This window comes from Perca fluviatilis, chromosome 19 (assembly GCF_010015445.1).
Source record: "Perca fluviatilis chromosome 19, GENO_Pfluv_1.0, whole genome shotgun sequence".
Lineage (NCBI taxonomy): Eukaryota > Metazoa > Chordata > Actinopteri > Perciformes > Percidae > Perca > Perca fluviatilis.
The window spans coordinates 12,231,935-12,349,368 of NC_053130.1; the positions used below are offsets into that span (position 1 = coordinate 12,231,935).

Below are 117,434 nucleotides of genomic sequence, written 5' to 3' on the forward strand. Positions count from 1 at the left end.
CTGTAATGTATCCATAATATAATGGCACATGGCAGTGCACTCACTGTTGACAAGGAAAGACTACACTCATGCTAATTACATTACACCCATGTGTACATGTGATTGCTGAACATGTCATTCCAAAATGATGGCCATTAATGTGCTGCACAATGCTTCACTCTTCTGTGGAAGCTTTCCATTAGATTTTAGCTCCCATTTGGCCACAAGAGCATCATGGAATCGGGCAACTGTTGTTAGGGGATAAATCCTCGCAGTGTGCGTTCCACTTTTTCACAGCAGACATTTTGACTTGACATTGTAGGGAAAGCACAGATGTTACTAAGAACATTAATAGCGATGGCTTCATTCCATTCAAGTGCCCCAGTAAGCCATGACACAATACCAGGAACCTGAAACTGAAGCTAAATGGAACACAGACATAATTAATGTTATAATTGTGAGACTGATGTTGTGGACAAACAGAATGTTTGTTTTCCTTTTTATACCCAAACAAGCTTCATTCTATTGTGCTGTTGTTGTTGTCTGTTCTGAAAAAGAAGATGTAGCCATATACTCAGAACATTCCCCTGGGTGCTCTCAGTGTAATCTATAACATATTTACCAATTCATTGTCTCAGTTCCAGACTTTATACTTGATGATGACATCGCAAGTTTGAATTTTGGCACTCAATTTGATAAAAAGAGTTGTTCATGTGTACTAATTTACAGTGACTGTCTTACACAGTGGGAAAAACACGTATGAACATCTTTGGAATTGGCTATTAATAAAAAGCTTCAGCATCATAAAATTATTTGTCCAGCTACTCTTTGGGGCTCACGTCTGACGGGCTGTGAAGGCCTTCTGCTTAGGCTTCATTAGGAAGGATTATTTCAAAATCACCAGCAGACACCTGACTGTTGTTGTGGATAATAATCGGATTACCCTGTGCACAGAAATGGCTGCCATGCTGCTTGCCTGCCACTCAGTCCCATTATCTTATTGGTCCAGATGGCTAGGCTAGTTGACCAATGACAAACTGCCTCAAACTGACACATCTGAGGCTTTTTTTTGGTCTGTGTCTTTTTCCTTTGTGCCACCTCGAGCTGTTGAATTTTGTTCTGGGAGTTTTTGACTATAACTATAACTATCATTATTTTTTATTTATTTTCAAATCTGCAACACAAATGTTTGGAGGGGCAGACAATTGGAAAGACTTTGGGAAAGTTGTTGTGTACCTTGTATATAAATAAAGGGATCAGACAATTTTTTAAACGTAAGGCCTGTTTGGCCCAAACTGAAGTCCCTTTGGAGTCTGTGGGATGTGTGGTCCACCAATCCCTGATTACAACCTCAACATGAAACTGAATTATGTAATGGACACTAATGAAATGTTGAGTTCATAATAAGTTGATTTTAATTAACAGCGTCCTTCCTGCTGCGAGTGTCATGTCTGGGAGGATTACACAAACAAAAACAAAAGTTAATTTAAACTCATTAAGTGGCATTAAACTGTGAAAACTGATGAGATACAAGATGCATGCTAAAACTAGTTTGTGTGTGTGTGTGTGTGTGTGTGTGTGTGTGTGTCTGAGGGAGAGGGATGTTAAGTATTCAAACAATGTACAGTTCATCCATCCATGCTTGACAGATAAGCCATTATTACCTTCCTGTGCAGTCTTCCTTCTATTCATAAATAAATAAAAAAAAAAATAATGCCATAAAACAAGTTTTTTGGCATTACTATAAATACTGTAGATCATATTTGGCTTACACAACCAAAGGGACAACCCAATATCTTTTCTAAGCATTTTGTCCAGTAATTTAAAATACAGTTTATACAACACTTTCTGTCATTAGTTTGAGCCACTAAAGTATACAATTTATACCAACAATTTACTTGCCTTCTGAATGATTTCTTGCTACTTTTCTTATTCAACAACAATCTTGTTGAACAGTATTTAGTTAAACTAATCTTTTTTTCAAAGATTATTTTTTGGGGCTTTTTCCACCTTTAATTTGACAGGACAGCTAGGTGAGAGAGAGCGTGAAGACATGCAGGAAATCATCACAGGTCAGATTCAAACCCTGGACCTCTACATCGAGGCATAAACCTCTCAGTATACGTGCACCTGCTCTACTCACTGAGCCAACCCGGCCACAAGCTTATCTGTTTTGCTGTAGCTTTTTAGGAACAAGGCTTTGGATACAATAAAACACCACACAACAGTTTGCATAGTGTGGGATAGTTCATGCTAAGCATCATTTTAATTGTACACACTTATGTATTAACATTTGTTCCAAAAAGCACCACCTCCTTACTGACAGCTGCACTCGTGGTCCTTCCTTGTTTCCTCCTCCTCATCAGTACAGTGGAAGTGGATGGAGTTTTCTCTCTGTAGGTTTCTAAAATGTGGGAGGATGTTTGAGGGTTGGCCTGGATGATCCTAAATGAAGATGTCTGAGATAATACAGATCATTTGTGCTGTTTAAGATGGAATGTGATGCTTTCCATGTGGGTCATCTTTCGCTGTCCAAATAAGACATAGATGGCAGTTTTCCCAGCAGATTCACTTCCCACCCTCTGCCCAGTCTTATCTATCTAAGATGTTTTTTCCTCTATGCTGTTATTATGTTCTTGACCACAACCATGCACAAGCTAGCAGCTGTAAAAGGAAAAAAAAGTGGCATGTTTTCAGTTGTCCCTAATAGGCTGGTGTTCTTTTTTAGCATTGTCTCAGATACCCAGAGTACAGTATTGTCAACAATCTCTTTGTATGATTTCCCTTTATGCTACCACCACGTCCCTATTTTCTGAGCGGCCTTTGTTCGGGGTGTGTTGGTTCCTCCATCTCTTATGGGGTTTGTTAACTTGACTGGAAATGACGGTTGAACATTAGGATAATAAACCTAAGTGCTGTGGGGTGGCAGTGTTTGGATAGAGAAGAAGTGTGAGTGTGTGTGTGTGTTATTACAAAGAAGTGACTAAGAAGACAAAGAAGACGTCTGTATGGAGACTACTAAAATGCAGACGCTGGATGAAGGTCTGCTGCTTGCAAAATCTTTACATCTGAATCATTAGTTGTCAGTCGGCTGTTCTGCACTGCAAAGTGACTGGTTGCTGTTGAATTGATTCAGTATATCTGTCATCATGAGAATTAAGAGTTGTATGTTTTTTTTTAAATATCCTTTTTTATCTTTGAGATTAGGGAAGATCAAGTCATTCCAAGTCAAAAGGAAGCAAAGCCACTAAGTGTGAGGATCAAAGACTTTTTCAAATTTTCTAAATATATTACATACATTTCATACTCAGAATTTGGAAACTCAAATATAGTGGCAGATAGTAAATTAAAGGCATTATACACAAAACAGGGAGTGATTTTGGACACTGTGGTTACAGCACCGGGCTTGGCTGAATTGACCACAGTTGGAATTGCAGATCACGTTTTTCACATACACAATCATCAAAAACAACATGGCTAAGAAACAACAATTTTCTGAGCGTCATAAGCCTTCCTTTAAATATCTAAACTTGTATAGTCTATTATTTTCTATTTCAAGAATAAAGTGAAATCATCTGAAAAAAAGTTTAAGTTTTAGAACTTGCTATTTTGGTAATCTTTATCTTGATAACCATTCTGGGTGTCTTCTAACAGGGACCAGTGAGTACAGTCAACTCACATTGGCCGTTTTGCTTCTTTTACGTATAAATGGAGATATTACTCATCCTCTCTTGTTTACTCCTTTTGGCTTCACTGAGGTGTCTGGACATAAAACGACGAGAGGCACAGGGCTAAAGTGAAGTGACAGAGAGAATACTAAAAAGCACAAAAGTACCTTGACGCAGTGACAGCATGAATACAAAGAAGGGTGGATGAAGTGAATGAGAGATATGATGTTGATGATATGGAGATGGATGGATGGATGGATGGATGGATGAAGGGGGCACAGATAGATGGTGTAACACTGTGTAACAGTGTCTTAATATAGCCTATGTTAATCTCGATCTTATTGTATTCAGTCTGGATACAAGTGGTAGTACAAAATTGAAACACATCACACAACTCTTCTCCAGTACACCATGCATATTCACCAAACTTTTTTTTGTTGCTCTTTTTCCTTCATCAGGGTGGTGATTGAAGCTGTTTCACCCTTCCATATACACATTATTATTATCATCATCATCATTCTTTTAGAAAAAAACATTTTCTCTTAGTGGATACATTTATTTTCATGAGAATTTAAATGACCATAAAAACAAAAACATAAAGTAATACAAACATCTTTTTTTAGAATATTCTCTATCAAATACAATCTGTCATCTTAACCTAATGGGTGAAAAAAAAATACAAAGCATGTAATTATGTATTCTTTCAAGCTTATTTCAAAAACACAGCACACTGAAATCTCGCTTATCTACTAATATTCATAACTCATTTCAAAGTAAATCTGAGGTTGACCTTTACACAAATCCCTGTTCATTGAGAACAAATATAATCTAGACTGACAAATAGCCGAAAAGCCCTAAATATTTTGTGAATTAAACATCTTTAAGGAGACCATGAAATATACTGAGAGTGAACAGTTTAACGTTCAGCCTGAACATTGTTTGCATGGGTAGAAAACAGTACATTTCCAACACTAAATGTTTCCCATAAAATATAGTTGTTAATACAAATTAGTTGTATATGAACATAATCTTAGGAGACATGGTTGTGTCTTAATTACTTTATATGTCTGCCCTCAGGGGGCTATGAAATATTCAAAGTACTTCTGTCAATCCTCACAGTCTTAACACACAATCTGCATACAAAACCAATACTTAACCTGCTGTTTATGTATTTATTTATTTATTTATTCCCTCTTCATTGATGGACAAAGGGGAGACTGTGCCATTTGAAAAGAGCTGAACCAAGAATTGATTGCTTGGTTACACAGCAGGATTCATTGGACAGACTGCCAGATTTGGGCAACCAGCCAACAGCAGTGCTAGTGATGCCTGACCAATGCTTAAAACTCAATCATTAATAGTGTTAAAAGCTACATCAATATCTCAAATTGACACTGTCAATCATCACCTGTAATTTAAGAAAGCTTTATTGTATTGGTCTGTGTCTTGTTTTGTCTGTATTTTCTTGTTCAATTCTGAGTTTTGCATTTTAATGTATATATATATATATATATATATATATATATATATATATATAGTGAGTTTGTGTTTTGACTGACTTTTATGTTTTTTTATAATTCTTTTTGAAAAAGAGTCCTTCTGTCTTATTTGGAGGTGTAAAACAAGAAAATGAAATATGGCTGTAATAGTGACACACGGTCACAAGGTTCCTGCACTCACAACGCCTAACAAGGAATCATTCTGATACTCTCATCATGTCGTCTACCTTAGAGCCACTGTACAGCCGACATGCTGGTAAAACTGATTTCAACAGATTCTCTGCAACAAAGGACAGCCTTTGATTTGACACCATGTGTCTGAATCTCAAACAAAAAATAATGCAGGAATAGCTGTTTCTCTTATTATTTATAACCTTTGAGTATAAAAGGTTGTACATTTTAAGTTTCCCTGAGTTGCATTGAAAGTGCTTCATTGTTAGTCTAGCTTTGGTTACCACTGGCTCCAGTTTTTCTGTGATTATGGCTGCCTCCTTCTTCAAGTGCCACCTACTGGGTTGAAGTGTAAATAAACAAACTAGCACACTACATTTTTATTTTGCTGCTTGTGTTTGATCAACTTTAAAGTTAAATTACAATAAATGTCAAAGACATTTTGACAAGCAACCACCACAGTTCATCCGCGACTAGCTAACCGCCCCATGAACCACTCTTTTGGTTCTGTATTTTTTAGTACCATCCCCAGCTAGTTTAGAGAATATTATAGATCCAAGACAAAACGTACAGAAGGGACAAAAGTCGCAATAACAAATCCGTTTGCTACTTCAGCACCATGGATAGCGCTGTGGATTTATCAATACACAGCACTGATCTTTCAGAAGAATGGTCGAGGCCATAGATGGCCACTTGCACAAACCTCAGCCAAATGACGGATCAATGGGTCAGGCAGTCTAGACTATTCAACTAAACAACCCCTTTGCCCCTAGGGGGTGGAGTGGGGATAGCAGGTTCACAGTGGCATGCATTTCGGTCATTTTGCTAACAGGGAGGATAGCGTTCCCCCTCATATGACCTACTGTCCATGACTCATGTTAAATCAGAGTTATTTTTTGTATTTCTTTCTTCTCTGGAGAGGTTTCCGAGATACAACAGCAGCAGTAAGATATGAGCAAACAGACAAATGCTGCTCTTGCCTCTTTTACCACTATGATTTTCTCACTTTGGGGTTAAATACAAAATAAAGAACTAATGGCTGTTGCAATTTCACAGAATGAAATTCAATACATTTATCAAGGAAACAGACTTAGTTAAGGGCCCCATTACTTCAAAGAGGGAGAGTTGCAGCACAATGATACTTACAGTTTAAGGAGAAAGTGAACCATAAGTCACAACAAGTGACATAAATGTGACTACTTGTCCTTGGGGTGTTTTTTTGTCATGAGTAATTTAGAGAACAAGCTTTAAAACACAATCTATGTGTTACAGTCATGTGTCTTCATTTGTTGGGAGACGGGAAGAATCCAGTGGGATCTGACCTTGAGGTATACTGAAATGCAAAATATGCAATGTAAAAAATAAAGGGTGAATAATATCAAAGCATTACATTACATTACATTTATTTGGCAGATGCTTTTGTTCAAAGCAATAAATCAAATCAACTCTGTACTGTAGGAACAAGGGCGAGATGTCATCAAAAACTGTGAGAGTGGTGCAAGTGCTTGTTTTTGACGTGTGTCCTCATTCATTTGCCTATAGAGCAAAAGATAAGACAAATCGGGGACTTGTTCGTCGAAACTGCTCCATAGCACCACTAGTGGTCAAAGACTCTGTAGGGTACCTTAAAGGTGCAATCTGTGATCCAAATATAACAAAATTAAATAAATAAAAAGATAACCTCATTATTGTCTAATCTAAGGAGTTAGAAACTTCAGCTGCACGACTTCCGGGAAGGCCGCTCTCGTGTATCCTTGACTATAGCATCTCGATTAGCCGAGGACTGAGGAGCTATCAAATATGCGACATGAGATGCAGCCCTGGATTATCCATTGTCCTGCATGGTTTTGGATTCCTTCCTGCTTCAACACAGCTGATTCCTAACGAGTTGATCATTTGAATCAGCTGTGTTGGAGCAGGGAGAGATCTAAAACATGCATGACAAGAGGCACTGGAGAGGTTAAATCTGATGCTGTGAAATGTATGTTATGGCATATAATAAGGTAAATAGAGTCTAACTGAATTGAAGTCAACTGTATTGAACAGAGCTGAATAGGAGTGAACAGGAAAGAAGTGAAGAATACTGTCTTGCACCATTTTACTGAAAGCACAACACTGATGGAAAGACATAGAAGAACAACATGATGTAGCCCCAAGGTAGCTCCTCCGCCAATGTTCACTTTGTTTGACAATATTTACACCACAGAAAGACAAAGACCCCATATGTCGGGTGTAGGCGGCTTCATCTGGGTAACAAATAAGTAACTGTGAGTCACTTGTTTACACTAACTGGAGCATTGCAGAGGTGGTATTTCCACATATGACATTAACATAATCCATGACCTCAGGAAATGCTGGAGGATTACGTTTTATGTGTACTGTCTATGAAGCAGTTCTTGAGAGTGGTTGTGCAAATACTGAAGGTATAGAGTTACAATTACTCTGATTCCTTGACATTGTGTGTACTTTTATGCTAGCAGCATGGGCTTAGGGATGACAATGTCAATCAGTTGGTTTACTTTGTTTCAGCCTGAAATATCTCATCTGTCAGATTGTCATGAAGTTTTGTACAGACGTCGATGGTGCACAGAGGATGAATCCTAATGTCATTTTAGTGATACCCTGACTTTTCCTCTAGTGCCACCAGCAGGTCAAAGTCTTCACCAATCAGTAAAATATCTCAACATTTAATAGATGGATCGGCACAAAATGTCGTACAGACATTCACGTTCCCCTGAGGATGAATTATAATAACTTTGGTGATCCCTAGGTTTTAATATTCTAGAGCCATCATCAGGTCAATATTTTTACTTGTAATAAAAATTGTATTATAAGTATAATAGTAAGTGCTGTTCCTATAATACTAACTCCAAAACTGTCATTGTTTTTCCCTACTGTTTTTAATTTAAGTATTGTATACTTATACTACAGAAATACTGCATTTCATTAAGCTCTAAGCTTTATTTATAGAAGCCATTAAGATGAAATATAATATCCTCATCCTTTATTACTATAGCATTTACAGTAACATTATTTCCTCTTACCATTCACATTCTTTTATCAAAGCCTTGGTCTTATTGTGCTGGTCACATATTTTATCATCAATGGCAATCCATGTCAAAACGTTTTGTCACCCTCATTTTGAAGAGTGTATAATGTTCCAACAAAGTGATGATCCATAAATGTGTTGAAGCAGAGGAAGCAAGAGCTGCCGGAGGCAAAGAGACAGACTTACGATACATTCAAAGAGACTTGAACATTATGGGAATTACTCATATAACTATCCAACTAAATGGAGGACCCTGTGTGTGCGTGTGTCATTAGGTCATCAAGTATCAGGTGTATCAGGTCGCATTAACAATGCAGCAGTTTAAACAGCATATAATAATTTAGTTAGACTATGGAACCATTACAGTACCATGCATAACAGCTAATGTCATCATGACATATTTTTTGCTTGACTATTAGAAATGAACATGCAGAAAATACCGTAACATTATATATTCAGCTTTTGTTTTGGTTCTTATATGGTTCTCTGATTCGTTTATGCTGGTTGGTTAACTTATGACAATTGTTCCTCTGTCAGTGCTGTTTCTCTACTTGTCAGCTGCGATCATGATTTTCGACTCTGTTCCTCTTGATCTTCTAAATAAATCACCAGTTTCTTGACTTATACACCCACAGTTTGGGCACAGATGAGAGCTCCCCTGAGTTTAGGTATCAAGTGATGTGCTGATTGCCAGACTGATTTTCTGTCTTCTGCATCAAAAATGCTTGTCTCCTCTGTTGTCGAACTGGTTCCTGACACAAAGGGAACATCTACTACTGTCTAAACACCAATTGCGATGATTTGTACAGGCTTAGAACAAACACGCTTCAATTTGAGTCTCTGTTTTGAATGCAAAATACGAGTCAATTGAGATAACGTTAAAATAACCAGTGTGCACATTCAAATGCCTCATGCCTTTAAGGCGGTTGCATTAACCTACCCAGATAAAACATATTTCATCAAATACAATGTGAAAACAGGGTGTAGCCAGCTGGAATGAATAAATGTGTGTCTTGTATAAATGGGATATGAATCTGAGAATTGTAAAAGATCTCTGACAAAAACACTGTAAGACTAGGAGAATACTTCTGGCAAACCGGTGATGCATGTGTTTGTTTCTGTGTTTGGTAACTGGCTCGAATGTCAAACTCCGCCTATGTGTGTTTAGCTGAATACTTTCCAATATTCTTGCCAGTTTTAGTTATTTGTTAAAACTTAATGCAAGAACATGTCAACAAATGTCACTAAGTGAGTTTCTAAATAAAAAAGATAATTACATTTGGAGTTTTGCCTTTTGTTTTCCAACACAGTAAAAACCTGGAAAATAAACTCACAGGAAGCTGCCAAGTCCTTTCTCTCATGCACTTACATCTACAGATATTTTCTCCGAATCAAGTCATAAAACTGGTTAAAGCCTTGGTCAGGACCCCTGTGACCACCAACGTTTCCACCCAGGGCCTGATAAATGATAAAGCAGGGTATGCTTTAGGGCACAGCTATCTTACAGTAGTTGCTACCACAGAGATCTGTCCTTCAGGGCAGAGGCATAGCAATGCTTATCCATAGCAATGTGAACATTTAAATAGCTGTGAACTTGATTTTGGGTGTTTTCTACGGTGGCCGACAGGGGCAAACGCCCTGCAACTTAAAGGTCCCATTGCATGAAAATTTCACTTTATGAGGTTTTTTAACATTAATATGAGTTCCCCCAGCCTGCCTATGGTCCCCCAGTGGCTAGAAATGGCGATAGGTGTAAACCGAGCCCTGTGTATCCTTCTCTGCCTTTGAGAAAATGAAAGCTCAGATGGGCCGATCTGGAATCTTGCTCCTCATGAGGTCATAAGGACCAAGGTTACCTCACCTTTATCTGCTTTGCCCGCCCAGAGAATTTGGCCCACCCATGAGAAAAAGGAGAGACACCATGGCTTTCAAATGAGCAAAGTGGCAGTTGGTCAAGGCCACACCCCCACCCTCCACCTTGCCCCCCCCCTCTCCTCCTCAATAGCTACAGACACAGAAATGGCACATACTAAGGAAAGCTCATTGTGGGACTGGCTCTAGTGGCTGTAATTCTGAACCAAGGCTGAATTTCGGGAAAGAGACTTCAGATACAGTATTAGGGGACCACTAAGGTCTATATAAAAGCATCCAAAGAGCACCATGTCATGGGACCTTTAAGAAAACACATGCAAATAGACAAAACACGAGCAAATTAAGAAAACATCTTCATTAATTTGGCAACACATGCGCAGCATTCAGCAAACGCGCTGCAAATATACACAACACAACCAAATACAGAAATGCGCTGCAAATAAAAAACGATGCAAAAAGAAAAGCACACAAACCCTGAAAACAAATGGGACAAAAAAACGATGCATCCAGATTACACAACGGAAGTTCTCCAGACCTCTAAAGGGAGCAGCTAAGTGGAACAGCTTGATTTTTGACCCCACAGGGAAAGAGCGCTCTGCCTTTTTATTAGAGTCGGGTATGGCTGCAGCCTGGAGAACTCCATAGACTGTATATTAAATTCATATTATTATTACTATTATTATTAATATAATATATTAATAATATACAGTCTATGCTCCCGTCTCATGCCCTCCCAGCTGGTGCTGTCTCCAAGCTTCGATTTTTCAAAATAAAAGCTTGCGTCTGGTCTGTTATGTCTTCGTACTTTGGTGTGTTGGATGTTTGTGAACTAAACAGTACGGCAATCATGCTAATGAATACAACAACTTTTTCAGCAGATGTCTTACTTACAACACATTGGAGTTAGCAAAGCAGTTTTGTGTTTATATGTGTGGGCGGGATTTATTCAGTTTGATAAATCCCACAGTAAATTGGCTGGTTTACTAAACAGGGAGGGACTATAAATCCTGTCTGTTTTTTGTATTTCTAGAGCGAATTGCTCCACAATATGAATACAGATTGATCACTTATTTTGTTGGTAACCGTTGTTGTATAATCACTACATTACACTTGAGGAGTCCTATACCGCCTTTCGGACCTCGAAATTAAACCCTCTCATGTAATATGGCTTAAACAAACGTCAACATTAAACGCTGATGCAGTTTTAAATGTTTTATTATCACAAGTTTACAGACATGTCTCTGCTAATTGAGTATAAGCTGTGACCTGAGCCAAGACACACCCACCAAACGAGAAAAAACATATCTCAAACATAGACTTAATATTTACAGTCTATACAGTTACGCTCTCTCTCTCTCTCTCTCTCTCTCTATCAGTTAGCATGAATTACAGATGCACCCTGCTAACCAAGCTAGCGCAACGGTAACTTGTCTTTTAGCTTAGCGCTCCTCAGCTCTACCCTCTCGTCCAAATATGCTGACTTTTGGCTCCAAAAAACCAAGATGGGGACAGCCAAAATGCCAAACTCAAGGCTTCAAACCGGTAGTCCACAAACCAATGGTGGCTACATCTTCTTTTATACAGTCTATGCATGTGAATGGTCATGGTTGTCAACTGCCTATGTACTTACTAGGTGTTGAATCTGACACCTTGGGGAAAAGTGTGAATTTTCAGTTCAAGCTGGAACATGTTAAGGAACATTAAGGAAACATATCCAACATGCTGTGGCAGCAGGCTTAACAGGTACTACACCTATGGAGCCTGTGAAGGTGTTGCTTTTGTGAGATGTAATGTTCATCCTTACCATGGCAACAGGATAGAGCCCCAATACCTTCCGCTTCACACGAGATACACGTCACGAACATGGTGGAAGTGCTTCAGAAGAATAATAAAGATGTTAGTGTGCATTTTACTTTTCTAAAACATCCAGCATCAACAGCTTCTCTCTTCAAATCACTTAGTCAAGTATATCTTTGGGAAATGAGTGTGTAAAAATAAGTGTTTATTCATAAGACTTTCTTTTATTCTCATTATTATTATTGTTGCACATTAGCCTTTTAGCACATCCTCTAGAGTATCCTACCCCCACATTTCACTGCACATATTGCACATACTGTTTTTGTTTTTTTCTATAATTAGTACTATTATTATTTTTTCCAGGAAACTTTCTCTGAGATTAGTGGCTTGTAAAGTGTTCAAATTTATTTCCCAACATGATAAAGGTCTGTATCAAGGCCTTCTCCACACTGCCAGGAATTACATTCAGAAATAATGGGTCTAAAAAAATTGAAATATAGAATACAAAATGTTTTAACTGTAGGATGTAGGATGTAAACTCCCCCCAGATTTATAAAAGCACAAATTTCTCACTAACATTTTTTGAAGACGTAACCTCATGTTTACTCAAAAGCAACGGCAGCTCTGCTATTCCTTCCTAAAGTGACTCTTATAAGCAAAGGGGGACAAAATCAGCATGCAGTCCTAAAACATGAGCTAAAGCTGATATGAGCCCCCAGCAGTCAGAGTCAGACAACTGAAGCAGGTATTTTCCAAAGTTACACTTCTTGGTATACCTAAATTCCCCTCTTGTATTAAGATAGACTTGAAAAATCTGAACCTATCCTTTAAATTAAATGACATCTGTGCCCTGTTCGTGTTAATAGGGGTTGTAGCGCCTCTTGGTCTAACACCGATTCATCAAATACCTATCAGCACAAAACACAGCACAGCTGGAAGTTGAATTTATTCAAAAGAGTGCTCAGGCATAAACCACAAAAGTTAATCTACTCAGATTTACCAGGCTCGGAACTGAAAGGTGATATGTCTTTATGTGAAAACCAAACAGAGGGGCAGCAGTGGCAAAGTAATGTCACATACCAATTAAATTAAACTGTGGTGTATTTGAAAACATCCCTTTGCATTTAAAGTGATACATCCCTCCATCCCTGCTGCTCCTTTGGTTTTATCAGCTTGCTCACTAATATAATTGGCTAACAAGTTTTTTTTGGGAGCGGGGGAGAGCGTTTTTTTGTTGTTGACTAAAGCGACTATAAAAAACAAACGTATAATAATGACTTTGAGTAGTTATGCTCGTGTTAAATAGTTTTACTCCAAACAGGCCTCCAGCACGTTTAGTAAATGATCTTTGCCCATTTCGTGCCTCTCTAAAATTGTAATGAGACAAGCAGGGACATTATCTTGATTAAAATCAATCCCTATTGGATCACACTGTGCTACATTCCCTCGCTTCCCTTCACTGATTAGAATACAGCACAGAAAACAGAAATCAGGAGTGAGGAGACTCATCAAAGCGCGACATGTACATGCACGGATAACTTGACAGATAATCCCTGGACTCCCCCTTATCATCCATTACTGTCCATATTTAGGGTACTTGCTGCTGTCATGCTGTTTTATTATCCAACATGTTTTTTATTCCTGAATCCCTTGTATTATTAGTGTATAGTTGGTTGTTTCACTGAATAGTTCATGTAGTGATATGTTCAGCATATTGTTACTTTTTTATATATTTCATCTTTATAAGATATCTAAAAGATCTATAAGAGAGATTCACAAAAACACAATCCACTGTGCCTGGGTAGCTCAGCTGGTAGAGCGTGCGCACATATGCAGAGGCTCAGTCCTCAACGCAGTGGCCGCGGGTTAGGTTCTGACCTGCGGGCATTTTTTGCATGTCATTCCCCCTCTCTCTCCCCTTTCATGCCTAGGCTGTCCTGTCCAATAAAGAATGTAAAATAATAATAAAAAAAACTTAAAGGTCCTGTGACATGCTGCTTTTTGGATGCTTTTATATAGACCTTAGTGATCCCCTAATACTGTATCTGAAGTCTCTTTCCCGAAATTCAGCCTTGGTGCAGAATTACAGCCACTAGAGCCAGTCCCACAATGAGCTTTACTTAGTATGTGCCATTTCTGTGTCGGTAGCTTTAAATGCTATTGAGGAGGAGAGGGGGGGGGCAAGGTGGAGAGTGGGGGTGTGGCCTTGACCAACTGCCACTTTGCTCATTTGCAAGCCATGATGCCTCTCTCTTTCTCATGGTTGGGCCAAATTCTCTGGGCGGGCAAAGCAGAGAAAGGGGAGGTAACCTTGCTCCTTATGACCTCATAAGGAGCAGATTCCAGATCGGCCCATTTGAGCTTTCATTTTCTCAAAGGCAGAGCAGGATACCCAGGGCTCGGTTTACACTCATCGCCATTTCTAGCCACTGGGGGACCATAGGCAGGCTGGGGGAACGCATATTAATGTTAAAAAAACCTGATAAAGTGAAATTTTCATGCCATTGGACCTTTAAAAATCTCCAAGAGGAATGTATGACTCTAGTTTGAGGGCATTTTCATTCAATTTAAAAGGGGCATAGTACCTGAAACCAGTTTTGTCAACATTAATTAGTATAAATGAGGGATACCTAAAGTTAAGTTACTGGATGTGTACTAGATTTAAATGACAGAAAAAAATGCTGAAGTAGTTGGAAGCTTCAACAGTAGGGCTTTAAAAGGGAATAATATGAGATGGCTATTTCTTCTTAACTGTAAGACGGTCCATCCACAGAGAACAATGATGAGTACTAATTAAAACTTCATGGAGAAGCTGATGGTACAAGAAAAGTATAGTATAGAAAATAAAGGAGGAAGGAATGAAATAAGGAAAAGATCAAGGAAAGAGAAAAGCAATAAAGGAGGGGTTAATGGAAGGAAGGATGGGAGCAAGGAAGGGGAAGAGAAAAGGAAGGACAGAAGGAGAAAAGGAACAAAGATAAGTGAGGGAGAAAAGGGAGAAGGAAGGAAAAATAAAAGAAGCAAGAATGGAAGGAAGGGAATAAAAAAACGTAGGAAACAAAGCAATAAGAAAATCTGAGCGAAAGGGAGGAAATGAAGTATAGGAAAAAGGGGGGAAGGAAAGAAGAGAGGAAGGAACCGAGGGACGAATGAAGAAAGAGAGCGAACTAACTCATTTTCACGTCCTGCTTCTGCTCTGTGCAGGATCGCTGTGCCGCGCGAGGGTTGTTAGTAAACTAGGCTTTAGGTGGTATACCCTCATCACACGCGGCAACATTCTTCCACACTGTGAGATTTAACGTTACCGACGGTCCGTCCCGCGCCTGACACGCAGCGCTTCTTTAAGCCAACACCAGACAAGCACTCAGCGGGGCATCACAGGCACCGAGTCTCCGACGGGCACCCAAGGGGAGTCGAAAGACGCGCACAGCACCTACAGTACGGCACATACCGAACGAGGACCATGGAGACCGCAGGCAACGGCTCGGACGCGAATTACCGGAGCCAGCTCTACAACAACAGCAGCTTCTGTGGAAACTTCACCGACGACAACACCACGAGCTTCGCGGAGGCGCGATGCCGCGGGGATCGGGGACTGACCAACAGCCTGGAAGACGACACCAACCCGGTTATCATAGCGATTGTTATCACCGCTCTCTACTCGATAGTGTGCGTGGTGGGGCTAGTTGGAAACGTGCTGGTCATGTATATCATCGTAAGGTAAGACAGCAAAGTACTTACAAAAACACTGATGTATGTGTATGTGTTTTCTCAGCTGTGTTGCGCATAATTAGGCCTTTTACTCTTTTTAAACAGATCCTTCTCTAACATGATTGGAAAGGACTCTACGACAACCTGTTGCTGTATTAACCATACAGTTGTGTGTGTGTGTGTGTGTGTGTGTGTGTGTGTGTTTGTGTTTGTGTGTGAGGGTGTTGATGAGGCCGAGGGAGACCATGTGAATGCGTTGCTGACAATACTGCCAGCTCAGCTACCGTGCGTAAAATGCCTCCAACCTCGCAGCAAGTTGCTCCGAGCGAGGGGATGGAGAGGAACTGGTTTTACACAACAACAGCGAATAGCCATAACAACAGAGGAATACTAGATGTCTTATATATACAGACACAGCACACACTTGCTCTCTCTGTGTCTCTTTCATCCACAATATCAACACTAAACTGGCAAATCGCACCGATGTGAGGATGCTGCATATCCCTCCCATGTGAGTGCTAAACAAAAACTTTATGCACCATGAATCCAGTCAGATGCTGCTGTCTTCATATGCTCCAGCCCGGTTGCTTCAGTGGCTTGTGTTCCCTTGTATTGTTTTTTTTCTTCTCTTTATTTAAATGGCATTTACATTTTGCAATTGTCAATTCAATTGTCAATTTTGTCATTCAATTTGAATATATATTTCGAAATTGACAATTCAATATGCAAAGTTTCAATGCAATCCTCAATTCAGTTTAAATTATTTTGACTAAACATTAGAATTAAATCTTAATCAATTGCATTTCATTTTGCCATGGATTTGTGGTCTCTTTATTCAATTGGCAATTCAATGTGCCAGCTAAACAGCGCCCCCAGTCTATTGCATTAACATTTGTGGTAGGGCTGAAACGATTCCTCGAGTAACTGGAATAATTCGATTACTAAAAAACCTCAATGCCAAATGATTTGCCTCGAAGCTTTGTTTAATCAATGTTACCAAAGTTGTATCGCTGATGGTGTTTCCACAAGGATGATTATTACTGTCGCACCCCGGGCTGATGCTGCTGGCGACGCATATGCCATGAAGACTGACGGCGCAGATTACAAAATGAAGAAAGAGCGTAAATAGTGAGGGGCTAAGAGAAGAGACGGGCTGGAGAAAACGACAGAAAGTGTCCAAAGTTTGGAATCAGTTCAAATGTAATTAAAACGAAAACTCTATACAGTGTGTACTACTGCAAAATCAAACTAGCTTACCACAATAATAGCTCAACGTCAATGCTTCAGCATCTCAACAGAAAACATTGAGTCTAACCTAATCATCCATTCCACGAAGCAGAACCGACAAAAGTAAATCACAGTCGTTTGGATGATGAAACTATACCAAACACAACAACTACCAAAAACAAAGACAAGAAAATACATATGTATGTTTATTCTACATTTCATGTAAATTAGATGAGAGGCCTTAAATAGTTTTGGAAATGCTTTTAAAACAAGCAGATGCCATACAACTGATGTGCTGAAAGGTAGACTTAACTCCAGCATTGCTGGTTGTATACAAAGGATGAGTATTCTTTTGTCTCTTAAACTCAGCGCCACCGCTCCCACCACGCGCCTCACACGCTGTGCGTAGGGCACCAAGTGCTGAGGGGGGCACCAAAAATAGCCTAATGAAAAATCATCATAGTCATAATAATTATAATGCCGATTTTATTTCAGTATAGAAATATTAGGCACTTTTTAGGCATGTATATCACAAAACAGGCAGAACAATAGATATATTTAATTGCTCAAGAAAGTACCGATGGTTACAAACACACACACACACACACACACACACACACTGAACTTCCCAAGCTCCCAGTGGGTGCCCTTCCCTATCTCAGTGGTCTGTTGGATTGTGCCTGACGAAGTTTGACAGTAGCCTAGGCTAAGGCTGAATCTCATTTCTCTGTCTAAGTCAACTTTTTTGGAAATGGCCTCGAAAAGACAGCAGGAGTCAGGAGCAGAGAAAGAAAGAAGTTGAATGCCCGTGCAACACTTGCAGGTAAGTCCATGTTTAATCATTCTTAAATAGGGGAAATTTGCTGCTAATGTAATGGTTAGCCTGCATACTCTTCGAACTAGCTGACGTTATTGCTAATGTTAGCAAACTCAAATATGTTATAACTTAGGTGCAAGCTAAATTGAGATTTTACCGTTAAACATTATCTATGCAGATATTGAGCAGTAGTTTATGGTTTATTTTGACGCGACAGTGGTCAATACTTTCTCAGTAACAGTTAGCAGTCAGTGCACAAGGTAGGCTAACAATTCCTCTTGCTTCAGACCATCATTGCCGTGTAGCGTGCGATTAATAGTCTTTAGCCAGGCATTTAGTAAAGTTTAGCCATAGCGTCATTTGAGAACGCATATTTTGGCATTTGCAATGCATAAAAAACCCACGACCATCTTTAGGATTGTCATTCAATAGAATATAGGCTACAGTCTCTCACACAAATTAGGTGAGGTGTGGATGTGCAGTGGGACAGAAAATAGCTCTTGATAAAGTGAACTAATGTGACAGAAGCTACATGACAAAATGAACTGGCATTTTGATTGCATTTATGTCAGGATGTGAAGGCATGGACGACATCTGCCAGTGAAATAGAAAAACGTTTTGTATTAGACACAATGCTCTCGTAACCATATTTAAGTTGTATCCAATTAAATGGTAAGATAATGTTTAAGATTCAGAAATGTAGTCTTGTGTAAGGTTTATAATTTTGCTTTTTTTCCTGCAGGTAACATATAAATATAAAATGTCATTATGAATGATATAAAGCAAACATTATTGTTGAATTGTGTGCAATATTGCAACTCATTCTGTTATGCTTGTATATTAGATTAGATTTATCAAATAGTTAATAAATAAGTAGCTCCTTGGCTGCATGCTTTCAGTTTTAAAAGTTTATAATTTTTTTCGGTATAAGATTCTTTGTTTGAATATTTTGTCTCTTTCTATACTGATCCGTTTTCTTCGTATTTCTAAATTAATGCAGGGTCAATGCTGAGATACGTACAAGGAGGAGTACGTGGCCAAGAGGAAGAGCAACCATCTACAAGCAGTTCAGGCACACATCAACCCCAGCCGGCCAGCAAGTCTGTAGACTCAGTTTGCACTTTCAAATGTGTAGTTTGTGTTGGCTATTCTACATAATATGTTTACAAAGTCAGCAAAGCTGTGAAGATTTTACTTTCTCTTTTTATTGTTCTTAAGTATTATATTGTGATGTTGCTATTGTGTTTTGGTTTTGAGTTATCTGAAGCACTTCTTCTGCTTTTCTTATTTGATTTGATTGATTTTGGAAAATCTTTGGTTTATTTTTATTTTAAAAAAAGCATTTTTAAAAAATCCTTTATTCCAAATGCCATCAGTATCATCAACCAAACCAAGTGATAACATCAATATGAGCTGCTATCCTAATGATCCCAATGATTTTAAGCATATTTATATATATATCTATTTTTTTTTTTTCTCTCTTCTTTTATATATTCAATTTACTATGTTTGACATGTTTGTATGTTTATTTTTTGTATGTCTGGTGAGCCAAAGAAAAATTTCCACCCCGGTGGACAATAAAGATTTATTCTATTCTGTTCTATTCTATTTTGATAATATTACGCACTTCTCAATACTTGAATGTGTGTGTTTTAGCTGTTCTACATAGTGTGTTTACAAAGTAAAGTAAAATTGTGTGACTTTTCTGCTTCTAAATCTTTGCTTTATTGAATATTTCTTACTTTTATACTTCTGCTTTTAAGTTTGTATTTATGGATGATTATTTAATTTCTACAAAGATTTTGCACATCCCAATACTTGTGTGTATGTATTGTTTGGCTGTTCTGTGTACTGTGTTTACAAAGTTGATTTTCCTTTTTAGTTTTACTGTTCTTAGGTGTTACATTGTGATGCTGCTATTGTGTTATTGGTATTGAGTTATATGTTTGGTAATAAAACGTTAAACTTGCAAAAACAAACGTTTTTTTTCTCGGGGTGAGGGGAATCATAAAGGAATTGTGCTTAGGGCACCAAAATGGCTAGCAGCGGCACTGCTTCAACTTCATCTTAAAGACTTAAACTGTTCCAATATGACCCCCACTGCTTCCTCTTCTTTCATGTTCGCTCAGCTAACATGTCGACATCTCATTAATTGAAATTTAAAACTTGGTTTCAAACAAACGTCATACTTTCAAGATCTTATCACAGGAGGAGCTTTTATTCTCTTTAATAACCTGTCACAAGGAGTAAGAGATACTAATACATAATTAGTGGTGCACAAATGAAAAATGTCCCTGGCCACTTTTCTTTCTTGTGATCTCACAAGAAAGAAAAGGTCATTTCACAGAATAAATTAACTCTCTTTTTTAACTTAGAGAAACTAGTTGGCTAAGGACTTGCAGGAAGCCATAACTCAGTATTAGGAAGATCTATTAGTGTAAAAGTCTCAGATTTTTCCCATTTTCATACATTGATATTGATATTAACAATTTAAGTTACAACTCAGAATATGAATACACTTCAGGCAGTTACATCGAACATCACCTATTGTGCTAATAACATCAGCCCACTGAGGTGGATTTTACAGGTGGTGCCTTTAACTAATTTTTGTTAAATTATGTTGTTAAAGTATGTTGGTCAAATGCTAGATGATAGCACCCAGATGATGGTACGTCATTCTAGATGAGCCTGCAGGTAATAAAAGTCACTGAGTAGATGAAAGTTGGATGACTAGAATGAGGACAGATGAACCTGGAAAAAAGCTAGACATGAGTGGAGACTTGAGGGGAGAAAGATTGATGGTGAGCAATGAGAACGCTGAGAAGGATTGAGGTTAAGGTGAGAGTGGTCCTTTTTCATTTTTCCACCTTGTAATTACGGACTTTTGCCTACTTTGTAGGTCTGATAGAATCAGTGAAGAGTGGCTGTGTGGAGGATTTGCTGCGCTGAACCTGTCAAACAGGTGCTTAAATGGCTTGGAAATTGATTCTGAATTCTCCTCACTTATCCACTGTTTCCGGGCAGATGCGAATGCTCATTTGCCCGACTGCACACATCATACCCTTCAGTCTGAACGCTTCTCGAAATAGTTCTATTTTACTGAAGAATGCAAACATCTATGCCGGATGTGTTTTACCTCAAATTACTTATGGCAGATCTGCCCATTGGGCCACGGACGAAAAGAGTACTAGAATATTTTACTCAAGTAAAAGCACTGTTACTTCAAATACATTTCCCAAAGACAAAAGTACTCAGATAAAAGTAAAAAAAGTAGGTCTGTTGAAATGGACTCAGAGTAAAGTAAGGGGAGATGATATATGATAGAGCTATTAAATTAAAGAACATTTTCAGGCTATAAAACATGTCAAAGTAGCCTTTACAGACTAGTAAGATGACATCACTCAGTTCCCGGGTTTGATATATACTTATTAAATATTTGATATATCTGAAATATATAACTGCCTTCCTTATTGTAGCCCCACTAGAGTGAACCAGAAATTAGGATGCTACATTGCTAGGCAACACACTCACATGTTCTCATCTGAATGAGTTACAAAAAATAGCCTAAGTGAGTTTGTTGTTGTACTCAGCTGTCTAAACATCTGAGTCTGCTCTATGTTCAACTTCTCTGCTACTTCATTCTCAAAGCATAACATAACCAGTCCACCCAGCCTCTCTGTCCCACTATAGCCAGTCCACTCCGCCTTACTGTCCTGTCCCACTATAACCAGTCCACCCATGTAGCCTCTCTCTTTTTAAGAATTCTCAAAAACATTTGTTACACTAACTAGAGTAAATGTAATTTGTTACCTCCTGCCAATGGCACTTCCATAGAAACAAAATGAAGTGTTGAAAGCAAAGGGAGAGCACTGGGCATACGGTAGTCAAATCACCTTTTGAAGTATGTCTGCAGCTGTCTGGCAAGGGTACAAGAGTGTTCATGATGTATGAGTTGGTACACAAGCTCGCATTATGTATTCCAAAGTAGTCTATTTACATAGCAGATAATAGATGTGAGGGCATTACTGGACCTTTAGCTCTCTCATCCTTGACTGTTTTGTGGCAACAGATTTAGGATGACGTACCCGTCCCCTGCCTTCTCTCGGCGGTACTGAAATGGTACTGACTTAGCCAGCAGTGTGTGTTAAGTGTGCAGGCATGCACGGTTGTGAGCATGTTTGTGGCCGAGAAAAGTTTTGTGGATTTCGACTGACTTAGAGTTTTAAGGGAATTGGGAGGAAGGTAAAGGATGTGTCTCATTCCACTGACAACCACAATCCATCAGGGTCAATAGGATGCATCAACCTCTTTGTCTTTCTCTCTTTTCTCTGCCTGTCTTTTGGTCTTTTCTCTCTGTCGGCACATCGCGAGTTAACAGCATTTTAGCTAATAACACACAGTGGATATTTACTGTTAAATGAAAATGTAGTTTTAAACTCTGATGTGAGATGTTTTTCCCCTTACTGTCTGATAACCTTAAAGCCATAAAACGTTTCCTCTCACTCTTTATCTCCCTGTACTTTTCCTTTTGTTTCTCTGTCCCTCGTCTGTTCGCTCCACACTTACATCCGCAAACTGAGTGTTGGCAAACACAACCAGAGATCTGCATGCTCTATTGGAAAAATCAATTCGCGGTTGAACAGCAAACCGCTGGGTTCCACAAGAAATATGCTGCCAGTGCAGAGTGCTTCCTGTTACCATGGAAACACCGTGAGGCGTTTTGAGCATGATGATTGCAAAATGACTCCACCACCACGCCAAACCCCTGCCTCCAGCCACCATCCAGCTAGATGAGCAGCTGTACCTGGTTGGTCACATTCAGCAGGTGAAGCATTTCTACAACTTTGGATGCTTAAGAAGCTTTTGAACACCAGGATGCTGTAAACTACTGTTTGTACCGCATGTACTGCAGCAGCACAACAAATGTGACCGTGTATAACTCTGTTACCTCTTACCAAATTTTCCATGACCATCCTCTCTGATGTCAAAGTAACTTTCAAACAGCTGTGTCCCTGCTGGTTGTGTGAGAGTCTGAACCCAGTCACATGAAATATGATGTTATGATGAGGAGTCAACACAATCTACTTCACAAGACAAATGTCATAGATCCTCACAAATGTTTGTCTCTAATGGGTTTCTTGTGGCTCCAATTCCCCAACATGACAAATACTCTCAGGCTGAGTTTTAAACAACTGACCTGCAGTCTTTTAATGTCCTGCCTACAGCCAGGTTAATGATCGGAAACAATTCAGAGAGATTAAAATCATTTCTAGTGCTTGTATTGATTGCAAGCAAACTACATTTTTCAGTTTCTCGAGTCCATACAGGCCATTTCTTGAAGCAATTTCAATGTGATGGGGATAAAAAATAAGTGACAGGGGACAAATTGTCACTTTAGGAAGGGACAGGAGGAATAATTACAGCAAACAAAACAGCTAATCCTTTCAATGTACATACGGGCATGTCAGTATTGTTTTAAAATAGACTTAAAACAGCCACACTTTATGCAAAACAAAAGATCTGTTTAATTAATTTTTTTTAGAGTTAATGCATTTTAATTCCTAGAATTGTTTTACACACTATACATCAACAGGAAATAAGTGGGATAAAAGAGAATGGCATTCCCCTCATTAACACAAATTAGTCACTGGGTATGCATAGTATTTCTTTTTACCAAGAAAAATCACAGGAAATCAACCCCCGGGATCACTGACTTAATTTTAAAGCTTCTCTTTGACGAAAGAAAAGTGTGGATACCTTTCATGTGTATTCCTGAACTTCCTCATGCATTATAGATGTGAGTTCTAGATTTACCAACCCAGAGTAACATCAGTATATTAGAGTTGCCTTCCTTTGTGTGTGTTTGTGCTTAGTGCACAGTGCTTGGCACATCCTTCTGTTAACCTCTTCACAAGCTGTAAACATTTGAGGCTGGACGCTCTGACCTCAGTTTTCTAACAGCTGTACAGCGCTGAACATGCAGCCATTGTGTACTCGATTGATGTTAACCAGTGACAAGTGGACAGCTCGATAATTGACGCTCGCCTGTGGATTTTACGCTGCAATTACTATGTCTGCTTTCAAGCACTATCAAACTCACCTGGCACAAAGTGAGTCAAAATAAATAATGAATAATAATAATTCAGGGCCTAACAACCGCCCCCGGCAACAATAAAACTATCAGTGAAACTGAATGAAGATTAATTGGTTGACTCTTGCGTTTACCAAAAAGCTGCCTGAATTTCAATGATCGTTAGTATTATCAGCGCGAAAGAGTTTGACCGCTCATTGTGAGACTCAGAGAGAAGGGAATTCTTCATGCTGCTCTTTTTAATTTTGTGTATCTGCACACAACAGGGTGGTAAAGAGTCTAATTTCTTGTTTGGGAGACTATTATGAATAGATGGTGCAGAGAGGTAATTAGGCTGTCCTTCCTGTGTCTGTGTGTGTCTAAGAGTAATGAGCTTCTTAACACCACTAGACACTGCTGGAGAATTAGAGTGCTGTCAAGCTAGGTTAATGGTCGCCGTGGTGTTCCCGGCCCGAGGTGCGTGAGCCATAAAATTACGTCATCTTGTCTGTCGTTTCCAGCGCAAAGGCTCCGCAAGTTTTCACGGCGCGTGGTCGTGCACCTCTGAATTTTTGTAATATAGCACGCGCTGCGCTTTCAGTTCAACATGGTCGGCTGGCAAGACTGGCCGAGGAGGTTCGCCTGTACAAACATCTGTATGATGGTTCTTTGTGAACAGACCACAGGAAGTCAAATGGCCTTAAATATGTGTAAGAGAGACACCACACTGGGAAAGGAAAAGAAGAAGCATTTTGCTGGAGAGTGTGGAAAAACATGAGAGATCGCTTTGCCAAAGCTAAATAACGGCCCTTATAGAGCGTTCGTTACATTAAGAGGCAGATATAATGTTAATAAGCGGCAATGACGTTAATAATTACACAAATACAATGTTTGGCGGTACGTCTGTGTTTATCATTAAGTTTGCTACTGTTGCCAGGCAGCCTGCTTTCCTTTTCTTCACTCACTTCTTCTTCTCTACTACTACTTGCTTATTCACAGATCATTTTGTTTGTATGGCGCCTGGCGTTTCGGAGAATACTGCAACGAACGCAAAATTGTCTCTGCGCATCCTTGTAGCGCGCGTGCCATCTATGTAGGTCCACGCCAGGGTTTCAAGAGCGATTATAACCAAGGCTTCTGTCTTGATATAACAGGAGCTGCTCTTTTGAACTCAGGAAATCCCTCATTCATGACCGGTTACATAAGGTCATAAAACCTCACAATTTTACAGACCTTGACTGTGGAGACTAAAGAAATCACAGGAAAAATAAAAGAATGTATTTATTAAATAAATAATTATTCGAGGAATGTAGTCACCGTTTTGCACTGAGAAAGTTATGGACCGAATGAAGGAAACATGATTAACTAAAGATGAGGGAACAAAAAAGACAGATTTTGTCTCTCTCTGCTTCATGATTGATGGGTGCTCTTGGCTCTTTTGTTCATCTGTCACTTACAAAGTGACTCACTCACGTACCCCAATTCTGCTCTTTATACTCTATGACAGGTAGGGTTAAACATGTCCTTCTTCATCAAAGCTGGCATTTTAAATCACCAGAGGGTATCGCAGATTTGTTCTCCAAATGTTAATGATGATGTTGTTACACCCTCCTACTTGTAACTATCTGGAGCCATACGTATGTCTTTTTATCTTTTGAAATGTGGTTTTCCACAAGAATAGCTCACTGTTGCAAAATGCCATGAATGAGCAAACAAAACAAACCAAAGAGGTAAGCTGATGACGTCCTGAAGTAAAAGTCATTGCAGTTTGAAAGCTGCCAGACCTTTTCACTGCTGTGTACAACAGTTACACTTAGATATGGATTTCAGGCTAGGGCCAAGGGCACAGAGAGATTCTTCGTAAAAGATCTTCAGCAATATAATAGTTTTTAACAATAAACAATAGTTCCTAAGCAACAAGCTGATAAACTCTTCTTGAGGTCCCTGTTTCCATTACCATCATGAGGATCTGAGGATCAGGGTTTGGCCTAAACTGGATCCCTGTTTCTTTTTGTCATATTGCCAGTAATAGAAATCCATTATAAGAATGAATGACAAAAAAAGTGGGGAGCATTTGTGAAACCCATGAGCAGAACACAATGCACTGGCTTCTTGTGAAATCCAGGATTGAATTTAAAATCCTTCTCCTGACCTACAAAGCTCTTAATGGTCAGGCACCATCATATCTTAAATTTCAATTCAATTAAATTTTATTTATAGTATCAAATCATAACAAGGGTTATCTCGAGACCACACTCTATAATTTACAAAGCCCCAACAATTCCAATAATTCCCCCAAGAGCAAGCATTAGCAGTGGCTATTGCGACAGTGGCGAGGAGAAACTCCCTTTTAGGAAGAAACCTCCGGCAGACCCAGAGGTTTCTTAAAGAGCTCTTAGTACCTTATTGTCCCACTAGAGCGCTGCGCTCCCCGAATGCAGAGTTACTTGGGATTCCTAAAGTCTGTAAAAGTAGAATGGGAGCCAGAGCCTTCAGCTATCAGGCTCCTCTCCTGTGGAACCAGCTCCCAGTCTGGGTTCAGGAGGCAGACACTGTCACAACATTTAAGAGTAAACTTAAAACTCTCCTCTTTGAGAACGCTTATAGTTAGGGAGTGAGGAGTTGCAGCGTTCAACTAGCCCAGCGGGGGAGGGTGTATTCTGCAGACACGGCACCCCTTCTCTTCATAGTCGTCAGATTCATCTACCAACCCTTATATAGCTGGCTCAGGTTTGCCTTGGACCAGCTCTTAGTTATGCTGTTATAGTTTTAGAATGCTGGGGGACTTCCTTTGACACACTGAACTCATCTTTCCTCTCTCTCTCTTTCCATCTGTGTGCATCCATGTCCCAGAAATGCTTATTACTAACTTAGCTCTGGGGAACTTATTTCCAGGAGTCCTTATGTTTTTCACCCTGCAGTTTTCCTTGGATTAGGGTGGCACCTAAATCATGGTTGCAGCTGTCGCCGTGGTCCTGCTCCGTGCCCTGCAGTGCCCTGCTACGTCCGGCTATGCTCTGCAGTGTCCTGCTACGCCCTGCTATGTCCTGCAGTGCCCTGCAGTGCCCTGCTACGTCCTGCTATCCACTTTCATGTAGACAGGCCTAAAGCTAACGTTATCTGTCCAAAACTCATTAAATCACCTCGGTACCGCATTCACTGTCGGTCTTATAACTTTTATGACTTCTTAATGACAAGTCCAAATGGTTCCACTTTACTTGAGGTCACGGGAATTATTCATGACACCGTTGTAAAATCATTTGATAGTGAAATCAAACTTTATGACAAATCCCATCTATCGTTTGGTTTTCTGTCCTATGAGTATTCATCCTCAGAGTCACCTGCGTGGCTGTTAGGGCTTTGACTTTTGCCCAAAAATCATATTCAAAGTTTGTTTATTTATTAATTTTAATATTCAACTATATTTGAATATTTATTAATACTATTTTGACCATTAAATGCCTGACCTATATTGGTATCAAACTTAAGTTTAAAAAAAATAAGTCAGACCCTGGATTAAACACAAACACTATGCTTTTGACAGGAAGTTCCGAGCTTTCACCGTAGCCTACCTAAGTGGTCTGATGTTTATACTTGTGTGCTGATGTGTGCGTAGAGCTTGCATGTGTGTGTGTGTGTGTGTGTGTGGGCAGTGTTGCCAACTTAGCGACTTTTCAGACGCCCTTAGCGACTTTTTTTCACAAAAGCGACTAGCGACAAATCTGGTGACTTTCTGTAAAAAAAAAATTAATAAATAACAAGCCAGTAGGCTATTGTCCAGCAAGCACGCAAGGTATTTCTCTCCTATGGCCGCCAAAACAGTGACCTCTCTCTTCTGTTGTGTGACTGAGGAGCAGCCCCACCCTCCCCCCTGTGCTCTCTCCTCATGTGCAGCAGCAATGCGCGCAGGCAGGTAGAAAGGGGAGAAGGGACAGGGTGCGGGGGCTGGTGTAGGTAGGAGAGACAGCGGCACGCAACAGGAGAAGGACGCCGCTGAGCTGGCCTGGCCCTGGGCAAGCCAGCTTTGCCTCAGCCTTCTTTGAGAATTAGGGGGAATGCAACGCTACCAAGCCACAGCCGAGAGACATGCATCGCCGCGACGTGAGGTTACAATTTGAAATGCGTCAAAAAGCCTCGGAATCTGAACTGAAAACAAAGTTTACAAGCAAACACATGTACAAAAAATAATGCCCATAACAGGTTCGAATATTAAGGTCTGCCTAATATTCGTTCGAATATTACTATTTTTTTAAATATTCGAATGATATTCGAATAACGAAGTTTGGAGTCAAAGCCCTAGACTGGCTGTAGACTATTAGGTCTTGGTAAAAAAGATATCTGACCGTTATCGGCTATTACTACTACCCCTAATGTTTGTATTATAATTACACATAATTAGGGGTGAGGTATATGGCAATAATAACATGAAGACAATATTAAGTTGCTAACAATCTTGATATTTTGCCATAATGTTTACATCACATTGACTATCCCATTGTAATATATCTGGGTGCTTGAGGTCATTGTGGGTTATGTTGCAAATAAATGAGCCAAAATTGTTCATGGTAATACTGGATTTTACATGATCATCAATGTGATGATATCCTGATATTGTGCAGTATATATAAATATCGATATCATGCTATAAAAATCCATATACTGTGATTGAGGAATGTACTCATATCACACACGCCTTACATGAATATTACATACATGCAGTAAAAGCACAAATCTCAGAATCTGCCTGGTAGTCAGACATGCACACAGTTGCTCCCTGCGCAACCTAATCCATCATGCTCCGCACAGTGTGCATGGACAGTGTTATTGGTCGGAGCCAGAGGCATACAGATGTCTGTTCACATGAGCAGCCTCTGTTTCTGCAACCAGGCCTTAATGGTTTATCCGCACCCAGCAGCAGCAGCCCATGAATCATACAGGGCTACACATCCACCAGCCAGCATTGCATACTAGTGACAAATTATGTTTATCTTGCTGTGTAAGAAAAGCCATGAAAATATATCAGCTTCTGTTCCAAACTGTTGACCCGCAAATGTGTAGGGTTCATCTTGACATTTGTTGAAACATGATGACAAGATTGTTGATTCACTACAGGCGTGTTCCAAATATAGAAACCCAAAGCTAACACTGGTGTTTATAGGGAAGCTTTAAATGTCCAATCACGTTATTAGTCTCTTAATATCTGTTAGCAATATTTTCAATCTGACACATTAAACAGCGTGCCAGGCAACACAAACTCACAGGAAATGTTTATTTAAAACCAACTGACAATGAGCAGGTCATTAGCTGTAAAATATAATAAATCCTAATCCAGTTTTATTTTTTATAAACCTTTGTGTTTTTTCTACCTCACTTCACACAAATTGATAGTCTCAGCTCTTTTATGTTTTATTACTGTGCTATTAACTGAAGCTAACTAAAACCAAATTAGGTTTCTATAAAGATTTAACATTCTCCTTTAGGGGCTGTGGTACCTGAATTATACAAGAGTGGAGGTAATATTCAGTGGCTGATGTTGAACCCATTAGACAGCATCAGCTACTGGGAGTGAAGAACATCCAAATGTTCGAGCAAACCCTCACAAACATGCCATGTACATTTTAAAATAAAAAGGTTGAAAAAATGGAAAAGGTTTCTCTTGGTGCAGCTTCCTCTAAATCTGAGCTTTTTATTAACAGAGAAACATTTAATCCAAGGAATGTTACAACAAAAATTCATTTTAGCGTCATTATGATCTTATGTTATACTGTATGTTATTATTATCACGTTTCAAGATTTCCATTATCCGACTTTTTCATTCATCAATTCACAATATCAATCATGAAAACAATATAAAAATAGTAACAATAAATAAATAAATAAGCTAAGACATTTGAGTAGAGGAGCTCGTCATACTGAATCACCCTGCCTGGTCACTGTTGTTGCCATGGTAAAGCACGATCCTCACATGTGAAAACAGACAATCATCAATTTCTTAACAATAAATTCATTAACATTAAGGCACATTTGAACGGCTCCTTGCGGCATCCCAAATTCATGAACTGTGGACATTCTGTGTGGGCAGAATGTATTTTCACTCCTGTTTCTTCCCAATGACACACACAGCGCCAGTGGAGAGTTTTAGTGTCTTAAACATGTATGTGAATAGTGTTAAAGGGTCTGTTCACTTAAATTATTTAAATTGTGAGAAATATGTTATATATTCAAAATATATAATAAAAGGCGGCATTTATTAAGATAAAGATTACTGAAACAGAGGCAAAAAATGGACCCCAGGAAATTCACCATAACTAAATTAAGATGAAAGCTGCAGCCTCACAGCCAGCTGCTCCCCCTACTCCAGTGAATGGCATTTTACCTTCTCAGCCTCACCTAACTGGAATCTACAACCTGCCCATGTAGGGTAAGCTAAACTGAGAGCAAGCATAAAAATCAAACAAAATAAGTAACAAAATGTTATGATGAGATTTTTAAATACCTGCTGACGTCATAATGTATGGGCCCACATAGAGCACTAAATGTAATAGAATTTATGTCATTTACTGCGGAACTATTTAACCTATCATACTACTACGGGGCCCAGCCTCTCCTTGCTGAGAGGATATGATGCAATCCTGTTTTCACTATCCCTGTTTGAGCAGTTGATACCCCAACATCCTAGGCAGAACAACAAGAAAAAAGACAAGATCACACACATACACACACAATTGGGCTGACCCCTTTTAACAGATCCTTATCCCATAAAACAAACAAATTAAACAAGCTTTTGTGATTTATATAACCTTATTGAGGATTTATCAATAACATTGGACTGAAATTAATAATTAAACAGGCATTAAGAACATTGACAATGTTGGGGAACGGGGCCTCTAGAAAAGGGAGAAAAGCAACCTTTTCTCCATCCGCACCGGCTGTGTTTTGTTTTTATTGATAATTCACAAATATTAGCATGGTAATGGGCTAAACAAAACATGGTAAACATGTTGCTACTCCACATAGCATTCGGGAATGGGTGAAAAATGTGCTCTGGTTTATTGGCATTTCTTTAAACCAATCACAATTGTCTTGAGCGGTGCTAAGCACCGGAGAAAAGCCTCGGTGCCTCTGCTAAATAGGTTCGAAAGGAACTTGTTTTGGTGGACCATGTGGACGTTTAAAGGAACTTGGGACTTTGTCTTATTCACCGTATCCCCCAGAGTTAGATAAGTCCATACATACCCTTCTCATCTTCGTGCGTGTCGTAACTCTGTCTGGCGCACCCACCGGTAGCCTAGTTTAGCCCAGGCTAGTCACAGCATGTACAAATAACAAGGTCACATGAGACACAGCCATCTTCTAACCGTATACAAACTGGGAACTATATTCTCAGTAGGCGAAGCACTGCAACTTCTGCTACTTGGGCGGAGTGATTTGCTCGCAGCACACGAGAAGCCCTGTTGTGAGGGGTAGAGAGTAACAATGGTGCTTTTCAGGTGTTACGCTAATCAGTGCTTCACCTTCTGAGAATATAGTTCCCATTTTGTATACGGTTAGAAGATGGCTGTGTCTCGTGTGACCTTGTTATTTGTACACGCTGTGACTATACAAATCACAACATGTAAATAGGAAAATGTTGGCGTTATTTTGTCACTTATTAGGAGCAGTAGGCTAGTTGGAGCCGGTTACCTCCAGGATCTGGGCTAAACTAGGCTAGCGGTGGGTGTGCCAGACAGAGTTACAACACGCACGGAGATGAGAAGGGTATGTATGGACTTATCTAACTCTGGGGGATACGGTGAATAAGCTAAAGTCCCAATAAGTCGGCATGTTCCTTTAAAAGTTGTTTTAGTCATGCAACAGAAAACTCAGTTTGGACAGATAGTCTAGCTAGCAGTCTGGATTTACCTTGCAGAGATCTGAGAAAAGGTTAACCATAGTACTCATAAATCTGATATCATAAATAGTTTAAAATGCCAACTCAAAGGAAGCCCAAGGCAACGGCTATCTGGCCTAAATGAGTGAAATCCGGTAGATTTTCCGGTGGCAACAGAGCAACAGATGAAGTGGAACTTCAAGGATATAGACTACAGTCTCAGCAACAGATGAGGCTAATTAGGGCACCAAGCTAGAGGTTATTATTGTTATTTTAATTTCAATAATTTCTCATCCAGCGTATAGAAGATTTTATATTATTATATATTATTTGGGGTCTTCAGTCAGAGCAGGGGTAAACCAATTACAATTTTGCCATAATGGCAACATTAATCTCTGTTGAATTGGTTTACACTAAAACAACCAATTCTCAACTGCCTAACGTTATGTAAATGTATTCAAATGAGGAAAGTAACACTGTTTTACTGACACAGTTGTGTTGTGCATCTGCATATGTGTCAAATGATTTGGATGTTTGAATAATGCATGCTAGAGACAACAGCCTGTGAGAATAGGCTGAAATGTCTCTCTCTTTCGTCTGAAAGCACATGTGATGAGATTGTAATACCCTCGTCAGAATTTCTCTTCAGAATCACCTCAGGGATAATTTACCGTCACTATCAAATCTGTTCTTTTTTTCTCATTTAAGATTAAATAAAGATGGATGAGAAACAGGAGAAATAAGAAGGCATCTCACTCCCCCAGGTGGGAACCACAGCTAATGGGTTGATGGAAGCCTATGAATTAAATATGATTTCACTGAAAAGACTGATTTGGATGATTTTAAGGTTCATTACTGCACATCTTTCTGCAGCTTATATGCTTCACTAGTCCAGGAAAAAACCAAGTCAAGGTAGTTAAGAGGCAGATTGAGCAATTTCTGTTGTCAAGTGTTGTTTGCTCACGGAAACAGCATAGATTTACTCTTTGCAGATGGTTACTTCTGTCTGGTCTCTCTATGGCTTTACGGTCACTTTCTCTTCCTCTCAAAAATAGGCTGAATATTTGCTGTAACCATTTTTATCTGTGGTCTGTTTACTGGAATATAATGGGACAATGCTCTTGTCTTCTGTTTATGTGGAATGAACAGAGCTTCAATTTTCTTATCTTCCAAAATGATAAACCATCCGCCGGAGATATGTATCCTCTTTATGAATGATACTGATCAAATGATTACTGCTGGCATGAAAATGAATGGGTAATATTTTGTAACTCTATGTTGCCAATTAATATAACATAATAGTCATTATAAATTCATAAAAGTGTTTTGAATTTGATGGAATACCTGCTCATGGGTAGTAAGGCTGCACAATATATCGTTTTTTTATCGTCATTGCAATATCAATTGGCGCAATATACATATCGCAAAAGGCTGCGACATATCGCGAAAGGCGGCAACATATCGCGAAAGACACTTTTATGTTAGCTGAAAGAAAATATCAGTAGAACACTGCACTTTATAATGTAACTGTCACTTTTTTTAGTGGTGCATTTTATATTCAAATCAATGTTCAATTTTTTTTTATTCAACAAGTAATTTGTTGTATTTTAGTAGAATTTTGAAGGCAGCAGAAATGCAGAACTGAGTACACTTTAATATCTGTTTATTTATCGCAAGTAATATCGTTATCACAATATTCAACAATTTTATCGCATATCGCATATTTTCCTTATATCGTGCAGCCCTAGTGGGTAACTCTTTTCCATTACCTGCTTCCAAGAAATTACTTTTATATACTGCTAACTTGAAACAGCAAATATGTTTTAACTGAAATGTTGGGGCTTTGGAAATTATAGAGTGTGGTCTAGACCTACTCTATCTGTAAAGTGTCTCGAGATAACTCTTGTTATGATTTGATATTATAAATAAAATTGAATTGAATTGAATTAATGCCATCTGAATAACATTCACCAACTATTAGTTTCCTTTATTATCCATTCTTTTCAAGTAAAGCTGTGTTTAGGCTCTCACAGCACTTGCTTAAGGCTAGTAGGAGATCATTTACAACATTACATGATTGAATAAATCCTCAAACAGTTGAGAGGGTCAACGAATGACAGATATCTCACAGGCTTGGCTATTTCACTTAACTGACTTATAAACTCCAAGGAAACGCTTACAAGCTGCATTTGCACACAGTATGTGTATTGTAAATATATTGTCATCAGTGTGACAAAACCTCAAGGGCGAAGAATAAATTAAAGCTGAAAACTCATTAATAAAACAACTCATTCAGTTAATTTAGACGAGGTGAGGCCATTAGCCTCCACACAGCATGCTGGACATGCGTAAGCCTCAGACTTAGTACAACCCACAGGAGAAACCCATATCATCTGCAGCCATGTTAACAACAATCTCAAAGTCAATAATGGGATGTTGGAAATTACCACCAGCTCCAGCACTACTTAGTTTAGGGTGACAGCTTTTACTGCATCTCGAGGCATGTCAGTCCCCGTTCAAATAAAGCTTGAAACAACAAACGCACTAAGCTGTCAGTGTTAAAGTTTATCAGAATTTAATGAACTCACTGTCATCACTGGTTCTTAAGAGGATTTGGGATTATTGAGGAGAGTGCTGCAAGAAAATAGGTAAATTACTTCCTCACCCAATGACAGTTGGGGTTTAATAAAATGAAAGCCAGAGGGTGTAATGTATCATTGTCACTTTTTGTATCCAGATTAATTCAATAACATTACGGCAGGGATGTGTCTAAATTGTCTGTTCATGGAATAGTGCAGCAACAGTGCCTTGGAAATTAAATTAAATGAATACCTGTCTGATAAGGCTACAGTCAGCAGCACCTCTAAAGCTCTCCAATTAATATTTTATATCACATCTGTTTAATCTCTACAAAAAACGTGTAAAAAATGTCAGTTTGGCGCTTTACGGGGAGTTATGTGTTGGATTAACAAACTATAACATGTTAATTAGTGAGCTTTAGAGGTGCTTAAATGGATAAAAAAAAAATTCAGGCTAACTGTTTCCCCGTTTCCAGGGTTTATGTCCTAAGATAAGCTAACAAGCTGCTTGATAGCTTCATAGTCAATGATCAGATAGGAGAGTCAATCTTCTCATCGGTCACCTATATGGAAAAACATTTAGATCTTTAGTGCAAAATGAATAAGGGAAAGTATAATTAAAGTGCAGAATCTTCTACTTTCTGGATAGCTTCATTAAAGTTTTATTGTTGGCTGATTAGCTCCCTGTGGAGCTCTATCATAGCTTGCAGGCATATTGATCTCATTGGGGGACCTAACGGTAAGAAACCTTTGCACATTTAACATTATATAAAACAAAAGCAGCTTGATTAAAATGTCATACTTCACTCAGACATCAAACTTTCAGATGTGGTGTCGAATTGCAGGCTCTGGCTAAGCTTTAGTACATTTTCACTACATTTTTCTCATGATGTCATGTATGTCACCTAGAAATGTGTGTTCATCCTCAAAATAATAACTGGATTATAATAGTTGCTTCTTACATGCTTTCTTTGGGTCTTTGGTCTACAAAGGTTATGATGTACAAGATAGATCCTTTTAGATGTCTTTGACGTGGTCCAGCTTCACCTTCGCCTCATTACGATGTGGACAGCAAGCGCTAAACATAGAATATGTCTTGGCTGACAAGCGCTCTAAACAGTCAAGCTATTTCAATCGTCTGTGTTCCATCCTCTGTGCTAATGGATCCACCATCCTTTTCCTGTTTTATATAAACACCCCACTATTCTCTCACTCTTTGAACTACCTCTCTTCTTTTCCCAGTTTCCAAATAATGATTGAAAGGACATGTTTGTGATGTATAAAAGGGACTGTCCTTGAAATCTATTCACTCTTTATTCAGATAGTAAAAGCTACTACAGATTGAGAAGCAGGTTTACTTGAGGAGAGACTTATTTGTCCTATCTGTCAATATGTTGAAAAGTGAACTTAACCGTTTTATCTCTGTATCTGAACTAAATTTTTTTGGAGTCATTTGGAAATTGTTCTCTGTTTCAGCAAACATTTGTGCAAATAAATGTTTTTTGCACAAAAGGCTCTATAAACAGCCTAAGTCATTTCTTTGTGATATATTTTAAAACGTTAAAGAGGGCTTTACTACTGTGGACAGCTTCTTTTTAAACTGAGTCATTAGAACTGATTAAACCAGAAGTTTGCTGTTACAAAATGAGCTGGGGTAGCTGAATTATTCACAAAACATCACAGGATACTCTGCACAGCTCATGAGGCACCTGAGTGCAACGGACCTTTTAATAACAATAATAAGAATTCCGGCTGTGCATACAAATTCTGCAAATGGTGCTCAAAATACAGGAGTACAATCCTTGAACTCAGGCTCTTTCTGTGCCGAAAAAAAACTCAACACATTTAAATAATTTCTTGGCACTCTATGTGTGTCCTTGTAGTGCCGTCTTCTTTATGCATGTCTTTAAAGGACACATCTTTATTGCTACTTTCTGGATGATTTCCAAATTATTGTGAGTGCTGTTCTAGTGTCAGAGACAACATTAAGTAACTTAAACATTTTACTTGACACACTCGACTCAAAGCGAGTACAAAATACACTCAAAATTACTGCAGATAATGTAGTCATGTCATTTGTAGTTAGTCTGTGGGTCTGGCTCTCATGTACTGTAGGAGCAGTGGGAGGCGTTTTACATGTCTGTGCCCTAGGGGTCTGTTGTTTCATAAGCAAAATCCATGTTTTCTGTACAGATACACTAAAATGAAGACCGCCACCAACATCTACATCTTCAACCTCGCTCTGGCCGATGCCTTGGTCACCAGCACGCTACCATTCCAGAGCGTCAACTACCTGATGGGGACCTGGCCGTTTGGAGACATACTGTGCAAGATGGTGATGTCCATTGACTACTACAACATGTTCACCTCTATCTTTACGCTCACCACCATGAGCATTGATCGCTACGTCGCTGTGTGCCACCCAGTCAAAGCGCTGGACTTCAGGACACCGCGTAACGCCAAGATCGTCAACGTCTGCAACTGGATTCTCTCCTCGGCCATCGGGCTGCCTGTAATGTTCATGGCCTCCACCGTCCTCTCTCGTAAGCATGTGCACACTCAAGCACTGTTATACCTACACTGCAGGAAGAATTGTGTTTGGACTACATAAAAGACCTCTAAACATTCAGTATGTGATGCATAATAATACATACTGTATATCCTTTATGACAACAACAATAACAGGATAGAACCAGGTCTCCTGGAAAAAGTTATAAGCTAAATAAAAGTAGCCTCCAACCCTCAAGTAGCAACCATGCACAACAGAGCTCATTTATTTTTTAGTCCTTGGTAGATGATGAATTCTACAAGGTCTCACAAACAAATACAAGGACAAAACAGGAAGAAAACCCTTTCCGTTCATTCTCTGCATTCCAGCTTTAAAGAGCAATTATGTACTCTAGCAGGCTCTAAAAGGAGACAACCCAGATGAGTTGCTTAGGTTTTTCTGTGTAACTGCACAAAAGAACAACTGAATGCTATATGCCTGTTGGTGACTAATATAACTGTCAGCGTTAAAGAGGCCACCAAAGCCAGGCTTCTCTGACGGTGTGTCTGTGTAACTGCAAATGTAATGGACAGACAACTGCCACTGAAATTGAGTGTGATCGCGCTCTGTTTGGAGGAGAGAGGCTAATGAGAGATTTACTGACTCAGTGAAGTTGTAACTCTGCATGGTGCTAAAATATGTTTATTGCTATAGCGCCACAACATATTTTTTATGGGCCTTCATTAGAGTTTTGGACAGTAGAAAGATGACAGAAAATGAGCAGAGAGAGATGGGGAATTAAACGCAACAAATGGTCAGAGTCGAATGTTGTGCGTCATGGTCGAAGTATTAACCACTATGCAACCAGGGCAATATTCAGTTTCCATTCAAATGACTGTAAGAACATAGAGGAGAATTCACATTACATTTTTTACTTTTTTGCCCCACTGTATATATATGGGGCAAAAAAGTATTTAGTCAGCCACCAATTGTGCAAGTTCTCCCACTTAAAAAGATGAGAGAGGCCTGTAATTTTCATCATAGGTACACTTCAACTATGAGAGACAAAATGAGAAAAAAAAATCCAGAAAATCACATTGTAGGATTTTTAATGAACTAATTGGTAAATTCCTCGGTAAAATAAGTATTTGGTCACCTACAAACAAGCAAGATTTCTGGCTCTTACAGACCTGTAACTTCTTCTTTAAGAGGCTCCTCTGTCCTCCACTCGTTACCTGTATTAATGGCACCTGTTTGAACTTGTTATCAGTATAAAAGACACCTGTCCACAACCTCAAACAGTCACACTCCAAACTTCACTATGGCCAAGAACAAAGAGCTGTCAAAGGACACCAGAAACAAAACTGTAGACCTGCACCAGGCTGGGAAGACTCTGGAAGATTCTGCAATAGGTAAGCAGCTTGGTGTGAAGAAATCAACTGTGGGAGCAATTATTAGAAAATGGAAGACATACAAGACCACTGATAATCTCTCTCGATCTGGGGCTCTACGCAAGATCTCATCCCGTGGGGTCAAAATGATCACAAGAACGGTGAGCAAAAATCCCAGAACCACATGGGCGGACCTATTGAATGACCTGCAGAGAGCTGGGACCAAAGTAACAAAGGCTACCATCAGTAACACACTACGCCGCCAGGGACTCAAATCCTGCAGTGCCAGACGTGTCCCCTTGCTTAAGCCAGTACATGTCCAGGCCCGTCTGAAGTTTGCTAGAGAGCATTTGGATGATCCAGAAGAGGATTGGGAGAATGTCATATGGTCAGATGAAACCAAAATAGAACGTTTTGGTAAAAACTCAACTCGTCGTGTTTGGAGGAGAAAGAATGCTAAGTTGCATCCAAAGAACACCATACCTACTGTGAAGCATGGGGGTGGAAACATCATGCTTTGGGGCTGTTTTTCTGCAAAGGGACCAGGACGACTGATCCGTGTAAAGGAAAGAATGAATGGGGCCATGTATCGTGAGATTTTGAGTGAAAACCTCCTTCCATTAGCAAGGGCATTGAAGATTAAACGTGGCTGGGTCTTTCAGCATGACAATGATCCCAAACACACCGCCCGGGCAACGAAGGAGTGGCTTCGTAAGAAACATTTCAAGGTCCTGGAGTGGCCTAGCCAGTCTCCAGATCTCAACCCCATAGAAAATCTTTGGAGGGAGTTGAAGGTCCGTGTTGCCCAGCGACAGCCCCAAAACATCACTGCTCTAGAGGAGATCTGCATGGAGGAATGGGCCAAAATACCAGCAACCGTGTGTGAAAACCTTGTGAAGACTTACAGAAAACATTTGACCTCTGTCATTGCCAACAAAGGGTATACAACAAAGTATTGAGATGAACTTTTGTTATTGACCAAATACTTATTTTCCACCATAATTTGCAAATGTATTAAAAATCCTACAATGTGATTTTCTGGATTTAATTTTCTCATTTTGTCTCTCATAGTTGAAGTGTACCTTTTGATGAAAATTACAGGCCTCATCTTTTTAAGTGGGAGAACTTGCACAACGCGTGTTATGTGTGTGTGTGTGTGTGTGTGTGTGTGTGTGTGTGTGTGTGTGTGTGTGTGTGTGTGTGTGTGTGTGTGTGTGTGTGTGTGTGTGTGTGTGTGTGTGTGTGTGTGTGTGTGTGTGTGTGTGTGTGTGTGTGTGTGTGTGTGTGTGTGTGTGTGTGTGTGTGTGTGTGTGTGTGTGTGTGTGTGTGTGTGTGTGTGTGTGTGTGTGTGTGTGTGTGTGTGTGTGTGTGTGTGTGTGTGTGTGTGTGTGTGTGTGTGTGTGTGTGTGTGTGTGTGTGTGTGTGTGTGTGTGTGTGTGTGTGTGTGTGTGTGTGTGTGTGTGTGTGTGTGTGTGTGTGTGTGTGTGTGTGCGTACCTACCTAAAGGATTATTATGAACACCGGTAAGATTTCTCATTAAAGCAAATATCTAATCAACCAATCACATGTCAGCTGCTTCAAAGCATTTAGGTGTGTGGTCCAGGTCTACAATCTCCTGAACTCCAAACTGTGTCAGAATGGGAAAGAAAGGCGATCTAAGCAACTTTAAGCGTGGCATGGTTGTTGGTGCCAGACGGGCTGGTCTGAGTATTTCCCAATCTGCTCAGTTACTGGGATTTTCACGCACAACCATTTCTAGGGTTTACAAAGAATGGTCTGAAAAAGGAAAAACATCCAGTGTGCGGCAGTCCTCTGGGCGAAAATGCCTTGTTGTTAGAGGTCAGAGGAGAATGGGCCGAAAGCTCAACTTTGACTCAAATAACCACTTGTTACAACCGAGGTATGCAGCAAAGCATTTGTGAAGCCACAATACGAACAACCTTGAGGCGTATGGGCTACACCAGCAGAAGACCCCACCGGGTACCACTCATCTCCACTAAAAATAGGAAAATGAGGCTACAATTTGCACGAGCTCACCAAAATTGGACAGTTAAAGACTGTAAAAATGTTGCCTGGCTTTCTGTTGAGACATTCAGATGGTAGAGTCAGAATTTGGCATAAACAGAATGAGAACATGGATCCGTCATGCCTTGTTACCACTGTGCAGGCTGGTGGTGGTGGTTGTGTAATGGTGTGGGGAATGTTTTCTTGGCACACTTTAGGCCCCTTGGTACCAATTGGGCATCGTTTAAATGCCACAGCCTACCTGAGCATTGTTTCTGACCATGTCCATCCCTTTATGACCACCATGTACCCATCCTCTGATGGCTACTTCCAGCAGGATAATGCACCATGTCACAAAGCTCAAATCATTTCAAATTGGTTTCTTGAACATGACAATGAGTTCACTGTACTAAAATGGCCCCCCACAGTCACCAGATCTCAACCCAATAGAACATCTTTGGGATGTGGTGGAACGGGAGCTTCGTGCCCTGGATGTGCATCCCACAAATCTCCATCAACTGCAAGATTCTATCCTATCAATATGGGCCAACATTTCTAAAGAATGCTTCCAGCACCTTGATGAATCAATGCCACGAAGAATTAAGGCAGTTCTGAAGGCGAAAGGGGGTCAAACACGGTATTAGTAGGGTGTTCCTAATAATCCTTTGGGTGAGTGTATATTAGTTTCAACCCTAAATACTATTATTACGCTTGTGCAACACTGCATTGCATTGTGTACAACCAGATTAAGCAAACATGTCAGAGGAATAAAGCACAGATGTTTAAAAAGAACTACCAAGTGAAAATAGAGTTGATACAAATAACTACTTGCGAAATTGCTCATGTGGAAGTAATGAATGTTTGCGTCTCTGTTTACTTGTGAACATACAGTATGTGTGCATGTGTCTCCTCACCCTGCACAGCCTCCAGTATTGTTGACTGCAAGCTGATATTCCCCATCCCCTCCTGGTACTGGGAAACCCTGCTGAAGATCTGCGTGTTCATCTTTGCCTTCATCATGCCCGTCCTCATCATCACCGTCTGCTACGGCCTCATGATCCTCCGGCTGAAGAGTGTGCGCATGCTGTCGGGCTCCCAGGTTGAGAAAAATCGGTTTTTCTTCTACAAACATGGGCCAAAACTTAAAAACGATATTTTGTATATTTTGTGCCAAAGGCTTTTAATTAAATGGAAATGAAAATACCTGACCTTGGGTCTACTAACTACATGGCCTAGGCTGTGTACACAATAACTAATTGATATTATCATTAAGAATAATGAAGCAAAATGCAAGGCTGCGCAGAGCTTGCATGCAAATATGGTGCACTCATTGCTCTCAAGAAAAAAGCAAGGGAAAATCTACTTAAGCCTGAGGTTGTGGCTCAGTTTGAATTAATTGCAGTAGAAGACAAAATGACCCAAAACAGTAATTTTGAAAACATTTACCAAACGCTGGCTGAAAATCATGTGCACATTCTAATGAGGATGTATTTACAGTAGATAAAAATGGAATAAAGGTGGTGGTAGATACACTATGCTCCTACTAAAAGCAATTCAGCCACCACTGCACTTTTTCTTAACCAATTTTCTTTCCTTTCCATCTTGCTTTTCTCTCTGCCTTTTGATCCTCTCCCTTTTACCTCTCCTCTCATTGCCCTCTAACCATCTTCTCCCAATCCTTTCTCTCATCCGCCATCATCCTTCTCCATCATTATCTTTCATACTTCACCTTTTCTCATGCCTTCCTCTTTGCACTTCGTCTTTTGTCCATCACTCATCTTGTACTCCCTTTTACCCCCAAACATTAAACCTCCTTCCCACACACACACACACACACACACACACACACACACACACACACACACACACAATCACACACACAATCACACTTACACTCACACACACACACACAGGAGAAGGACAGAAACCTGCGTCGGATCACCCGCATGGTCCTGGTGGTGGTTGCCGTCTTCATCGTATGCTGGACACCCATCCACATCTTTGTCATCATCACAGCTCTGATCAATATCCCCAGCTCCACGCTGCAGACTATCACCTGGCACTTCTGCATTGCCCTGGGCTACACCAACAGGTACGCATTAGACAAATATTTTCTCTGTAATATTGAAACTGTTAGTCCTAACAATTCCGGTATAATAATTGGAGATTAATCATTAAAGCTTGGTTACAGTAAGTGTAGATAAAAGGATGCTCATTGTAGGAAAATTTGTGTTTTACAGATAAGAGCAAATTGTATTGACGTTTTGATAACGCACATTTGTTGGTACATGGTTTTATGCAATGACTTGAGTTGACTTGTAGTCAACCCATGTTATACTGTATATAAAAGGTAAAAATGATGTTGGTGAGTTTAGGAGGAAGCTGATTTTCTTGTGTTAAACTGTAACCTTGTTTTCGTCCCCTGCAGTAGTCTGAACCCGGTTCTTTATGGCTACCTCGATGAGAACTTCAAGCGTTGTTTCCGTGAGTTTTGCACCCCGAGTCCCTCAGTGTTGGAGATGCAGAACTCGTCCCGATCTGGAGTCACAAGCCGCAAGCTCCCACAGCGCGAACACAACATTGCAAACACAGGAGAAAGGTCCAATCAACAGGTAGACATTTTCTGTGTGTATACTAGAATGACTAGTTCAACATTTTTGGAAATGCGCTTATTTGCTTTCTTCCCAGAGTTAAATGAAAAGATCGATACAACTTTCGTGTCTGTACAGTAAATATGATTCCACAGCCAGCAGCTGGTAAGCTTAGCTCAGCATAAGACTTGTCGTCACCACGAAGTTGCCAGATAACCAGCGGAGACTACACAGAAGTCACTTTGCCTGGCCAAGAAATAGTCCGGCGCATAACCTCCCATAAAACCACAAATTGTTTGTTTTTTTAACCTTGGGACAGAGCAAAGCAAGTTGTTTCCCTCGGTTTCCAGTCTTTATGCTAAGCTGAAGACTGAAGCTTCAAATTTACTGTAGACATGAGAGTGCATTAATCTTCATTTTAGGTATATGGCTGTTAACAGTCATGTAAAAGGTACATATAAATATACTGTATACAACATAACATGAACATACTTTCTCTTCTTTTCCCTCCTCTCTGCAGGTATGACTAGCCTTGGAGGGGTCGTCAGACTCTCGCTCTTGTGGGGGCGTTGCCAACGACGATCTCAACTCAGAGGTCACGCAGGTCACCACAGGGCTCTGACCACGCAAACACAAAGTGACACGTACATCAGACAATCTAGGACACGAGTAAGCACTGATAGCACAGACCATTTAGGCAATGTGCTGCAAGCTTAACTGCAGCTCTGCATCAGGTCAGGCCATTCACCTGCCGAGCAGTGTTACTAACTGCATGGCTGTGCAAGGCTTTTACTCTGAAACAGATGGTTTAAGATAGACTAAAACAGAAAACAGAGCATCATTACAATTCTCCTCTTAACTGAAGAATCTGTTGCACTTTTTGTGCATTAACGCTATTACAGCTTTTAGTTTTCATTATTGCTATTATTACTATAATATATACTATACAGACTGAATATGTCTATGTGTGTGTATATATATATATCTATATATATATATCTATATATATATATCTATATATATATATATATATATATATATATATATATATATATCTCTATGTATATATATATATATATATATATATATATATATATATATATATATATATATATATATATATATATATATATATATATATATATATATATATATCTATCTGTGTTTATTGGACATATTCAGTCTGTATATATACAGTACAGGCCAAAAGTTTGGACACACCTTCTCATTCAATGTGTTTCTTTATTTTCATGACTATGTACATTGTAGATTCTCACTGAAGGCATCAAAACTATGAATGAACACATATGGAATTATGTACTTAACAAAAAAGTGTGAAATAACTGAAAACATGTCTTATATTTTAGATTCTTCAAAGTAGCCACCCTTTGCTTTTTTGGTAACTCTGCAAACCCTTGGTGTTCTCTCAATGAGCTTCATGAGGTAGTCACCTGAAATGGTTTTCACTTCACAGGTGTGCTTTGTCAGGGTTAATTAGTGGAATTTTTTTCCCTTATTAATAAAAAAGCAAAGGGTGGCTACTTTAAAGAATCTAAAATATAAGGCATGTTTTCAGTTATTTCACACTTTTTTGTTAAGTACATAATTCCATATGTGTTCATTCATAGTTTGCATGCCTTCAGTGAGAATCTACAATGTAAATAGTCATGAAAATAAAAAGGAAACGCATTGAAGGTGATTGAGAAGGTGTGTCCACACTTTTGGCCTGTACTATATATATATATATATATATATATATATACAGATCTATAAAAGCCACTCACAAAAGGCACTTATATGATGTTTTGTTCTGTATGCTGCAGACAAAGCTGCCTCATTGATCTATGCCTCTTCTCCTAACCCTCATATCGCTAATTCTCTAGGTTGTAAAAAAAAAAAAAAAAATCTATCAATTGTCTTGTTTGCAGAGTTCATGTGACTTCCCTCCAATCTGTTACAGTTGCTCCTGATGTTTTCTTTTTTAAGTGTTTGCATGTGTGAGAAGTCTGGAAATGTGGATTTATCGGGGGTACTGGACAATAAAGGAACTAATCTGATTTTGGACTTTTTTTTATCTAATGCTCAAAGGCTCCGTGGCTCCCTCACCACATGAAGACATCGCTGGACAGCAGGTGACAGAAAAGTTATTTACAGCACCAAATGTGCTTCTTGTCCAGCTTCTGTATGGATTTCACCCTATTAACACTGTTTTTCATTGATTGATCTGATCAGCACCAGGCTGGCTTTGGTCACTTCAGGAAGACTCCCCTCTCAACCCACCTGACCCTTTGTTGTAATTCCCTGCCCCCTCTGTCTTCATTATTTCCTTTTATTTTTCTGTTTTTATGTTGTCTCTGTAAAGATGTTTTCTACCCTTTGCTGGATTCATCATTAAATAGACATACAGTAGAGCACTGTATGTTCTCTCTACTGAATTTGACACACTTCTGAATGTACAGAAGGGAAACCCGCTGTGTTACTCACACTGGATCCTTGTACTAAACTTGGATCATCTAAACCAGTAAACACAACGCCCGTTTGCACAGCACACATATCGTGCTATTGCGACATAGTGTGAAGTGTGAACACATGGTACTACCCGTGAATGATTAACTACAGCTTAACAGCCATTACACCAGGTATGGGTTCTGAAGAAGTTAACAAGTGAGTCAAGCAGGATTGTACATATATTTTAATCTTTAAAATTGCTTGTGCTTACATGTTGTGCTGTATGCTAAACTTGCCAGTTGCCTTTACAGTAGCTCTACTCAAAATTATGTGTTTTATTTTTAACGATCTGTAAAGATGAACATGATTGTATTTATCTCTCGTGTAAAATACTATAACTTCTCTGTTGCTGAAAATAATTTCTGATGATCATGGTGGACGAGCAAGTTATTGTGCTTCTAAATATAACTTTTGTCATATTGAATCTCAGTTGTTAACTGAAGTGATGTATATTAATCAGAAAACAATGTGCGTGAAAACCTTGTGAATTTAAAAATGGAAATGTATGCAGAATTTAACTTTATAGACTGTTTCATGTTTTTTGATTGTTTGTTCTGACTTAAAATGTATGTATGAGGATGTCATGTTGTACATACAGGCAGTGTGTATTTTGCATCTCTGCTTTCAATCAATTTTGAAAGATTGTACAGTAGACTACTATTATTTTCAGTCTTTCACACCCCCAGCTAACACAACAGGAAAAAACGTGTAAAAACATGTGGCCAAATTGTCTAAGATTGAAATATTACAAAAACTGCAGCTGAGTTTTGCAGAAATGGGGCATCGAGTGTCACATGCTGTATTAAATGCAGTGTTTATTGTGCAACAAAATGTATGTTTCTTTTTGCAAAACACATCATGTGCACAAAACTAATTTTGTGATGTGTCAAGTGTCACCTTTTTTATGATAAGTAATAGTGTTATATTTGCCAAACATTTTGGTTAGTCCTCAACTAAAAGCCATTTCTCTTTAATGTTAAAAGTTAAATCATACTGTTTGAAACTACAAAACGTTTCCTTAGAATACAAAGAACACTAGGAGCTAATTAGTCCTAGAACAATGCTTTTATTTTATTCCATGGATCCTCAACTGGTGAGAATGCTGAATTTCTGCTTTTGTTTACATCTGTTTGAAATATATATCATATATCGTGTCATATATATATATATATATATATATATATATATATATATATATATATATATATATATATATATATATATATATATATATATATAACCTTTTTGCAGCAGGCACTTGGTGCACCATACATAATACACTCTTGAAGGTAAGTTTAAATGTGTATAAGATGCTGTCCATGATCTGTACCCATGCCACCATTTGACTGTTTTCTGTCATTTGCTTATTTACATGACTCAATCATGACTTAACTTGTAGTCAAGTCTTAAAATGGCATTTCTTGTATTCTAATCTACCGAGGATAATTCCTACTTTATGGACAACACTATAACACAATACATAAAATGTTACTGTTAATTCATGCATTTTCTATGTTATAAAATGTAATTCTAAATCTCACTGAATGCCTTTTTTTTGTTTCATCAGAATAAAGTATCATCTGCATTAAAGTGTCTTTTCTTCAAATACACTGATTCCATTCTCAAGTTGAATCATGACACAGCTTTAAATCTCTATACTCTCAACTACGAATAGTACAAATTACAAACAGATAAAAATGAATTATGAGGATATCAACCTAAACTATACTTTGTAAGGTCGAGACAGACATGGTTGCTGGATTTGACAATTCAAATCAGTTTGAGGCTGGAGCTTTTTTTCCCATCAATCACTTGTTAGCTCCTAGAACTACAATTTACCACCAAGTGATTGCTGTAATGTAAAGACTCATCGTTCAGCCATAAGGTGCTGCGTCAGCTCAGTGTGTGTGTCATTTGGCTGTGGATTCAGATGTCACAGCAGAAATTTTGACTGGTCATTGCAGTAAAAGCAATGGTGTAACAAATAACATTAACTGCTGCAGGTCTGTTCCAATTTAACTGTCCCAGTATGCCATTGCAGTGAGCTAGCATGCACAATAAAAGGAACTTGAAATTTGTACGCAAGTAATTGTTTGGCATGATAAATGTCCTCCATGTCTGTGAGGGAGGTGTAATGATTTTTAATGTCTTTGATTTTGTTTTCGTTTGGCATTTTCCCTCATGGTAAATTCTTTGGAAACCTTTGACAAAAATCTTTGGCAGGTCGAGAGCTGAGAACAATTATGTACATTCAAAGGGCATGTATATATAATCTTTCATCATTCTTTCTGCACAGCGCATAATGGAGTATGAAGTAATATACTATATAATTATTTTGCAATTCTGCATTTCATCCTACAAACCTTTGTTATTCTGTGTTTAAAGACCTATATATGTAAGTGAGTCATCTACCTTACTGTATTCCTCCCTGTTGTGAGTATTTCATCTATTATTCTCAATTATTAAGCCCGCTTATCAGCAGGTGCGTTTCATTTTTTAGACCTCTGCTCTTCTCTGACACTGCCCCCTCGCTCAGCAAGTGGGCACTCGCATGACATATGGTGCTATGTATAACCAAGTGTCGAGGGGAAGTGAAAGAGGGCATCTATAAGGACTGAAACTGGTTTCCACACTATTTTATTATTTCACACTGGGATGCCTTGATTGCAGTAAAGCAAGCTTTGATTCTTTCACCACAAAAAATGAAGTGATTTTGTAAACAGTGAGGAAAGTTCTTCTTTCGTCTGAAATTCAAATGTGTTCAAAAGGTCATGCGTGAATATTATCAACCCAGACAATATGTGAGGTCACCGTGGATTCAATGTGTATGCATGTGTAGTGTGCATGAGGTGCTTACACTGGTGTCTGTTTGAGAAATCGTCATCAGTACGGTCTCAGACGGGCGTGGGCGCGTTTACTGTTTGTCTGCGTACATGCCTTCAACTCTATCCTGTCATGAATGGGGCTGTCGGGGAGCCAGGCATTATGTTATTGGAGATGGCAGCATGATTAGTCCTGTCATAGCGATTATTATCAAGTGGCGTTGAATGTCCCCTCTTCCTGCAGAGATGGTGCTCTCATTCAGACGTGATGTTGTGAGGCTGTCCTTGTCTTTACGGAAAGCTAATCAACCAAACCAAAGCTAATCAACCAAAACATGACCTTATATTTCAAAGCCTTTGTCTCAAGAAAAATGAGGGTCTGTCTCAGAAGATTAAAGAACATTTTGTTTTTACAAATCCTACAGAAATGGATACTTTGGCTCATTACTTTGCCCTTAACATGTTGTTTTGCATACAGGTAACCGCTGATTACTTACATAAATATACACATTCTGTTATGAATATATTTAACATAAGGTCAAAACATTTGACATATTTAATCATCTCATTACGATGCTGACATGCTTCTTCAACATTGCGTGGTAGTTTGGGACAGTGCCTAAGGAGTGGCAGAACTCCTTAGGTGGTTCACCTGTTCAAAAAGGGGGACCAGAGGGTGTGTGCCAATTACAGGTGTCTCACACTTTTCAGCCTCCGTGGTAAAGTCTACTCCAAGGTGCTAGAAGGGAGGGTTCAGCCAATAGTCGAACCTCAGATTGAAGAGGAACAATGCGGATTCTGTCCTGGTCGTGGAACAATAGACCAGCTCTTTTGGGTGAAAGTTTTGTGTTTTCCCCTTAACTTTTTCCAGGACATTAATTCTGCTCCCCTGCTTGAAATCCCTGTGTTTTGGGGCTTGTAGTTATAAATATGTGGAATAAATACAAATTACAGTGCATTTATTTCCGTAGCTATATGTACAAATGGTTTATGACAGCAGCCTGTGATATATTTATGATCTGATATCACTGATTAAAAGTGCACATTTTCTACACTTTGGAATCATATTTTTAAAAGTGTTGTCATATAATATGTAGAATACCACAGTACCTGCAACAGGCATGGCCTAAATAATGACATTCAGCGCTGTATCTGTACTTACAAGAAATGTGATTCCTATTCATTTGAGAAGGTCACACAGTGGTTATCCGGTTATCAGCTTCACATTGCTGTTGTGCTCTGAAGGCTCCAGGGAAAAAGCCAAAGGCCAGTCTTGTTTTATCGTTGCTACTGCTTGTGGATTTTCTCAGTCATAACCAACACCTTGAGTGAACAGGCTCTTGACTGATCGCATGTGACCATTGGAAAAATTAATGAGTTTATAACAGCAAATAGACATAAATCCTTCAAGAAACACCAAACAGCAGGCGAAAGATGGAGTGAGACTGAATGTTCAAGAGGCGTGCCAAATCCGATTTAGGTCCCCCAGGCTTTAATACCTCAACAACTCAGCACTGTCATAGAACAGTAGTTTCCTCAGGCTATTTCACACCAAGATTAATGTCTAACCGGCTCTCATCGTCTGACAGAGAGGAACATTGCATTTTGCTGTTGTGGTTCAAAGCACATCAGGAGGATGAGAAGTGGACGTTGTAGAGAGAATCTCAGGTGTGGTGGGGAAATGAAAGGCATGGATTGTCCCAAGAAAACATACTGGAAGTAAGCCAGAAAAACGAACCAGTCAGTTGGTCTGACTAATGTACCAGTAAGCAAATGACCACTGACTCCTGTAAAGCTGCCATCCACCTCATTACTTTGTCCGCCAAGCCACCCAGCAAAAGCCGGCAGTTTGACAACTGACCAATGAGCTGCCTCGACTAACCAGCCATCGCTGTAACAACCCTACGGGGTGTAGTTTGTTTGTACTTCTTTTCTTTATCTAACTTAGACGCCTGTTGGTTGAAATTGGCTCTGTGTAAGGCAGTTGGTTTAAATCACTGAAGTTTCGCTGACTCCATTTTTTACTAGGCTATCACTCAGCAGGACTGGGGGCATCCTGGGGCACAGGAGTCATCCAGTCAGGCAATATTCCCATCCATCCACCTGATTTCATTACCCTTTCCTCCTGCTTGTGCACAGCTGTTCCCAGGTCTGCTCACTTAAAGATTGGCTATCAAAGTTTGATCATTATGCCCCTGTGACTATTATTTTACCTTAGATGTACCTATGTAAAAGTGTAATAACAGTACATCTATCTGGCAGAGAACAAAACAAAAAAACTAGAGGAAAATAATTTAGACTGAATCTTTACTCTTATGCACGTAGGCATACATGCACATACAGTGTATACACACACAAGTGACCCTTCATTGCACTACATACTTGTGTCCTTTTCTGACACTTTTCAGCCACTTTGGAGCAGTTACACACTTTATAAGGTGCATTGTACAGAGTAGTTGTAATCTACAAAGACAAACTCTACACTATCTGGATTGCATTAACAACCCAATTTCTGCTATTTCAGTGGTACACAAACGTTCTGTGTACTTTGGAGCTGAATTGATACCCGCTAGTACTATTCCAATACTAATACTTACACTTGTGATAACAGTGTTAAACACTTTTTTGAAAATAAAGCCTCAATCACAAAATGGGTCATGGGTTATGAAAGATATGGGTGTTTACCAGGCAGGAAGGGTCTACTAAGATGCTATTAAGTTGTATTATGATAATGCTAATTGTAGGATTTTGTGTTTTAGGTGCTTGAGCTCCAAAGTCTGTAATTTCCTAAAAATTTAATAAAATCTTAAATATTTAATAATGACTGGAAACTTTATCCTCCATTTGTTTTTACTTTTTAATGCTTGCGAACATTTTTTTTAAACATTTTTTCATGTTCAGACCCGCTGTGTACTGACTAAAAGACAATTAATAGCTCAGGAAGTATATTAGGCACTGTCTCCATTTTTTGTCACCAATAATTACACTAGCACTAAAAGTACTAAATTACATTTCCTGGAATCTTCCTATGAATTGAGAGTTATATATTAGTTCCTTTCTAGGAAATTATAGGAAACAGTGGGACCCGTAAAATGTTTCTGAGATATATATATATATATATATATATATATATATATATATATATATATATATATATATATATATATATATATATTTAACAGCATATTTATTCATCAATATCTCTACAGTGTCTTTTAATTAAAATGTAGTGCAGTGTAGTTATGCAAATTGTTGAATATTGAGGTACGGACTGTTACAGACCGAAGGAAATACAAACTGAAGAAAAGGCCTGTTAATAATGATCATGATCAAACACACACACAGAGATAATGCAAAGGAGTAGCATAATGTAACAGGTTGAATAACAGCACATTTTATTAATCCCCCCTTCTGTCTCAATTATTCTCCTTTAAGTGGATTTCAGAAGACTAATGACTTAATTGTATCTTTATTCTCATTCTGATGCAAATCCCACATCGTTTACCCATTGTCTGCTGCCCCATTGTGCATTCACTTTCTCTTATGCCAAGGGGCTGAAGATAGTCTAGTTTTGTCTTTCAAACCACACTGAAATCTTTACTTTTTCTAGTTTGCCCATAGAGACTGAATATGTTGCACAATGCATTATACCAGAAACATAAAAGGAATGGAAGGCTCATCAGATCCTTTGGGCACTCTCACTTTTTCTCATTAATGAAATAAGGACAATATACCAACAATTGTAAATAAGATTTTGTTCTTAATGACTTGCCTGTAAAAATAAAAGGTGAAATAAATCTTTGACCTAACTCACTCAGCGGCATCTGCCAAGACGTGCTATCAGAAATGTAATCTCTATCCCTGTAGATCTCCATGGTGCAGTGTGATAAATGGATGTTCCTATCTTATCCCTGTTATCCTTCATATCGAGTTATTCTCCTCAGGTATTTTTCTACAGAGCGAGTGAGCTAAACAGACAATCCAGTCATGAAGAGCAGTCCTCATGAAACCTAATTAAATAGGTATGCTGTCTAGTTTAATCACACATGAAGGTGAACCTTAATGATGGGATCTTATATCAAGATGGATGCTTTTTCAATACCTAAACTTGAATGCCTAGCTTTTAGTACGTCAGTGTAAATTAACCTCTGGCGGTTTTACTTTCCCTGCATTGATAGAGTTCTATTATCACCGCAAACTTTGTTGATTCGTTCTGGGTTTCTAGTTATTTCTATTAATAGCAGGCTGCACACATAAAAAAACAGACACAGTACCAATAACATCTATGGACAATTAACACCTTTCCTACATGTACCATAACTTGTAAATGCTCAGGCAATTTCCTCATTGTGTGACTTGTGGGAACAGATGCCAAAGTCATCTAGACACCACGATCTAGAAAAATAGCTGTAAATCTTTCACTGTACTTGAATGGGGGAAAAAAACAGTTCTGGGTAAAGGCAGCAAAAAAGTGTTTGCGGGGTTCATGCACCATATCTGCCTTGTTAAGGTGGTCTGACTCTGTGGATTGTATCTGCTGAGGACAGCACTAACACTAGGTATTACTATGACTATTGCATTCTGCTTCCTCCGGCTCTCTCTCCCCTGCTGTTTCTAATGAGAAACAAAAAAAAGGGAGTTGACTCAGTTTAACAAGCATAATCATACGAATAATTAAAAAACCTTGAAATTGATAAAGAACATGTCAGGTCATTATTTAAAGTGCTCCCATCAAATATAAAATATAATTAATAATGTTAAAAATATATTAGATATTTCTGAAATAACATATCAGATAACTTGAATAAAAAATGTGCATTTCTTGTCATTATAGAGCTTTGGGGATGAATGCACTTTATAAGTACTTTATAAGTAACAACAACTCTACTCAAAATGAAAGCACCAACAGAAATATTATATAGTAAACGTTCACTGACGTTTTTAGCCACATCGGCAGTGATGGGGTCAAGGATTTGTTCCCAAGGCCCTATGTTCGCAAACAAACGAAGGGAGATTGACATTTTTAAATGCAGTTTGAATGATAAAAATATATTCAGCCACTGTGGAGATGGAATGGAAGTAAAAAAAAAACCTCTGTCCACAAATTTGAGGGCATAGGTTTTAAGAATATAACATAAATGGGCTGTAAGCTGTATGTGGGTGATTTCAAAATAACTGACCCAGGGAAACATAAACTATACATTTGACCTAGGGAAATAAAGCATTGCTGACAAGTAAAACCCTTTAAAGGGTCTCCTTAATCATGTGATATATTAGGAGAATATTGAGCCGGGGGAAATAGGACGCCGAGCAGCGTGACTCTAGGGATCTATTGGTCTGTCCACCACTTTGGTCCAGACTGAAATGTTACTGAACTACTATTTCATTGCCATGGAATGTTGTACATTATGTGTACAAAATGTATGACCAAATAAAAACTAATTACATTCCCACCAGCCTCAGCTGCACTGTTTAGTGCTAATTAGGAAATCATTGGCATGCTAACACGTTAAACCAAGATTAACATTATACCTGCTAAAAATCAACCATTTAGTGTTGTAATTGTGAGCATTAGTGTGCTGATGTTAGCTTTAAAGTGATGGTTTGGAGTAATTTCACCCTAGGGTCCTTTGCACCATGACCTCGAGCCAAACAACCCCCCAGAAGCTTTTTTCACCTGGGTCTAACATTGGGAGCGTTAGCGTAGAGTAGAGTTATCAGCTGAATAGCTTAGCGCAGGGGCTAATGGATCCACGTTTGTATCTCGTAAATGACCCCACTAATAATGCCCGAAATGATACCAAACGTCTACACTAGTACAAATAGGTTATGCACGCATAAAACGATGGATTGTAAAGTTTTTAAGTACACCAGAAGTTTATGTAAATAACACTTGCCTGCTGGCTTCTGCTCTCTGCTGTTGTTGTTGGCGGCGAAGAGCTTAGGGACGTCTACAAATTACAACACCGAAAAGAGATGCAACAAAAATATTTTTTAATTTAACTTTTTTTTTTAAGTAAGTGCTGTAGTATAACTAGCAGGACACAAGTAATAATTGAGGTAAGTTTGGAGACATTACCTTATTTAATCATTAAATCAATAAATATTTTTGTTGTATCTCTTTTCGGTGTAGTAATTTGTAGACGGCCCTAAGCACTCGTCTAACTGCATGTAGCAGCAGCAGCAACAGAGAGCAGAAGAGAGCAGGCAAGTGTTCATAAACTTCTGGTGTAGTTACAAACTTTCCAATCCATCGTTTTATGAGTACATAACCTATTTGTACTAGTGTAGACGTTTGGTATCATTTCGGGTATTATTAGTGGGGTCATTTATGAGATACAAACGTGGGTCCATTAGCCTCTGCGCTAAGCTATTCAGCTGATAACGCTACTCTAACGCTAACTCTCCCAATGTTAGACCCAGGTGAAAAAAGCTTCTGGGGGGGTGTTTGGCTCGAGGTCATGGTGCAAAGGACCCTAGGGTGAAATTACTCCGAACCATCACTTTAAGTTAGCTCTAAGTACTGGTATGCCTACAGACTAACAGAGCCACAAGCATTTAGACTCACCTGTTTCCCTCATGATACATTACCAAATCATGGAGTAAAGTACTGTTAATACCTGAATAGTCCAACAAGGGCATCAGATACAACAGAGCTGTTTGCAGCCTGTATAAAAATAGAAGCAATTTTACCAAAAAAGTGTTAACAAAAGAAAACTTAGTTACCAAGAATTTGACACACTCACAGAAAACAAAATGTTGTACTAGATGTCGGGGGAAACGGACATTGCCATAAAAAACAGCAAAATAAAGCATTTCTTGTGTGTCAATCTGAGGCAAAAAAAAGCTTAAGAACAGATGTCACTATCCTTATTAATTATTAGACCTGGTACACCTGGTTAGGCAACACTGGCCATGTAAATTTGAATCTAAATTTGAAAGGAACAAAAGGTTACTCCCATTTGTTTCTCTCCGGTTTATTTTACAGGTGGAACTTACCGGAAGTCATCGTTCTATTGCATTGCCACGGAGTGCGAACGGAGTAGGGTATTATTTACATCTTCTGCCTTCGCTTTTACATTCTTTACATTTTATCGAGTAAGTATATTTTGCACCTGAAAACGATATGATCACTAAGAAACATATATTTAGTTAAAAATAATAGTTTAAGTTAAGGTTCGAGGAGACTTTATTGGGCTAACACGAGCTAGCTAACCGCACGTTACTGTTAGCCAGAAAGCCAACGTTAGCATGCTAACTGTTTCTTTGTAAAAAGCGATGGAGCTATTTCTCCGGTACTTACTATTTTACAGTTATATTGAACAAGTAACTGGCTTAAGCACAGACACAGTAGTTCATCTAACAATGACTAAGCCAGATATGTAGCTGTTTTTTTTTAGCTAGCTAGCAATATAATCGCTTAACTGTTATATGGTTAATTCGATCTGTGCGCCTCTGAACTTAAGTTATGTCCGTGCTATATCGTGAGACCGTTGCATTTATATTAACATTATACGTACTGTGAACTTTTGCACATCCCCTCATCAATAATTTCGCACACCCTGCTCTAAACCATCCCACCTTCTTTCCCTTTGTAAAACACCCATAATGTACCTACCTACTTGTTAATTGTCTTTTGTTAAGTGTCCTCTTACGTACTTTTCATTGTTATATATGTATATTTACTTGGGGTGAGCATATCTCCCTTATAAGACGATTCCATACATATCTAGATACATGGGCTACAATACAATTTTTAATTTGGAACGATTCAGTTCGGTTTAATGAAATGATTAGGTGCGATTCGATTCAATCTGATAGATAGTTAATATCCGTTTAATGTACACACATTGATTTCCCGTTGATAACTTAAACCAATTATATAAAAGAAGCATTGCCTACCTTCAAATAAATATATATTTTGTAGAAGGGACCAGGGAATAGTAAAGCTAGGACATGCTAATAGTATACACTGTAACTTCAACTTAATTAGCTAGCCTTTTTAAATCAAAAAACAATCCTCTCTATACAGCTCTCTGTACAACACAAATAGTTGCAGAACCAGATGTACACAATGGTGGAAGACTTAAACAACAGACGCGATACCAGCTCAATTTATTTGAACACTACTGTAAAAGTACTAACTTTGCAGAAAATATGTACTTGTTTGCTTATTGAAGTTACGTTAGGAAGGAAAATAGTTGACGTTAGCCCTGTTATCTGCCTCGGTAGCAGCCTGAAGTAATTATTTCACTAATGTTAGATACGCTACGTCAACTCTCATAGCTGATGGCAAACGTTCATTCAAAGACAGTGTTACGTTACCTTGAATTTGTTTGGGGCGTCTGTGCTTTTTCAGTACCCACATAGCCGGCTTCAGTCTTTTTAGACAGACACAATGCACAAACGCACCAACAACAGGAGGGGGAGGGGCCATGACACTACCATAGACAGTATAAAAGAATGGACCAACAGAGCCCATTGCTCTGGACGGAGACCATTGAAGGATATTTGAAGCACTTTTCTGGTGATGGCTGAGCGTTACTGCGCAGCCTCCAACTGAGGTCGAAGATGTAGATGTGACGTGAGCAACCTGTCTGAAAGTTGTAAGTCTTCTGGTAGCTGTGCCAAGAGAAATCTCAATCATTCCCAATCTTGCAGAGACGGAGAGCGTAGGTATATGTAAGGAGATAACATGGGCACAGGCTAATTATTGCTAACTAAAATGCTAGTTAACATTAGTAATTAAACCTTAACAGCTCATGTAAGTCGAAACTGCCTGCGAGCTTCTCCTGTACTATACGGTAATTCCTCTACTATGTGACACAATCGTTAGCCTATTTTTACAAAAACGTCTGCTACGGAGCCATAACGTGAGGTACAAGGTAATGGAGCCTTTTATACATTGTCGTGTTTCTTTAGAAATAAACAATGGACAAATAGTCTTTAAACACTTCAGATGTAAAGTTATTCGCTGTCAAAGTGACATTAAAATGAATGTCAGTCAGTGGAATGCAAACGGGAGGTGATCGTTTTGTAGCATCAAAATGGCGCCATAGGAGGTTCGAGTTCTGAAGCGAAGCTTACCCACTTGGACACGACGCTGCACATTGGCAGGCAGAGGGATTTCTGACCGGCACTTTCTGTCCGCGACCACTCATAAAAAAACAGCTCACTCCGCAGGAACGGTTTAACAGGAAACTTTAGTGGTTTTGAAACTGACTTGTTCAAACCGTGGTATACCTTAAAACCAGTAACCGGCCCATGCCTAATTTAGACCAATGTCCGTGTATCTATGTAGTCTTATCTGTGATAATGTAACCGGATACCGATTCGCATCGGAGAATCTTTACACCCCTAATATTTGTTCTTGACTGTATCAGTACTTTGCCTTTTGTTTATTCCCTTTTCAATATGTTAACGTATGCACCTAATACACCAAGGTGGATTCCTTGCAAGTGCATATGATTCTGATTACATTCTGACTTTTGTCTAGAGCCTCTCGGACTCTCATCGCCGCGAGAATGACTGACAGATACAACATTCACAGTCAGCTGGAGCATCTTCAGTCAAAGTACATCGGCACAGGACACGCTGACACCAGCAAGTGGGAATGGCTGGTCAACCAGCACCGAGACTCGTACTGCTCCTACATGGGACATTTTGACCTGCTCAACTACTTCTCCGTCGCTGAGAACGAGAGCAAAGCGCGTGTCCGCTTCAACCTGATGGAGAAGATGCTTCAACCATGTGGACCACCAGCAGACAAACCTGATGATGCCTAGATTACACTGGAGTGAGCTGTGTTTTTTACAGGATGTTTGTGTATGATTCTTTTTGTTTGTTGGACATAGAACTTGATTTTCTGCTAAACATATTTAATGTTATGCTCTTGTGAAATTTCTGACCATAAAATGAACCTTGTGTAACCCTGCCAAGTTGGCAACACTGAATAGATTGTCCATTTACACAATAGAAGATACCTGGACACAGATCTTCACGTGTATCTTGCATCTGGATCACGGAAAAACCTTGTTTCTTGTCCCGTACAGCTCTGCAGCTCTCCGGCAAATTATCAGAGAAGATGGAAAAGTGGCATACTATCATCTTGTATTAACTGATGGCTGTATTCTCGATTAGATTTTCTGTTTTGTTTTAATTAAATTTCATACGTTACCAATTAAAATGTGTTTTCTCGTCATGAAGTCAGTGCCCAGGCTACATACAGATAGGTGACCCATTCAAGTTAGAGCAGCACAAAGTGACTTAGTGTAGTGTGTGGCCACCACCAGCAAACAACTGCTCTAATGCTCCTCAGATTCTCAGTCTCTTTAAAGCTATAGAAGGAATGAACTCCATTCTTGTAAAAGATACTCCCTCATTTGCTATTTTCACACAAATCTTTTATAGGTTTTAAGTTGAAATTGTCACTGCAAAGGCCGTAGCACGTAATTCATACTCATTAAATCATTCAGTGACCTCATGTTCTGTACAGAAGCATTTGTATTTTCCCCACTTAAGTTTTTATTTTAATTAATCTGTGTGTAAATTTCATCCATGCCATTAAGAGAACAAATTAGGCAAATTCTGCGGTATCCATACAACATATTGTATTAGATTTATTCTGTCGCTTCAGTTTGAATTTGACAGAAAAGAAAAAAAGGAAAGAGTCCCACAAAAAAGATATTTAAAGTGGCTATATGTAACTTTCAGTTTGTGTTGATTGTAGCGGCCGCTTTGGATAAAAGCGGTATTATTTTTACCACGCCTGCTGTCGAAAAGGTCTTTTCTTTACGGTGCTGTATTACTGAGTTAGCGTTACCTGGAGGTCATATATTCGCGATGAATATTTTGCTCAGTCAGAAAATCATTAATTTACAATAAGGAAATTCCATTCACATTTGGTGTGAAGACAAGTGTTGCGTAGAGTAACTTAGCCCTTTTTTGGACGTATTGTGAGCTAAACCGGGTATCACTGTCACTGTGTCACGACTCACAAGCTAAAGCATCAAGAGATTGTTGTAGCAACCAACGTAATGATATCATTGATTTATAGCGCATTTCCTGAAACCCATGGACGATGTACACAAGTACAGGGGGACAAGGAAAAAGAAAATAGTAGGCCAACACAAACACGGACTAAAAGGAATAAAACGTCTATATGGAATGGGGACGTGATTTAATGTTGGCTACTGGCGTAGCCTACAACCAATCGTTTCAAAGCCTGACCGAGATTGACCCGGTCTCCCCCTCGGTCGTCTTTCACTGTCCCTTTTAGAATTTAGTTGTTCTTCATTTAATTTCCTTTTTTCCTGTGATGGTTCTGCCCCAGTATCAGCCATAATTACAGCAGCTAACTTTTAAAATAAAATAAAAATACAATTAGGCCTATATAAAGACATCTCATGCTACCTTTTACCTGGTTGAATACACAAGCTTTTCCGGTGATCCACCAAAATCTGATACATCTAAGTATATGAAGTTACATTTTTGCATTGACATATTTTACAACAAACTTGAGGTCAGTTTGGAAAATGTAATCTGCAGGCTAGAACATTAATAGCATCCAGCATAAAGCAACTGCATGTACATATATACTTCACAGCGGTATGTTTTCAGCAGTGAGTTTCATTTGTTTGGCCTTACAGATTCATTAAGCTATTGTCTACCTACACAGTCTCTCACATGCACCACATTCAGGCGCACACACACACACACACATTTGTACCCAATCATCCACCTACACATTTAAGTGCACAATGATCAGCTGTGCATGCCTTAAACATCCTGATACGCTGTGTCTCATTATGTCTGATTGTGAAGAAGTAAATTAATACATTGCTAGATGTTATCCATGTACTGTTTGTTTTAACAGAGAACAGTATGTCACTCACACAAATTGCTTGGTCTGGTACTTTTCATTTAGATATCTGAAAAGCAAGTACTCTCAAGCAGTGGTCCCTTTTTAGAAACTGCAATGAAAACGGCTCACGGCAGACATTAAGACAGTTATTCCAGTGTTGCCTTTGATCACCTGACTGTTTAATATGCTACTAGAAAATATATATATTTTTTATGTAAATCGTCTCAGGGTAGTTGAAGTAGAATAGGTGTTTGATTTAAAGCTGCAGTAGGTACAAGGCTCTTGCATAATTGTGCAAATTCACACACAAATACTGACACTTGGTGGGAGAGGATGCTATGCATGACTCATTGTTGGATTGAGAGACAAGTCAGTGGATGCCAAGGAAGTTCTTTTGCTGCGCATCACGTCTCATCGTGTGTGTGTGTGTGTGTGTGTGTGTGTGTGTGTGTGTGTGTGTGTGTTAGAGGGTTACTTAGTGGGGTAAGTCCTCGCCATCTGTCCTCACTGTGAGAGTCGTGAAGTCAGTCAGGCATGAAAGCAGCGTGAGGTCTCTCATAAACTGCTTGACTTGTTCTCTCTGAGCACATAAATAGAAGTCTGCTCCTTAGTTTCCAGTGGCCTGTCCAGTGACATAAGTGGAGATGGACTCCGCCTTTTTTAATGGGAATACGGATTGCAGGTGGGCATACTTTGATTACAGGCTCTCAAATACAGCTATAACACCCACGTCGTAGGTGAAGCACTCTGAGATAGAGAGAGAGTATTCTCCAGTCTATGGTTTTCTCTAAAGAAGACAGCAAGGAACACGTGTTAACAGAACTGAGAGAATCACCAGCAGATAGGAGAAACGATTCAATAGGCTGAATTTTTTTTGAACGTGAAATGCATTTTAAAGTGTTTTCATACAGCAAAGGGAAAAGTGTTAGTGAAACAGCTTGCTCAGTTTTCTTTTTTCCTTCTGCCGACCTTTACTATAAATACAATGTCCTGCCTGCCAAGACACACATACACATCATAAAGACTTTTACAGTGCAGGGACATCAAAAAGTTTTGTATGCTCATAATACACATCCTGAGGTGAATATACTGTATATATATATATATATATGAAAATCTACTAGGCCCCTGAGCGGATGGATGGTTCCTGATATTTCTGGAATAAAATGTCTTTTGTTTTCTCTAAATGTATACTATTCATATTTTCTACTTCCATTTCATACCCATCCGGTTTTGAAGTCCACAAAAACAAAAAATAAATTGCAAAGTAAATCCCAGCAGCTGTGCTATATTATGAGACAAACCTGGAACCAGCAGAAATAGAATTTGGCTTAACACACAAAAACAAAATTGTCGTCCTTGTATATTTTCAGCATAGTGTTTTTAGGGTAATGAACCAAATACAGAATAAGGTTTGATAATGTATCCACTTCTGTGTAGCTGTAGCCCAAAAACCTGTGTTACATTTTGGTATAGATCAGTGGTTCCCAACCTTTTTTCCTTGGCGCCCCCCCTACTTATGTCTAAGAAAAGCTGAGCCCCAGGTTTTTTTACCTCAACCTTAAACCAGGTAAAGACTTGCACACCCCCTGTGATCTTTGCCGCCCCCCTAAGGGGTGCCCGGACCCCAGGTTGGGAACCACTGGTACAGATGATCACACCGGTGTAATATGTTGCCATTTTAGCCACACTGGTGCAGCTCTAAGGATGGTGTGTCCCTTCGATCCATACTGAAATATCACAACTATTGGATGGATTGCCATAAAATCTTGTACAGGCATTACATATGCAATTAATAATCATCTTGGACATGCATAACATCTTCCTTCCCACATTTTACTCTGTTTTCCAACATCCAGAAGTATTCAAGCTGAAACCTACGGAAAAATAAAGTTCAACTTCGTTTGAAGCAGTTTCTTCCCTTTTGATGATGAGGATCCTTCACACTGGTACTGACGTTAGTGGCCCGCTTGGACAGCTCACAGCCCGACACCCACTCAATCCATCTGAATGATCATTATCACCTCACCTCTGTGACCACTCAGACCCTGCAGTGTTTTGATAGTCTAGACCAGAGATCTTCAACGGGGGGGGGGGGTCCAGGATCCTTAGGTGGTCCTCAGAGTTACTGCTGGGGGACCCCAAGTCATTGTTTAATCTTTTCATTTTTTTCCCCCAAAAGTTAATATGTATGAAAATATACATAAACATGAGTCCAACATATTATTAGGAAAGATAAATTGGCCTATTTCTGATTTGTTTTTAAATGTACACAACGATGAGGTTTCACTGTGCTACATGTATGTTTAACATTAAAACATGATGTATAAATATATCTATAATTTTAATAGCTTAGTAATGTATGCACCATAAAAAGGTACGTATGAAGGCTTTAGGCAGCCCTACACGTTATTGTATGAACAGTTTAATACGCAACTCAATTTTATACAATATGTTGTGTGGGGCGGTTTTCCCTGCTCCGTCTCTATTATATATATATATATATATATATATATTAAAAGGCGTCCTTGGCCTTAAAAAACATTGAAGACCCCTGGTCTAGACAATTAATTCTATTCCTAGACATGACCCTTTAAAAGCTACAGTTTCACTGGAAACTGCATTGACATCTCTGTGTGTTTACATTTTTAAATAGTATCTGGAACAATGTATGGCATCTTCTAATAACCACTTGGCCTTTCTGTGTTCATGCTGATGTGAGCATCTTGTTCAGCTCTCCTCTGATTACAGAGGACCTCAGCCAAATGGTTAAAAGGTCCAGGCAGCACATGCACCCTCGTCAAATATGACTGCTCCCACAATCCAATTATCTTTGCCCTTCTCTGCCACCCACCTGTTTTATCTATCTATCTGCCTTAAACCTCTTTCTCCATTGTTCTCCTCCAGTAAACTCTTATCTTCTTACTGTTTACACGCCCTTCTGCAAACCTCATCACTTCTTCCTTTTCTCCCACTTTCTGTTCCTTCTTTCTTTCTCCATCTCTATTGCTCAGACAGGCTTACCAGCGGAGTGGAAACATCCTAGATAAATGACACAAAGTAATGACTCTGCAGCAAGGAAAAACACTGAATTTGTTCTGTGAAGAATGCCGCAGTGCGTTTCTGGCATCATTTTCTCTGAATAAATGCAAACAGAAATGGAGTAATGGCACTCAAAGGAGGAAAGTAAATTATTTTATTATAAAATACTTAATGAGTTTTTGATCATTTGTGCAATGACAAATCCAGTTTAAGTGGAGTCTTTTTGAAATACAGGTTGTCACCCTCAGTTCTTAAAGAACAACATCCTTTTCATGACATTTCTGAGCAGAGAAAATTGAAAGCTGACTTTGTTTTAGTATTATTTCTTTTTCTTCACTGCGTTGTTAATCTTTCATAACCTTTTTGTCATTTTTTGCAAAGAGTGCAAGTAATTTAAGAAGTGGAATGACTGAACTGGAAGACTGGTTGAAATAAACATTTTAATAATTACACTTTTTGTAACATCACAGGGTATTAGACTGATGATTAATATCCACCCTTTTTCACTTGAGTAGCAGACCTACATTACAGCCCAGACCTCCAGGCAGCGTGCCAGGGACAAAACTGCCATCCCATCCTGTCTTAATGTGGAGTGTGTTTTTTTTTTTTTTTTTTTTTTTTTTTTTTTTTTGTCCTCCCCTGTGGGAGGGGGGGTTTTTTTTTTTTTTTTTTTTTTTTTTTTTTTCCCCCCCCCCCCCCGGGGCTAAAGAGTGAAAACCTTTTGGAGAAGATTGGTTGTTTAACACTTTAAAAAAAGAGCTGCGTTTGGATTTAAGGTTTAGATTTTAAATTCAGGTTGGGAAAAATATAACTGAGGTGAATTTTAGAGTAAAGGTGAGGATTTAAGGGCTGAGTGTGGTCAGATGTGAGGTGTGTGTGTGTGTGTGTGTGTGTGTGAGAGAGATAGAGAGAGAGAGCAAGAGGTTTATGAACATTGTGGTCCAGCAGAGCATCTTTCAGATATAAGTGCCAGCTGCCTAGTTATGTTGCTGTCTTCCTTTGCTCTAGAAAACAGATTATCCGCCAGAATAGTCGAAAGGTGGGCGTACATCACAAGCAAATCAAAAATCAACTTGAATCACACGTTTCCTGTCACTGGGGTCAAGCTGTAGCACATTTGTTATGTAAAATCAATTCCAAAGCCTGCAGGTTATCAGAGGTCTTTAAAGTTGAAGCCCCACTGGTGATTCTCAACATTTGACTGTCTCTCATTTCCTACCATCTCTGTCTCCGCAATCTTTTTCCGAATCTCCTCATCCCTCCTTCTATCGCTTTCAATTTCTTGTACGCTTCTTCAGAACAAACTCCACTACGACCACATCCTCTTTAAAAGCTGGCAGGCTCGTACTCAGGGTGAGGCTGATGGATAGGGCTGGTATTCATATCAACCAAAATACACACTCGCTCAAATGTAAAATGTATGCAACACGCATCAAGATGCATCAAAATTCTATTCTTTTTGAGGTTTCCTTTCTTTAAATAATTGTTAATTTCTTATACTGCACTGTAAATTTTATTCTCATATTTTATCTGTTTTTAATTTTTTTATCGTTTTTAGCTGCTCTTTAATATTTTATGTAAAGCACTTTGAATTGCCCTGTTGCTGAAATGTGCTATACAAATAAAGCTGCCTTACCTTGCCTTGCCTACGTGCAAGCAAGCATGAGATCAAAACAGTGCAAACAAACAGCATTCACAGAGCTCGCATTTAACTGGAATATTCATTGGAAATCTATTTGTCAAAATTTAGTGTTAATGGCACGGCAGAGTAAAGCCATTCAACTCTCAATGCTGTTTGTCACATTGTGTTCGCAAATTGGAGGCTGAAGATGCTAATAAAAATGCATGGCTAATAAAAATACACTGTGTCATCTCACTTTTAGCAACATCGTTTGTCCTTTTGTAACCCAAGCAGAAACTCAGCGAGAATCAAAAGGTCCAGCACGGTTCAATGCAGATTTCTCAAGAGCAATTACGCTGTCATCCTCGACAATTATTCAAATTCAGGGCACATGAAGGGGATGAGAAAAGCTGGTAAAGATTTTTTTTTTCAATTTAAAAAGAAAAAATCTAATATCCTAGAAAGGCTTAATTGTCACTAATTGCTACACCTTTAAGTGTCTAGGCTGTACATATCTCTCTTAGCCATCCTTATGGCATCAGTGGAAAAATTCCAAATTGGCACTTTTTTTATTATAAAATAAATCTTCAAGAAATTATGTAATGTATTTAAAAATAAAACCCTACTGAGACAGTCTTTCCATTTCATGTCTCAAGGACTCTGAGATATTCTTCCTAAAACCAGCTCTGAGGAGTGCAGCCAGCAATTAACAATGATAGAAAAAAGAGAAGTGGGATCAAGGAAACCGCTTTTTCTAACATGCTTGTTGGGCATGTTATCTGGCTCTTCTGTTTGCATCCATGTTACTCACACATTTTTTTTAGACTGTGTAGTATGCTCAAGTCTACTTATCTACTTCAGATATACTTCTATGCTGATCTTATAGAAACAAGAAAAAAAAAACTGTCAAAAATAGATATTTCATGGTTCTTTATATACAAAAACAATATACACTGTTTGGACGTAACAGTAGCTGTTTTTGGGATGTATGACATCATCCTGTGACTTCAAAGATCAATTAAAAAACAATGCATTTCAAAGACTGTCAATGCATTTAAAATTGTAGGGTTTATATTGAGACTGACCGACACAAAATCCCCAGCATATCACATACCTTAGTCTGGATTTCACATGATCAAGAAAAAAATAATATGTTAAGATTAAAGGCTTTCAGTCAACAACAGCTGATTATGGCTCTGTGATTTGATTTGATTGGGGGGGTGGGGGGGTGTTTGCGGAAGCCCCAAGCACCATTACAACAGCAGACATCCTCAAATGTAAACATTTTCATGAACTGGTGGAAGCCTCCAGTACTGCAAATGAACAGCAGCGGATGGGAAAAGCATGTGTCTGTGAATGAACCCCCTCAACTGAAATCTAACGGCAGGACATTTTTGATACTTTCCTTTCATATATTCCAAGTTATCAACGGTGCAGAGAAATGTGGGGTGTTTTACAACATTTGGGTCTCAGAAGGTTTATTTAGTTCCATACAAGATGAGATGAAACAGACTGCCGCCATTTTTTACAGGACTCGCTCCTTGTGATTAATACTGACTAGTTAGAACACCAACTGTCAAGGCTCTTCCACGCTCTCAACTGCTTTGTCTAGATGCTAATTCTGGACTAAAATATGGATTTATGCATCAGTGTTGCAAAAAAGAAAAAGTCACCGGTTTTAAAATAGAGCTCTTCCCTGTAGATTCACAAACAAGTAAGCTTTCTAAAGCTTCTTATACTCCTGTAACACAATAATTTAGTTGTACGCAAATAGAAAGACATTTTTAAGTGTTTAATGTAATTTGTCACTAATTATACATTTTCTGATTAAGCATCCATAATAGGTGTATAAACAGCTAATGAATGAATGATAGCATAGTATAACAACTGTTATTACAACTAATCCTTAGTGTAACAAAGCATTTAACAACTATTCATACACATGTAGAAATTATTCACAGACAGGTTTAAAACCATTTATAAGTATGTGTCCAAAACTTGTGTAGACATCATTATATATGATTATGAATGTTAATGTTATAATATTCTGTTACAAAGTATTCATGTTTATTCAGCTGTTGTGGATGCTTAAGGATAAGGAGTTTAAGTTGTTAACAATTACATTATTAAACACTTCAACTTGCAATAACTTGTTGGCAGCGGAAACATAGTATTGACATATTATCAACTTTTAAATTGATATGGCAAACAGTTGCTTATTTACACATTCATCAGATACGGAGCAACAATATTATTCATTTGGGGTCATGTTTCAGCCCAACTGGCAAATGTAAATCTAAAATTCACTCTGTTTAATCTCTCTGTCTCTTTAGCTGCTAATTTCTCCACTTTGTTTACCAGCTAGTTACTAATTGTGTGATGTTTCGTGCTGAGCAGGTAGTGCTCAGTAGGTTTTTAACAGCTGAAAACAGCTGCACGCTGCGGCCGACAATGACACTATGAGAGTGGTGAAAGTGAACCAAAACAGTAAAGTTGTGAACCGGACATCTAAACAATGAGCTGAAACCAAAGACTGTATAAAATATGGAATAGTATCTGACGTCACCCACAGGTTTCTGAAGAGCCCAAATTAAGCTCAAAATTGGCAGCTCCTGGTGGCTCCGGCTGTCGCCATCTTGGCAGCGCCTGACGTCGGCTAATCCAAAAATGGGCAAAGAGGTGGAGCATGGATGGAGCTGAGGGGGGCCGAATGAAGCCTACAGTTTATACTCGCCTCCTATGATGGCAGCTACTTGTCACTCAAAGTGGCACACCCTTAATTATGCATAACTTTGAGCCTTAATATGACTTGAAAATCCACCCCATATACAGTTGTCATGAAGGGGGAATTTAGCTAAAGAGGCTGTAAAAATGCTTAATTCTGCCGTAAAGTTGTATATTTTAATATGGAGGTTTTTTGGGGATTGGTTCCTTTTTGGAGCCAGCCTCAAGTGGTCATTTGGGGAACTGCAGTTTTGGCACTTCCGTGTCGTTCATCACTGGAGGTTGACGCTTGGCTGAAACTCGCTGTAAATCTTGGTAAAGCCGAGGGGAGCTGCAGCTATGGGTGATAAATCTCTGGTTTATCACCATGAGCGACCCTTTTCACATTGTCACTTGATATATTGTCATAAAAATATTGGTTATAGCCACTTTAAATGTCTTTAAATCTGCTTACACCTACATAACCATTTACTCATTAACTATAAACAGCTTACAAATGCTAAATAGGCTGGGTTAAAATAAATGGTATCACTTATGCTTCGGAGATGAACTTTTCTTTTCTACAGAGATTCAAGCAGCATATTCATGTTTACTCAGCCATGACAGAATTGAAGCTGTTCCACCAAGACTTTTAATTTGTGCTAACATTTTTATTACAGTATTTGCCGCAGTATGTTCAGCTTCATAGAAGCTAATTTCACACTATGTGCAACTGATCAGACTCATGTTTACTTACTTATAAAATGCAACTGGATTACATACTGTGCCTAAATCAACGTAGTTTAAATTTCAAGTCACATCCGGTTTGGTTTTTTCTAGTTTGTGCAAGGTGACCTACGGTCATTTGAAGAAATCAATCAAAAGTCCAGAAAGGATTAGGCTATAAATTGCTTTTAAACTGAGTCTCCATCCATGAAATATCTACTGCATTTCACCTGCTACCTTCAGTTAAAGTGAAGGTGGAACAGAAGACGGACTAAGCAGTGAGAGAGTGGCTTGTCCATGGTGGTGTTCAGGAAACAGGTAGGTTTGGAAAAGACGTGACCGTTATTCAACATACTGTGCTCAATATGCTGCCTAGAAACAGCACTGATACATGTGCTGGACTGTTCATTTCATTATTAATGTCTGGGGATCATAAAAAAAAACAAGACCACTAAAATCAGAGCTTAAAACATTGACATCAAAGTTCTATTGTATCATATTGGTAGTAAAATTGATTTCAATATGCACATGCTCGATATACATTATGTACAAAATGATCAATACATATAACAAAGACATTGTCATGAATGAATACTGTTGGTTATTTCCCATCGCTGTACATAATTTCATGTTACAACCAATGTTACAACCTCTGCACATTCAGAAGCAAGAATGACGAGTGTTCGAGGTTGGAGGTCTATTGTGAGAACACACGCCTTTGGACGTCAGCAAGCTCAATCAGTTTATCACTTTATAGTCCAAATGTGCTGGGAGGAAAAAAACATTTTTGTTTAAATCTTATGTGAACACCCACTCCATGTTTTGTTTTTTTCTTCTGTCCCTGTTTTCTATATTAGTCCTAAAATATTTTGGAGAGGAAGTTATCGGTGCAGGTTCTCTCCATCCTTCTGCATTTCACCTCTGACTTTTCTGAGCTTTATTTTTCTGATAGCTCAGCGAAACATTCTGGCATTCACGAAGAAACAAATAATTATGAATTGATCCCCTTTACATTTTGCGTTTACAAAGCATTGCATTAACATACATCTTGAGTATTTGGAGCACATTGAAGCATAAAATCTATAAATGCACCAAAGATGAATGGCCAAACCATCTCAGCCATGTTGCTAACAAACCATTAATCTACACACACACTAACATTTCTGTCTATCTGGACATTCAAACAAAGGCAAATCTTCTTGAGTGTAGATAAGTTGTTGTGCAGCCAACTGCATTACATATTTGTATTTATTCTCCTCCCAAGATAAATCAATTCAGACTTATGAAAGTCTAAACATCTTTCCAGGAGTGCACAAAATACTAGAGCATTGGAGTATAAAATAGACCAAGAAATGCATTGTGCTGCTTCATAACCTCCCTTGTCCCTGCTTAAGTATACATGTATCTATAACGCGTATCATCATTTTAGTTTTGCCTCACATGTGATATTAAAGGAATTTTGTGAAATACTCTCATTCACATTTTTGCTGAGAGTTAGATGAGAAGATTGATACCACTCTAATGTCTGCGCTATTTATGGTGCTACAACCAGCAGGTGATAAACTTAGCTTAGCATAAAGAACAGAAACAGGGGGAAACAGCAAGGTGGCTCTGTTTAAAGGATAACAACATCTACCAGCACCTCTTAATAAACATATTGTCTTTTTAATATGTACAAAAGCCGAAATGTGAAGAGGCAGGCTAGTGATCACCCCCTGATCCCAGTGTTTATGCTAAGCTAAGCTAATAACCTGCTGGTGGAATCGATCTTCTCAGCTAAAACTCAACAAGAAAGTGAATAAGTGCATTTTAGTGCTGCAACTAACGATTATTTTGACTGTAGATTAATCTACTGATTATTTTCTCTATTAATTGATTAATCGTTTCATTTAAAAAATTTCAGAAAATAATGGAAAATTTCCATTATAAATTCCCAGAGTTAACATATTAAAATTTCCTGTTAATATGATCCGGTCCGAATCGTAAAAGTATTCAGTTTAATGTCGTATATGATAAAAACTGCATTACATCCCCACCTGTTCAGCAATGTTTTGGACATTTTTGCTAAAAATATATGAAATTATAAATCGATTATGAAAACAGTTGCAAATTAAGTTTTTGTAAATTGTCTAATTGTTTCAGCTCTAGTGTATTTCACAAAACATTTATCAATTCCTTTAATTTCTCAGGAACAAAAGTGTATCAAACTGTGCTGATATGGTATGGATACAAAGTGCATGTTAGGGCAAGGTGTAAAAGGACCACTTGTGAGCAAGTCTCTCGAGGGTCACAGGCTGACACATTAAATTGCAAAAGCATGTTCAAGAAAATAGAAAATGAAGTACTTCCTTGAGAGGCCTTTAGATTGCTTCAGTGGTGACACTCTCAGTGCCTGTTCTCTATTCATAAATCCACCATAGGAAGTTTGCCAAACAAAATCAAAACTTCCAAATAAGAAGACCAGCAAACAATCAAATCCCTGCTTTATCTTTGGCACCAAGTCTCTCTGAGAAAGAGCTCCAGCCAAAAGCCTAAAATGAAAACTGAAGTAACAGCATAATCCAGCACTCTGTGAACAGAGGTTTGCACGTAATAACTCAACACAAGATATGTAATAGTACATGATCTTTGTGTGCGGATTACAAATGGCTGTGATGGCAGAGGGATTTTCATTGCACTTCACTATTAAAGCCTCAGGTGTCCACCGATCCCTCAGCTTCAGCAGTTATAAATATAACACTTGCAGATTATTCTTCATCTACATACACATCTTCATCCTCACAGTCTATAACTCTTATGATATAATGCCCTCTAGTGGCAATATACTTTAAATATGTCTAAAAATGAACTGCAGTATCTGCCACTCCTCCCCTCTGATCTATGACATAGGCACTGACATCAGCACGCAACCATCCAATCACTCCCATTTCCTGTTCTAGGAGGATGCCCACATATGGCCATTTGGCAGTTTATGACAAGGCATACCTTGGCAAGTATGCTAACACTTTAATACAATTGAGCCACATTCACTACTAAGAGGGTGATTTTGCACATGTTTCCTCCCTGGAACCTCATGACAAGGCCTGAAGTAAAAAAAAAAAAACATAAAAAAACCAGCAGGTTCTGGCCATCTAAAATAAATAATCTAATCAGAGTGCTATACACACCACTGTTTTGACTATAGACATGTGCAAATGTTTCACGGATGGCCAAGGCCTTAAGACACACCTGTAGCTGTCACTTCAGACAGAAATACACATTATCAGGCGCAAGAGGATCCCAAAGCAAAGTGAACTAATCTGTGTACTGAGGATCTGGAGGACCGGGAGACTGCTGGGAGCTGTGGACCGGAGAGCTTGTGGTGCTGACGTCCAGCTGACAGGGAGAACGCTTAGGGCCGATGGAATCTAAAAATACAAACACACAGGCTTAGATTAGGAAAATACAATACACACACAATGTTATAGAATTAATCAGTATAAACGACATTGTTTAGCTCTTCTTGTTGCTGTTGCTCACTGCAGAACAAAGATATACTGTACGTGCATAGTATAGTTTAGGGTTACGTGGGTTGCAATCAAATTAGTTTTAACACATGATGTGTTGGTTCTTATTCGTTTCCAATTTTTTTTTTCAAGCAAGAAATATTCATGGCAAAATTAGAATATGCACACTGTTTCATAATCCAGTAATACATTCAATTATCTACTGTTGTGTTTTGATCCGATATGGATCTTCACCAGGGACAAAAACACTCCTCAAACACCCGCCCTTCGAAAATGAATTTATAGTCACTTTGAGCTGCAGCTAATTGCTTTAGGGAATGAAAATCGATTGGTGTAATGATGTTTATATGATGGATCTAAACGCTGCAGCAATAGATAAAGGTGCTACTGGTTTCATTAGTTTTTATGGAATACAAAAGATAAGATACAACTTTATTCATCCAAAGGGAAATTAATGTGCAGCAGTTTTAATACAAGGTGGAAGAGGGCAACTAAGTAAAAAGTCTAAAAAGGACAATAATAATAAGGTGCAAAATATATACAATATATATAATGCCAAAATCTGGAGGCTATGTGCGACGAAAGTCATATGCTCGAAGTCATATGCTCCAACGGGAGTTGCCCGGCCGCTGCAATCATGTGGTCAGTGTGCTGATGATATATATACGTGTGTGCCCCTAATGCAGCTTGACAACTACTAATGCAAACAGTGGAAGTAACAAATATTGAAACATTTCTACTAAAGGTAAATCCACATTTAACTGATACTAGTGAAATATATTTAATTAATAGGTATATTAGTTGTTGGATTTAATCTCTGTGTGTTCTGTACAGTGATGCAATATAAAACCATGACCCACAGATCTAATAACATATGAGAGCGAGAACCTTGACTTTATTGGCAATCAATGCCTCAAGCTAATGAACTGGAGCCGACCCAGGTGTGTACAGTATATCATGACTTGTTTCAATGTTAGTTGAAATGGCTTTGGGGGATTACAGTAATATAAATATTGATCAATGTGAGCTAATAAACAGCAGGACGTGTGTGGTGATAAATTACAAGCGTGAGTTATCGTCAGCTTGGGTAAGGGGTGAAGGTCATCGAGTACCTGGTGAACTGTTTGCTGTCTTCATGAACCTCCATCTCTCGGCTCTTAAACTCATTCAGCTCCTTACGGATAGCAGCCTGAGGGGCAGAACACACACACAACACACACACACACACACACACACACACACACACACACACACACACACACACACACACACACACACACACACACACACACACACACACACACACACACAACACACACAAGACACACACACACACAATGATAAAAATGCACCTAGCAGGACAAGGCCACCTGTTCTCCCAATACACACACACACAACATCAAAACATAGCTATTACGCAGCTGTGTTTTCTACTCCGATGACATCCAGTCTGTGGTCTCTCATATGGACTTTTTGAGCTTTTTTTTTGGCATACTTTCCATAAATCTGCACAGCTACAGACTTCGCTTCAGGGAACTACTCACAATTCAAAGTGTAAGGTTAACGTTGACAGTCCACAGCAGCAAACGGGCGTTGTTCTTTGTTCTCTTAGGGCATGATTATGTTGATTTAATTTTTTTCCTGTTGTCATTAAAACAACATAAATGATGTTTATTTTTATGATGATTATTGTATTCAGAAAGTTAGTAACAAACTCTTGAAAACTGAGCCTTGCATTTGACTGGCAACAGAGATCCCTCAGGTAACGTGAAGTCCTGTCGCTGTCCTCATTCAGCATTTGTTGCACTCAGTCAAACGTTCTGAGTGCAAGCTGATGGAAATTAAAGTCTGTGAGGGTTCAGCATTCAGGAGGTCTATAGTATGTGATGCTGTGTAGTTCTACACATCAACAGCAGAGGGCAGGCTTGACATGGAACTAGTCCGTAGATCTGGTAGAAGCATGCGCTTGGTTTGGGGTTTTTTATGTGTCCCTGTGCAACAAGAGAGGTCCACAAAAATAAGGATTTCTGAGTGTGAAGGGGAAGAACTGCACAGAGCCCTGACATCAACTCCAAGCACCACCTTTTTATGGTGGCCGAGATGGTTCAACACAAATACAAAAGCCACAACACAAATACAAAAGCCACGACACAAACGCAAAAGCGACAATGGAGGTGAGTGTGTTGTTGACAAACTGAGCCGGGTGGATGAGCAGGAGGAAAGTTCTTGTATGTTTGAGAAGTAAGTGAAACATGGCTCCTTGCAAATTGTGATTACCGTCGCTATGTGATTGTCACAACTAAGCAATGTTGTTCAATATCTTTTTTTATTTTCATATGTATGTACTCTGCCATTTAGGCTACAAAGCTAAAGCTATAACGTTAGCTAAATGGCGGCCAGCGTCTATTACCGCGCGAGTGCTACTTTTAAAGTTTATAGTTTGTCACGTTTAGTGAAGCTGTACAAATATTATATCCCACTGTCACACGCTTGTAACTTGTTAACCGTATCTATCGGTTTATTGATCAGCTCCCAGCGGCAAATTCCCTCGGTACGGTTGGTTTGGAAAGTGTGTGTGTGTGTGTGTGTGTGTGTGTGTGTGTGGGGGGGTTATGGTTACGGTAAACAGATGTTTAAAGTGAATGCTAATTGTTTTACCTTCAATATGCTGCCTATTACAGTGTCAGGGGCATAATATGTCATACATACACAGGTTGGTCTGAATGAAATAAACCCAGAATTTTAACCATGACCTTTCTTCGTGCTTACTACTGGAAAATAAAATAAGTAAATAAATAGAATTCAGACTGTAGAGTCTTGTGTTTACACTGTATTTAAAGCCATGTAAAAGGGTTTGTTAATAGACTGTATATTACCATTTGTACAGTCTATGGTTTTGTTGCATGTCCTCAGTCTTACCCTACAACTAGGGTCTCACGCACACACACACACACGCACACACACACACACACACACACACACACACACACACACACACACACACACACACACACACACACACACACACACACACTTTCCTTCGTAGTCTAAATGGCAGAGTACATACATATGAAAAAACTAAATAGATATTGAACATTTCCTATTTGTGACAATCGCATAGCGACAGTAATCATAATTAGCAAGGAACCATGTTTCACTTACTTCTCAAACATGCAAGAACTTTCCTCCTGCTCATCCGCCAGCTCCGTTTGTCAACAACACACTCTCCTCCGTTGTCGCTTATGTATTTGTGTTGTGGCTTTTGCGTTTGTGTTGTAGCTTTTGTTTTGTGTTGGACCTTCTCGGCCACCGTACCTTTTGGATGAACCGGAACACTGACTGTGAGCCCGGCCTAATTTGCCAACAACAGCACCCGACCTCGCTAGTGCTCTTGTGGCTTCATGGGAGTAGATCCCTGCAGCCAACATTTTGTGGAAAGCTTTCACAAAGGCTGTTATAGCATAAAATTAATTCCTACGTTTTTAGAGTTAAATATTTTACAATCACATATCGGTATAATGTTCAGGTGTCCTCTTACTTTTGTCAATGCAGTCTGCTTTGACATCCTTTAACCACGTGTAGTTCACTTGCTGATATAAAGCTGAATGTTACAAATTTATATGAGTATGCGTAACTGACTAGTAACAGGTTGGTAAGTTGACAACATAATGAAAAGAAAAAAAAAAGTAGTCAACCTAACAAACAATATAACAAAATCATCAAGATTTTACAATGCAGCATATTAAGTGTAGCACCTTGTCAGCGGGAGTAAGCCGTGTCCAGGGTTTGTCTGCCCGCCGGTCATAATCCTTGGCGTCCGTTACCTCCACATACTCGTTAAAACGCAGGATCCTGCGAGCGACAAGCTCTGCCACTGTAGGCCTCACACTCAGCTACACACACACACACACACACACACACACACACACACACACACACACACACACACACACACACACACACACACACACACACACACACACACACACACACACACACGACAATAAACATCAAAATTCAAGCATGGTCTTCATGTGTTTCTTTTTAGTTAGTTATATTAAAGTCTTACATACTGTACATGCCTATATGCTTAGGTTTCATTTTATTATTGTACCCTATATTGATTATGTAAAAGGTTTCTGGGAAGCAAATGTTATCTATAACCACAAGAGCTAGAGAGACAGAAAGCAGCCAACTTCTCCACCGAAAGACAAGTTGCAGTTCTATCGGTGTCCACTAGATGGGCTGATCTCTCTGCACGAAGCATCTTTTCTGCCTCATGTGACTTATAAGGTGGAGCAAAACATATTAGCAGCTAAATATAGACTCAGTGTCATTTCTGATCTTTCTGTTTTTTGTGTGTGTGTGTGTGTGTGTGTGTGTGTGTGTGTGGTTTACAGTACCTTTCTGGAGAGTCTCCTTTTAATCTCTTGCTTAGCTTCTTGCTCCTCTGTTTCATTCTTTTCTGCATGCAGAGAACCAAGAGAGTCATTTCACGCCTACTGTGTCTGCAACGAGCTTCTGCTCCTAATTATAACAGCAAGATGTGATCCCCCATATTAAAGTGTGTCCATGGCTGTGAAGCAACAGCTAAAGGGGAAGTTGTGTCCTTTGCTTTATTCTGGAGACAGAATGAATCCTAAGAGTTACATCTGTAATGCATTCTCTCTTGTGGTGTCTTCATGGATGTATTATATATATATAGAAATAGAAGCCACCTGAGATTCGCAGCACAGAAACCAGCCATCTAATTCCTCCTTCCCATAATCAGAACAACTGTGTAGCATTACTTTTTTCTTTCTGTTTCTCTTCCTAAATTAAATGTCACTCAATAAATCTCCGTCATCCTGGTCTTCATGCTGTACACATCAGAGGCTGGCTTTATTTTACCTGTGTTATGGCCAGACTGAGGCTGTGTTACACAGTGAACCATTACACTTAAAAGTATCAACCACTCCAGATGGATGCCATGCAATGAAGTTGCAAACCAACTGGTTGTAAATTCATGGTGCGAAAGTAAATGCATCCTAGCTTTCTCTAGAAACACTCTTTATGTCAATAGATCAGTATCACTACACCAGTCAGTTGTGAAGGTTCATCCTAGCAGTTTAACAGCTGTTGTATATTTAATGTGTTTAGTAACAGCCTCAAAGAACTGAAAGTGTACATTCATGGATAAACTGTCACAAAGGGATGAACATGATCAGAAACAATGTTCAGATATCTGCAAGTTCTTTTTTTAGTCATGTTATACTGTCTGGTTATGTAACAACTTGCTGTGTCCAACTATGTATTAAAATATTTCTAAATTTCAATGTCCTGTGTTGTAGTATCCACTGAATACAAACTAGGGCTGCTATTTTCTATTTACTTTCCACTTAGCATAAAGCATATTTACTCAGGGTTTAGTAGGAGAAAAAGCTGTTTGAACTGGTTCAGTTAGGCCAGGAGCAAAACAACTTTGAAATTATAATACATAAGGCTAAATTCTTTTTGCAAAGTTGGCGCAAAAAGCGAGCCAGCAAAACCCTCCAGCAGAATGATTTAGGCCCTGCTGGGTAACATTACACACAAATGTCATTGACTATATCACAGAGTCTACTTAACATTTATCGGGGCTAGTCTGTAGTGTGTGTAGTGTGCACAATAAAGCCCAACTAAATGACCTGAACTAACATTTATTAATGTGGTGTACTGTGAAGAAAAGAAAAAAAAAAAACTGTAAATGTCTTTAAACCCAATTTTGAGGCAGTCTGTAAAGTAATACAGGCATCCGTGTGACTGAGCACATCAGTTCAGTGTAGGAGACATAAAGTACAGCTTCTAATAGACTGTAACTCATAATTTAAACAGACATATGATCTGTCTCAGCTATCGGATTATTAAGACAAACAAGGTTGTATCGGGCAATCTGTTGCTGTCACAGCTGGAACACCACAATAACCTGGAACCTCTCATTTCTCAGATATGGAACAGACATATTATTTTGCAATAATGACCTACGTAGACCTTCTCTTTGTGTGGAGAATAAAAATGGAAAGCTTGACAGAAAATGAAATCAGAATTGGCAAGAACATTTTATGAGTCACTTTCATTAAAGCCATGATGAACCATGTTCCTAGTTTTATCAACTGTAACCCCCCCAAACAGGGCTTCTAAACATGTGCAATCAGTAAAATATGCATCTTTAGAAACATGTTGTACAGCAGGGAACTACTACAACAAAAGCAATTTTTTCTCGGGATATCGTTTGCTAATGTCAAGCTTGAGCGATAAGACCAAGGCTGCATATTGCATCAGTGCTCATTATCTCTTCCCGTGTTACTACATTTTTCACTGGCATGTAAACACATTCCCACTACTGTATGTATCAGATGAGGTTGTGCAACACTGTCAGCATGCTTAACCCTTGTGTTGTCTTCTAGTCGACCATGCACTGGTTGTCTTTCTGGGTCAAAATTAACTCTTTTTTGAGTGTTTTTAAAAATATTTTGGACACATTTTCTGTTCTTTTTTTTCGCACTTTTTTCAATGTTTGTCACTTTTTTTGTTGTTTTCGATGCCATTTTTCCACTAACCCCAACTTATCACCAATAGTTTTACATGTATTTTTGGAATTCATGGTCAATAAATCTCATTTATAGCAGATTATACCTAATTTTGAAATGATGAATGATTTTGACTAATATTAGAGGAACGTATGTTGATGGAGAATCACAGACGTGTGTCAAAGTTTAGTCAGGTTTTGAAACCATTTCAATTCTTTCAAATGCTATGCATTCTTTTCAAATGCTATAAAATTGAATACCCAAAATTCAATGAAAGTAGTAATCAAGTACTTGCAATTGTACTTAATTTTTGGAGTAATTTGGTTAAAAAAGAAACACATATTTCTGATATAGAAGTTTTGAGAATGGGTCAAATTTGACCTGAGGACAACATGAGGGTTAACATTTAAAATGTGTTAGGTGTGAATGAAAATGTGGCAAGTTTGAAAATTAAAGTAGCAGCAACTGCACACACATTTCCATGCAACCATATTTACTTTTCGTGATATTACTATTCAAGTTTCTAAACATCACGATAACCATAAAACGTGTATGCCATCACCCCTCAGTTTAATAGTGCAGTATGTATATATCAGAAACTTACGCCTGAGGATGTTTCTCTGCTCCAGCTCCTCTGTGGTGGGTCTTTGGCTCAGGCGCCTGAAAAGAGATAACTGTTTTCACATACTTTTCTACAAAGAGCAGATAAAATTTTTAAACATCACACTGACTTTAGAAAAACAATTGAAAAACTTTCTTTTACACCCTTTTTCTTGTTTGCCACCAGCCTTTGCGCCTTATCTGGTAGAAAAGGCCAAACTAAACTTCAGCACAGATTTTTACTGTGCATCATTTGTACCAGTACACCGCCCACAACTACACCAACAAATAATTAACAGTCTCTGTTATTACCCCACAGCTCCGCCAAATCTAATATGAAAATTCACACCCAGCTACATTTTCACAGCATGCTGAGCGTGTGTGAATTTGAGTGTGTACCTGACTAGTTTGGAGCCTATTTTCTGGCGAAGCTCATTTCTCTCCGTCTCGGAGCTTCGCGGCAGAATGTTTTTCTCTTCCAGCTCTCTCTTGCTGGGTCGATTCCCCAGCTTGATGTTTAGGGTGTCTCGTCGGCGGATCTTAATGGCCAGAGCGCCTGGAACAGAGATGCAACAGGGAGAACTAGTCACAGGCTTCTTAGGGCCTTGAAACAACCTGCATGGACAATTAGGATGCAACCACAGTAATGGCAGCATGTTTATGTCCACTGACAAACCAGATTAGCCTATAGCTAAAAATGTCAGCTGTTTAGGAGATTCTAGAGCCGGCATTCTTAGCATTTACTATCAGGACATCCTAAAAGTCACTATTGTCTGTTCTTAACGTTTCAATGCTTAACTGAACCCTAAATGATACTTAAGAACACTGGTCGGCCCGATTTATACCACAAACTGCAGGTGCACATGACTGTGAATTGTTGGAATGCACAAATTGTGTGAAAGTACAAGAGGAACCTAATGAACTAGTGACTCAGTGTACTCTCAAGAGCATGCATCACTGTGTCAAATGTAAACAAAAACCTAGAGCTGCTCGTTCTTTCCAGTTTTTAGCCAGCGTTTACAAAATAAATGAATGCCATGTACAAACAGTCATGAGGAGCTTCTCTAAACTGCGAGTTCTACAGGTGACATTGGCGTTTTTCTGTGGATCGCCATTATTGTGTGATGTGTTACAAAACTAATGCCATACTGGTTGTGTACTCATCTTCCTCCTCATCTTCCTCCTCGTCGCGGTACAGGATTGGTCCGTCAGAGTCAGAGTCGCTAGTTTGGCTATCTCTCGGCCTATCAGGGATCACCGTCACCACGGCCTGCTCCGTGTTCACACTGAGGCCCTGTGGCCTTTCAGCGTGGCCGTCTGCAGACCTGCAGGAAAAAACAACAAGACAGCGTGAGCACACATATTTGTTGAAATAGGAGAAATCCTGAGATCTGTGTTATTGCAAACAATGATTTAAAATGAGAGATTTATTGTCAATCATCATTTCAGCACTTGTGTGACTACAGTAAGACTACTGTGTAGATATGTAATATACTGTGTAGATATGTATATACATATATATTAGGGGTGGGAATCACCAGAGGCCTTACGATACAATATCATCACGATACTTATGTCACGATACGATATTATTGCGATTTTAAACATATTGCAATATTCTGCGATATATTGCAATTCATTACCTTTTTTCCAACTTCAAATTTTTCCCAATTTCAAATTATGTCCCCAAAAGGAAACTTTGTCAACATCTGTTTTATCTAAAAAGATACATTTCTCTGTTTGTTCATCTCTCTTCAATTGTATTGCTGCAAAATGGGATTGTCAAGCAAACAAAATACCAATGCCACGGAAAATACTGCGATACTATGCTGTATAGATCTTTTCCCCCACCCCTAATAAATAAATAAATAAATGATATATATATATATATATATATATATATAAGTAAGAAATGACATGCAGAGAAGATAAACATAAGGAATGTTTCACCAACTCATGTCCTTACTACATTTTTACCTCCGGCTGTTCTCCACAGCCGGCTCTGTTTCTCCTTTCTTCTTTTCTTCTTCTCCTCCATCCCCTCCCGTTCTCCCCCGTTTCTCCCCATGTGAGCTGCTGTCCGTCCCTCCCTCTGAGAAGGAAGTGTCCTCTGTAGCAGTGTTGATATGGGGAGGCTGGACAGCGGGTTCAGGAGCCATGCCCTTGTGGGTGTCCTCACTCACAGTAGAGCTACTGGGATCAGATTTAGACTCTAGATCAGGTTGAGAAGCCGCCTGAGTTCCATCTGTCTCATTGCCTGAGGCTTTAGATGAGGCTGGCTTGGTGTCTGAGGAAAGGGGCGAGGATTTTAACTCCCCAGGCTGGCATGGAGTCTCTGCAGGGGCCTTTTGGGGTACGTGGGAAGAGATGGGAGTGTTTGATTTCCGGTTGCTCCTTGCATCGGTCCCCTCAGTTTGTGCTGCAGAGTCCTTAGATGCACGAGAATGAGGGATGGAGGTGGGGGTGTTTTTTGTTGTTAATCCTGTCTTCTTTGGATGGGAGGATTTGGCTGAGGAGAAGCAGGAGCAGGAGAAAGAGGGAAGGGAAAAATTAGACTTTTTCTTTCCTCCAGGTACTCTAGTTTCCTCCCACAAACTCTCAATTGTCTGCAGTAAAGTCCAGCTCAGATCACATTAAGGCATTTTTCTTCTTTCAAAATATATACACTGTTAATAATCTTTTTTATTATTAAAAAGGTAGGAAAAAAAAGGTGTTTGAGGAAATATTAGAAATGCTCCTTTTTGTCTCAGCTGTCTGAAGGAGCGTGTCTGTGTGTGTGATTGACAGCAGCTTGCAGGCTTAGCTGTGGTGGGGGAACAAGAGAAAAAGTTGATAAACTGCAGCAAACAAGTCATGGGCAGACAGCATGTTGTTTAAAGTATAACTGAAGAGTAAGGACCACACCAACATCTAATCATGAAACTAAAAAATATAAGTTTCTCTTTTAGTTTCTGATTTTTACACAAACGAGAACACAGCGCATATTTACAGAGCAGATGTGTATGCTGTAGCAGGAAAAAAAACTAACTTTAATTTATGTATGTCCATAGGGCTGCAACTAATGATTGTTTTAATTACTTAATCCATTATCATAGAATATTTTTCAAATGAAACTTTTGATTGTTTAGGCTATGAAATGCCAGATAATTGGAAATATTCTTGAAAATAATTAAAAAATATTCACATTGACTAATCAATTGATATGCTAATCAATTTGGCTCTAATCTACAGTATATATGCATTCAAAAATTAGTAAGAAACTAAGCAGAAAAAAGCAGTTCGAAACCGCTCTATTAAAACTTGCTGGCAGCCATTATTTTCCAGTATTAGAATAACCATTTCTAATGACATCATTAAAACTGCAACAAATATAGTATACCTAAGGTAATACTGACTGAAGTATTCCTATAAAAGTCTGTGGAGGGTATTTGTGTACTGGTGAAAGCAGCCTGAGGAAAGGAATGTACTTAAAATACTATTAAAAACACTAATGAAATAACTTTTGGCCCACTTCCCCAATAACGAAAACAAAAATGCACAGAGCCCTTCAGGAAAGACTCCATGATCATCACATGCAATATACTGGCTGTGGTCTCTGTGCTGCTTAGTTCCAACATGCTGTAAGTTACAGAAGTACACACACAAACACTGGATGAAGGGTGATGATCATGCCCTAGGATCATGCTATCAATCAAAACCACATGAGCTTGTCGGAGCTCATTTTATGAGGGCCATGCTACACTGATCTCAGTCACACTCGTGTGCGCCCCCACACACACACACACACACACACACACACACACACACACACACACACACACACACACACACACACACACACACACACACACACACACACACACACACACACACACACACATACACACACACACACACACACACACACACACACACACACACACACACACAGGGGTACTGGGCGTTTACAAATACATTTTACTTCTGCTTTTCTAATCAGGAAAGGACACTATCAAGAGGGAGAGTCAGGGGAATACTATTTTGTATCTGATAGATAGATAGATAGATAGATAGATAGATAGATAGATAGATAGATAGATAGATAGATAGATAGATAGATAGATAGATAGATAGATAGATAGATAGATAGATAGATAGATAGATGGATAGATGGATAGATGGATAGATAGACAGATACTTTATTGATCCCCAAGGGGAAATTCAAGATTGTACATGGTGCTGTGGTGTACACGTGCAGACAGCTTTATAGTGAATCTTCACTCCCTTCAAAGATTAAAAATTACAAGCATATTTTCCATGCAGAGAGGCACGCAGGCAAGAACACTGACAGGCAAACTGACTTCAGTCCCAACTAGCTGAACTTACCAATCCCCCGACTAGTGTTGTTAGTGCTCCGCGGGTTAGCTTTAGCTTGAGTGGATGGGACTGTCTTGCCTGTGGTTTTAGCAGTCTTTTTATTCCCAGAAGCTGCGTCTTTGTGCTTGGTTGTGGCTGAAGTGCCACCCAAAGGTTTGGAAGAGGCGGGAAGAGTGGCACTTTGCTGTTTTTTAGCTTGAACGTCTCGAGGTCGCACCTGTTTTGCCCGGGTGAGGGATTTAGTATCGCACCTCTCTGAGCAGATAAGTGGAAGCAGGAAGGTATTTAGAGGTTAAAATAGGGATTGAAAGCAAGATAAAAAGACACACTTCTGTGCAAACAGATGCACAAATGGACTTGCAGACGAGCAACGAAAGAGATACTTAAAGATAAGAGGTGAGTTGGACAGAGCTGTTGATAATGAGAGGCAATGTTTGATCGGTTAGTCTTGGGTATCTTATTTGGGATTGTATCAAATGAATAATGTATAAGGCTTGGGATATGACAGGAAAAAAAAACACCCATTAATCTTCCCCATCCTCCACTGTGAAGGCATGTGTGTTCAGTTACTGTATTCGCAGTGCTTGTTGCCTGTGCCTTTCTGATTATTGACAAATTAACAAACAAATGGCTCTGAGTTCAATGCTAACATGGTTGAGATAAGAACAGCACAACACTTAAGCAGCATCAGACAGAAGAACAGTAGCCGATCTCCCGAGGGAGAGGGAGGCATTAGGAGATGGCTACTGCTCTGTTCAGACTGTGAATGCTTTCTACAGGCTGATATAATGGGAATATCTATTTGAACACATTAGACCCTGCCAGAGATCCCACAGAGGATTTAATGTCAGCCAGAAAACTGCTGCGGATACAAATGCATTCCATGGACACAGTTACACCAATGTGGATACAGAATATCTCCATGTTCCAGAAAAAAAAAATATATATCTATAAACTTGGAGCATATAACCCGGTTTTATGCTTGAGGCGTAAAATATTTTCATGATTATTCTTGGTAAAACTGGAGAGAAAGAGCCTCTTTGTAACTCTTTTTTTTCTCATCCTCTGATTTTGCCACTTGTTTTTTCCTTCTCTGTAGTTACGCCAATTTCTTCATTCAACAAACATTGTGGCAATATCCATATCTCTGTGGTGGCTTTCACATTGTATAATTTATGCTTAATCCAAAGTGTTGTCCTTGGGATAAATGTGCCTGTATTCACACAGTAACAATTAGCCACTTCTAATTTTGAAAATGAAAGTTTGTCAAATTCAGGAACAAGACAAACCCCTGGATAAAGTAATTTCTCATTGACGTTCATAACATACCAGTGAGAAACTATTATTCCAGGTCTAATAGTGAGTTCCATTTGTGACCCTGATCTCAGATTTCCGAGCTTGGAACTCGGACAACCTCGCAGTAGCCCAAGTTCAAAATCCAACATGGCTGCCCCCTGTATCAACAGTTGTAAAAGCTGCAGTGACATACTGTAAAGATATAAGCACATCTGTCTTATTTGTGTCACTAAATCATCGTTCACACAGGCATGTTCAACTTCTATCTGTGGACATGTTACGCTGTTTGTATGCACAAAAAACGGCATAATGCGTTATCATCAACTGGTATTGCTAACAATAGCTAACCGGGCTAGAGCTAATGAAAACAATGAAAATCCGACTTTTAAATGGAACACATTCAACTCAGGTGTGACGTCATTCCCAGCTCTGGCTTCCGAGTTCCAAGGTAAATAGAACGCACTATAAAGCCTCAACTAGTACAGAGATCCAAAAGTTAAGGACACCAAGAAGTAGGAACATTTTATTTGGATTCAATGGTGGTTTGCAGTTTTACCGGGCTTTTTCAACGTAAAATAAAGCCACACCAGAGCGCCGCTTACTGTGCTCCTTGGCTGCAACACAACAAGCGTCTGGCCGCTACGGAAACCAAAACTTGCGCATGTTAAATTTGGAATCCATGATTAGATTTCAAACCAAATCCTCCGAACGATTCCAATAAAGAAATGATTCCAAGTAGGAATCGGTTCTCGATGCCCAACCCTACCAAGAAGCCAGAGATTACAGGTCACAGAATGACAAAAGTTAGACACAGTAACTCATGCAGAAGTTACCTGTTTTGTCCTCAGTGTGGACGGGCCCGGTGGCCTGTTCCTCCAGCGCTGTTTCTGGAGACTCAATGTCAACTTTGACCTCCTCTGATGTCACACTAGACGTGGCGTGGCCATTCAGATTTTCACTGCTGATCGTTTCATCTAGAAGAGATAAAAAACAGTTAAGAGCATAACTGAAATCTGAAGAGATGTTCAGTTGCTCGAAAGCAGATAAAAGGAGGTCAAACCTTTGAGATCTGTATTTACCGGCAACAGGCAAACGTAATCACATTTAACAAAGCTGGAGTTAAAGTGTAAAGGACAGTGACAAACAGGCAGAAAAACTGATTTAAAATGTTTAGGGCTGTGTAATTACAGCTCCATCATGGTCAAAATCACGTCACGTCAATTCATTTTGAATGCTTTATGGCAGCATGATTTAGCTGTTTTTCATTCCCAAAATAACAATAACAATGTCCGATATTTCGCATTTGACAATAACTGTGGCGTGTGTGTCGATTCGGCAGCCAGTAGCTCCCTCACAGTTTGCTTCATGTTTTACATAGTTTGTTCATTGAATCCTTTGTTCTATTTTATAGCCTATTTTATTGTTTCATTCTATTCTAATTTAAATATTTCAATATTTGTTATACATTTTCAGTGTGTGTAATGTGGAGGGAGCTGCAACTGCATTTCACTGTGCAAACCTGTATTGTATAATGACAATAAAGCTGAACCTTGAACCTTGGATAAGTGTAAATGAATAAATGAATAAAGAAACATGAGAATGAATGATCAGACAAACCTTGGTCAGGGATGAGAACTCCTTTCTTGATGAGCTCCTCCCTCGTTTGTCTGGTGGAGATTTTTCTCTCAAGAACTGAAAGGTTAACAAAATCAAGGCCTTTTATCTAGTCTTTTAGCTACAGTAATCAATTGACACAGAATTCTACAAAAAGCATTGCTCAACAGCTGCTATCCTCTTCTTATTGCTAAATCGTCATTGCATGTGACAGCAGCACCACATATCGAGTCATAGATGAGGAACTAAGCCAGGAAACTAAGCCAGTTTTGCTGTTTTTCTATAAAACCTCTTGAAAATAGGATCATACGGAATCAATCTGTCTTGAACACAGCTGAGACAGAATGAGCATGCTCAGAGTTGATGTCACAATTAGAGCTAAAATAATTAATTATTAGTGAATCAATCAATTAGTCGATCAAACAAATAATCTGCAACTATTTAGATGAACATTTTCTGATTTCAACTTCTCAAATGTGAGAATTTTGTGCTTTTCTTCGTCATATGTGCCATTGAACTGAATATATTTCTGTTTTAGACAGATTGGATACAACAAGAAATCTGAAGAAACAACCACCCTCTGGGAAATAAAATGGGCATCTTTTACTATTTTTGAAATTTGCTTGATTGTCAGAAAAGAATAATAAGGCCGCGTTCTATTTACCTTGGAACTCGGAAGCCAGAGCTGGGAATGACGTCACACCCAAGTTGAATGCGTTCTATTTAAAAGTTGGATTTTCATTGTTTTCATTAGCTCTAGCCCGGTTAGCTGTTGTTAGCAACCAGTTGCTAACAACGCTTTACGCTGTTTTTGTGCATGCAAACAGCGTAACAACATGTCCACAGATAGAAGTTGGACATGCCTGTGTGAACGACTGATTTAGTGACACAAATAAGACAGAAGTGCTTATAACTTTATGTTACTGCAGCTTTTACAACTGTTGATACAGGGGGCAGCCATGTTGGATTTTGAACTCGGGCTACTTCGAGGTTGTACGAGTTCCGAGCTCGTAAATACGAGGTCAGGGGGCGTGTTTCCGACTTTGACCTCGTAAAAAACGAGTTCCGAGGTAAATAGAACGCGGCATTAGATGCAGCCCTACACAGCCAGCTTAGATTGGTTTTGTACACTCCATAAACTCCAAATACACTCCAAATACATGGTTTAAAGTGCTCATATTATGCTTTTTGGCTTTTCCCCTTTCCTTTATTGTGTTATATATCTTTTTTGTACATGTTATAGGTTTACAAAGTGAAAAAGCCCAAAGTCCACCCCAAAGGGACGTACCATCTCCAACAGAAAACACTGTTCACAAACTGCTCCAAACAGCTCTATTGTAGTCCAGCCATTACTTCGTGATGAACGTGCATCACTTTGTAACACACGTTATAATGCTCTCCTAGCTGCTAGCATGGCACTCCCTCATACTCTGCACCTGACAAGCTAGCAGTACTTATTGCGCATGTGCGACTCCCAACAATGATGGTACAGAAGGGAGATGCCTCACTCTGTAGCTAAAACAGAGAGCTCAACACACAGGGTGAAAAGAGGAGCTGCAGCAATGTGCAGTACAACAAATATATGGTGTTTTCTGAAAATGAAACCACAAACCTATTCTGGTACAACCTCTAAATACAATTATGAACCTGAAAATGAGCACAATATGAGCACTTTAAATAATAGAGTTTAAACATTTTAATAAAGGCTACACCTGGAAGCCATGAAGAAAAATAACTTTTTGTATGTACTTCTGTCCATTTTTATTTCCCAGCCAACAGTTCAAGAATGAATCAGTGAGAGCTACAAACAAACTGATCACACTAAATGTTCAGCAGAAATCCAAAAATGCAAGCCATGATGTTGTTGACTGAGGAGCCATCATTTGTTCATACTTCATTAAAATATGCACACAAATGCAATCACACACACACACACACACACACACACACACACACACACACACACACACACACACACACACACACACACACACACACACACACACACACACACACACACACACACACACACACACACACACACACACGCCCTACCTTTGGAAAGATCCTGGAACTTGTCGCTCGTCTTCTTTTTCCTCCACTTCCAGGGTTTGAACAGTTTTCCTAGTGATGACAGCTTTCCTCGCGGCTGGCGTGATGCAGGGGCATTCTGGGTATTGCCGGCGCTGTCCACCACCACGTCACAGCTGGCCAGTGATGATGATTTCTCCAACCCATCAACTGCAAGACACACATGCATAACATGCATATGCACCAGATGAAGGTCTTGTGATACATGGAGATAATACACATCATATAAATAAACAACATAATGTATTCTTGACTTAAATGTGTTCGGGAACACTAGGTCCAGATTAATATTAAGCAAACAAAGCCTTCTTTTCACTCGCTCATACTGCAAATACCTGACTAGTTTCATTATTATCCCTGTTATTACATGAAATATGGGAAAAATCACAGGGTAACTCATGATACACTAATATCAGGATATCTTGCCCACATTGCTATTCAGGTCCCAATGCTTCTTTTATGTACTACACGAGTTAATTTAGCCTACAGGATTCAAGATATTTAACAAGATAGGAAAAAAAAAACGGCTACACAGAATCCAGACTTTCGTCTAATAGTTATTGCTTTTGTCTTGCTAAATACTGGAAATAATTATCTCTGTATGGCCCTTAAAATGAATAAACTATTTGAAAGGACCCCTTTTTGGTTGAACTGCTCAATGCTCATAAATGTATGCACTCAATATATGATTTGATTTAAAGGATTAAGGTAAGCGAAAGAAAAAAGGAACTATTGTCATGGACTATATTGCCCTAAATTGCTGCATTAATCACTTTCACATCAGCTTTCAATGGCTAAATACTGCAGGAATATTATTTCTAACTCTTAGCAGTATTTGCTGTGTGTTCTTGTGTGTGTATATATATCCCTGGAAGACTGCAGATACTGTATATGTATATATGTATATATGTATGTGTGTGTGTGTGTGTGTGTGTGTGTGTGTGTGTGTGTGTGTGTGTGTGTGTGTGTGTGTGTGTGTGTGTGTGTGTGTGTGTGTGTGTGTGTCGGAATCTTAAAGAGGAAAGAGAGGTGGTGTGTGATTCTTCAGACCGAAGCAGAGGAAGGTTTTTGTTTTTCCAGCAACATAACAGCCACTGCTGAATCGCCCAAGCCTCCTGACTGTAGGAAGCCCAGCAGGCTTTAACGGTTTATAATCTCTGCATAAACAAGTACTTTATCCTTCAATTTCATAATTTGTGCCCTGAAATTACTAAATTAATTTCCTTTCTAAAGGAATGTCAAGTTATTGTAGCTGCTAGGAACTGAAGTTTGTGTCACTGGCTTGTCTGATCAGTTAGGGAGAGTGTTGACAGCAGGTTAGCAACTGTGTTTCAGTGTACAGGTGCCCTCAAATGACTGAATTAAAAGATTACTCCACTGATTTTTTAACAAGGAAAAAGACGATAAAAGACTAATTACTAGCAATACACTCCTATAACATTGTTGGAATGCAGCAGAATCATAATTAGTCTTTTATCGTCTTTTTCCTTGTTAAAAAATCCATGGTGTTATGCTAGTAGAGGCTAATGTAGCCTCAAGCTACAAGCCTCAAGCAGAGATGAGGAGCGTGCTACAGAGGTTAAATAGTTGTACTCCTGATACCTGCAGGGCTTTATACTGCAATAGTCATCCTACAAATGCAGGATTTAAAAATGGGATGTCTCTTTTTGCACAAAGCTATGGGATTTGTTGGATGTCATCTTTATTTCTACTGATCAATCTAACAAAACATACTTGCCCCTACCATAATGCACTGACCGGCTTCTTATGTCTGATGTATTTGTGTTCACATGTGTGTGTGTTAACGTTAAAGTTATTTAATTTGGCAGTTTTAACAAATACTGTAGCCTACATTTAATTACATACAAATTAAATTGTTTATTTTTTTAGAACAATAACTACAACACTGTCAAGGATGTGGTGTGTGTTTGTGTGTGTAATTATCTTTGTGAATGTAGTGTCTTTGAAATGGTGACCTGCCCTCATCTCTTCTACAAACACACAGACACAATATTTGACTGAATCATTTCTTTGCTGTAGCTGCTGATGGTGGGTAAAGATGTGACTGTCAAATATCAGCAAAACAACTGATCTCAGCTCACGTCCATCTCAATAACCACTTACAGCAACATAATAAAGGTTGGCTGAAAAGGCAAGAGTGCAATGTTTTCTCAATTATATTCAAAAGGCTTAAGCAGCAACATAGTCAGCAGAAGAACAGCTCACAACACACTCAGCAAAGTTGGCCGGATGATCCAGATGTTCAGCACATTTATAGGGAATTATTAGTTAGGTAGCCGTTGCCCAACAGCACCAAAGCCAGTTTTCAAAAGGCAAATAAAAAGAAAGCAGTTGAACACATCTGATGGAGCTAATCCATAGCCTAGCCTTCAGCTCAATTGAAAACGATCAATACCCTGTTGATTCGTTGGTTCTCACCAGCACCGACAGACTGTTGATGCCGATACTAGATGTTGTTCGGCAATCTGGTGCTTAATACGCTTTACTGAGGGACATGAGCTGAAAGTGATGAGTAAACACAAACTGCCTCTGCTCTGACTGCTGTTTACTAGAGATGGCAGATCAATATATCGTTTCAGTAAGATCATCCTATATTATATCACATGTAAACACAAGGTTTAAAGCATTTGGTGGTCTTCGTGAGAGCTATGTTATCAAGAAACAGATGTCTCATCAGCCTGTGTGTGGGGCTCGAATAATGAAAATAAATAGAATGCAATTACTGCAGCATATTCCTTTTGTCAAAGTGCATGCTGTAAAATCATTAAGCCATGCAGGTATGATTTCTCTCAAAAGGATTTAGCTCACATTATGACCCTGACTGTTGAGGGATGTAGCAAAAGAACATTTACATACACAACAATACAATTATAAAGCACAAAAACCAAGAGCGAAGACATGGAAAAGTGCAGTGCAGAGCCCAGTGCTCTCCCCTGACACCAATTTAATTCTCTCTCTCCCGCACACAGATCTACATCCACACACACACACACACACACTCATTTCCTGTTCCTGTGTTGTTATCAAATCGCAACAATAGGTGCATTTCAGCAGCTGCTTTGTGCAGCTTAATGATGGGAAAATCAGTAACAGCGATTATTATCACCATTAGCCCAAATATTAAAACCTCTAGTGGGAACCAAATAGGGACAATGGACGTCTATTACTTGCAGAGCTGGGAAGGAAAAAAGAAAGAAAGAGAAATGAAAGAGGAACAGTGTAGAGGAGTATAAGAAAGATTATAAAATAGGAAGAGAGAGATAAAGATAGTGAACTAAGTCTTTTGAAGATGACAGGTGGTTTCCAGAAAGTAATCGTCAATGGACTTCTGCTTCATGTCTTTCTGAACAAATCCTTTTATTGGCTATTATAACGGTTTAAATAAGACAGATGACATTTTTTAGGTCCTTTGCTATTTCTATTTTTTAGACACACATTTATCAAACAGGAATAAATAGGTGTGCTACTTTAAGAAAAAGGGAAGATTTGAGACTCATGTATGACTGGTAGATTGATGGGTCAACAAAACATTATGAAACATTAGACTTTAACACAAGAGGCTGCAGTCCCATTTCAAACTGACAGTCAACACTTTTTTTTTTTTTTTTTTTAAGTATGACCACGATGGTTCCCTAACCATGATGTGTTAATTATTGTAACCATGACGACAAAGGTCCCCTAACCTTAAGGAAGACCTTATTTAAACCCAAACCAACCATGATCTTGACTTGACTCTAACCAATTAACTTTTGCACCTAAACCTTAATCACAGCGACTCCAGTGCCCCCTACACACCCCACAACCTGGCATATAAATAGTAAAGCTAATAGAACTAGATGTTTCAATCCCTTTAGTAGGAAACTCTTGACACTAGCCGTCAGTGTGGAGTGGTGAAAAGGAGGGTGAGGTATGTCATTGGGGTCATCAGGTGGGCACCCTGCTTCATCGACGTTTCGTTGATTGAAGCCCACAACGTCTCCAGAGGGCTCAACAGTGTACCTAGCGTCCTAGGTACACCCTCCTCTATGCCATACCCTCCATGTCCCTGAAGGACTCTGCATGGCAGGGGCGTCCTTCTCCCTGAGTCAGGCCTAAGCCTGACCGCATACCATCTGTCTCTACCTTGCTGCCCAGTTGGGGTCCTTACGCTTGATCCAGAGCCAGTTACTGCTTTTCTCAGCAGCACTTGACATGGACTTGATGGCCTGCTGGAGGGAGCGACCCTTCACCCCTATTTTTCTCAACAAACTGGTGGTAGATGTGGCAACAAATCCTCTGCATCCCACCTCTACTGGGAAGATGCTAGTCTTCCAGTCGCCCTGGGATGCTTCAGCCGCCAGGTCTGAGTATTAGTTCTTTTTCCTCTCATAAGCCTCTTCAACCCCATCTTCCCATGGTACTGTTAACTCCACAACATATGCCAGCTTTGTTGTTGGAGACCACAGGACCATATCTGGCCGGAGTGTCGTAGCTACTATTTCTGGGGGAAACACAAGCTTCTTATCAAGGTCCACTTCCAGTTTCCAATCCCACGCTGACTGCAGGATGCTTGCATCCTTAGGTGTTGTGTGATGCTCTTGATGTTGGCCAGCTGGTACAAAATTTGTGAGGTTGACCTGTCCTGCTGAAGTTTGTGGAAGGTTGTTTGTGGTGGTTCGCTTCTGTTCCAATATTGATGCCAGCTCTCTGAGTACTTGGTTATGCCGCCAAGTATTGCGCCCTTGGGTGAGAATTGTAATGCACCCTGATAGAATGTGCCTTAGGGATGCAGGTACTTGACACAGGGGACAGGCGGGATCTTCTCCATACCACACTTTCAGATTTTGGGGGGAAGGCAGCAGGTCGTATGTGGCTCTGATGACAAAACTCAGCCGCGCTTCCTCCATCTGCCAGATGTCACGCCAGCTGAGCTTTTTCTTCTCCAGGCCCTCCCAGTTGGTCCATCTCCCCTGCTTGGCCATTGAGACGGCTTTGGCATGTGGCTCTCCCTCCTCCTGTCTCCTGACTTCTTCTACCACTAGCCGTCTCTTCTGCACTGATGTTGCTTTGTACCACAGAAGAGTTTTTGGGATGAGTCCTAACCCTGCCCTCCCATGCTGTACTTGTCCAATCACATCTCTAAAGTGAAGCGCAGACTTTGCACTCTGAACAGCTTCTGATGGAGTCCACTTCCTTCCTGCTACCACCTGGGGGGCCGCTGTACGAATGACTGCATCCTCAGATTCAGTTAGGGTCATGATGAGCCTTGCTTTGGTGCATTTGAACTCTTCCACGAGCCCTGTGATTGGTCATCAGTATAGATGGTTTTCAGATGTTCTTCAACCTGGTCTTTTTATGTTTTCAGGGATCCACTCTTCTCCTTTGTGAATATTCCTTTCAAAAATTTAAAAAGGGTCTTTGTAGAAATCAGTTCTGGCTTTTTCCTTTCTTCTTCCGGCGCATCCGTAGGCTTTCTGCTCGGCGGAGTTTTGAGAGCCTGTGCTTTAGGTCCTCTTGAAGGAGGTTAATTCCTTCCCTTTCTTCTGTCGTCGCCTTTCTCCACAACTTTCTTAGCCGTCGCCTCTCTTTCACAAGTTGTTGGATTTCTTGCAGCCGACGGGACTTGGGAGCGGGAAGCATGTCTTTCTTTCTGACTTGCTCCTTCACTCCACATTTCTCCTCTCCGTAGCTGTAGATAAGGTCGCCCATCTTCTCCAGCTTCTTCTCGGCTGATCCTTTGATGTTACTTAGGATAAGGCTTAAATCTGTGTTAATTTCCCACTCCTTGCTGTTAGACTTTAGCCATTTCACTAACGGCTTACATCCTTGCAGGTTTTCTTTTTTGCGGTGGGCTGGTTGTTGTCTTGGACTGATGGTTCTGCCTGAAGCTTTCTCCTCGTTCCCTGGGGTGCTGATTCTCTGCAGACTGTGGGTTTCTTCCTGCCGCTGAGTTTCATCCGACTGATTTAACCTGTGAGTCTTCTTGCGCCCCTGCTCTCGCAGACTCCAGGGGTATTCTTCTTTTAGAACTTTTCGTAGCCAGATAAGGTGGCTCTTTTGCCCTAACAGGGTGACGGAGCCTGCTGCTATGGGTAGCTAGCCCATAACAGCCCCGTTGGGGTCTATTTCCTCCTGTCAGCGGTCTCTCCATGCTGTCACACGGTCTTTCCCTTGTCGTCAGCTGCACTTTCACAACAGTCAAATAAATACAGAAATCAACTGTCAGCAACAAAAGAAAGTGACAGGATGAACCACTATCAGTAAACGGATAGCTAAAGAATAGAATATAGCTTAACCTCAAAGCCTGAGAAAAACACATGTATGTTACAATATGTCAAATGAAATTAGACATAGGCTACTCCAAAATGCACGTCCTCATCGATCGGGAAACAAAAAAGATGAAATTAGGGCAATTCAGGGCTTCAGTTAATCCATTTGCTGATTATCCAACAATAAGTATAATGCAAACCTGGGTCAATTATAAAATTGATTCATTACATAAGTTATGATATCAGTCTAGTGTCTTTAGAGAAGTGGGTGTGGTTAGCTGATGGACATGGCCAGTGCTGGCATGACACATGAGGGGGGTGTGTTTGTGGAGTCTGATTTAACCCAGCCAGCTAAAGGTGTGTGGAGATTCATGAAGGCGGTTGATTCAGACAGGAGCAGTACGTGGCAGGCGGACAGCTGCAAACCACACACTTCCACACGGAGAACAACAAAGACTGAAAGACTTTTCATGCTTCTTGTTTTCCACAACACGACTTTTTTGAAAATACACATTTTAAAACCTGAACTACAACACGGAGAGTGGGCTCGCGGAGTCTCGACGTCGACGAAGGACGCTGGGAAGCAGACCCGGAGCGGAGGTCGCTCAAGACAGCGTAGTCACCGAAGCAAACAGGCCCGGCTCCGGAGCGCAAATGGAATGGCGGCTAGGTGAGTCAGTTTAATACAGCACAACCCCTCTTAGCAGTCCTTTTGTGATTGTTGCGGGCAAAAATCCTTGATTATGTGGCACGTTTTCTTAAAAAATGCGATGGAATATGCGGGATATTTATGCAATTTTATGCGATGAAATTGCAGGAACTTGCAAAAATTGCGGGAACTTGCAAAATGGCTGCTCTTGTGTGAAGTAAATGCAACATTTTTCAACTTTCTGCTAAGATATATGTGGCTTTTTTTCAACGAAAATGCTGGGATTATGAAATCATGCAAGCCCTGCATATTTTGCGTGGAAATTGGCAATTTATGCTTCGAAAGTACAGCAAATTTGAAAAAAATGCTGCCCCCGCATAAATATGCAGACTTTGGCTGATTATGCATTGAATTATGCGATCGCATAATTGCGTTTTTCTGGAGGGACTGTCTTTGGTAGTATAGTATAGAAGTATACTCTCATCTAGGCAACCACAGGTCTCATTCTCACGTTAAATGTATCATGCAGGGAGAGGAGACCAATACCATTAATGTTACGAGTTAGGTTAGCCTAGCTGTGTTCCTTTGTTCTACGAGCCAGGTTAGCTTAGCCTTGTAACACATACAAGAACTGCAAACAGTAATCCTGCATTTCAGACAAGACAAATCCATCCAAGAAAAGCAAAATAATACTGACTACAGCTTTTTAATCACAGAGTGTGACTTCAATCCACTTCAGGTTAACTCAGAGATGTTAGTATATAACAACTGCTGGTTCGACTCAATTCCACGCTGCATTTCACACAGAGGTGTTTTATTTTTAAACGGATGACTCGTGATGTCATGCTAGAAGGGTGAGTCAGGATTTGGATATATAGCAGCTGTGGAAATGAGTGGGATAATCAAAAACACAACTTGAGACATGACAGAAATTTCAATGAAGTAATCACACGCAATTTATTTAGTGAACTGTTTAGCCTCAGTTAAATAATGGTTAAAAAAATAGATGTAATGTTAGGGTTAAAGTGTCGATGTATTGTGACAAAGCCAGCATGTTTTTTTTTTTTTGACGTTACAGCAGGAACATGTGTTAAGTAGGAGGGGAAAGGGAGAGGCTTCCTTCCTTCACTGCAAGTCACCCGCGAGGGAAGAACCATACGTCACGGACAGAGGAAGAGGGATGTAGGGGGAGAAAGAGGCAAAGAGAGACAAAAGAGAGAAAAGGTGGAGAAAGAAGAGGAGAGGTGGAAACTGAGGTAAAAGAAAATGTGGGAAAGAGGAGGGCAAAAACAGAGAAGGAAAGAAGAAGAAAATAAGGCAAAAAAAGGTGTGGGATGAGAGCGGAGGGAGGGGCGACACTGGGCATTAGCTGATGTTTTAACACTTGGGTCATTTCTTCCAAATCTTTCTCCAAAGCAGGCCAGAGAAACAGAGTACTGTTTAACTCATGATACTCACAGGACCTACTGCAGCAGCGTAGATTACGTCAGGAGTAACAGACCGAAAAGAAATCTGACAGGAAACTGCAGCTTTACAGTTTTAACACACAGTCATAACTCATTAAGGCTCAGAGTATATCAGTTTTATCTTAATGATCTCTCAGTAAGACCCTGACAGAATTACTTCCCTTTCCTGCTCTTAAAAATGTAGATTCAGCACTTATAGTACAACACAGCATCATAATGCAATCCATAATGCAGCCACGCAGAGCATATAGATCATTATTATAACCTTAGGTTCCTATGCATGTTGGCTTAAGTGTTAACAGTATGGGTTTTACTTGAAATGCTGACAGTGTCATAAAAGAGGTCAGTTTTGTTTTCATCCGGAGCCCTTCGTCCCTTCCTGTGCCTCACTGCCTTAAAGCGTTCCTATAAAAAATGTGAAATGTTTACTTTATGGCTCATGGTAAATAAAGCTCAGAAAGCCTATGATACGTCAATGCTTTAGTTTTATTTAGTAGCTAGTAGGCTACCTTCAGTTACAGATTGGACTACTTTTTTGGGGGGAAAAAACTCAAATACATCAGTGTTAAATGTTGTCTTAACACAAAGCATCAGTCCAACAACTTTAAAATGTTTTGATATTTAAAGTTAATTTCTTGGAAACATCAGCAGACAAGGAAAATCTCACCACAGGTCCAATTAAATCACATGACACAACCTTCCTCTGCAGGTGGAGTCACGAATTTGACAAGTGGGTAACTACAGTAATAGGCTATATAGTGTTCATCTTTCTGAGACCTGGAGAATCTAATCCAAGCACTATTGAAGATGACACTTTCTTTTTGTTTTATTCATTTATTCAACACTCTCCATAATGTATTGGTTGCAGTGGTTCAAATTGTGATGGATATTGAACAATTGCTGGTTTACTATCGCGTCAGGTGGTAAATTGCAGCCCTCGACAGTGAGAATTAAACCTGCATGAGGGTCACAGACACTGAGATTAAGAATGATGTGTACATGGCAGGAATGTCCAACTAGAGATTTATAAAACGGTGACAACTTGACCTGAATTGATGATTCTAGAGCTGAAATAATTAGTCGATTCATCCATTAGTCAGATCAATCAACAGAAAAATAATTTGACATTCGATAGTTCATGTCAGGATTTGATGCTTTTCTCTCTCTCATGTGACTATTTAATGTCTTTACGTTTTGGACATTTTGGTTCGGACAAAATAAGACATTTGAAAACGTCACCTTGGGCTGCTCCTCAAAATGGATTTTTCTCTATTTTCTGTTATTTTACAGGCCAAACAATTAATCAATAATTTTAAACTTTAATCTGTAGAATAGTAGGCTAATCGATAATAAAAAATAATCGTTACCTAGAGCCCTAGATTCATCGTTTCTATAATTTTTCAAGCAAAAATGCCCCAAATGAAGTGGTTACAGCCCTATCAATCGCTGGCAAGTGCTGCTTTTGTCTAATGTATATAATTGTAAACTAAATATTTAAGGTTTTGAAGTGTTGGTGGACAAAAAAAAAGACAATTTGATAACAGCATCTTGGGCTGCAACTGTCAAACCTAAACTATAAGTGATGACATTTTCTGTGAAGCCTTTACAAAAATAAGCAGCCCCACTTGTTGTTGAACTTGACATGATGTTGTCGTGGTTCATAGGGTCCTGCATGTGAATTAAAGTCCACCTAGACTGCATTGCCCAGAGATACTCCTCTGGGCAATCAAAGTTGAAAACTAAGCTGTTCATCTGGACTCATGTCAAACTGGTTGCTAAATACATACTCTCATTACCCAGCAGAAACATGCAACTCGTTGGTTACGCAACAAATAGCCTGCTTTAACACTGGCAATTTCACCAGTTTTACAACAGTTGGGTAACACAACCAGCGATAGGATTTAGAAACAAATAGGATGCAAGAGTACAATTATTAATTAATACAACATCTAAGTTAGCTAACTTCCTATTAGCACGAAACCGTTTCGCGCTTTGTTTGTGTTGAGCTGTGGGGAAGTTTCGATCCATTACCCGACAGAAATGTTAAAAGAAACAAAGCAGAAGTGAGCAGACATCCTTAATAAAAATAGCGAATGTGTGTGAGACAAGAGGGAGGCACGTACACACACACATGTACACACTCACTCACTCACCGCTCGCAGGCTGTGATACGGCAGACACAGCAGTCTGACCCATATTCAGATCCTCCGGGCCGGACCGAGCCAACCCAAAGAACCACCCGAGATCACGGTCTTCTATCGCCGCTTAAATCCCCTCCGCTGCCGCCGAGTTGGTTCATTTCAAAAAAAGAGTTTCAGACCGTGATGGCTGAGTCGCTGGAAACTTCACTGACTGACTAAGTCGCTACTACGTCGTTACTTCCCCTCCCACCTCCTCGTCCTGTGAGCAGCTGAAGAATGCCTCTCATTCCTCGGCGCAGATTGGAGGCGCTGCTGGGGTCACAGGGTGAAGAGGTCTGACACCTTCAGCCACTAGTTAACACTGGCCTAGACACAGTGATGGAGAAAATATTCAAATATTTTAGCCTACTTAAGTAAAACTACCAATACAACAATGGAAAAGTAAGCTACTCCACTACAAGTAAAAGTCATATGCATTCAGTTATTAGCTAAATGTACTTAAAGTATCAAAAGTAAAAGTAGCCTACTTCACTAGTAAACGTCCTGCATTTAAATTCAGCATTGGAAAGTAACTAAGTACGTTTACTCAAGTAATGTACTAAGTAGCCTACAACTTTGAGTATTTCCATTTTCCTCGACTTTATACTTCTACTCCATTACATTTCAGAGGGAAATATAGGAGGTACTTTACTTTTTTACTCCACTTAATTAATTTGACTACTGCTACTTTACGGATTAAGATCTGACATCATGTTAAATCATATGATGATCTTATTAAATATAACCATTTGGCTCGTGAGCCCTTCGCAAAAGCTGTCTGGATGGGGTCCTTTGCCACGTTTCAGATGTCTGTAAGTGATTTCCCCTCTAAACTTCTCAGATGGTTTCATTTAAACAGTTTGAGGCCCAAAGATCTCCAATTAGCAATTATTTAACAAAAAGACAAAGATTGGAGAATATTCAAAATAATACAAACAGAACAGATTTGTGTTTTTTCTTCTTTCCTCTTTCGTGAATCATCTCACAACCCCTCCAAATGTATCCGGTGACCTTTAAGAGGGGGCCGACCCCTGGGTTGGAATCCACTGGATTAAATAACCTAAATGTATATAAAGTAGTTACTTTATCTAGTTTATAGGCCACTGTACACCTCAGTCAGCTACAACAGTAAAATGCTGCTTACACATGAATGTATCAGTATTTACTATTTTAAAATCTATTATTGTCATTTTACTATAAAGAACTGAAAAGAAAGAAAGAGGAACTTCTATAGTTTTGGTTTTAGTGTCACTTACTGTTGGTAAAAACATATCAGTCACTGGGGACATTTTACAGCAGCAAGTACTTTTACTTTTACTTTACAGTAAGTGCATGCTGTTGATAATACTTAGAAGGGAAGATGGGATGATGTTTGTTAAGGTAAAAGGCATGATTTAATGTGGAAGCAATTCATTATGTTTTCAATGAATCCTTTGGTCGATAAACTTTCAGTATAAGGTGAAAAAATGCCTATCACAACTTTCTAAAGCCCAAGATGATGCCATCAAATTGCTTGTTTTGTTCTAACACCACTCCAAATAACCTAAAAAAACTCATATGAACAATAAAAGCAGCTCATCCTCAATATTTCTTAAGAATAAATAAGAAGAAGGAAGAATAGTGTCAGTGTGTCTCACTGTTGGTTGATAGACATTGCACCAAGACAAATAAACGTGTGTGGCTTTAAAAGGAAACATTTAAAGACATTTGTGGGATCAGGCTTTGGAATCGACAAACCCCAGTGTGGCACAATAAAATAAAATCCCAGTTAATGATGAATACATTAATTTAGGGTCTGTGTCTGTGGCTCCAGAGGAGGGTCAGTACAGTATACGTTCTACCAAAAAAGGCGTTTCATTTTGGAAAAAAGGAGATGACAATGAACCCTGAATCTAGCTTTGAGTGGGTCAAATGGGAGCAAAGACGGAAATGTGTCAAGGTTTGTGAGCACAGCCTTTAAATCCTTTGATGGTAAGAAGAAAATAATGTCTGTTTAATGTTGGACTTATGAGCTATCACCACTCACTGACGACTCTGGCAAACCAAGCCAAACACTCCTGCACCAGACTCTCAATATGGGAGCCAACTAGAGTGTGATGTGTGTGTGTGAGAGAGAGAGAGAGAGAGAAATCCACCATCACTGTCAACAAAGTGTCAGTTGAGGCCTTTCAGAACCCAGCTTGACAGAATTGGGTGGCCAGACAGCAGTCAGCGCACAAACACCCACGCCCCAGTCACAGAAACACAAACACACATAGCGTGACATCACAGGCGTAATTTACTTTAATTGATTTATTTTAATTAATCAAAACTAGCCAGTTCAACCCACCCCAAAAACCTATTATAATTTCCTTTACATAAATAAAGACATTTGCACTATAACTTGATGCAGAAAAGGCACAAATTGTTGCAGAAAAATTCACCACAATGCAGAAAATGAAGTGTTTGATGACCAAAATTCCAATTTTGCTCAAAAGTGGAGATCTCAACCCCCCATGTTGAACATCTGCAAGTGAAATTATTTTTCATTAAGGACAATACTGCCATCTAGTGTTAACAGCACAACTCAAATGACTCAAACAAAACTGATTTGGCAAATTCACACGGGAAAAAAAGAGTGTGATCAAAACAAAGCAGCCATTTGGGCAGACCGAGGTTGCACAGCCTCATTCATCACTTCTTAATACAGCCACTTGACTCATATGCAATCAATATCATATGATTGGCTGCATCTTTTTTTACATTTGCACTTTAAGTGTGGCTGATTAAAATCTTCTGATTCCAAATGGACTCACATGATCATTAAACATAAATATCTTGAGTATATGAAGCACGGTGTTTGACTGCAGTTTGAGAGCCTTTGCAAAGACTCCAAATCCACTTTTTTTTGTAATATACAATAATGCACGCGTTATACACATTCACACCTGGGAGCTGCCATGACGGCCACAGTCTGTCGTTAGTGAATAAGATGGAAGTGGATAATTGAGACAGGAAGGAAGTCAGGACAGGAGGATGGAAGTACTTAGTAAAGTTAATAGAGAAAACTCTGACTGTGTTAGTATTGACTGAGAGGTAATGCCATTAACTTGATGTATCAGCAACATGTACTGAATTTGTTGGAGGCTGCACATGTGTTAAAGGTGTTACATTCTCAGGATGAGTCAGCTCATGATCTGTCTTCCATATAATATCGGTGAGTGATGATAATCAATGGTTAATTGATGATTGAGTTTGATGCAGTCCAAGTTCAATGCTATGCTTTCATTGATGTACACAGTTTCATGTCAGCTTATGTAGTGGGTTTCACTAGTAAACTGACAGGCAGGGAGATGGCAGTAAACTGATTTACATTTGTAATTTGATGTTGTTTATAAGGGAACTTTTCAATAACATTTTAGTTTCATCTCCTTTTTTTGTGCTCATATTTTTGTCTGTTTTAAGTTCCTATATTACTTTCAGTACTGTCCAAGTTTTCTTCAATCTGTTCCTTTAAATGTAGAAAATGACAAATAGTGGGATTCTTGTTGAATGTCATTTTATAGATAGATTAAACTTTCTAACAGACTCAGTATTCCTTCTATTTACTTGTATTCACTTTAAGATATTGACCTGATGACCAAAAGTTTGTATGTGTGAAAAAGATGGACAGAGAGAGAGAGAGAAGAGAGAGAGAGAGAGAGAGATTAACAACAGAAAACCCAAAGATTCTCTTCTGCTCACAAACTCACTTTTGACCTTTGTGGCTTCTACTGCTTCAAACTCTTGAATCCTCTGTGTCAAGTACTGATCAAACAAGTGCAGGGAAAAGCTCCCTCTGGATTGCGTTTGGATCAATCTGATGCTTTTACTGTAAATCTGTGCAAGAATACAATATCCAAAATGGAGATCTTTGGGGATATACTCAAAGTCAAGAGGACGGCCGCATTGAGCATCGGAATTTCTATATCAAAATGACACTTTTCAGGAACTGAGTCCTGTTTGTCCTGACACTAAATAACTGAGAGATCAACTGAGAGATCAACTGAGGCAGGCTGACCTTTCCATTGACAGAAACAGGAAAAGGGTAAGGAGGAGGAGAAGGGCCAGAAGAAAGGAAAGGAGTCATCAAATATTAAGTAGTAGCCTCAGCGGAACAAGGGGGTAATAATTGTTTAAGTGCTACTTTTCAGAGCCTTGCTCCCCTCCCCTTGATTTATTTATTAAACTCAGTTACTGCCAGGGTACAGTCTCATAATATTGTCATAGCCAAAGGACAGGGAATCTATCTGTGTGTCATTTGAGCTGATTTGCTCAAATTATTTGCTAAAATATTCAGTCATTGCCTAAAAAAAGAAAATGCTGTTGCCTGTCACAAATCCAAACTGTGTTTAAGGGTTACACCGGTGTCGTTTCCATGTTATGGAGCATGCTAACCTTTTCAAGAGTAAGGGACCGGACATCTCTGCACCATTCTGCCTGTACCAGACTGTCATAACAGTCAAGTGTGACTCAACAAGGACCAGGCTCTGTTATACTGTACAAGCAAACCAAGCTGAGCTGACAGGGACTACTTCTTCATGCTTGAATGGTCCCAGTAAACAACCAGTTCAATCTAATCATACAGTAGCACTGTGAAGATGAATTTGTCCAAATCATAGTCTGTCAAATACATATGATTTGCAAAATGGGTCAAAATGGCACACTGACCATGCTTTCTATATTCAGAATGTATAAGGATTCTCTGTCATTTTATGTTGCTCCACTATTAAGTATTATTTCTGTGTCCAGAAATTGCAATGCTTGTGGCTGTGGCTGCTGATAATCAGCTAAAACCGTGACTTAATATTATATATGTATGTATATATATATATATATATATATATATATATATATATATATATATATATATATATATAGCCAATTGTAGCCCTTTCGCCTTCAGAACTGCCTTAATTCTTCGTCGCATTGATTCAACAAGGTGCTGGAAGCATTCTTTAGAAATGTTGGCCCATATTAAGAGGATAGAATCTTGCAGTTGATGGAGATTTGTGGGATGCACATCCAGGGCACGAAGCTCCAGTTCCACCACATCCCAAAGCTGTTCTCTTGGGTTGAAATCTGGTGACTGTGGGGGGCCATTTTAGTACAGTGAACTCATTGTCACATTCAAGAAACCAATTTGAAATGATCTGAGCTTTGTGATATGGTGCATTATCCTGCTGGAAGTAGCCATCAGAGGATGGGTACATGGTGGTCATAAAGGGATGGACATGGTCAGAAACAATGCTCAGGTAGGCTGTGGCATTTAAACAATGCCCAATTGGTACTAAGGTGCCTAATGTGTGCCAAGAAAACATCCCCCACACCATTACACCACCACCAGCAGCCTGCCCAGTGGTAACAAGGCATAACGGATCCATGTTCGCTTTCTGTTTACGCCAAATTCTGACTCTACCATCTGAATGTCTCAACAGAAACCGAGAGTCATCAGACCAGGCAACATTTTTACAGTCTTCAACTGTCCAATTTTGGTGAGCTTGTGCAAATTGTAGCCTCGTTTTGCTATTTTTAGTGGATATGAGTGGCACCCGGTGGGGTCTTCTGCTGCTGTAGCCCATCCGCCTCAAGGTTGTGCGTGTTGTGGCTTCACAAATGCTTTGCTGCATACCTTGGTTGTAACGAGTGGTTATTTGAGTCAAAGTTGATCTTCTATCAGCTGGAATCAGTCGGCCCATTCTCCTCTGACCTCTAGCATCAACAAGGCATTTTCGCCCCCCAGGACTGCAGCATACTGGATGTTTTTACTTTTTCAGACCATTCTTTGTAAACCCTAGAAATGGTTGTGCGTGAAAATCCCAGTAACTGAGCAGATTGGGAAATACTCAGACCAGCCCGTCTGGCACCAACAACCATGCCACGCTTAAAGTTGCTTAGATCACCTTTCTTTCCCATTTTGACATTCAATTTGGAGTTCAGGAGATTGTCTAGACCTGGACCACACCCCTAAATGCATTGAAGCAGCTGTCATGAAATATTACAGGTGTTCCTAATAATCTTTAAGGTGAGTGTATAGTTCCTGCACATGATCCAACTCCACACAGTGAAAGGAAGCCTATATACAGTACCTAAAACCAACCAATATTCAATCATTCCTCCTCACAAACATGACTTTGACCCCTCTCTCCACCTTCATAACCCGTACATCCCTATTAAAGGGGTATTTACTTTATAATATTAACTGTGCAGTCTTGTATTGCAATGATACAGTAGTGGTTACTGTCATTTCTCTTCCTCTTCACATATGCCAGCCAGCTTGTCTGAAACCTGATCTCCTGTTTGTTGTATTCTGTTTGGCACAACCCATAAGCCGCCAGCATTGCTAAAATGTTGCCTGTATAAATCAATAGTTGACATCCTGCCAGACAGGCAGCCAAAGAGCTTGAGATGCAGTGAGCTCCAGAGAGACAAATAGAGAAACAGAGAAAAAGCAGGAGGAAAGATTGATACTGTAGTGTGGGGTCTTTTATAATAACCACAGAATAAAGGCCACAGCAGAGGGAAACAGTCACTATGTTTCATAAAAAAAACACAAGCTATGGCTGCGCTCTAGAAGTGTGTGATTTGAGGCCATAAGAGGACAGCAAATGGGGAGCGTAAACAAACAGCAGCAATCATTTATCTCTACACCTTCATATTCTAACTATATAAGGCCATATCAGATTTACTGGAGTAAATCACAAAAACAGCTGTCCAAAGCATGTCAGTCATGTTTGCCCAGTTGTGTTGTGTGGATGTTAGTCATGAAATTATTACTCTTGGAGACATGGTTTGTTTTAAAGTAGACACTGCTTGATGATGGTTGCTTTGGCCAACATCCAGCTAGCTTTTATTGACTGAGGTCTGTTACCAGAGTGTGGCTCAAGAGGTCTGGGGCAGCACTGCAACCTAACCTTTCTTGGTTTTATAGTCTTTGGTTTTGACACATTCATCCTATGTTTACAACATGTTTACAACAGCTGTTGGGAGGGGCTTTATTAGATAGTGGATAGACAGGAAAGTGGGGAGAGAGAGAGGGGATGACACGCAACAAAGAGCCACAGATCGGATTCGAACCCGGGCCGCTGCAAAGGACTCAGCCTACATGGGGCGCACGCTCTACTGGGTGAGCTAGAGGCCGCCCCCAACAGCTGTACAACTCTAAACAAGAACCAGCAATGGAAAAGGCAATTTTAATAATGTAATAATCCTATGTGCAGATTCACCAACCAAGATGAAATACATTTAAGACTAAGATGATCATTTCTAGCCGTTAAGCCATTCAGTAAATAAAGATTATATGTGAAGAAACAATTGAGTTAGACAGACCTACCTATCAAACAAGTAGATCCTTCTGCCAAGCTAGAAGTATGTTGTTTTATCAGGGCACGTGTGTAATTTAAGTGTGGGAGAGAGCGATAGCATTTGTCACTTCAACTTAAGTTCCAAAGAGGGTAACTTCAGTCGCCCTAGAGGCGGATGTGCAGAGAGTTAAAGAGCTTCTATTAGACTGTACTCGTGAAAAATGTGTCCAGTGTCTCCAGTTTGTGCAGGCTACAATGGTAAATCACTTTGGCCACATGCAAATACGCACAAATATTGTGTCGTCTCACCTTACATTGTCTCCAGAGCGCACACTCACACAAAACATGACACATATACAATCAACATCGTAGACACACACACACACACACACACACACACACACATAACACCCCACCACACACACACACAAACACACACGCATCACATACAATTTACAGATGCTGCTTTGCCTTGCAAAAGGCTGTTTCTCAAATTCACAACGATAATTTGTGTACCCATTGCGACCACATCTCCATCAACACAGACAAACACACACACAAAGGAGTGCGGATTAAAACTGATTTATTGCTGTAAAGCTTACCTGAGACAACAACAGAGAAAAAACAACTGGAGTCTAAACATCATCTCTGCCCTACATTTTCTGGCTTTCTTTATGAACACATGGCAACAGGGCCTTTTGCCTATTAAACACTGTGATATGTTATGACAACCTCTGCAAACAGTAATTAAACTATATTAGATAACATAGGCCCAATATAGTCTGCCTGCCTCCTTCAGCTGAGTGTGACACCAACCGATGCACCAGCGTATCATTGTCATTTAGTCAAGATAGCTACCAGTCGAGCCCACCTGGAATAATTGGCCTTCTCTTTCCTCTGTAGAAATATTAACAAAAAATGCCATTGTGTTTGAAATCAATTCTTTGACTGACAGTAAAGACAAAGACTTTGTCTTTACTGTCAGTCAAAGAATTTATTTCAAATTAATACTGTTGGTTTATAAAGCACTGAACGGTTTAGGGCCAAAACACATTTCTGATCTTCTGCTACATTATAAACCATCCAGACCTCTCACATCGTCTGGGACAGGTTTGCTTTCTGTCCCCAGAGTCAGAACTAAACGGTAAACAGCGTTCACTTTTTATGCACCACATATCTGGAACAACCTCCCAGAAAACTGCAGGTCCGCCGCAACTCTCAGTTCTTTTAAATCAGGGCTGAAGACTTTTCTGTTTGACTCTGCCTTTTATTAAATCAAGTAATTGTTCATTTCTTACGCTGCATTGTAACATTTATTCTTGTTTTATACCTGTCTTATTCTATTTTAGCTTGTTTTTGTTTTCTATATTCTTTAGTGTCTTTTATTGTTTTTAATGGTTCTTTAATGTTTACGTAAAGCATTTTAAATTGCCCTGTTGCTGAAATGTGCTATGTAAATAAAGTTGCCTTGTCTTGCCTTAGTCATATAAGAAACTATAATGCAACTGTGTGCAGACTTACAAAACCAGTAATTGCTTTTGAAGTTACATGCACAATCACCATTGCCTCATAAGCATTGCCAAAGTGTCATCAGCAAAACTGGCCCTCACAGCACACCAGAAGCCTGGTTAAGTGAAGATATAGACAACCTTAATGTTATTAAGTGTTCTACTTATGCATTAGCATCTTATTAATATTGCACAGTGTTGTTGCTTGTGTCTTTAAAGTAGTTCCTGTACATAATGCATGACTGTGTGTTGTTGTCATTGATATATGGAACATGTTTATTTTAGATTTATGAAATGAGGCAAAAGAGTATACGGAAAACCCGCTCTGCATTTCTCTGTCAGATACAGTGACAGCCAAATGATCTCTGACAACAATGGTCAGATGCTCTTACAAATAAGCTTATGTTGTAATAGTCAAAGCCACCAATGACTCATGTACATGTTTAAATGCGCTATGACCCCCTTTTTAATTTGTACAAAGCTAACTTCAAACTAAACACTGTAAGCAGGCTAATTTATATAGGCTGAGGATTTACAGCCTGTGTATACACTTTACACGTAAAGCAATCACCGGCTAACAGGTGACAAATAAATAAGGACAGTGAAGAGAAGAAGAGCAAGTGGTGAAAATAATCTATTTCGGTGTCCACTGTGCCTTCTGTTACAATAACACAAACACAGAAAGTCAATGAGACCCATGCACATAGAAAGAGAAAGACACAGCTTATTATATAAGATGAAAACTCACCGTCATGTTCCATGACTTGACCCAGGGAATATTATCAGCAGTGTGAATTGATCCTTGCCTCTTCCCGACACACCACTTCTCTGCCGCCCTCCCTCCCCCTACTGACTCCCCCTCCTCCCTTTCTCACTGTCTCCTTTCTTCTCCCCTCCCTTTCTCTTTCCCTCGCTGTCTACTTCCTCTCTCTCCACTGTCTGCTCCTTACTCGCCCCTCCTCCCTCCGGCCTCCCCTTGCTTCAATAAAGATCATTAAAAGTTAATGTTTGTTTCCATCGGAGTTTGTCGTTCCCCGCTTCCAATCTGTGTCTCCTCCTGCATTTACTGTGTCTCCATCTCCCTGCCTGTCAAGTTTTTATTCCTTTCTCTGGCTGCTGTCTGGCTCCAGCTCACCCATTTTTTTTCACTCTCCCTCCTGTGTTGAGGTCCCACAGTGACGTAGGGAATAAGGAGAGGAAGGGAGAAAGAGAAAATGAAAATAGAAGGGAGATGCATCAAATAAGCAGGTAGTGTGCTGTACAGGGGTGATTCCAAGATTTTTTAAGTGGGGTGGCACAGGGGGGGACCAATAATCAGTCGGGGCGCTGATGGGGCATTTTATCAGAATACAGCATAGAAACAAGTCTGCTTAGAAATATACAAAATATTGGATAGAATAGTTTTCATTTTCAACTTAAATTGTATATCCAATAAATAATACACATTTTCTATAGGCTCAGTCTGCCACTTTTTGAAAAAAACAATCCCAGTGCTAGTTCTATGGTATCAGAATTTTGGATAGTCGTCATGGTAACATTAATTGGTCATGTGACAAGGGATGGAAAAATTGGCAGAACAGGCAGCCAAGTGACAGTACTCTGATCCAATGGAAATCACAATTGTCAGATTGACAGCACACTAGCCCAATGGATTGAGGGGGAGAGCCAATCATATTTCAGTGGGGGCTGCCACCCCTTGCCCCCCTTCTAACCCCGCCCCTGGTGCTATATGTTTACTTTTCTTCATCTATATATTTATTGATTTATTATTTATAGACAAAGATGACCTCAACTTATCAACAGGATAGTAAAGTGTTATATAAAGTAAAGTTGATATAGTAAAGTTATATTTTAATTTAATCGTTTATTCTATAAAAGAAAATGTCCCAGAGCTCAAGGTGAATTCTTCAAATTGCATGTTTTATCCAATCAAAGGTCAACAACCAAGAATATTCAATTTACAATGATTTAAAACAGCAAAAAAAGTAACCTTAGTAACTTATATGTCTATTTGAGATGCTGGAAGCAGAACAATAATCTATAATATATCAAAATGGTTAGTGAATAACTTTCTGACCAACTGATTCAGCCTTAACTTATGCTTTCATACTGAAATATGGAAGTTTTACAAACAATTTAAAATCAGAAATTAAAACTCAACTTAAATTTCAATCTTCACAATAATACATCAGTTTTTTTTCCTTTCATTAAAGGTCCTGAAAACTATTTAAAGACTAATCAGCTTCTTACTAAGAGTGATGAGATTTTACATACAAACAAACAAACAAAAAATTTTTTTTTATTTATTTCACATTTGAGATTTCTGCATTATCATCTAGGCTCTGGATTCTAGTTTAAAGTGGGCTAGAGGCTGCTTTGAAGAAGCAGGTTTTTTAACCTTAATTGTTTCTTAATGACACAATATTAACTATTAAGTAGAAAAAATTTAGATTTTAAGTTTTTCAGGGGCTTTAAATCCAACTGCTGAATGGAGAACACACCTGACGACCATGGTGACCACAGTGACTGCGCTGTGATAAAAACAATGAAGATATTAAACCCATGGATCATAAAACACAGCATAAGTAATAATCACAATGCTAAATAAATCAATACAAAAACTCTGAGACAGACATAACAGGACAGATACAAAGAAATCAATGAGCTAGAGAATGCAAGAAGGCACAGAGGAAGACAGATGGTCATTTTCTTTCTGTTTATCTGCCTCAAGTGTTGCGAAGAGCCACTCAACATCTTAAATATGTCATCTGTATCCCAGCGACTCGTTGATGCTGGATGCCGCAGCTTGCTCCATAGCACCAGATTGCTATTTATGTGCCAGTATGTGTCAAGCGCCGTTGATTTTTAGTTTTATGTTCTTGATTTAAACATATTTTTTTGATAGGACTAAAGTTCCACCTGTGAAAAGAATACGTGGAGCAGGACATTATAAAATTCACTAATGGACTGAAAACGTGTGTATGTATGCCAATGTAAACACGAGTGAACTGGACTGAGAACAGACATAATGTCCACACAATCATTACATTATTGGTTTATCAGTGTTTTAAGCTGCCAATGTCTCCTTCCAGGCAGCACTGCCTGGAAGGAGACACTAGGATTAGGCAATGGTTATGGTTATGGTTAGGGTTAGGTGCCTTGAAGTCAACGGTCACAGCACTGCCTGGAAGGAGACGTTGGGGGCTAAAAACACCATCAAGCACATTATTGACTGCATATCAGCTACTATCATGCCATATGGTATAGTGCTCCTTTCCTCTCCTATCTATTTTATTGTAGTTTTCCTGTTTTATTCCTTCTAATTTCCTTTTCCTCCCTTTTAGCTTACCCTCTTTTATTCACTTTTTCCTACTGTCTAATGTGTAAAAAAATCTTAAACTTTAGAATATTATGTTTTTTGTTTTTGTCCACAATGTCTCTCTGTTTCACTGGCTTTTTTTAATTAACCCAGCATATCGTTATTACATTTCCATCACGCACATACACTTACTGTATACACAGCATTATTTGAAGCTGTGCAGCGCAATGACATCCTGTTCAAGGCGTTTGAACAAATATTAATAGAGTAAAAGGCTTAGCTAGTAACCACACAGAGTTACTGATAGACAGAAAGTGATACTTTAACTATCAATGCAGTCCAATGAAATGGCTCACAACAAGCAAGAAGAAAAACAACTGGCTCATCAACTCCAACAACCCAACCCCCCACCCCCCCAGGCTAACCCTCTTTTCTCACCGTTAAATGTGAGAACAACATTATAAGTCTAACAGTCCACGCAAAAACAGGCACAGACAAAACAGCTGCGTGTCATCATGCAATCTCCTTAACTATTGGATTACAATCACCTGTTGTTTGCCTTCCAGTAGAATCATGTAGTGTAGTGTATTTAAAATAAGATCAACCATGAGACCAACAAGTCCTCCAAATTAGCTGACAAAATCAGTTTGTAACTGCCCTTCAGAACAACACATAGAAGCATCAGTTGCCCTGTGGCCTCCAAAACCGTTACACATCACTGTTCAAAACAAAATATGTTTTATGAGCCAACACCACTCTCGTTAAAGTTTGGTTTGGTTTAGGCACCAACACAACTTGGTTAGGGTTAGGGAAACATCATGGTTTGCGTTAAAGTTGTGTTTGTTAAGGTTAGGGAACCTTTGTTGTCATGGTTGAAATAATGATATTATAATAATAATAATATACAGTATAATATTATATTAGCATGCTAACATGCTAAACCAAGATGTGTTACATGGTAAACATTATAGGTCTGCTAAACATCAGTGCAGTAGAATTGTAACTCTGAGCATATTCTCATGCTGATGTTAGCATTTAGTTCAAAGCACCTCTGTGCCCGAGTTCAGAGCCAGTAGCATGGCTGGAGACTCCTGGGGTTGCCTAGATACCTATTGGAATCCATTGTAAACTTATTTTTTGCTAAATATGAATTTTACATGTTCACATGTTTTTGACTCTTTGACAAACCAAATTAGTTATATTGAAATTCCGTGCACAGGTCTGTTTATCTCCAGCTTTTACAAACTGGGCCATCTGCAAAAAATATTTGAGATTTTACTTCAGAAGCAACAGCTGAAGGCTGTGACAATGTGTGAACACAATTATAGATACATACGGGTCTTTAATTACTGAGGAACTTATGTCGAACGTATGTCGGGGCTGTTACAGCAGCTACAACAGTGGCGGAGGATAGGCTGTGTGTGGGCAGTGAAGGGCTGCTCTCTGCACTCTAGAACATTTTAACAAGTAGTTATTGCAGACTAAAAGGGTCTGTAATCAATGTTATTTCGAGGAGAGTACCCACAAGGAGCATATAGTGTACCAGCAAGCTGACACTCCTCTGTTGTCCTCTTGTTCTCTTCAGCCTATCAGCTGTCCTCTCGTCCTCCTTAATCAGCCTGTCCCTGCATTCCTTTTTGCCTCCTCTCTCCCCTCATCCCTGTTTTCATCATTTTACCTTGTCCCCACCAAACTGACCTCTTTAATTTCCAGTCTTTGACTCTGTTTCCTCTCCTCTTTTTCTCCCATACTGTTCTCTTTTGTCTTAATATATCACTTCTTCGCCTTCCTTTCCTTTCTCCTCTCTTTTTCACCCTCTTTTCTCTTCTTCCCTTTCACCCCTTTCTTCTCTTCTTTCTTCTTGTCTCTGCCTGTGTAATTACATGAGCGATATAGCGCCCATCTGGATGATACTATTTACAACAGATAGCAAAATAGCATCTCAGCCTACAAATGATCCCAAATTGATTTCTTCACAAATACATACACAAATGCACTTGTGCAAGGGCACGATTTCACATGCAGAGCTGCAATAACGTACCATATTCTTATACACATTACAGTAGTGATAGAAAATAGCATTAGCATCACTAAGTTAACACATATGTGGCTATTCAAATTTAATGTTCTTTTTTTAAATGCTTAAGAACGTTCAATTTACAAAATACATCTCATCACACTCATTCAGTAGCTGTTCTGGAGTTTTCGATCATATCACATGATCCTCCTCGATCCTCCCAGATGGTGCCATTGTAGTGAGATTGTTTTAGTCAACTGCTGCTTTGCAAAAGTCAAAATTTGGACTTGAAATCTAAATAAATTATTTGATTTGATTGGTGTGAGGGAAGATATCCTCGTCTACATACTTTTGTGTCAAAAAATTGCTGATATATTGGTGATAATCACTGTACCAAAAGAATGAAGTGGACAAAAAGAAAGACTAAGGGCCCTATCTTGCACGCAATTGCCTTTGTACACCGACGCATGTATCATTCCTATTTTGCACCAGACGCACAGCGGACTTTTCCCTCCACAGACGCACGTCGGTAAATTAGGGAATGTATTTGCGCTCCCGGGGGCGGTTCAGCGAAAAGAGGAGGCGTGTTCCGGCGCAAACGTTCCCTGGTGCTATTTTGCAGTTTCAGAAAACAATTCCGCCACTGACCAGGAAAAACCTGGTCTAAAGTCAGTGGCGCTAGTCTAAAGTCAGTGGTGCGTTATTCAGATGCTATTTTAGGGGTGCATGCTTGGCCATAATGTAGCGTGAAAAAGAAAAATATTACTGAAAATGCGCTTTAGGTGTTTGGATGGATCAGGAGGCATTTTTACAGTACAGTCCTCAAAAAGTCGCAGCATTCTTTGTGGCTTGTTGTGTTTTACACAACATTTCCATGAATCATGGATGCGTTAATGACATAAATGAGGAAATATTAGAGGACTTAAGGAGACGTGATGTTGAACTACGATTGGACACTCGATGCGCTCCTGGTGGAGCGGGTGGATGGAGATGGAGTGGGGGGAGGAGGAAGGGGCATAACAGGTGCAGGTGGTGCGTTTGGGGGCCCACGCTCCATGGCTGCAGCAATCCTCTCCATACTGTGGAGATGCGCCCGAGAGGCTGCAGCAACATCGCCACCCGGCCAAGGCGGGCATTTATTACTTTGCCGCATCTCACATCGGCAGCTCCTGCTGGTGTGCACCAGGCAAATCCGCCGTTATAATAGCAATGCGCCATGAAACAAGCGCGCCTGCTCTTAAAGAGAATGTGAGATAACGCTCTGATTGGTTATTTCCACATTACGCCCAAACCACACCTAGCTACTCCAGACCAACCCATTTTAGATTTACGTCGGGCGCAAGAGTCATTTATTATTAAAGCAACAGCGCCCGAGATCAGCCCACAAAGCTACTTGTGTTTCACGTTTGATACTTGCGTTTCAGATCGTTAAAATAGGGCCCTAAATGATTCAAGCTGGGATGGATTGTTGATGCTCATCAAACAGTTCTGAGAGTTCACTTTTACCAAAAATGGCCTACATATATTTCTTTATGTTTCCTGTTCTCAAGTCTGTGGGTTGCATTTTCTTTTTGGTCTTGTGTTTTCTTAGAATTAGTTTTTTTTTTTAACTAAATGGACATGAAAAAGACACCCCTTTTAGCCAATACTTTTTGGTAATTATCCCCACAGGGGCATTTTTCCCTGGGCAAGATGGAGGAGGGGGGGGGGGTGTGGCCTTGACCAACTGCCACTTTGCTCGTTTGAAAGCCATGATGTCTCTCTCTCATGGGTGGGCCAAATTCTCTGGGTGGGCAAAGCAGAGAAAGGGGAGGTAACCTTGCTCCTTATGACCTCATAAGGAGGAGATTCCAGATCGGCCCATCTGAGCTTTCATTTTCTCAAAGGCAGAGCAGGATTCCCAGGGCTCGGTTTACACCTATCGCCATTTCTAGCCACTGGGGGACCATAGGCAGACTGGGGGAACGCATTTTAACGTTAAAAAACCTCATAAAGTGACATTTTCATGCCATGGGACCTTTAAAAAAAAAAAAAAAAAAAAAAGAGTACTGTAATTAATTTGCTTTTTTCCCTGAGAGAAATACAGTTTAGAATAGATCCTCATGTCAGATTGTATCTACATTTCAGATCATTTCAAACATGTAGCTAAATGAACCCAGCATGCTCTCCTCTGTCCTTTACCCTGTGGGATGGATGGGAAAAATGTAATGTCACCATATGTGTGAGGTGCAATTTTCAGGATCTCTGTAAAAAAAAGGTGAATAAGCGCCCCCTGTTGCTTGATTTACAAACAGTTCATTTTACTGTACATTAAAACAAAGTGATTTAGTGAATTTAGTTCCACTGTCAAATCTAACATTGTATTCAATCCATACCACATCACATATATGTTATGATATATGCTGTATATTTAAACAGATTTTTCAAATGAGACATAAACAACTTTGGACAACTCCTTTCCTGTAATTACAACTTAACCAGACACAGAACACTGTTGCTGAAGACGAACAGAATAACTGCAACTTTTAATATAAGTATCACTGTAATGTTACAAGAAATGAATAAGACTGCAAAGAAAGTCTGCCCTCATGGAACAGCAGTAGGCTATATTAATAAACTTCATGCCTGCAGTACATAGTGTAGGCGTCGGGCAGAGAGCACCGCTGCAGACAGAGTTCGAGGCTATAAAACACTGAAGATGGGCTGATAGGAAGTGGTTCTAACCACTGAAACAATATTTCTATGTCAGGGCTCAGCAGCCAAGGGCTTTAGGCAACAAAACTGTGACACTGACATTTAAGTAAGACGCTGAGGATGCATGGTTAACACGGTGGCCAGTCTTATAATGCCTGTGAAAAGGTTGCATTGTTTTACAACTTTTTGACACTTAACCTACAGAAAAAAAACCTCAATGTCACAGTTTAAACTATGATTCATACACATTGATGCAAACTGAGTACAAATATGACACTGGATTATTGATTGCATACAAAGTGTATTAGTATTTAAAGCAGGTTTTGGCAGCATTTTGAACTTTTCAAAATTGTGGATTTGTTTGAAATGTTGTTTGTACTTCTGGAAATTTCAACTACTGGTGTATTCAATCTAAAATCACTACACCTTATACCCACATGTGATCTCCATCCATCGTATGACTTCTCTGGTTGCACCAGCGATGATGTTGGTGTGTCATAGTGACAGAGTAAATATTTATGCAATTAAGTATTGCTTTTTTATATTAAAAAGAACTAACTCTACTGATAATCGGTATTGTACACGAATCAATCATGAAAAGAGTAGGAGACAGCCCTTTACAGACACTGGAAATACAGTAAGGAAATAGAAAGACATTTTGTGTTTTAACCCAATTGTGGCATCCAGAGAAAAATGTGAAAGAATGAGAAGGGGGAAGTTTCTCTGTGCAGGAAGTGATCTGCTGTTTTTATCAGTCATAGAGAGATTCTGTTTAGATAGGAGCCATTAGTAGGGCTATAGGGCCTATAACTTGCTACAAGAATAAGAGCCATTTTATTGGCGATGGCAGACAGAAGCAGTTGAGTTCTGATGTCTTAGGAATTTAATTTAAATGAATCAAACAGCACCACATGGAAACATTAAGTAAAAGGTTGGCAGTGTAGTTGAGTTTTGGTAGTTTAACCTACCTGAGCGGGCTCCCCGGAGTCTGAACAGCATTCTGGAGCGAAATCCGGAGGTGTCACTGTGGGAGCGGAACCTGGGATGAGGCCACGGCAGAGAAAAATGCTTCATCTCCGGGTGGGTGTCCCCCTCCTCCTCTTCCATGGTCGCCTCCTCTGTCAGCCCGCAGGATGTCAAGAACACTTCAAGAAAAACCTTAACCTCAATAACATCAGCAGCAGTGAGCCTACCACCCACCCCTCCTCCTCAATTCACTCAAACTTTTCTCCTGCAGCAGACAAACCGCTGTTTGTTAACGCCCATCGCCTCTGAAAGACAGGTGCTTAGGCTATATAATGGCTGAAATGTGATCAAATCTGAAATGTGATCTGACTACAAAGTGAAGACTTGTGAAACGTAATGGTGGCTGCACGTCCATTATTTGACTGACTGCTTAACCAGTTCTTAAATCAAAGTTTGAGTGGATCAGTCTAAAATGACACATTGGCTAATGCACAGCAGGATATTTGCATAAACATAAATAGGCTATATGGTTAACCGGCTGTAGCCTATGAATTTGCATCATTGCCCATTGCTGCCATTTTTGTTTTGCTTGCATGAAAAATCAATATCTTTAATATGTAGCATGTAGCTTGTAGCATGTAGCCTAAGCCTATCTGTTGCTCTTTTTTTATTATTAATGTCAAGGCATTATCTTCAGTAGCCTAAGTGAAATATTCATCTGTTAGTCTCGCATTGCCAGACCTATCTCCACAGCGCTGTGGCGCAACAAAGTAAAACATTTAGGCCTATTGAAGCATCTGCAGGGCGCCTATAGTCTATGTCGAAACAGATACAGAAGCACAGCATCATAGATCATAGATCATAGACTGTCTATAGACAAAATAAGGTGCGTTTGCTTGAAGGAGGAGGTCATTTTTAAAGTGAATTACCAAAGTCAATGTAACATTGACAATAGACAGACCAAA

At 39.4% G+C, this 117,434-nt stretch overlaps 3 protein-coding genes across 10 annotated transcripts; 2 read left to right on the forward strand and 1 right to left on the reverse strand.

The window, feature by feature from the left end:
* The first annotated feature begins 15,016 nt into the window (after positions 1–15,016).
* oprm1 (opioid receptor, mu 1) lies at positions 15,017–46,441 on the forward strand. 4 transcript variants are annotated; one of them, XR_005637198.1, is made up of 8 exons: positions 15,017–15,755; positions 36,503–36,852; positions 41,116–41,291; positions 42,106–42,284; positions 42,621–42,804; positions 43,304–43,452; positions 44,872–44,915; positions 45,016–46,441. XR_005637198.1 is itself a non-coding variant. In XM_039784922.1 (7 exons), the coding sequence occupies exons 1-7, from the start codon at positions 15,499–15,501 to the stop codon at positions 45,065–45,067; spliced, it is 1,242 nt and encodes a 413-aa protein (XP_039640856.1). In that variant the 5' UTR covers positions 15,017–15,498; the 3' UTR covers positions 45,068–46,441. The 4 variants fall into 4 exon arrangements, 2 of the variants coding, with proteins under 2 accessions (XP_039640856.1, XP_039640855.1); XR_005637197.1 differs by having other exon boundaries at positions 44,872–46,441; XM_039784922.1 differs by lacking the exon at positions 43,304–43,452.
* An 8,637-nt stretch (positions 46,442–55,078) lies between these two features.
* sf3b5 (splicing factor 3b, subunit 5) lies at positions 55,079–58,596 on the forward strand. 2 transcript variants are annotated; one of them, XM_039784785.1, is made up of 3 exons: positions 55,079–55,211; positions 57,610–57,909; positions 58,166–58,596. In XM_039784785.1, the coding sequence occupies exon 2, from the start codon at positions 57,638–57,640 to the stop codon at positions 57,896–57,898; it is 261 nt and encodes an 86-aa protein (XP_039640719.1). In that variant the 5' UTR covers positions 55,079–55,211; positions 57,610–57,637; the 3' UTR covers positions 57,899–57,909; positions 58,166–58,596. The 2 variants fall into 2 exon arrangements, with proteins under 2 accessions (XP_039640719.1, XP_039640718.1); XM_039784784.1 differs by having other exon boundaries at positions 55,080–55,211; positions 57,610–58,299.
* A 6,958-nt stretch (positions 58,597–65,554) lies between these two features.
* phactr2 (phosphatase and actin regulator 2) lies at positions 65,555–116,665 on the reverse strand. 4 transcript variants are annotated; one of them, XM_039784894.1, is made up of 13 exons: positions 116,472–116,665; positions 88,044–88,229; positions 85,992–86,066; positions 85,208–85,348; positions 83,088–83,333; positions 80,700–81,231; positions 79,872–80,047; positions 79,122–79,278; positions 78,727–78,782; positions 75,978–76,039; positions 75,330–75,467; positions 72,687–72,763; positions 65,555–71,475 (listed from the first exon to the last, which is right to left on the reverse strand). In XM_039784894.1, exons 1-13 carry the CDS (start codon positions 116,608–116,610, stop codon positions 71,460–71,462), a joined length of 2,001 nt encoding a protein of 666 aa, XP_039640828.1. In that variant the 5' UTR covers positions 116,611–116,665; the 3' UTR covers positions 65,555–71,459. The 4 variants fall into 4 exon arrangements, with proteins under 4 accessions (XP_039640828.1, XP_039640830.1, XP_039640829.1 ...); XM_039784896.1 differs by lacking the exon at positions 116,472–116,665 and adding an exon at positions 108,222–108,301; XM_039784895.1 differs by lacking the exon at positions 116,472–116,665 and adding an exon at positions 98,617–98,878.
* Positions 116,666–117,434: the final 769 nt, after the last annotated feature.

Bases quoted from the DNA above. Each gene is read 5' to 3' on its own strand.
- oprm1 (XM_039784922.1), top strand. From the start codon at position 15,499: ATGGAGACCGCAGGCAACGGCTCGGACGCGAATTACCGGAGCCAGCTC. The intron at 15,756-36,502 runs GTAAGACAGCAA...TTTTCTGTACAG, and splicing joins GTCATGTATATCATCGTAAG to ATACACTAAAATGAAGACCG. The intron at 42,805-44,871 runs GTAGACATTTTC...TAATGCTCAAAG, and splicing joins GAGAAAGGTCCAATCAACAG to GCTCCGTGGCTCCCTCACCA.
- sf3b5 (XM_039784785.1), top strand. From the start codon at position 57,638: ATGACTGACAGATACAACATTCACAGTCAGCTGGAGCATCTTCAGTCA.
- phactr2 (XM_039784894.1), bottom strand. From the start codon at position 116,610: ATGGAAGAGGAGGAGGGGGACACCCACCCGGAGATGAAGCATTTTTCT. The intron at 81,232-83,087 runs GTAAGTTCAGCT...GCTTCTCCTCAG, and splicing joins CAACACTAGTCGGGGGATTG to CCAAATCCTCCCATCCAAAG. The intron at 72,764-75,329 runs GTGCTACACTTA...TCTGCCCCTCAG, and splicing joins GGCTTACTCCCGCTGACAAG to GCTGCTATCCGTAAGGAGCT.